General features: G+C 44.8%; 1 long non-coding RNA gene across 1 annotated transcript; it reads left to right on the plus strand.

Annotated features, from left to right (window-relative positions):
- Positions 1 to 6,853: 6,853 nt before the first annotated feature.
- On the plus strand, positions 6,854 to 64,934 carry LOC143940869 (uncharacterized). The gene is made up of 4 exons (XR_013263946.1): positions 6,854 to 7,038; positions 35,775 to 35,934; positions 41,806 to 41,898; positions 62,891 to 64,934. It is a non-coding gene; the product is annotated as an uncharacterized LOC143940869 (long non-coding RNA).
- Positions 64,935 to 144,179: the final 79,245 nt, after the last annotated feature.

The following is a 144,179-nucleotide window of genomic DNA, read 5'->3' on the forward strand; positions in this document are numbered from 1 at the left end:
TTTTTTTTATTTTTTTTGCACTATAAACCAAAAAAGACTGAAAATTTGGTGAAAAAAAAATGTATTGGCTAGTATTGCCACTGAGCAGCGCCATGGGCACTACAGATCCAGCCCACAGTGTTGCTACAAATGATCTCTCCCCCTTTCCCCTTGCACTGTACGGATAGGAGGAACCGGAGTCATGACACCGGTTTGTTTACAAGTGATCGCTCTGTCATTTGACCTGGTGGTCACGGATATTTGGAGTGTGGAAGGAAACCAGGGTACCCACGCAGGCACAGGGAGAACATAGAAATTCCAGGCAGGTAGTGTTGTAGTTGGGATGCAAACCAGCAACCCTTTTTACTGCTAGGTGAGAGTGCTACCCACTACACCACTGTTCTCAGCTACATAAGAGCTAGGGGGAGGAGAAACAGAAGCACACTGAGCTTCTCCGTGAATGGCTGTGCAGAGGAGGGGGGGCATGTCAGGACAAGTCTGCTCATTGGAGGAGAGCAGGCTGAGTTCCCAGCACAGATAGAGAACTGACCACTGTATGTTCTCCTGGTTAGTGTGGTCAGTTTTTAACAGGAAAGCAGAGGGACTTGCAGGAACACCAGGGGTTTCACACAAAGGAAGCAATACAAAGAGAACAGTACACTTTCTCATACAAGTACATGGTACAACACGCACATATCAGGAATATGAAATGTTGGGGTAACAAATGCGTTAATACAAATCAATAAAGATTATTTTTACATACAAAACAAAAAATTGAAACCACTTCAGATTCCTTTTCCATCTCATTATTTATAGGTCTTCATATCTGTCATCAGTCTTGCGCAATGGTGTTAATTTCTGCATGAATGCTTGAGCGAAACGTGAGCCGTGCGGCTGGCGATCAAGGGATCATTATGATGCTTCTGTTGGCTGCGCAGCCTTGACACTTCCCTGCACTTAGAACACAAGAAGCAATTGCATAACAGGCTCTGGGCATCCACTAAGCAAGAACCATATCTGTACATAAGTATCTTTTAATGCCGTATCAAGAAAATATTAATGCATTCTTCTGCTGATTAAAGAAGAAACCTAAAAAGGTTTATTTTATTTATTTATTTATTTATTTAACCCACAAAATTACAGCGATATAAATAATCTCTGATTCTTGCTGACCTGTCTCCCTTCAATTGCTGTCAACACCGGCACTCAAATTGAGATCACAATGTTCTATGTTGTCTTTCTTCAGCTAATTAACTCCAAACCGTACCCCTAGCAATGCTGTGCGCTGCTGAGTGCCACCGTCTGCAGCCCCATCCCGCCAGCCCATCATGTGAGAAGGCAATCAGTCGGCTTTATTTGTGACATGCCTGTGGAATAGGAGAGGTGAGCATCAGGCAGCAGCTAATTATGCTGTATGTACTTTAACCACTTCCATACCGGGCCTATTCTGGCACTTCTCTCCTACATGTAAAAATCAGCATTTTGTTGCCAGCAACCCCCAAATATTATTATTTTTTTTTAGAAGACACCCTAGGGAATAAAATGGCATCATTGCAATTTTTTATCTTGCCCGGTATTTGCGCAATCATTTTTCAAATGCCTTTTTTTTGGTTTTGGTTTCATGAATTAAAAAATAACAAAACAGTAAAGTTAGCTCAACTCAGTTAGCAGTGTAGGAGTTAAGTGTGTGTGTGTGTGTTTTTTTAACTGTAGGGGGGCGTGGCTTGGCATCTGACATCACTGATCGTCTTTTCTTATAACACGGAACAGACGATCAGTGACAGCCTCAGTAGGGAGCACGAGGAGAGGTTTGTTTACACTTATATCTCCTCGTTCTTCAGCTCTGTGACCCGACGACGCTCGTGTCCCGCGGCCACGGAGCCCAGGACCGGGTCGCAAGTGCGCCAGTGGCGGCGCACGCGCGACCCACGGCTGGGCGCTTAAAGGGAACCTACAGGTATGTGATTGTGCCCAGCCATGCCATTCTGCCGACGTATATGGGCATGAGGCAGTCCTTAAGCGGTTAATGGACACACTGCCACTGAAGCTTACACTATAAAAGGAACGATTGAATGATATAAAAGGTAATAAGTGTTCAGAATGAGCTGTTTGTATTATTAAAGTGTTACTAAAACCACACAGTAAAATCAGTGTGTATATGCATGACCAGGGTAGTCTAAAGGTCCCATTTTACCTGTTACCCATTCCACTCCAACCTCCACCCCATGTTCCCCCCATAAGTAAGAGACCACACCTTGCTTTGGAGTAAAATGGCCATAACAGCCTTTATTACAATACTCAAATACTCCAACCAAAATATATATATATATATATATATATATATATATATATATATATATATATATATATATATATATATATCTATATATTAATAACCAAACAATGTAAAATATAAATATAACTATAACCATATACATATAACCATAACACACATCTGGTAACGAATAGCATATAGCTAACATGCCCGGTCTGGTGATCTCTGACGGTGACCCATAACTTTACCAACCCAACAAGTCACTGCGGTACCCACTTCCCACTGTTCCAGGCCTCCAGCTGTGACCGCTCGGAGACAACCTCCGCAGTGACAACCATAACGGTATTCCCTTCAACGTTCAGGAATACACCGGAGGGACCCATCTTAGCAATGGGCCCCCCACCCCTTATCAGATGACTTCTGATTTACCGCCAACCGTCAAAGACCACCAGACACACACTGCCAACGTCCAATTCCTGCCGCACCGCTGTCATGACATCCGATCAACACCACCTGAAAGAGAAGAACAAAACAACACCGGCACCTCGAACACCTAAAAGTAGGGAGGGAGGGTGGGAAAAACTGCCTCCTCTCTTCGTCCCCTCTCCGCCGAACTGAGCTCTGCTCCGCCCACTCCACCTTTTATAGGGCTCCGCCCCCCATCCCTCAGACTCTCCACCAGCTCCTCCCCTCAGCCTGTTCACTCTAATAACTTAACCCTCCAGTTCCCTTATACATCTCCGTCATGCCTGGCCCTCCATTACTTCCCTCTTAGTCCATTCACTGCGGGCCTCCCTGTAAATCATGCTTGTTATACTCACTGTGGAATGAAAGGGTTTAATCCTGTGCATTGTGTAAAAAGGCTGTTTTATCCTGTCTTCTCTGATCCTCCCCTTCTTCCATTGTCTCCAAAAAATAACCTGATATTTACAAAGCCGGGGGGCAGGGTACACATGCTCAGTTTGGAGTGTATTGCTAGAAAGTTTTTTTTCTTGGGAGAGTGCATGTGTTCAGCACAGGGTCAACCAACACTGTCCAGACAGAGGGTCAGGGGTTCTGCATTCTCATTGGACAATCGTGGGAGAATGAAAACTCGTCCTACAAGCTTCCACCAGGCACTGGACTGCTCTAACTGCTGATGAAAAAAAGGTATTTAGCAGTTTATATTTATTAAAATAATTGCATTTCCATGTTCTGTGTACTGTGGGAGACCAGATATAGTGAATGCAGGGTCCTGTGTTTAGTAACAGTTTAAGTAATTACTACTTAAAGTGCAACTTCACTCAAAATGTTAAGTACTGCTGGTTTGAAGCCTCCACTGTAACTGAGTTTTTGTGGAACGCAAGTACCAATTTTTATCAGTATCCGCTCCTCACTTAGGTATAGGTGATAATGTTTTCCCTGCCCCCATCTCTCCTGCAGCCTCCTGGGACAAATGACACCGTTCACAGAGCATTGCTTAGGAAGCCACAGCCGGCTTCCATATCCAAGATTCTGACGACCCACAGCAAAAAGAAAAACCAGCTGCTGGCTTAAAGCGGAGGTCCACCCTAAAGTGGACCTTCCGCTCATCGGAACCCTCCCCCCCTCCGGTGCCACAATCGCCACCTTTCAGGGGGGAGGGGGGTGCAGTTACCTGGATAATCCAGGTAACTGCACCCACTTCCGGGACAGCTCTCTGCGGAAAGGGGCGTAACTTACGCCCCTTTCCGCAAGTAACCGCCCCTTCCCGCAAGTGCCCCGCTGCCTGCTGGGAAACACACAGCTCCCAGAGGCAGCGGGGAGCGTCCTTATTGCGCAGCGCAATTCGCGCATGCGCAGTAGGGAACCGGGAAATGAAGCCGAAAGGCTCCATTTCCTGATTCCCATACCCAAGATGGCGGCGGCAGGACCCGACAGACGACCTAGCGATCGGCTTCGGGTGCCGACATCGCGGGCGCGCTGGACAGGTAAGTGTCACTATTTTAAAAGTCAGCAGCTGCAGTATTTGTAGCTGCTGGCTTTTAAAAAAAAAAAAAAAACGCGGAGTCCCAGTGGACTCCCGCTTTAAAAGAAAGTCCAACTTAAAGCATACAATGTATTTAGTACTTCTTTACAATGCATTTGCTTTTTACAATTTTTTTCCCTGTTTTGTTACATGTCTCCATTTACATAGCATGATTTAAAGAATATGTTACCCCAACATTTCATATTCCTGATATGTGTCTGTTGTACTTGCATTAAACAATGTCCTGCTCTCTTTCTATTTCTTACTTTGTGTGAAATACCTGGTCATCCTACCAGTCCTCCTGCTTCACTATTTCAAATTGCTAGGCATAAGAGCACATCCATCCAAGCATGGTCCCTTTGACATGTATATGTAATGTATTCATGAGGTCAATACCATGTATGCGTGTTTATACATATTAAACCTTTTCTACTATGTGCATTATTATGTATTGTCGGACTCCATATGCCAACTAAACATACTTTATAATAACCAGGGATGGAGGCGCAGACCGTGTGCTTCATTTAAAGTCCCCCCCCATTATTCTACATGGTCAGTTTTCAGGCTGTGCTAGGAGTTCAGCTTGCCTGTCCTCTTGTCCTCTACTGGTCTCCGACATGTGGTGATATGCCCCCTGCACAGCAGATCAGTGAGCTGATGTTTTTCCACCCCCCACCTCCCAAAGCCCCTTATGCAGTTGAGAACAGAGATCTGTATATATATATATATATATATATATATATATAGAGAGAGAGAGAGGAGTATCTACATATATATGGATTGCTTTTGCTTTTTATTTGTATTTTAAATTGAATGTTTTACAAGATAAATAATTTTGATATAATATAAAAATCAAGTTTAAAATTGCAGCTTACTTTTAAGATGCTTCATTCTGGGCCCTTAAAGAGGAAGTAAACCCTGATGAGTTTACTTCCTCTTTCATTCCCTGCAAAGGAAGGCAAAGCATAATGGACTACTATGCATCGCATAGTAGACCATTATGTGTCATTTACCTGACACAGGAGCCAGCGATGTCACCGCTGTCCCCTGTAGTTCCGAGCGTCCATCTTCTTGGTGGGTCTCCGTGGGTCTCGCTGCTCCAGCGCTGTGATTCGCCGGAGCAGCGATGACGTCACTCCCGCGCATGCGCACGGGAGCCGAGACGCGCGGCCTCTTTGTCATCGTCGATGCCACGCTCAGTGCACCTGTGCGCCGCTGTCTACGGCACATGCGTCTTTGGGCAAATATCTCCTAAACCATATAGGTTTGGGAGATATTTCTTGGACCTACAGGTATGCCTTAATCTAGGCTTACCTGTAGGTCAAAGTGGTTTGTAAGGGTTTACAACCACTTTAAGCAATGAAAAATCCTAGGTAGTCCTCTTTGTTTAGGGGGCTGTGCTTGCCATAATTAACCCTGTATGTACTGACTGTTCATTCAGATATTAAAGTAGTTGTAAACCCTTACAGATCACTTTTTGCTATATGTAAGCCTACAATAATGCTTACCTGTAGCTACCCAGGATATGCACAGTTTTAGGAGATATCCTCTGTATTTACATGTGCCGCCATCATCCCCTTAACCCCTTGATCGCCCCCTAGTGTTTAACCCCTTCCCTGCCAGTGTCCCACGTTCATAGCACTGATCGCTGTATAAATGACAATGGGCCCAAAATAATGTCAAAAGTGTCCGATCTGTGCACCATAATGTCGCAGTAACAATAAAAATAGCAGATCGCCTCCATTACTAATAAAAAAATGTATAATAAAAATGCCATATCTATACCCTATTTTTTTAGACGCTATAACTTTTGCACAAAAATATGTCGAAGAATACATATCAGCCTAAACTGAGGAAAATAATTTTTTTTTATATATTTTTGGGGAGTATTTATTATAGCAAAAAGTAAAAAATATTGCTTTTTTATTTTATTTTTAATTGTTGCTCTTTTTGTTTATATCACAATAAATAAAAACCGAAGAGGTGATCAAATACCACCAAAAGAAAGCTCTATTTGTGGGGAAAAAAGGACGTCAATTTTGTTTGGGCGCAGCGCCGCAGGACCGCTAAATTGTCAGCTAAAGCGACGCAGTGCCGAATCGCAAAAAAAAATGCTTTGGTCAGGAAGGGGGTAAAATCTTCCCGGGCTGAAGTGATTAAAAACGTGGACTCAATAGAGCTTTTGAAAAAATCAAACTTGCTAAATGTTTGTTTTTCCGAGGTCATAAGTATATTTTCGAAATGAGAACAAGTTGTGTTTTTACCTGGTAGGTTAAAGGAGGACAATAATGGCATATCTCTTTCTTTATAGCAGACTATTATCCCCCCTAATGCTGCATAATTACATATACTCTAATGCTGCATAATTACACATCCCCTCCCTATTGTGTACCTTTGCCTTGTAGGCCTGACAAGTTTTCATGTGTGAATGGTACAATATGTTCTTTTGTATAAATCAGCTTGTATTTCTCTTGACATTATGATAGGATAATAATTAAAGTTTTTTTTGTTTTTGTTTTTTTTGAGTAATTAACAGCTCTCCTCCTTAGCACAGGTGCACAGAAATCCATGGTATGGGTAATTATACCTGTGTTAATGTACAGCTCTGATACAGATGAAAGGTCCCTGATTTAAATGCTGCTAGATCATAAAAGGGCTTGCCCATTCATCATTCATTGTCGTCATAGAAACAGCTACTGTGGATTCCTGCACGTTCCCGACAATGCTGAGTCACTAATTGTGACCGTGAACAGCGCGAAAGGGACAGTTGGGAGTTCTAGATCTTTACATGGACAATGTAGGTGATTGTTGGGTAAATATACTCTGTCTGTGTAGGACAAATTGTTCATAAAGATGTAATTGTTTTGTTTGCTAAGGGCTCAGCAAAGATTTGAACGCACTGTGAGGTTTCTTTCATATGCAGTCATTCATTTCTATTATGCACAGACTGAAAGGCTCATTTATAACTAGAGCAAAGGGAAAACCATGGTGGCTCTGCATATGGAAGATCGGATCACATCAAACTTGGCCTAAAAATGGTTTTACTCTTCATTTGAAAGCGATAGACTTTATTCTTTATTATGCAATTAGCCCTGGAGCTCTCATTGTTGGCTATTCTTTTTAACCACTTCAGCCCCGGAAGAATTTACCCCCTTCCTGACCAGAGCACTTTTTGCGATTCGGCACTGCGTCGCTTTAACTGGTCGTGCGACGTGGCTCCCAAACACAATTGATGTCCTTTTTTTCCCCCCACAAATAGAGCTTTCTTTTGGTGGTATCTGATCACCTCTGTGGTTTTTATTTTTTACGCTATAAACAAAAAAGAGCCCCGATTTTGAAAAAAAAAACACATTTTTTTTTACTTTTTGCTATAATAAATATCTCCAAAATATATAAAAAAAGTTTAGGCCGATACGTATTTTTCTACATATTTTTGGCAAAAAGCGTTTATTGATTGGTTTGCGCAAAAGTTATAGTGTCTACAAAATAGGGGATAGTTTTATGGCATTTTTATTAATCATTTTTTTTATTAGTAATGGAGGCGATCTGCGTTTTTTATTGTGACTGCGACATTACGATGGACACATTGGACACCTTTGACACTATTTTGGGCCCATTGTTATTTATACAGCAATCAGTGCTATAAAAATACACTGATTACTGTGTAAATGACACTGGTAGGGAAGGGGTTGAACGCTAGGGGGTGATCAAGGGGTTAAGTGTGTCCTAGGGAGTGATTCTAACTGGGGGGGGTGGGCTTCCACTCACATGACAGTGATCACTGCTCCTGATGACAGGGAGCAGTGATCTCTGTCATGTCACAAGGCAGGATGGGGAAATGCCTGGTTTACCCCCATTGTTTTATTGTGACTGCGACATTATGGCAGACACATCGGACAATTTTGACACATTTTTGGGTCCATTGGCATTAATACAGCAATCAATGCTAAAAAAATTGCATTGATTACTATAAAAATGTCACTGGCCGTGAAGGGGTTAACCACTGGGTGGCGCTGTAAGGGTTAAGTGTGTCCTAAGGAGTGATTCTAACTGTGGGGGGGGCGTGGCTATGTGTGACACATCACTGATCAGCGCTCCCAATCACAGGGAGCAGAGATCAGTGACACTGTCATTAGGCAGAATTGGAAGATCCTTGTTTACATTAGCATCTCCCTGTTCTTCCTCACCGTGAGATGATCGCTGGTATGCCCACGGACATCGAATCCTTGGGACCCGCAATCATGGTAACAGGGCTCCTGGCAGGCGCACGCCCGCAAGCCGTCTCTTAAAGGACAACGTACAGGTACGTTAATCTGCCTGTATGCGCCCTTCTGCCACAGTATATCTGCGTGAGGTGGTCGGGAATCGGTTAAAGCTGAACTACACTGGATATGGATGAGCAACACAATCCAAAAACATTATTTTATTCATTTTTTATATACAAAGCAAACTGCTCAATCCATTCATGTATCCATGCTTTATTTTGCTGAGAATCATTTTGTTAAGCATCCCCTTGCATTTCTGGCCATGGCCATCTTGGGTAAAGGCAGATAATTCATGTAGCATTTACTTCCTGGAATCCATCTGCCCTTAGTTCAGACATGCAGGCAGGAGGGTGTGCTTAGATAATGTCCATACAGATAAGAATATGATAAAGGTATTTTGTGAATCCAATAACAAAAAATGTAAGTCATAATTCATATGCCAACATATGAAGTTCACTTTAGTACTCAGTAATTAAATTTAATTGTGCTCCGATCATGCATAAAGTGATAGGTGTTGTGAATCGTTATGCTCCTCTACACCCCTGCACACACTATCACTCACCAGATATAAGGACCCGATTTTTGGTGGGTCATTTTGCTCTCAAGTATAATTCCTGTTAGCTGGACTGTTACATCCCCTCTCCTCTCCTCCTTGACTCGATATCAGTGAATTGCTCCAAAAAAAGGAATCAAACACTCTCCATAGTGTAACCCCATTTTAATAATCGATAACTGGCAAACATAAATAGGAATAAAGCTCACATTTGTCCGTGCCTTATCCGGCACCCAGCGATTTAAGCAATGGCCGCTGGCGGCCTACTCCCACATGAGTATCGGCGTGCACTCCAGTCGATGGAACTTGCATTATCAGATGTGACGTACTGGACCACGTATCCTCGCCTCGATGGCGAAACGCTTATAAAAATCTATTGTATAAAAAAAGGATTAAGGCTATACTGTAAGTCAGAGTTCACACTGCCGCGATCTGAATGTCGTGCAACTTTGCCAAGCGACTTTGACGCAACTTTGAATCAACTTCAGCGAATGCCTGTGTATTCATCCATGTCTTTATGGACCTTACTTTGTGCACTGGTCCTAACCATTTGGTGGAGGAGAGATTATGATGTGGGGTTGTTTTTCAGTGGTTGGGCTTGGCCCCTTAGTTCCAGTGAAGGGAACTCTTAGGGCATCAGCATACCAAGACCTCATCGTCCTCTTTGTTCCTCCCAAGACCGCCTGTTCTCTAGCTCCCTCATCATTTCCTTCCATATTCACCTCTAGGACTTCTCCTGAGCCTCTCCCATCCTCTGAAATACCCTACCCCATGGGTCTCAAACTGGCGGCCCTCCAGCTGTTGCGAAACTACAAGTCCCATCATGCCTCTGCCTGTGGGAATCATGCTTGTAACTGTCAGCCTTGCAATGCCTCATGGAACTTGTCGTTTCTCAACAGCTGGAGGGCCACCAGTTTGAGACCCCTGTCCTACCCTAATCTGTCAGACTATCTACAAATCTATCTACTTTTAGGCGATCCCTGAAAACGTTTATCTTTGGAGAAGCCTGCCCTTCCTCCACCAAACAATGGTTCTTTTATTTTCTATATCAGCTCATGCCCCTTATTGCCCCTCATGCCCCTATTACCCTTTTCTATAACTTGATCCTCCCCCCCAGACTGTAATCTCTAATGAGCAGGGCCCTCTAATTCTTCCTTAATTGAATTATCTTGTAATTGTACTTTCTGCCCTACTGTTGTAAAGCACTGTACAAAGTCTCAGGGCTATATAAATCCTGTATTATAATAATAATAATAATAATAATAATAATAACAATTTTGGACAATTTCATGCTCCCAATTTTATGGAAACAGTTTGGCCCCTTTCTGTTCCAACATGACTGTGCACCAGTGCACAAAGCGAGGCCCATAAAGACATGGATGAGCGAGTTTGGTGTGGAGGAACATGACTAGCCTGCACAGAGCCCTGACCGCACCCCAATAGAACACCTTTGGGATGAATTAGAGCAGAGACTGCAAGCCAGGTCTTCTTGTCCACATCAGTCCCTGACCTCACAAATGTGCTTCTGGAAGAATGGTCATACATTCCCATAGACACACTCCTAAACCTTGTGGACAGCCTTCCCAGAAGAGTCAAAGCTGTTAAAGACTGCAAAGGTTGGGCCAACTTAATACTCAACCCTACAAACTAAGACTGGGATGCCATTATAGTCCAATACTTTTGTTAATATAGTGTATGTATTTAATCTATGTATTTAGCAATATGCAAAGTGTGCAGAACAATCGTTAATTATGTTTAGTTGTGCTAACTTCTCCAAACTATGTAACATCTAACTGTTACAAAGTTACTATTAAGGATTAAGACGATTCTGGTGTTTATATAATTGCTGTGGCTAGGTTGGGTTAACGTAATCTGCACATCATTTTTTTCTTTGTTCTCTGCCTTATTAAATAAGCGTGATTGTTTTACAGTTTCTGAACTGAATCTTAACACGCACTGTAAGCTGGTTTCTTAGTCCCTGGAAGACAAGATCCCTGCAAGTATATCTGGCAGAACAGCTTATATAGTCCCCCCCCCCCTTCCCAATTCACTACAATTATATTCTTTAATGTCAGGCAGAAGGAACAATAAAACAGATGTACTGTCGGTAGAAGTGTTCTCTTCTTATAAACTGACTCCCAGAGAAGCGGCACAGAGGGAAGTGGCTGTGTGGTTTTTTTTTTTTCCTCCTTAGATGCACATTACATCATGTTCTTCTTTTAGATCATTATGTCATCCCTGCCCAAGCGCATTATACAGGGTTGCATCAGCAGGAGCTATTTTTGAGGAGTGCTGCAGTGTTTCAATGGAGCTGCTGAGAAGCACTCAGAGATGTATAAGATTCATAATTTGCCAGAGATTAGAAATAAAGGAAAGCCGGGCATATCAGATAACATACATTTTCATTAGCCTTATTATTGAAATGGGCTGCACATTGAAGCCATAAGTATTCAGTCGCTTCCTGCACGATATCTGCTATGCATTCTTCAATATAACAATGATGTATACAATCAGGTAACACCCTTTATATACAGAGATGGCTGTGCTGACCCAATTATCAATGCACAGCACAGATTGGCAGCTTCACGTTGGAAACAGGGTATCCGGGGATATGTAAAAAAGCATGTTAAAGTGAACCTGGCAGTCACTTAGATGGACCCTTCAACCTTGTCCATTCCTTTGCAGTGCATTCGAGCACATGATTTTGTATGCAGTATTTTGCACATTAATATGTGTTGCCTTAAAGCCTAACTCCACTTTTGTTGAGAAAAAAAACATTCCCCTCTGGGTGATCTATGTACATTACAAGGATTTTAACAAACTTTGTTGCAGATTCCTATCTTTTGTTATTCTGAAGAAATCCCTGTGTGTATGTCTACATGGGGACATTAGTCTAATGGGAGTGGTTTCATAATTATCAATCAGCTGTACACCTACAGGGCTCTAATGAAGAAAGCTGCTGGGCCTGCATTCCTTTAGATGTGATTTCCTGTTGGAAGTATCTCACCAAATATGACATTTTTGTTGCAGGAGATGCCTGAAATCTGACTTGTATCTTAGGGCAGACTTCTGGCAAAATCAGTGAGCAAATCCCACAAGCAGGAAATTATGTTTTGGGGCGACGTTCTGTACACATTCTGTGTATAGAACACCTCCAGGTAGCCATATTGCATTGCATTTACAGAAAATTACAAAGCTGCAGATTAAAAAGGAAAGGTCATTTTTAATACTATTTAATTATAATATGACTTGTGTCGCAATTGTATACACTATATACAGTTGCGACACATATATACACTATATACACTATTTTCTTTACGTATTTGCTATTTTATTTTTCCCAATGAAAGTGGATTAACCCTTTAAAGCCTAAGTTAGTTTAAAACAGAACAAGACTTTTACATTTAACCCTTTCACTGGCAGAGCTGTTTTTGTGTTTTTAGCAAAAAAATAAAATAATTTAGGCCTGAAGATTACAACCCCCAAACATTATATATTTTCGGAAAGCAGGCACCTTGGAGAATAAAATAGGGCATCGCTCTATCACATGACATTTGTGCAATGGGTTATCCATTGCACAGATCCAAAAATGCATTAAAGTTAATTTTAGGACATTTTTGGTAGAATATAAATGTTGAGGTTGTGTAAATAGATACCCAACATGTAAAGCTTTCAATTTGAGCGTGCCCACAAAAAGACAACAAACATTGGTACCGCTATAGGTAATTTCTTTAGTGTTAACTATGAATATTGTCCACTGCTCTCACTCAGACGTGCACCCTTTCCACCCCCTTCTTTATTCATAGAAGCTATACTTTAGCATCCACAAATGAAAAGCCCTCTAGGAATGGGGGAGGCAGACTTTTCATTCATCTACCTGTCCTCGATAGATTGCTTTTTATTCATGGAAGTTATATAGTACAGCTTCCATGAATGGAGGGAGGGGTTCAAAGGGTGGCCATAGTTGGCACTCTTGATAAATTTCTGTAACGGGTCCCCCCGGCTTTATTCACCCCTTCAGCACTGGAAGATTATGGCTGCAGAGTATAGGAGGAGGGCAGAGAACAAAGCCTGTAAACTATGGAAGCATGGGTACACTTCAGCCTACTGTAAATGTAAGTACTGTGCCTTGTGCTAATTAAAAAAAAGTTTTACCTAAACTACCTTTGCTTTGCATGTTGACCATAGAAAAGAAACTTCCCTTTGGCATGTGTATTGTGGTATGCTGAAGTACATGAATGTTGTATGAGACCAGAACCTTGTATAACTAGAACCTTCAGGGCCCAGGTGCAAGAAACCTTAACAAGCTCACCTGACTCCCTGCTGGAGCCCCCAATGGTAGCTGAATGTCAGGCTCAACCTTTATGACCCTGTTTGTCTTTCTCTGTTGCCTCAAAATGAATGGACAGGAATAGCTCTGTACAGAGCTACCCATGCATTCATAAACTGACGTATAGAAAATACAGTTTACTATGCCTCTGTTATGAATGAACAGAGTCATTGATCAGTAGGGATTAACAACTCTATTCATTAAGACATGGAAGGGGCCGGTAAATTATATCTTCTCCGGTCTCCATTCTGACAGATCCCCCCGCAGTAGCCTACGGGAGAGGGGGCGGGGGAACCTGGCAGCACTGCAGGGGATGAGTGAGAGTACACAGGAGCTCAGAACAGCAAGATGTGAATAGAAGGAGTGGTGGGATGGCGAGTGGAGGTATCAATCCTCTCCATTGTCTTTCTGCAGCCGCTGAAAGGCTGCAGATGCAAAGTGGAGGGGATTGGTTGCTCTATATGCCACCCCTCCTATCCATGTGTACAGGGGCTGCATAGGCCCCCTGCAGCATGGGGTCAGGTTGCAATTGTGACCCCCTATACGCATGCCCCTGTATGAGGCATATATATTGTGGCGCACAGAAGCACAAGTGCATTGCAGACTACTATAATTGCATTGGAGTGCCATGCTAAATAAAAATGAATTGTGGTAATGCGCAATACAACAGTATGAAGCCAGCCTAAAAGTATACAAGCAAATGCAGAAGCACACTGACTCTTTTAAATAGTTCAGCTACATTATAAAATTTGTTAGTGATTAGGCTAGAGCTACAATAGTGATTTTTAGCCGTGCCACAAAATGCACTAGAGATTAATTACAAATGTTGAACATGGTTCCCCCCATTAGTTTCTGCCAACATCATTTGAGCAATAAGGAATTTCCCATGCTGGTCATTGTGGTAAGTGAATTCCCTACATCACTTTTAATATTTAAGTCTGTAATGCTGGGCTGGTTATTTCAAATATATGTTGTAAAAACCCAAAAACTAAAAATTATTTGTGCAGCTCTAGTTTTAAAGAGAAGCTTTACGCCAATCATGTTTTTTTTTTATCATCCCCCTCTTACCTATTTCGCCAGGTTATCCAGAACTGCCCCAGATCTTGCACTCTTAGGCCGCGTACACACGCGGGGACTGTTTGCCCAACTTTGTCCGCTGAACAGTGTTTCGGCAAACAGTCCGCTCGTGTGTGGGCTTTCAGCGGACAGTTTCAGCGAACAGTCCGCTGAACAAGGTTTTTCGGAAATTCCGAAAAACTGTCCGCTGAAACCTTGTTTCAGCGAACAGTCCCCTCGTGTGTAGGCTTGTTCGTCAAACTAAGTTCCGCACATGCTCAGAAAGGATTTACACGCCGAAAGTTATAATGCAGTGTATAGGACGTCGTATTTTTCGTCCCGTCGTACGTGCCGTTCACGTCATCGCGCACGGTTTCAGCAAACTGTTCGTCCGTCGTGTGTGGCCATGTCCGTCCATGCTAATTTTGAGCGGACTGTTTGCCGAAACTGTTTGACGGACAAAGTTGGGCGAACAGTCCCCGCGTGTGTACGCGGCCTTATGTTTTAGTAAATCAACCCCTGTATGAACATTGTACACATTTGAGACACAGAATCTCATCCTGCTTAAAAGGATGCAATTTGGCAGGCAGGAAGTAGGCATTTATCAGACAAAAATATGAAACGAAAATGTATTTCCTCAAATGTTGTATAACAATTAAACAGATTTGTTTGATGCACTGAATGACATCTTTTTTAATCCAAGGAATTGCAGAAGCGGGACAAGCCATACTTACATACATTTTTAGAGATGTGAAAATTTGTAAAGAGAATAAAGAATAAATAGGATTACATTTGAGGAGTAGAGAGAAGTCATATTTCAGACCAAATTCACGTGTACTGTTATTTTTTCATATACACAATTTATTTTTTTCTTATTAATAGGCAGTTGAAGAGAGAACAAGCAGACTCCATTTTTATAAAAAAATTTATAAAACAATATTCGCCTGTGGCAAAAGGAGAAAAATAAGTATATTTGTTTGGCCACAAAATGCAGTCATTAAATGAGAACAGGTGGTTTCTATTTAAAGAATCATTGTCTTTGCAAAACAGATGTCTAAAAATCCAGTTTTGAGTTTGATTGATGCCAGCACACTGTAAAGCAACGCACATATTCTTGCAGGTCACAGGATATTACCCTCCCAAAAATTTAAATTCTTTGCAATAGTCAAACTTTGTAAAAAAAAATGGGATTGGAATGCCAGTGGTGCTAACACGCCATAATTCTACAGAAATATTAGTGCAGCACACATGATGTTAAAATTCTGTGCAAAAAAAGATGATATTGGTGCAAAAACACTTTAACCCTAAAAAATATTCATATAACCCACAGGATGTTATTTGATCAGTCATTCCACAATCTTTGCAACTGTGAAAGTGCTTTGAAACAATTGGGTGTAATGTGGATCATGAGGGTTGGCAACCAATTATGGTCCCTATGATACAAATCGCAGGTTCATTTTACAGGCTTTGGAGCATAAACAAGCACATCCACCATAAATTAGGGGAGGTGAAGGAATCACAGTGCTGAGGTGGCTAAGGGTGACATTGTCCTCAACTATCTTCCCCTAGTCATGTACAACTCCTGGAGTTTTGAGGGATGAAACCCACCCCTGGAATCTGTGAATGTCCTCCTTCTCCTCATAAACAATGCCAAGGCAACCAAACTCCCCCTCGTGCTCCTCCTGCACCTGCTGATGCCTCACAGGGATGTGTCCCCATATAGCAGGCCCTGAGATAACAGGAAGTCGTTGTCTTCCTCCTGTTGCTGTATCTAGAGTGCTCCATCTATAAGGCCATGCAGCTCCAGCTTGAAGACTACAGAAATTGTGATGCTGATGCCGGCATTGTCATAGCTCACCATTCTGGTTGCCTCCTCAAATAGTAATGTATCCTCTGTGAGGGGTCACTGACACAGGGAGAGGAACCCCCACTCCCCTTTGTGCCATATTTGCACAGATACTCATTTATAGCCTGCTGATGCATGTGCAGTCACTATTTCACAATAAAGGATCCTAAGAAAATTAAACACAAATACAATAGAGCTGAATGACAAGAAAGTACAAGTACCTACACCATTACTAGAAAAATAAAGCCTTTTTTTAAAAGTTAATGCTGAGGAAAAATATAGAAAAAAAAATTAACAACTTAAACAAAGAACATAAATAACTAAAAAATAAGTTGTTGCCAACACACGTACACACAAAAAGGAATCCTAAAAATAACTGTTGGGTCTCATAAATGCACAGTGAATGCAGGTGGGCTCAACTTTCCTTAGCTATACAAAATGTGATTCGCAGCAATATATCACTATCAATATACACCATTGAATATACATTATATTACCAAAAGTATTGGGGCACCCCAGGAATAGGATTCAATATTGAGCTGGCCCACCCTTTGCGGCTATAACAGCTTCAACTCTTCTTGGAAGGCTGTCCACAGGGTTTAGAAGTATGTCTATGGAAATGTTTGACCATTCTTGCAGAAGCACATTTGTGAGAGCAGGCACTGGTATGGACGAGAGGGCCTGGCTTGCAGTCTCCACTCTAATTCATCCCAAAGGTATTCTATTGGGTTGAGATCAGGGCTCTGTGCAGGCCAGTCAAGTTCCTCCACCCCAAACCCGCTTCCAGCATCCCCAGAAGAGTTAAAGCTGTTATAGCTGCAAAGGGTGGGCCAACTCAAGATTGAACCCTACGGACTAAGACTGGGATGCCATTAAAAATTCATGTGCGTGTAAAGGCAGGTGTCCCAATACTGAAATATATTGCTTAAGTGCTACATATAACACATTCATATATAAATACAGAAAATTATTCATCTCAAATATATGTATTGGAAGCCAATGAATCATAGTGGGGTGTCAAATAAATATACTTATAGTGAAACGAGTAAGCAGGACTTTATATAAGTATACATATAGATTTTCTCATATATATATGTATACATATATATATATATATATATATATATACAGCGCTTACAGAAATATATGTGCTCATATAAAGTGCTGGAGTGCTCATAAAATATATTTCTAAAATGCTACATATAAACGCATTCATATATAAATATATATAAAATATATATAAAATACAGAAATCAAAATAAAGTGCTTTAGTGCTCCAATGATAATTCCAGGTGCTGTGTGCCACGCTCCCCTCTTGTGACCCCACTAACCAGAAATTCTGGGTTATATACGCTTGTGATCTATTGATCTGGTGAGATGGGATGAATTCCTTAGAAACTCTCCATATAAACAGGGGTCTTGGGGGTGGCCAGAAAAATAGAAAGACATGCTATTCTATTATCAATGACTTTCAATGAGTGTTTTCTGTATTACAGGAGCCGATAATTCATTATAGCCACGTTCGACTCAAACTCGAAGCTCATCCCTAAACAGCAGTATGGTCTTGGCCACCATGCTGCAGCTCAGTTTTAGGGTCTTAGCAATCCTATTATAGCCTAGGCCATCTTTATGTAGAGCAACAATTCTTTTTTTCAGATCCTCAGAAAGTTCTTTGCCTTGAGGTGCCATATTGAACTTCCAGTGACCAGTATGAGAGAGTGAAAGTGATAAATAGTGATGGCCGAACGGTTCGCCCGGCGGTCGTTTCGCGGCGAATTTCCGACATTCGCGGTCCGCACGTTCGAACGCCTTTTTCCGTCGTTCGCCGCGGCGGACTTACGTGTTTAATGTATACAAGAACTTTAACCTTTGGTGACACGTTTATCATGTGATACAGGACAGCCAATTGAGACATGACAGCACATGGACACTTGTACATTCCCCCTAACCTATAAATACACCCGATCCGGTGGCCATTTTACATTCTTTCTTCTGTTACGATAGGGACAGGTTCCTGTGTGGAGTAGGGAGAGATAAACCACTAGCTATTTGGTACACAAAAGTTCTTTTCAGGACTGGTATAGGTGTTAGGTGTTGATAGGTTTGCTGTGCTGCTGATTCTTGCAGCAGCCTGAGTGTCTTTTGTTAGTTTAGAGAAAGGGAAAGGACGGTGTATGCTACAGGGACAGCCAGATTAGTCTTTCATCATCATCATCATCATCATCATCATTAGCTGTTACTATCAAGGTCCACAAAAGAGCTGTTCCAGTAACCACTAATCGTTCTCTTTTTTTGCCAATTTGTATAGGGACAGGAAGGAAGCAGTGTTGTCAGGCAGTGAGGGTAATTTTAAAGACTTGCTGTTATTATTAGTTCCACAAAGGTTCTTTTCAGGACTGGTATCAGTGGTACAGTAATAGGCTTGTACATGTATAATATTCTTTCTTCCAAATATAGAAAGGATATTATACTTGACTGCTGCCCTTCTGCTGCAGTCTGCTAAACATTCACAACTCACTTGTTCCACAAAAGTTCTTATAAGGACTGGTAACTTGGTATAGGGTGCTACGGTACATAGGCTTGAGTGCGGTACAGTCTGCTGTTCTGTAAGGACCGCTATCGGTCCACAATAGATAGGGTTGACGTGCACCACTGCTGACCGCTGCCCTATACTGCAGCAGTCCTTCAGCGGTATAGGGACTGACGTACAGTCTGCTAATCACTAACACACAACCTGCTTGTTCCACAAAAGTTCTTATAAGGACTGGTAACTTGGTATAGGGTGCTACGGTACATAGGCTTGAGTGCGGTACAGTCTGCTGTTCTGTAAGGACCGCTATCGGTCCACAATAGATAGGGTTGACGTGCACCACTGCTGACCGCTGCCCTATACTGCAGCAGTCCTTCAGCGGTATAGGGACTGAGGTACAGTCTGCTAAACACTAATACACAACCTGCTTGGTCCACAAAAGTTCTTATAAGGACTGGTAACTTGGTATAGGGTGCTACGGTACATAGGCTTGAGTGCGGTACAGTCTGCTGTTCTGTAAGGACCGCTATCGGTCCACAATAGATAGGGTTGACGTGCACCACTGCTGACCGCTGCCCTATACTGCAGCAGTCCTTCAGCGGTATAGGGACTGACGTACAGTCTGCTAATCACTAACACACAACCTGCTTGTTCCACAAAAGTTCTTATAAGGACTGGTAACTTGGTATAGGGTGCTACGGTACATAGGCTTGAGTGCGGTACAGTCTGCTGTTCTGTAAGGACCGCTATCGGTCCACAATAGATAGGGTTGACGTGCACCACTGCTGACCGCTGCCCTATACTGCAGCAGTCCTTCAGCGGTATAGGGACTGACGTACAGTCTGCTAATCACTAACACACAACCTGCTTGTTCCACAAAAGTTCTTATAAGGACTGGTAACTTGGTATAGGGTGCTACGGTACATAGGCTTGAGTGCGGTACAGTCTGCTGTTCTGTAAGGACCGCTATCGGTCCACAATAGATAGGGTTGACGTGCACCACTGCTGACCGCTGCCCTATACTGCAGCAGTCCTTCAGCGGTATAGGGACTGAGGTACAGTCTGCTAAACACTAATACACAACCTGCTTGGTCCACAAAAGTTCTTATAAGGACTGGTAACTTGGTATAGGGTGCTACGGTACATAGGCTTGAGTGCGGTACAGTCTGCTGTTCTGTAAGGACCGCTATCGGTCCACAATAGATAGGGTTGACGTGCACCACTGCTGACCGCTGCCCTATACTGCAGCAGTCCTTCAGCGGTATAGGGACTGACGTACAGTCTGCTAAACACTAATACACAACCTGCTTGGTCCACAAAAGTTCTTATAAGGACTGGTAACTTGGTATAGGGTGCTACGGTACATAGGCTTGAGTGCGGTACAGTCTGCTGTTCTGTAAGGACCGCTATCGGTCCACAATAGATAGGGTTGACGTGCACCACTGCTGACCGCTGCCCTATACTGCAGCAGTCCTTCAGCGGTATAGGGACTGAGGTACAGTCTGCTAAACACTAATACACAACCTGCTTGGTCCACAAAAGTTCTTATAAGGACTGGTAACTTGGTATAGGGTGCTACGGTACATAGGCTTGAGTGCGGTACAGTCTGCTGTTCTGTAAGGACCGCTATCGGTCCACAATAGATAGGGTTGACGTGCACCACTGCTGACCGCTGCCCTATACTGCAGCAGTCCTTCAGCGGTATAGGGACTGACGTACAGTCTGCTAAACACTAATACACAACCTGCTTGGTCCACAAAAGTTCTTATAAGGACTGGTAACTTGGTATAGGGTGCTACGGTACATAGGCTTGAGTGCGGTACAGTCTGCTGTTCTGTAAGGACCGCTATCGGTCCACAATAGATAGGGTTGACGTGCACCACTGCTGACCGCTGCCCTATACTGCAGCAGTCCTTCAGCGGTATAGGGACTGAGGTACAGTCTGCTAAACACTAATACACAACCTGCTTGGTCCACAAAAGTTCTTATAAGGACTGGTAACTTGGTATAGGGTGCTACGGTACATAGGCTTGAGTGCGGTACAGTCTGCTGTTCTGTAAGGACCGCTATCGGTCCACAATAGATAGGGTTGACGTGCACCACTGCTGACCGCTGCCCTATACTGCAGCAGTCCTTCAGCGGTATAGGGACTGACGTACAGTCTGCTAAACACTAATACACAACCTGCTTGGTCCACAAAAGTTCTTATAAGGACTGGTAACTTGGTATAGGGTGCTACGGTACATAGGCTTGAGTGCGGTACAGTCTGCTGTTCTGTAAGGACCGCTATAGGTCCACAATAGATAGGGTTGACGTGCACCACTGCTGACCGCTCACCTATACTGCAGCAGTCCTTCAGCGGTATAGGGACTAAGAGTTTTGTCACAGGGTCATTTAAAAAATGACATGCAGAGGAAGAGGCAGGCCCTTCCGCAGGGGTGGTAGGGGTAGGGCAGGAGCAACAGGCTTGAGCCAAAGTGGGAAGTTGCAGAAGGTGCGTTCAATTACTTTAAAGGATGCACCAGACTTGGTTGAGTGGCTCGCTCAGCCTTACTCTTCTGCACCCTCCTCATCCTCTCGATCTGCACCCTCTTCTTCACTCTCTGCTATGTGCACCCCCAAAGACACTACCACCAACAACACGACCACCACCACCACCACCACATACCTTCCGCTTGAGTCACTGGAATTATTTTCCGATCCATATCAAGAGGACATTTCTGATGCGCAGCCACTCTTGGTATTGGATCAGGAAGAGGAGGTAGCAACAAGCGCTACTCAGCAGTCTGACGCCAGTACCCAGATCAGCCCAAGGAGGAGGTTGGTCCCCGGTGTTGCTGCCTACTCCGAGATCTCTACTTATAGCGGTGGGGAAGGTGACGTTGATGATGACGTGTCTAGTGATGTCACGTGGGTGCCCACAAGAGAGGAAGAGGAGGGGAGTTCAGAGGGAGATATGGACCAGCAGATAGGGAGGAGAAGCAGCAATGACTTACATTGCACAGCAGGGACAAAGCAGACTGCAAATGTATCAGGAGCGAGTCATCGACCATGTACGGTCACATCTGGCGCTCCCAGGACACCGGCACATGGCTCCGCAGTGTGGGCTTTTTTTAACGTGTCCGCTGCTGACAATAGCGTTGCCATCTGCAATCTTTGCAGTCAACGCGTTAGTCGCGGTAAGCCCAATACTCACCTAGGGACGACCGCCTTAAGAAGGCACATGAGCAGCCATCACCGAGCCCAGTGGGAGCAACGGAACACACAAAGCCACACTGCAGGCTCTCACCGTCCAGCCTCGTCTTCTACTTCTCCTTCTCCTCTCTCCTCACAATTGTCCTCCACTCCACCTTCCATCACGCCAAGCTCACATTTTTCTGCAAAAAGGCAGGCTTCCGTGGGCCTAATGTTTGAGCGTAAAAAAATGATGATGCCGGATAACCCTCTTGCCCAACGGTTGGCGGCTGGCTTGTCAGAACTCATAGCCCGCCAACTACTGCCATATAAACTGGTGGACTCAGAGGCCTTTCGCAAATTTGTGGCCATTGGAACACCACAATGGAAGGTCCCAGGAAGGAAGTATTTCTCAGAGAAGGGCATCCCAGAGCTATATGGCCATGTTCAGCGGCAAGTGAATGTATCTCTGGCACACAGTGTCGGTGCCAAGATACATCTGACCACAGACACGTGGTCTAGCAAACACGGGCAGGGAAGGTATATCAGTTTTACTGCCCACTGGGTGAACCTTCTGACGGCCGTCAAGCATGTAACCCGTGGCACCCGTGTAGATTTGGTTTTACCGCCACGGATTGCATGCAGGCCTGACTCTTCTTCTCCTCCTCCTACTCCATCCTCCTCCCTCTCCTCCTCAGCTGCCTCCTCCTTTTCCGCTGCTAGCGTCTCTTCCACTGCACCGCCCAAGCTCCCCAGAACCTATTCCACATGCCAGGTGAGACGTTGCCATGCCGTGCTGCGTCTGTTGTGCCTGGAAGCAAAGAGCCACACTGGCCCGGCACTCCTTTCAGCTTTGCGTTCACAGGCAGATGAGTGGCTAACACCGCTCAATTTGACAGTTGGTAAAGTGGTGTGTGACAACGGTGCCAATCTGCTTAGCGCATTGAAACAGGGCAAAATCACGCACGTGCCGTGCATGGCACACGTCTTAAACTTGGTCGTGCAGCGATTCCTTGTCAAATACCCTGGGGTCCAGGACATCTTGCGGCAGGCAAGGAAAATCTCGGCCCATTTCAGAAGATCTTACACGGCCATGGCTCGCCTTGCTGACATTCAGCGGCGACACCATCTGCCGGTCAGACGTCTTATTTGCGATTGCCCGACGCGATGGAACTCAACCTTCTATATGCTTGATAGGCTGCTCCAGCAGAAACGTGCAGTTAACGTCTACCTGTATGAACTCTGCGAAAGAAACGGTTCTGGGGAGCTGGGTTTTTTTTCACCGCGCCAGTGGCTGCTCATGCGCGACACATGCAGACTTCTGCGGCCATTTGAGGAGATCACCAAACTGGTCAGTCGCAGCCATGGCGCCATCAGTGACATGGTACCTTATGCCTTCTTTCTGGAGCGTGCATTGCGTCGTGTCATTGATCAGGCTGTGGAGGAGCAGGAGCGGGAAGATGAGGAAGTCGCAATGCTGGATGAATTCCCAGGGGGGGCTACTCTATCTGAGACAAGTCAACAACAGGAGTCTGATGAGGAGTCAGAGGAGGATGGTGCCGGGGCGGATGAGCAGGAGCAAGAAGAGCATGCTTTAAACCTTTCTGGGATCCCTGTTGTGCGTGGATGGGGAGAGGAGAATGAAGAGGACGACATTATCCTGGATGATGAGCAGGAGCCAGGCCACCACACCGCTTCCACTTTAGTGCAAATGGGGGCCTTCATGCTCCAGTGTTTTAATAGGGACCCCCGTATAAAAAGCATGAGGGTCAAGGACCAGTACTGGGTGGCAACGTACTTAGACCCCCGGTACAAACACAAAATGGCGGAAATGTTACCGCCGTCGCAGAGGGCTGTCAGAATGCAGCACTTCCAGGCCTTGCTTCGAGAAATGCTGCATTCTGCTTTTGCGTGCGCTGGCAGAGGAGCAATTCCCACTCCCAGAGAAGGATTTGCGGGTACCAATCCAACAGCGCCTGCAAGAAGAGGCCGGTTTGAAGATGTGTTGGTGACTTCGGATATGAGGTCATTCTTTCAGCCGACCCATCGACAGGTGTCATCCGGATCCAGCATCAGGGAACGCCTAGACCGTCAGGTGTCCGACTACATTGGGTTAACGGCCGATGTGGACGCTCTGAGGAGTGATGAACCCCTAGACTACTGGGTGGGCAGGCTTGACCTCTGGCCAGAGCTTGCCCAATTTGCAATCGAACTGTTGGCTTGCCCCTCATCCAGTGTCCTGTCCGAAAGGACGTTCAGCGCAGCAGGGGGGATTGTGACCGATAAGCGTACTCGCCTAGCTCACCACAGTGTTAACTACCTCACATTTCTAAAAATGAATGAGGCATGGATCTCGGAGGAATTCAACACATGTGACCAGTAGACCATGTATATGTCTATAAACTATTTTTTTAATCAAGCACACAGACCTTCTTAATTCATTTGGCTCACTTCCTTGACCCAAAAAAGCACACCGTACTATATGCCCCTACCCTCCTCTTTGAAGAGGTTGAGCGGTGTCATATTTCTACTGGGGCTGCTTATGATATCCCTGTGCTGTGCTGACTTCCTCCTGGGGGTTCTTATTATGAAGGGATCACACTATCCCTGTGCTGTGCTGACTTCCTCCTGGGGGTTCTTATTATGAGGGGATCACACCATCCCTGTGCTGTGCTGACTTCCTCCTGGGGCTGCTTACGGTGCTGCTGTCAGTGCTGTATGTCACGGTGCTGCTGTCAGCGCTGTATGTCACGGTGCTGCTGTCAGCGCTGTATGTCACGGTGCTGCTGTCAGCGCTGTATGTCACGGTGCTGCTGTCAGCGCTGTATGTCACGGTGCTGCTGTCAGCGCTGTATGTCACGGTGCTGCTGTCAGCGCTGTATGTCACGGTGCTGCTGTCAGCGCTGTATGTCACGGTGCTGCTGTCAGCGCTGTATGTCACGGTGCTGCTGTCAGCGCTGTATGTCACGGTGCTGCTGTCAGCGCTGTATGTCACGGTGCTGCTGTCAGCGCTGTATGTCACGGTGCTGCTGTCAGTGCTCTGTATTACGGTGCTGCTGTCAGATGCCTCTATCACGGTGCATGTGTCATTCCGGTATGTCACGCTGCTGGTGATCATCTCCTGCACCCTCTTCTTTGCCTACCCTGGTCCCTGACCTTCCCTCTCCTCCATTGCCTTCATTAGCTCCATAGTCCTGAATTGTTAGAACAATTTCCCAAATAAAATAAAAATGCTTGTAGTTATCGATCCCAAATTCACCTCATACATGTATTATGTCATTGTCCAGATGGTGGGACTACGTTTTACCCCCTAATAATTACCACGTGGCCGCAAATTCGACATGAAGGTTTGCAAAGTTCGCCTCCCATTGAAGTCAATGGGGCCCGCGGCGAACGTTCTGTTTCGCGAACGTTTGGGTCCGTTCGCATTTCGCGTTCGCGAAACGTCCCGTCGGAAGTTCGTCCATCACTAGTGATAAAACCAAATTTAACACACCTGAGACCTTGTAACACTAACGAGTCACATGACACCTAGGAGGGAAAATGACTCATTGGGCCCAATTTGGACATTTTCACTTAGGCCGCGTACACACGGGCGGACTGTCTGACGGACTTGGTCCGCTGAAACGTGTTTCAGGGGACAGTCCGCTCGTGTGTGGGCTTCAGCAGACTTTTTCAGCGGACAGTCTGGCGGACTAAGTCTTTCGGAATTTCCGTAATACAGTCCGTCCAACTTTGGTTTCAGCGGACAGTCCGCTCATGAGTAGGCTAGTTGGACGGACTAAGTATGGCGCATGCTCAGAAAGGATTTACACGGCCGAAGGTTGCATTGCAGTGTATTGGACGCCGTATTTCTAGTCCCGTCGTACGTGCTGTACACGTCATCGCGCAAGCTTTCAGCGGACTGTCTGTTCGTCGTGTGTGGTCAAGTCCGTTCATTCAAAAGTAGGACGGACTGTCTGTCGGATTGTCTGACGGACTTAGTTGGACGGACAATCCTCTCGTGTGTACGCGGCCTTAGGGGTGTACTCACTTTTGTTGCAAGCGGTTTAGACATTAATGGCTGTGTGTTGAGTTATTTTGAGGGGACCGCAAAGTTACACTTTTATTCAAGCTGTACACTCACTACTTTACATTGTAGCAACGTGTCATTTCTTCAGTGTTGTCACAGGAAAAGATAATAAAATATTCATAAAAATGTTAGAGGTGTACTCACTTTTGTGAGATACTGTATGTGGATTTAATTGGACTTTTTTCACTTTCATCTTCTCTCTATGTGGTTAATCAATTTCCACATCACATGAATTTTCACTCACTGTGTATTCAGGGCTGGATTAATAGCATCACGTGCTTGGTGCTGAGGATTTTAGTGGGCCTTTTACTGGGCACCCTTCTGCTTTCCAAGAGCCTTTGCTGGCATGCGCCCAAACTCAGAAGTGCGCAGCCGCACAGGCATAACACTAGGGAAGCCTGGCATTTGATTTGCCAAGTTTCTGTAAGGGCCATGCATTGGTGTGCATTCTGAGATGAAAGAGTGCAGCTGCACAGGCCTAACTCTATGGAAGCCCCAGACTTCTGTAAGAGCCCTGCATTGGCGTGCCCCAGGCTTCTGTTAGGACTGCTCATGCAGTGCCCATTATCAATCCCACCACCCTGCCCAGGTGGTGCATGTGGAATGCAGGGCCCGTCAGGGGAGATTTCTTCCCGTTGGCCCATTGCTTTCCATAACCTTTTTGAGTGGCTGGGCCTATATTAAGGTAGGGGCCTGGAGCTGCAGCTCCAATAGCCCCTACGTTAATCCAGCCCTGTGTGTATTCACTCTGTGTGATATATATTTATTAAGTTGACATGTTTTTATGTTTTGTTGATTTCATGACCTGTCAAGGTATACTAATGTTTATTGGTTGTTTTACACATATGATAATCTTGTAGTCATACAGATATATATATATATATATACTTTTTCTCACCTTAGCGCTGCACATATCTTTTCCAATTTCATTATACTATCTTGTGTCTTTTGCTGTGCTGGCTGCTTCCTCTATACCTAAGGTATCAGCGCTGTATTTTTCCCTTTCTATATTTACTGAAATGCAGCAGTCACAATGCAAAAAAAAAAAAAAAAGAACAATATCTCTCAAAACCTGACATGAATATAACGTTAAACAAGATAACTAGTTACTATATACTGGACCTAGCCAAGCCAAAACCCAAACAGGAAAAATTTAACCAGGATCAAAATAAGAGGTATAACTAATACAAGTTCAGGTGGCCTTGTTGCCCTCGGTGAATAAGTCTATTTAGTTTCACCTTGTAAAAATCACTTCCTCTAGCTGGTGGTGGGAATTCCCTGACAAGAGCCATGAATCCCAATGAGTCAACCTTATATTGATGAGCGTGAAAAAGAATCCTTTAATACGGGACTCTCCAAGATATTAGTCAAGACATCAGAAATATGATTCCTAATGCAATTCCAAAATGTATGTCTCTTTTTACCTACAAAAAAAAAAGGATCAGTGGCATTTAGCTTGCCCGCCATTAGATGGCTCTGATCTTATTATAGTATGGTAAAGGGAAAGTTGTAATTGGGGGTTAGCTCCCATTTTAGAGTAATCTAACCTCCAGTGATTTAATGGGTGAGGTTTGTGGCCACATAAATGACAGTGGTGGGTGAAGCCCAGTGTAGATGGGGCATGAGAGCTAAACCCTCCCAGAGCTGTGAAGATGTCCTGCAGTATTCATCTAAAGGGCCCTTTGCAGGACTAAAGTCCCATGTGAGGTGGTACAGAACATGGGTGAATAACTGTAGTCGCCCTATCTCCTCTGACCCTCATCTGTGGGTCCTGCAGCAGGCCTGGACAGAGCCCTCCTATGTGAGTAGTGATGAAGCCTTAGAATCAGTGCTACATCCAGAAGTGTACCTGGCTGGGTAGAGCAATAGAAGGGACAGTGAGAGGGAGAATAGTATACTAAAGAGGGCACCTTGATCCCCCTGACACTCAGCTGTGGGTTCTGTAATGAGGTGATGGAAACTCAACGGTGTGGAGCATACATGGGGGTAGTGGTCTCAAATGTGTGGTGCTCTCAAGGAGAGGAATGGAAATATAGAGGGAAGATGGCTTAAACATGTAAAGTTGTGCTCTGTACTGAAATAACTGTTACAGAATGTCTAACTTTACATGTGGCACTCTGCGTCAAAGCTTCTGCTACTATGTCTCTGTGATATGTCACAGAAAGCTTCAGTAAAGTGCAGAACAATGCTTTATGGTGTGGACATTCCTTTATTCTCAAATATTTGGGGCTCCGGCTGGGGATGTCATGAATGGGCCTATGGCCAGGAGCATAATACAATATGGCATAGGGTTCTTAACAACAGGTGTGTGGCTGTCCTATCTAAGAAGAAGTGGGGCAGTGACTGACTTGCACTGTTGGTGCCAACACCTGCCCAATCCTTGTCCCCTTTATGCACTAACAAAAGGCTTCTGGGACAGTAGCCTTTTATAATGTGTAGGCTGCATCTAAGAGCCATCATTGGAAAACCTTTGCACTTAAGTGACATCTGGTGCAAGACTTTGACCAAAGCCAGTTTTTGCAATTCATTATGAGACATTCAGCAGAGCAGATCTCGATGACTGTAAAGGCACAATGGTTTTTACCTTCATGTATTCTATGCATGAAGGTAAAAAAATCTCTGTGTCCAATACTCACGTGAGCCCCCTCTTAATCATGCGATGTTCATGAAAACCTTGGTTTTCTGGGGACTCACACTCCTGATTGGCTTTTGGTAGCAGCGGAAGCCATTGGCTCCTGCTGCTGTCAATCATAGCCAGTAAGCCAATCAGGAGATGGAGAGGGTGGGGCACACAGAGCGGCAGCTTGGGAGCGCACCTGCTTGGGTGCTCCCAGAGCAAGCTGCTTGCTTTGAGAGCACCCAGCAGGAGGGTGGAGCTAGGAGCACCAGCGTGGGACCTAAGAAGAGGAGGAACAGGACTGCTCTGTGTGAAACCATTGCATAGAGCAGGTAAGTATAACATGTTTGTTATTTTAATGTAAAAAAAAACAAGGGTTTAGTAACACTTTAAGGCTAAACAGATGAGGGTTTAGGACCAAACTCAGCGCCCTTGTTGAGTTGCATCTCTGCAGATGACAAATCTGTTAAAGTTAATTGAATAAAAAGCTCCCTTTTAATAAATTAACATTGAAATCTTTAGCATGCAGCTCTACTTTATTATGACATTTTACACCGCACGCTCTTCATATGATTCATCCAATATCTTTTTCCTTGACAGATTGTTCTATTTTAAATAGAAACATGTTCTGAGCTATTCAACCATTCTTCTATTAGCTCCATACAACACAAGGCCAAGAGCAAATTTATTTTTGTAAAAAATAAAAAGCATTGTGACACTGAACACCAGCAACCAATGCTAAGTACGGTAGTTTAATAACCTATATAATGCATGCTGCCTATTGAATTGCGCTCTAGCTCTTTTACCCTTAGTTGTTAAAGTTGGTCTGTACTTTTCTAGACAATGTTAATATATGATTGCACCAAACGTTCTACAGAATGTCACATGTAATGCAATGTTTAATGGAGAATTTCAGGTAAAAGCACAGACTCAGTGATAACAATGAAATATGTATAGCAATTTACATTTTATTCTGCTCTGTTTATGATCTATGGGTATCAGGGAACAATGGCCTGCTTCTGTGACCTTAGACAACAAAGTAGCCATTCCATGTAACACAGTTCCTTCCAGAATTATAGCCCCCTAACAACAATTCATAACTTATCTGTTAAGAGATTATTTTAAAGCGGTCCTCCACCCTGAAGTGGAAGTTCCACTCATCTGATCCCTCCCCCCCTCCGGTGCCACAATCGGCACCTTTCAGGGGGGAGGGGGGTGCAGTTACCTGGATAATCCAGGTATCTGCACCCACTTCCGGGACAAGTCTGCCGCAGACCGCCGCAGATGCCCTCCCGTTGTGTTCTGGGAAACACACAGTTCCCAGGACACAGCGGAGACCAGCAGAGACGCGCAGCGCGACTCGCGCATGCGCAGTAGGGAACCGGGCAGTGAAGCCGCAATGCTTCACTTCCCGATTCCCTGACAGAGGATGGCGGCGGGGTCAGCAGAGAGACGAGCGATTGCTCGTCATCTGCCGCCGACATCGCTGGACCCTGGGACAGGTAAGTGTCAATTTATTAAAAGTCAGCAGCTGCAATATTTGTAGCTACTGACTTTTAATATTTTTTTTTAAAGGTGCAGAGCCACTTTAAATTGTGACCTTGGATATCGCAGCATTTTGCATAGACAAAACGATAGGACATAACCTGGGATTTGCTATAAATGCTGGTGATATCTATTATTACTATCATTTCTAAACCTGAACGCCAGGTAGACAACTAACCTAAAAATATGTACATGCAGTCTATGTTACCAGCCAAAATATTTGGAATTGTATTAGGCCACTTCCAATTCAGACACCCCTACCAGACAGCACAAACAGACCAATGACCTTCAGTGCAGTTTAGAAGTTTAGCTTGGTCAGAGACTCATCTCAGCCTGCTTATTGAACACCTGAAGAACAGCAGCACACTACTGATATCATCACTTTGCTTTCCACTTGTGTAACCATGTTTATAGTTTTAGATTCACAACACTGTGCAAGGCAATACAGCCCTGACTTATCTGAGTCCTGCTGCACTTGGGTTCATAAGGGGCCAAAACTAAGGCCTCCAATGCACTATTCCCAACACACATGTTCCAGTAGAAATGGCTGTTCATATAAGTGGGTGCTGAAGCGATCACTGGCTGGAACCGTGTCTAATTAGAGAAAGAGAATGTCACCAGCACACCAACGGTCTCTAGAATTAGTCCAAAGTTTCATTCAGCGATTACATCGTTACATCAGATTGCAACGTTTCGGAGCCACACAGGAACCATTTATCAGGCATGTGACTACACATGTGTCACATGCCTGATGAAGGGGTCCTGCGTGGCTTCGAAATCTGTTGTAACAATGTGATCACCAAATAAAACTAAAGCCTGGTACATACTAGTATTTTTTTTTTCGTTAAACCCAATGGGCTGAACAAGAAAAAACTGAAGAGCTTAGTAGCGATCTCCCCTACTGAGCTATTGTGTTCTGCCCAGGGGATGGCCCCCCACCAGAACACAGCGGTCAGTGCTCTCAGCCAATAGGTGCCGATCAGTAGACCATTTTCAGTCATGCCCCTTCAACAGATGGCGACCAATCAGGCAGCTCCTGTCTGCCGTAGACACGCACCAAATATTCAGCCCCTGTGTACTGTCCAGAATAGTTCTGCTGCTTTCTTTCTGATGTTACACAGGGGGTGACAGGGAGATTACTCCCCTCCAGCAATCATGTGACCATTGTGATTGGCTTTCATAGTGGTCAAATGATCGGGTACCGGTCCTCTGAGCTACCGATCATCATTAGTGGGGACTAAAGCTAGCTACACACTATACAATTTTTATACAATTTTCTTGTACAACTGTCCTTTAGAGTTATCAAAACCATATAATAGGAGGTCAAACCTAAACACTTTCAATTTGTTTGCAGTCAGGCAGGCCCTTGCACTACATAGTTAAAGGTAAATGTAAAGGAAATAGCGATTTAGGATTGCGGGTGGAATCGCATCAATTCTGCCTATGATCCCAAATTGCACTGCAATGCTGGCAAAACTCAGCATACTTGTTTGAGTGCCATTCATCTTTAATGACACCTAAAACGCTGTGTGGTTTTCCCGTGATTGTCACTTGATTTATCACACAGCAGTCATAGCAAACCACATCCCTTGAAGCTTGTCACCCAAAAAGGAGCAGGAGCATTTTTTGGGCAATAAGCTTTGCATAATGCGGTTTGCCACGATTGTCACACAATAAATCATGCAACAATCACGTAAAAATGAATGGCACAGAGACACACGTGCTGCATTTTGCCAGTAAGTAAGCAATATGCTTGAATATTTATCTCCATTCTTCTTACTATTGGATATTTATTATATCTCCAATACCTATATACCCCATCCCAGCCCAGGGGCGTTGCTAGGTCTTCAAAAGATCTAGAGCCCATAGCAGTGGTCACCAACCTTTTAGGCCTGCGCGCGCGCGGGGGGGGGGGGGGGGGGGTTGGGGTCGTGCCATATTTTGCGAGCCATGCCTGGTGTTGGTTCAACTCACCATAAGGCAGAATCAATGGGAGCCCTGGGCGTGTCACTTGCCTTATCTCCTGCCACCAGATGCAGCGTGTCACTTGCCACCATCGTCTGTCACCACATGCAGCGTGTTACTTGCCATGTCACCTGCCCCCAGATGTGGATTGTCTTTTGCCACTTTCACCTGGCAGCAGATGTGGATTGTCACTTGCCACGTCACCTGCCACCATTTGCAGATTGTCACTTGCCACATCTCCTGCCACCATTTGCAGATTGTCACTTACCATGTCACCGGCCACCAGATGTGTCATCTTGCTGCTCCCCACCGCACCCCTGTCATTGAAGCAAGGGGGTCTGGCTGCAAAGTGGAGCTACACCGATGACAGGAAGCACGTGACCTGCAATCCACCACGCTGTGAAGGCAGAAGAGCGCTGATGTATGTCATCCCTCTACTCCCACCACACCTTGCTCCCACATTGAAGAGGCCCAGATGTAAAGAGCGCTGATGTGGAGCGGGTGGCCAGAGATTTCATCTCTGCTTGTCCGCCCACTCACTTCTCTTTTCAGTCTGTCTCATGCAGCCAGCCCATCCGCCACAGCAGCCGTGACCATGACTCACTGGTTAGGCAGGGACCCTGCAGCAAGAAACTCTGGGCTATGGGCCCCAGATTCAGGGCTATAGCCCCAATAGCCACCCCCTAGCAATGCCCCTGCTCCATCCTATAGGTACAGGTAATACCACATATGTTTGACTCCCATTATTTATTAAAATCATAATGTAAGGTACTGTGATCTCCTATTGTTTTTTTGGTGTGTGTGCATACACACCCCTTTATTCAATTATTCAGTGTAGTGCCTGCCAGCTAAAGAGAGCTATTTATAAATAGAAAGCAATTGTTAAATACTATAACCATGAGTGTTGTAGGTGGGAAAAAGACCAGGGGCTTCAGCCCGAAGGTAAATTTGATAACCCCTTCCACATTTTAAATTGAAAAAACCTCCCTCCCCTTGCTGGCTCAGAGCATGGGCATGCGCTCTGAGCCAGCAATCTGCTCCAATCATAGGCTTCTCTATGAGAAGCCTGTGATTGGATCCCATAATGCCCCTTTCTGACCTCAAAAAGGGGAATGAAGATCAGCACTGGGGCATTGGCAATGTCCATGAATGCAGCCTCATCAGTGCCCATGAATGCAGCCTCACCAATGCCAATCAGTGCACCCTCATCGGTGCCCATCAATGCAGCCTGATCAGTGCCTATCTGTGCAGCCTGATCAGTGCCCATCAATGCAGTGTCACCAGTGCCCATCAGTGCAGCCTGATCAGTGCGTATCTGTGCAGCCTGATCAGTGCCCATAAATGCACTGTCACCAGTGCCCATCAGTGCAGCCTGATCTCTGCCCACCAATGAAGCCTCATCAGTGCCCATCATTGCAGCCTCGCCAATGCCCATCAATGCAGCCTCACCAGTGCCCATCAGCTCAGCCTCACTAGTGCCCATCAATGCCGCCTCACCAGTGCCCATCAATTCAGCCTCATCAGTGCCCATCAATGCAGCTTCATCAGTGTCCAGCTATTGGTGCAGACTTACCAGTGCCCAGTCATCAGTTCAGCCTTTCCTGTGCCTATCAAGCAGCCTGATCATTGCCCATCAGCTTAGCCTCACCAGTGCCCATCAATGCAATGTCTCCAGTGCCCATCAGCTCAGCCTCACCAGTGCACATCAATGCAGCCTCACCACCAGTGCCCATCAATGCAATCTCACCACAATTTCCCATCAATGCAGCCTCATCATCAGACATCAATGCAGACTGATCAGTGCCCATTCCATCAGCTCAGCCTTACCTGTGCCCATGCAGCTTGATCAGACAGCAGTGCCCATCGGAAGAAGAGAGCCACCAGTTTACACAGAGCGGGGATCTCCAACTTACCCGGCAAGGCTGCAGTGTAACACTAAGTCTCGCCTCCTGGACAGTCTCCTATGATGGACGTCACACATCCTGGCATTGGACCAGCGTGACTTCCATCATAGGAGCCAGTCCAGGAGGTGGGACTTCGTATGTTACTCAGCAACACCAGGTAAGTGGGAGATAGAGATTCCCACTCTGTAAAAACCGGCGGCGCTCACCCCCCCTTCCCTTCAGAGGCAGACTGGCAGATCGGTCCAAAAGCAGCTCGAGGGCAGGTGGCCTATAGCCCCGAGGTTCTGGCCAACCCCAGGTCTTGGGACTCGGGGACAATCATTTTAATTGTTAATACCGAGACCTAGGGCTTTTTGGGGACCCACTCGGGCTATAGCCCCGGTCAGCCCCCCCCTGGCGCCACTGACTATAGCCGGTCAGACAGCATTTTCAGAAGTAGCCCATGACAGGTTTCCATTAAAGCAGAATTAAACCTGGGGATAAAAAAAAGGCCCCCAGGAGCTGTATGCCATAATGTACTAGTATGCACAGCACATATTACAATATGGCAGGCTTACTTGTCAAGTGATCCGCTCCAGTGCTGTGATGTCAGTGCTCTTAACTGTCACGGTCACTTCCATATTCTCGCAGTTTTTCTACACCCGCTTGATTGTAAAGACTATGATAATGTCATTCCTGTACATGCACACAGTAGTCACATCATCACAGCACAGTTTGGAGCTGAAAATGAATGCTGAACTGCGCATGTGTGGCTCAGTGTACAAGCAGGTATAAAAAAAAGAGCCCTGATTCCTCTTTAAAAATCAAATTTTTTCCCCCTAGTAATTCAGCCAAACACCCAAAAAAAAAATAATCAGTCAACATTGAAAGTACAATCTTCAAGCTATCAAACTATGTAAACATTATTCTGACATAGTTTATTACCCTGACTGTTGTAATAAATAACCTAACTAATCAGACTTGAGGTCAGAAGAGACTATGCTTAATTTGTCAGTTGCAAAACCACAGAGGTAATGTTTGCAGAAGTAATTTTTATGCAGGAAAGCAGCAATATTCTGCGCTCACCGCTCGAGTGTGAAATTAGAAAGCCATGTCGTATTAGAATGTGAAGGACAGGATGTGAATCTAAGCTGAAAAGGAAAGTATCTTTTTAAGAGGGAGAAACACTATTCTAGTCCACTTCTAGAGTTTGAATGGCTCCTATTTAGCTATAGTATATAATAAAACCTGCCCAAAAGATAAAAAGCAATAGAAAGATACTCAAGCATGACGCCATTAAAATTTCTCAATAACATAAAATGGCTCAGAATATGCATGGCCCTATATCTCTCTCTCTCTCTGAGCTCCATTTTGTTTAGGTAAGCTGCCTCATTTGTCATATTTAACGTCATACAAACGTCCATCATAGTATTTATTTCTGGTGTTGTATTTTTTTTTTTTTTTTTTTGTAACTGTTCAAGTACATACAAGCCTTGGGCACTATGATTTGTATCTATTGCAATTAATAATTTTTATTTTCCCCAAAACAACTATGCTTCTCCATACTAGAAACGTATATTTAAAGGTTAGCTAAAAATATGAAGCATCAACTTTAGTATCTCAAAGCAAAACAAAATTCTCCCAATCAATATTAACTATTTGTAATGCACTGCTCCTCTCACTTCCTGCTTTTACAGGAGACATTGAGGGCAGTGGGAGCCATAGGTTGTGTGTGCCTATGGACACATAAAGCACCTGGCTTACTAAGGAGCCACCTGGAGCAGTGAAAAGGTGACAGTGTTGGCAGGAGATTGCCAAAAGAGAGTGCTTTCTGTGCAACATCACTGCACAGAGAAGGTAAGTATGACATTTTATTTATTTAAATTTGACTTTAGTATCAGTTTACATTCTGCTTTGAGTAAACCTGAAAGTCCAGACTGTTGAAGATTTATACAAATTACAACTTTTCTATTAAAGTCAAAATTGGCCCCTACCTCCAACCTTCTAATTCCTCCTATTGGCCAATTAAGCTAAATGATTGGTTTTGACCATCTCAATAACAATATGTTACAGCCCTTTTTCTTTCTGGGATATCTTTAGATTTTGGTGCTGTGATAGTTTGACAACGATTTGGGCATGCAATAGAATACCCAAATTAATTTCATATTTTTTTTCAGACATATAAACTTTCTGTTCATGGCACTTATTAACCAGCTGGTTTTTAATTTTTTACTATATCAAGGGGGTAAAAAATGAAATATTTTGAAAAATGAAACAGTTTCTCCCATTTTCTATTAATAAAGATCAAATAAAAATGTCAGAATATTACAAACACTCCAAGATGGCCCCATTTTGGAAAGTGGACCGCCCCAAGGTGATCTTATTTTTTTCCCCTTTTATTGGAAATGAAGAAACATGCTGGTATTGAGATAGAAAAGGCATGCTTAGCCTTAAAAAGTTGCCCACTGAAACCAAGGGCCAGTTCCCTGAAGGATAAAATTTCACTGCGTGCAATGGTTAAATATCATGGATAAACTCAAAACACTTTAAGCCCCCTCCCCTCCAACTAATCCCCAATCAATAATAGTGATGCCCCATACACACGGTCGGATTTTCAGACGGAAAATGTTCGATGGGAGCTATTTGTCGGAAATTCCAAACGTGTGTAGGCTCCATCGGACATTTTCCGTCACACAAAATTTGAGATCTGGTTCTCAAATTTTCCGACAACAAAATCCGTCGTCGGAAATTACGATCGTGTGTACTCAGTTCCGCCACACATGCTCGGAATCAAGCAGAAGAGCTACACTGGCTATTGAACTTCATTTTTCTCGTCGTTCGTGTTGTAGATTACCACGTTCTTGACATTCGCAATTTCCAACTAACTTTGTGTGACCGTGTGTATACAAGACAAGTTTGAGCCAACATCCGTCGGAAAAAAACCATGGATTTTGTTGTCGGAATGTCCGATCAATGTCCAATCTTGTGCATGGGGCATAAGTGTCACATTAACCCCCCATCATTGGTGGTTAGTGACACTTTAAACCTCCTCAGAACAATCCGACAATCATCGGTGGTCAGTGACATTTAAAAACACCTCAACCCCCCCTGCCATCACAGGTGGCATTTAAAAGCCCCCCCCCCCCCCCCCCACATGCACACACCTTCAATCGTAATCCTTCCATTTTGCTGTAGCTTCTCTCTTCTCTTTCCATCAAGCTGCAGTCCTCATTCTTCCTTCTTCCCCTTCCTCCAGAACACCAAAAACCAAATCTGGCCCATTTTCTTGATGCAGAGGACCACAACGCATAAGATCCATTGCATCAAAAAAGTATACACTATCTTGTGCATGGTTTGGTACTACACAAAGCAAAAGTCCTAAGGTGACCCCTGCTTACACTTTTTTTCTTCACATTTCCAGTGATGGAATAAATCAAATCATAAACTTTGCATACAATGACTAACAAGGAAAATACACACATAATAGAGAAAGAATCATTTTACAACAAAATGTAACATCCTAATTACAATGAATATTATCCACCAAGATAGGTCAGTGCAGATAGTACTACTGCTCTTTGGCCTATGAGGTGATCTGTAAGTAATAGTAAGCAGGAACAAGTGTTAAACAGGCTAGATAGCACATACACTATGTTACCAATTGTATTGGGACACCTGCCTTTACACATTAACTTTAATGGCATCCCAGTCTTAGTCTGTAGGGTTCAATATTGAGTTGGCCCTCCCTTTGCAGCTATAACAGCTTCAACTCTTCTGGGAAGGCTGTCCACAAGGTTTAGGAGTGTGTCTATGGGAATGTTTGACCGTTCTTCCAGAAGCGCATTTGTGAGTTCAGGCACTGATCCCGGACAAGAAGGCCATGTGCGCAGTCTCCATTCTAATTCATCCCAAAGGTGTTGTCAGGTTGAGGTCAGGACTCTGGGCAGGCCAGTCAAGTTCTTTACCCCAAACTCACTTATTCATGTTTTTATGGACCTTGCTTTGTGCACTGGTCCAAATCATTTGGTGCGCGGTTGTTTTTTGGGTGTTGGGCTTGGCCCCTTAGTTCCAGTGAGGGGAACTCTTCAGGCATCAGCATACATTTTGGACAATTTCATGCTCCTACCTTTTGGGAACAGTTTGGGGATGGCCCCTTCCTGTTCCAATATGACTGCACACCAGTACAAAGCAAGGTCCATAAAGATATGGATGAGCGAGTTTGGGGCGGAGAAACTTGACTGGCCCTGACCTCAACCTGATAGAACACTTTTGGGATGAATTAGAGCAGAGACTGCCATCCAGGCCTTCTCGTCCAACATCAGTGCTTGAACTTACTAATGCGCTTCTGGAAGAACGGTCAAACATTCCTATAGATACACTCCTAAACCTTGTGGACAGCCTTCCCAGAGAAGTTAAAGCTGTTATAGCTGCAAAGGGAGGGCCAACTCAATATTGAACCCTACAGACTAAGATTGGGATGCCATTAGTTCAAGTTCATGTGCATGTAAAAGTAGGTGTCCCAATACTTTTGGTAATATAGTGTATGTTAGAATACCTTTAACACAAGGATAATTCCTTTACCTACCATGGAAAAATTAGAATTGTTGTGACCTGATATCTCTTCAAAGCTGTGTAAAACTATTTGCAGGAGGTTCTGTGGTTCCATAATTATGACAATGATAGAGTTTAGGAGATACTGAACTAATATCTCTATAGGGGAGCTCTTCAGCATCTAGAACCATCCCAGTATTCCTCGACGGAGAGCATGCATTGTGGGATCTCCTTAGGTGCCTTGCAGCAACCAGGAGGGATGTGGTAGAGTAATGAAGCAGTGGCCTGGTGAAGGTATAGGCCAATGTTGCCTATCTTTTAACAGGGGCAGAGTGAATGACTGGTTGATAGGAAAGGATTGCCTATAGTATATTAGTATGTAAAGTTACAGACTGGTGAATTATACCCTTCGGGGCAAGCCCAGTATAGGCTCCATTGGAGAACCCATAGAGCACCTACAATGAGGGAACTGGAAGTGCTGTCAGCATCCTCGCGTACAGTTGAACTTGAAATGTACAGTGTTGCTGATGTCAGGTGCAAAGAGGAAGAGGCGTAAATGTGTTATGGAAAGAATTGTTACAGCATAATGTTAATAGGCTGATCACATGGACATGACTTTATTTCTGGATGTGGGCCTCTGGCCAGTATTATGTGAATGACCAAGATGGAGGTGTTCCTCCACGTTTCAGGTGCATGGTGCCCCATTCTGTTCCTATTGCAGGAGGACGGTGGGAGGTGCTCTTGGCCAGCATGATTGTCGCTGGCAGCCAATCAGGGTCCTGCTTACATACAGTCCATCCACATTTCCACTTTTTAAATCTTGAAAGTAAGCCACTATACAATATGATCCATAAATCAAATGATATCTGTGCAATTGGTGACAATCCCATCTACATCAGAAACACACTCACCTTTTCATATATATCTTAGGACAGGCATGTTTTTGCCTCCTGCCCTCCACTATTAGAGGATTGATTGACAGCTGGGCTCATATACACCCTCTCCGATATTTCAGTGCAAAGGAAGACTCAAGAACCTCCCCCATCTATGTTATGGACAGGAGGAAAGGGATGGATTCCACAGTCCTATTTAGTTTCTGTTGTCTTGATACAGGCAAATGAGTGTTATAATCACAGATCAGGACTCACAGAATCACCAGATTAAAATAAAGGAAAGAAAACTTAAAAAATGAAAAAACAAAATGAATGTAGCTACGGACTGGCTGCAAAAAAAATTACATTTTTACATTTACATAGATTCCCTTTAAAGTGGCAGTAAAGTCCGTTCTGCCACTTTTACCTACAGGCAAGCTTATATTAAAGCTTACCTAAAGGTAAAATGAACTGCTTTTTTTCTCACACTATAGGTGCAGGAACTGCCCTTTCAAGTCCCCCCTTGTCTCTGCCCCCTACCCACCTCTGGGCACTGCCCCTTGATCCCTCCCCCTATCCACCTCCCATCACCACCCCTTTTAGAGAATACAGAACCAAGTATAATTTTATGGTGCTAAGTAATTTGTATGACATTTGTTAATGATAGGCTGTAAAATATATCCCTTGTAGCCTGCAACAATACGCCTCCCTTTCAACAACAGTTACCTCCAGCAGCAATAGACTCGTCCACAACAAAGTACCCAGCAAGTAAAAATAGATTCACCACAGCATTGATAGACCCCCTGTCAGCAACAATACATCTCCTCCAGCAGCCAACAATAATAGACCCCTCCCTCAACACTAGATCCCTCCCGGCAACAATTGATACCCTACAGCAACAACAGATCCCCCAGAAGCCAGTGTTAATAGACCCTCCAGCACACCCCAGCATCCCTTCCCATTACATACATTCAGTGCTGGAGATGCCCCCCCCCCCGCATTCCCGCTGAAAAAAAGCCCTGAAAATTAATATCTCCTAAATGTTTGATGCATGCTAGCATATTGTGACATTCCATTGCAGGGGAGCGGGTGTACTGATGTTTACATTTGTTTTATTATTGGGATTTACTACTCTTGGAACCTGTTGCTTTACTCCACATAGTAAATTGGAATTGGATTTGTCCAGCCACCATTTGTATCTCTTGAGAAAAAGTGGAGACTGACAACTTGCTGATCATTTTCCTCCACTTGTGCTACCCCGACAGGGCATAGAATTTATATAGATTGTCCCTTACCCATTTTCTATGAACCTTTATATTTAGTTCACATGCTGCCATCTAGTGACCTTTCGTGGTAATGCACTTGTTTTCACATCATTTTCCCTTATCTTATGACATACTTCCTTAGTATGTAATGCTCCACCCTTCTTCCTGTTATTGTACTTCCTGTGTCATGATACAGCTGCAAGCCACATGTAGCAGGGCACACGTATTCTGCATTGTAAGTTACAGACAATATCATCTTTTGACTGCATAAATACTACAAGCTATTCATCTGTTTGTATCCTGTCATCTGCTGTAAACTGATGTTCAGAATAAAAGAATCTTTGTGGATGGAATCGGTATTTGGTGAGTTCAAACTATCTGATGAGGATTGTCCTCAGTGATTATATCTTATACAGACCAGGCATAGAGGTCTCACATGGGATAGTTGCTTCACAACAATCGGAGTCAGAATACATGACACTGTCCAGAAGGATGCAAAGCCATTCACAGAGCATTGCTTGGGGTGCCACAGCCAGCTTCCATATCCAAGATGCCAAATCTGAGGACCCACAGCAAAAAGAAGAAACAGCTGCTGGCTTAAAAGAAAAAAAATAACGAAAGTTCAGTTTTAAAGAAAGTCCAATTTAAAGCATAGAGTTCAGAAAATGGATGAAAAAATACACTTCTTATTTCATGACTCCATCGCACTAGTAATCAACTTTTTTTCTCTATGACTTTCTATGTGTACTTTTACACATCTTGTTCTGACTTTGGCAGACAGATATTAGTCACTAGTTGCAAATACACCTGTCGTAGCTGATAAGGCCATACATGAGGTTATTTGTTTAATTTAGTCTGTGGTTCACTGTTCATCCAGTTTTACAAGCAGTGACTTTTTTTTGCCATGTACAACAATTGTTCAAGCATATCTTATATTAGTAATTGCATATCTGAGTGTGAAATATTTATAATAAATGTTTCTAAAACATCAAGGTTTGCTGTATAACTTCAATAAATATTCAATTCCTTTTTTGTTTTAGTTTTTGACAGATTTGACCACACAACATTAAAGAGTAACTCCACTTTTGTTGAGAAAAAAAGTATTCCCCTCGGGTGATCTATCTACATTGCAGGTATTTTATCAAACTTTGTTGAAGATTCCTACCTTTTGTTATTCAGAAGAAATCCCTGTGTGTTTGTCTGTGTCCATGTGAGAAAGTGAATCTAATGGGAGTGGTTTCATAATTATTAATCAGCTGCTGCACCTGCATGGCTCTAATAAGGAACATTGCAGGATCTGCATCCCTTTAAATGTAATTTCCTATTGGGAGTATCTCACCAAAAATGAAATTTTTGTTGCAAGGGATGCCTGACATCTGACTTGTATCTTAGTGTAGACTTCTATGAAAACCAGTGAGTCAATCATGCAAGCAAGAAATGCTTTTTCTAGGGGGCTTCCTAGAAACATCTCCAGGTGTCCATATTGCATTTCATTTTACAGAAAATGACAGAGCTGGAGATTGAAAAGGAAAGGTAATTTTTAATAACATTCAATTATATTATGACTTTATTTAATTACAGTTGTATATGCTATATTCTTTTTTCCCATGAAAGTGGAGTTACCCTTTAAGCATTTCTAATTTGTTTTTATCTGCGTATGTAACAGTCAAGAAGAACTTACAAACTATGGGGGGGGGGGGGGGGAGGGGGGGGGAGCAATAAACAATACAATGTATATATATATATATATATATATTTATACTATGGTAGTCTCATTAACTTACTTGCCTACTGGGCACTTTTACCCCCTTCCTGCACAAGTCAATTTTCAGCTTTCAGCGCTGTCACACTTTGAATGACCATTGCACAGTCATGCAGCGCTATACCCAGACAACATTTTTATCATTTTTTGAGACAGACAGAGCTTTCTTTTGATGGTATTAAATCACCACTGGTTTTTAAATTTAGCAAAAAAAATATTTTTTTTCCTTAGTTTCTTTTATAAAATTTTGTAAATAAGTAATTTTTCTCCTTCACTGATGTGCTCTGATGAGGCTGCATTGATGAGCATCGATAGGCTGCACTGATTGGCACTGACGAGATGGCACTGAAAGGAACTGATGAGGAGGGACCAATATGCAGCACTGATGGGCACTGATAGGTGGCACTGATGGCCACTGATATTCAGCACTGATAGGTGGCACTGATGGACACTGATAGGTGGCACTGATGGGTACTGATAGGTGGCACTGATGGGCACTGATAGGCGGCACAGATAGGCAGTACTAATGGGCGCTGATTGGCAGCACTAAAGGCCGGCACTGATGAACAGGCACTGAAGGGCACTTAAAGGCAGCACTGATTGGCATCACTGATGGACACTGATTGGCATCACTGCTGGGCACTGACTGGCATCAATGATGGGCACTATTGGGGCTGCACTGATAATCAGCTCATAGTATTTACCATATTCATGTATTTCTTCCATATGAACTACTTGGTTGATCCAGCCAGTCACCTTTCTGCTTTAATGTAAACTGACCACACAAAGCACAGAAGCTGAACTGTGTCAGTGTGGCCAGTTTTCATCCTTTGGCTGGCCATTCAGAAGTTCAAGATACCGCACAGATGCACAGCATGCCTGTATTGGTTAGTTTGTTCAGCCACCATGCCCCCAAACCAATCACAGACTACCACGGGCCCACACCCCTTCCCGAACACAGCCTGATGGCTGAACAGGCAGTGGAATACAGGTACACTGGGTGTCTGCACTATCAGGAAGAAGAGATGCAAGGTTACATGACAGAATTTTTTAACCTTGTAAAAAAGTTAAAATAGATAATATCTGAAACCTAGCAAAACATTTATGGTGCCTGCATAGTTGTAACTGGATCAGAAAGTGTCTATAACATTGTATGTTTACAAATACTTTAAAGTAATTCAGGTTTAGGATGGCAAAGAGCATGCATAAACATGGATGCTTCACAGCAATATTTTGGTAACTAATTTAGATTAACATGTGACTACATAGCATAGTCCCTATAACAACAGACAGTCAAGCTGAGAGTCACTACTTCAGTAAAACAGTTCAGAACACAGCTACTTGTGATTATCCTCATAAATAGTGTACCTCACAGTAAAGTCTAGTTTTGGTAACACAGGTGAATGAATGAATGAGTGACTTGTATAGCGCTACCTATGCGAACTGAATCGCCTCAGGTTGCTTTCTTGCCACCGGGGTCCATCTGCAGCTTTTATGCGGTCCTTTAACCTGTAGGGTCCCGACACACTTACAACACATACAACATTGACATACACATACACATATTATGGCCAATTTTTTTGGACAGGGTCTAATTAACCTACCAGCATGTCTTTGGAGTGTGGGAGGAAACCGCAGTACCAGGAGGAAACCCACGCAGGCACAGGGAGAGCATGCAAACTCCAGGCAGATAGTGTCGTGGTCAGGATTTGAACCGCTGGAGGGATCCAAGGACAAAGGGCTACCCTACTGGATCCAAAGTACTCTGGCGTGACTGCCCGTGCTCTGGTTCTGACAGTGAAGGGCCTCTCACCTGGCTGCAGACCACTTACCCAGCTAACTCTGCCTCATAAGATGTGGCTATTTTAAGCTGCTGAGGGGGGGGAAACTAAGGATTTTATACTCCCCCGGGTTAAAGGAGCTTGCAATTGCATCTAATTGTTTTAACTAAATGGGCACTGTGCTACAGCAGGACAGTGCACTATCAAATGTACAGGGCTTGGGGCTAATCTAAGGTCTGACTGATATAGATTGGGGCTGATCTGAGGTCTAAATTGTATAATTTGGGGATGATCTGAGATCTGAATGGCATAGACTATGGCTGATCTGAAGTCGAAATTGTATAGATTGTGGCTGATCTTAGGCTTAAATGGTATGAACTGGTGCTGATCTGAGGTCTGAAGTGTATGGGTCAGGACTGTTCTGAGGTACATGATGTGTATGGAATGGGGCTGATCTGATGTCTGAAGTGTATGGATTTTGCCTGACATGAGTTCTAAAGTATATGCATGCATTAGGTTTAAAGGGCATGTATGCATTAGCTTAATATGAGGTCTGAAGTGCATACATGTACTGGGGCTGGTCTGAGGTCTGAAATATATAAACTGGGGCTGATCTGAGGTCTGAAGTGTATAGATTGGGGCTGATATGAAGTCTAAGGCCAGGTTCACAAATATGCGGCTGCGGGTTCGTGCCTGGGGTCTGCCGCATGTCTGTTCACAGGTTCTGGTGCAATTCAGGCTTCTGAAGTCGCAACTGAACCAGACCCAAACACGCACAGATCTGAGGTCTGAAGTGTATGCATGCATTGGGCCTGATCTGAGGTCTGAAGTGTATGCATGCATTGGGCCTGGTCTGAGGTCTGAAGTGTATGCATGCATTGCAGCTGGTCTGAGGTTTGAATGTACAGAAATTGGGGCTGATTTAAAATCGTTATGCAATGTTGTAAGGTTGACATACAACAGATAATTCAGAAGTGTGTGTGCAACTCAAATTAACAACAGGCAGGCCAGACATACCACAACCAAACCATGAAAAACAAGGGCAGGGTTCAGGTTTCCTAAATATTAACATGCTTTGCATGTGAACCAGTTTCAGTTTTTGCAGGCATAGTGCTGCTGCTAATGGCAAGTTAAACTCACCAATTATTATGCAATCATTTTTGAGTTTAACTTGCTGCTAGCAGTAAAACGTTGAGTGCATACATTGAAAACCAACTAAGAGTAGAACACGTTATTGTTCACTGATGGAAAAGTTTCCTGATCCCTGAGCTCGGCAGCACTGAGATGTTACAAACACCTTTAGAGCCTCAGCTTTGTGGCTGCGGGCAAATTAACAAATTATTTCTGTAAAAATATAGCTGTTATATTTTTTCAAACCTTGGCATGTACCCCCAATAAAAAAAATGATCTATGCTCCTGATATAAGCAGCTGTCAAAGTCAGAAGTTAAAAGGAAAATGTTGCCTTGCTGGGCATGAGAAAAACACAGGTTCACTTTACAGAATACAGCACTGTTGTTTACCTGTCTCCAGCCTGCTGATTGGATAATAAAAGAGCAACAGCAAACTAGCAAGCTGTCAGTTTTGCTCATCAAAACCTAATAGGCTCTTAGCACACAATATTCTCTTCATCAGAAGACAAGACAGAATACAATGACAGACCATATACGGTTCTGATCTGGTACATTCAGCCTGCCCATAGACGGTTCAAATCTCAGGCAGTTCCAATGCAAACCATCTATGGGCAGACTGAATATACCAAATTGATAGATCGATTGATCAAACCAACCAGCATGCCAGGTTTTACCTGTGATTATCGCTATCAGATGCTATAGCTGTTAGAAATAATCATTGTCTTCTCTAGGTGGGGATGGCTTCCCCCACTTAACCTCAGGGAGAAGACAATGGCATGGCAGAAGGAATTCCTGCATCAACACTGCCTGTGTTAGGAGTTTAAAGGGATGAGGTGGCAACCCTAGTGAGAGTTTATTGACAGATGATCTTCAATTGATGTTCTTCAGACCAGCATTTGCATCTCCTTCTAAACTGAATCAACCTTCTTCATGCTGCTTTTGCATTCCAGTAGATTTATATGGGGAGAGGAGCAGTTCTGACATGAACCCGTTTGTCTCCTTTTGGTCTCGGTCTCGCTTAGGCCTGCCATACACAGAGAGAATTTCTTTCCTCAGCCACGGGTTGCAGGAAAGAAATTTGCTTTATTTCCATATTAACAACACCAGTGTTTCTCAGTTCCAGTGCTCAAGGCGCTCCAACAGGTGATTTTATCATTATAACTGCCTTAGTAATTACCACAGCCGTTAAATCTGAGGGAAAACCTTAAAACATGACCTGTTGTGGCACCTTGAGGACTGGAACACTGGTTTGTGTTAATGTGAGAATCAAGAAAATTTCTTTCCTGCAACCCGTGGCTGAGGAAAGAAATTCGCACCATGTATGGCCGGCCTAAGCGAGACCAAGACCAAAAAGAAGACAAACAGGTTCATGTCAAAACTGCTTCTCTCCCCATACAAGTCTACTGGAATGCAAAAGCAGCATGAAGCAGGTTGATTTAACTTAGAAGAAGATACAAATGCTGGTCAGAAGGACATCAATTGAAGGTCAAGTGCATCTGTCAATAAACTCTCACTAGGGTTGCTACCTCATCCCTTTAAAACCAAACACATATGAATTACACAGGTTCTGTGGTTGATTAAGGTGGTAGTTAAACTCAAGTGGAGTCTCATCTGAATTAAATTAGCCTCAGAACCAATTGTAATTCATATGTGTTCGGGTTTAAAGGGATGAGGTGGCAACCCTAGTCAGGGCCATCTTTAAGGCAGGGCAAAAGGGGCAGCTGCCCTGGGCCCCATCATTGCTGTGGGGCCAAAAGCAGCTGCCTCATACTTGCCAACTATCCTAGTTTAAATTCCCATGTCCCTTAACGTTTTAGCCATGTGTTGTGTCACGATATCTCAGTGTAAAGTTCTGTTACTAATGCTGCCCAGCTCTGCCCTATTGCCATATGCAGACCCTTTGTTTACATGTAAATAACCCGCATTAATATTTAAATACCGGTGACATTAATATGTAAATAGCTGTGGACGGCTGCATTGATATGTAAATAGGGGCAGTATTTATATGTATATCATGCCCCCTGAGGTCGTATACACCACCATTTCTGCTGAATGCTGCCCACTGGGGAGGTAAAGGGGCAAGCTTGAAAGTCCTGCCTACATCTGTGCTCATTAAACCTACCATCAGCCTGTTCTGCAAAGGCAAATTGGAGGTGGAACACTTTTTCAAAATAACATGATACCACAGCACTGTGAATTTTTTTGCATGTGAATTGGGTGGCGTAAAATCCCCTTTATATGGTGGTCAGTGCAAATCCCCCCTCACATTGGTGGTCAGTGTAGACTTCCCCACTATATACTTGCCAAATATTTCCAGCTTTGCTCTACATGATTAAGATTTTGCCACAGTGTACTGCCTCCTAACTAATCCCATCTGCCCACCACTGCCACTGATCCCATCAACCCCCCAGCATTGCCACTGATCACCCCCCTCCCCTAGCATTGCCACTGATCCCAGGAGTCCTAGGAGTTTTCTATCTATTGATGGATCCTCTCACCTCCCCAGCCCATGGTGTGCAGGCAGTGATGATATAATATCCAGTAACCTCTAGCAACTAATCAGTGAGCAGTATTGATGTACAGTAATCTCTAGCAACCGATTAACAAACACAAGTCATGTGCTGTAATCTATAGCAAATAATTAGTAAAGCCATAATGTGTACTATAACCTCTAGCAGCCAGTCAGTGAGTGGTAATGATACACCATAACCTCTGGAAAACAATCGCAATCGCTTTCTGATCTGATTCAATAAACAGATTTTGAGTCTAGCTACTATTTTTTGTATGTCTCTGAGAAGGTGGGGAGCGAAATTGCTTGGGGGGGGGGGGGGGGGCAAAAAATTGTTTGTCCAGGGTCTAGTCACTATTAAAGACAGCCCTGACCCTAGTGAGAGTTTATTGACAGATGCACTTGACCTTCAAGGGATGTCCTTCTGACCAGCATTTGCATCTCCTTCTAAGTTAAATGACCTTCAATTGATGTCCTTCTGACCAGCATTCTCACTCAGGATCTCACATGCATCTCAAAGTAATATTTGATACAAGCCTAATGGACCTGAAAGCATCCTGCATTTGTCCAACAACTCAAGCCCCAAGCCTTTGACAAAGGCCCTTCAAAAACAAAATTCTACTAGAAGGATTCTGCTCTGAGCACTGAAGATTGTTTCTACAGGTTCCAATTCTGGAAATTCATTTAATGCCCCTTCCCATATATTTTTTTTTTCAGCTGTTGGAGCCATATGACCATAAAAACGTGCTCAAAGGGTAGGCACTAGAAAAATGTCCTAGAGGTAAAAAATCAAATTCAATCCTGCTGGGAGCAGGATAAATAGTCACAAAAGTGCACACATAGCTTCTTATTTGCTCCAAATAGTCCAAATAACAGGATTCCATGAATCTGGGATGTCTGCCCTATATGAATGACCCCTGCTTTGTTCTCTCCGTAACTGTTTCCATTATGATCATTTGTAACAGTTAGCACAGCTATTCTGTCGTCGGACACCACTTATCCCTGAATGGAATTCTGTGAATTATTTCTGTAGGTTTCTAGCTTATAGATATTTATAGCTGAGGTGACTGAAACGCTGACCAGCCACAGTGTAAATCCAAGTATAAAAGGTGACTCATCTTGCATGACAAAGTCATATTTATTACACTGGATTTGGCAATGCTGAATAAATATTGATGGCAGTGTCTAAATGTAGCAAGATGAATATAGGCAATCAATGAACCCGTGTCACTAAAGATAGCTCATTCAGGAGAAGGGGGGCTTGATAAGGTGGATTGTCTGGAGATCAAAGAAATTCTGCAGAAGAAGCTGGAAATTACTCTACATTGATTGATGGCGGCACGACTGAATGCAACGGCTTTAGAAAATGGGACAGAATTAAAGCATTGAATGGATCACTAATAGGCTTATATAAGGACAGGGCAAAACAACAAGTTCATGTAGCTGCCACCATCCTCAGCTGCACCTTCCATTCTCTCCAATGCTGCTCTCATTAGCCATCATGGTACAAAGAGGAAGCTGTGTTAAGGACTCCCCCTGGATTTATATTACTGTTAATATCCCCAGTGATATTGGTGATCAGGACAATTGCAGAATGTGAATATTTTCAAATTTTCTAATTACTGCTGGAAAATCTTGCTGCAGGAGTATCTGAAAAATATGCTAAGCTAAAACTAAATTAGAATTTTTGAGTAAATTACGTTTTGAGAAGGAGGTGGGACTTCATATGAGGCACACTGGATCAAATAAATAGGTGTGATATAAGGAAAAATAAATATCTTTACTGGTTAATAATGCTATATAGTTCCATATCTCAATGATTTTTGCACATTATTTTATATTAATAGTCTTTACATTACATTTGAAATGAATATCACCTACTAGTTGACAATCCAATAAAAAATCATACATTTACAAACACACAAGGGATAGTTGATACATATTATACACATATTGCAGTTAATACCCATGCAACCTGTTGGCCTAGTTGATTTTCTATCAATTGCGGTAAAAGAGATGAAATGTATTAGAAAACCTCCACAAATTAAATGATACAAACATATATGGAGTCATGAAGTAATCTTATAGGCCAACAAGTGGTACTGGATACGGTTGTTGTTAGCTCAACGTGTTTCGTGGCCTTATAGCCACTCATCAGGAGCAGAACTGTAGTGATTCTAGACACAACCTATGTATTGGTGGTGCGGCAATGAGGATTGCAAACTAGCCAAAGACATCATCTCCGGGAGCTGAGGGCGACAACAACCAATACAAACAACATCCAAAGCGGGTCAGGGTGTATGATATAATCCTGGTGTGTGCTTGAACTGGTGACCCCAAAAGGGACCTCTGTGAAAAAAATGTGTATAAAATTATGTGACCAGTGTGTTTTAAGTATAAGAGTAGGAGCTGAAGTGCAGAAAAATAAAACAAAGGGGGGGGGGGGAGATAGGAAAGGAAAAAGTGAAAGACTGGAAAGCACAAAAAGTGAAGAGAAACCAAACTCCAAATGAAAGGTATGAGGGAATAGATACCCATTACTGAATGAATGAGAGTGATGGTTTTGAGAACTTATTCTTAGGCATTTTGTGATCAAATCTATATGGTAGTCAGTGTTGCCAATCGTCAGAATTTTTACTGGCAGCCAGTAAACAATGGGCACTTTTCTCCTGCAGTAAATGGCAGTGACAGGAAAAGGTTGCCAGTTAAAAATATGTCTGTGTCACTCGGACCTGCGCAGGCAGTACCTGAGTGTGCCATGTGATGTCACGCTGCAAGGCAGCCCAGAAGACCGGCCGGAGCCTCAACCAGATAGCAAGCAACCATGCTGCAAGTTTGAAAATTACTTGTTAAGCTATTGCTAGACTTGCCAGACTTCAAAGTTTGCCGCACAATTTAAGCAAGTCCGCATTGCATGATTCCAGATGAACTTTCTTTGCAAACATTCTGCAAGTTTGCTGCAAGTTCTGGTTCAGCTATGTTGTACAATAGTGATCCCACCACAGGGGGCACTGTGGCTGAATTTTCATGCTGTAGACTCACCACTGCAACTTTGCTCTTGCTAGAGACTTGCCACACAAATTTGCTACAAATTGGAAAACTGTCAACTAGAATTTCTGCTTCAAGTGCTCTGCAAGTATACAACTCCCCAGTAAAAATGTGCAGCAAGTTAAAGTGATTGCAAACTATCACCTTGTAAAACAACCCATTCAGTTTCAAATAAAACTGAAAGGCAAGACATTTTTGTATAGATATAAAAAAATTATAAATGTTTTCCTTTTTTTTATAAGTGATCACATACCCTCTGTTCTCAGCTGCATAAGAGCTGGGGGGAAGAGAAGCAGAAGCACACTGATCTTCCCAATTAATGACTGTGCAGCAGGGGCATGTTAGGACAAGTCTAATAATTGGAGGAGAGTACATAGTAGATGAGGTTGAAAAAAGACACAAGTCCATCAAGTCCAACCTATGTGTGTAATTATATGTCTTTATGTGGTCGTTCAGGTGCTTATCTAATAGTTTCTTGAAACTATCAATGCCCCTTGCTGATACCACCGCCTGTGGAAGGGAATTCCACATCCTTGCCGCTCTTACAGTAAAGAACCCTCTGCGTAGTTTAAGGCTAAACCTCTTTTCTTCTAATTTTAATGAGTGGCCACGAGTCTTGTTAAACTCCCTTTTGCGAAAAAGTTTTATCCCTATTGTGGGGTCGCCAGTATGGTATTTGTATATTGAAATCATATCCCCTCTAAAGCATCTCTTCTCCAGAGAGAATAAGTTCAGTGCTCGCAACCTTTCTTCATAACTAATATCCTCCAGACCTTTTCTCAGCTTTGTTGTACTTTGTATTCGCTCCATTTCCAGTACATCCTTCCTGAGGACCGGTGCCCAGAACTGGACTGCATATTCCAGGTGCGGTCAGACCAGTGTCTTGTAGAGCGGGAGAATTATCGTTTTATCTCTGGAGTTGATCCCCTTAATGCATGCCAATATTCTGTTTGCTCTGTTAGCAGCAGCTTGGCATTGCATGCCATTGCCAAGCCTATCATCTACTAGGACTCCCAGGTCCTTTTCCATCCTAGATCCCCCTAGAGGTTCTCCCCAAGTGTATAGATTGCATTCCTATTTTTGCCACCCAAATGCATTATTTTACATTTTTCTACATTGAACCTCATTTGTCATGTAGTTGCCCACCCAATTCATTTGTTCAGATCCGTTTGCAAGGTTTCCACATCCTGTGGAGAAGTTATTGCCCTGCTTAGCTTAGTATCGTCCGCAAATACAGAGATTGAACTGTTTACCCCATCCTCCAGGTCGTTTATGCACAAATTAAATAGGATTGGTCCCAGCACAGAACCCTGGGGGACCCCACTACCCACCCCTGACCATTTCGAGTACTCCCCATTTATCACCAGCCTCTGAACTCGCCCTTGTAGCCAGTTTTCAATCCATGTACTCACCTTATGATCCATGCCAATGGACCTTATTTTGTACAGTAAACGTTTATGGGGAACTGTGTCAAATGCTTTTGCAAAATCCAGATACATCACGTCTACAGGCCTTCCTTTATCTAGCTGGCAACTCACCTTCTCATAGAAGCTTAGTAGATTGGTTTGGCAAGAATGATTCTTCATGAATCCATACTGATTACTGCTAATGATACCGTTCTCATTACTAAAATCTTGTATATGGTCCCTTATCATCCCCTCCAAGAGTTTACATACTATTGATGTTAGGCTAATTGGTCTTTAATTCCCAGGGATGTATTTTGGGCCCTTTTTAAATATTGGTGCTACATTGGCTTTTCTCCAATCAGCTGGTACCATTCCAGTCAGTAGACTGTCAGTAAAAATTTGGGAACAATGGTCTGGCAATTACTTGACTGAGTTCCTGTCAGGGCTGGCTTAGCCCTTCCTCCTCTGGGCTGGCTGCTCAGCTGTCGGCTAATTGCCAGCTCTCTTCTCTTTCCACAGTTACCAGCTGTTCCCGATGATGCTCGTCTGACCTGCCTATTTAAAGCTTTCCAGCTCACTCTTTCCTTTGCCTTCGCCTTGGTCACATCACAAGGAACCATCTCCTGCTGTTTGTTTCAAGACTGGCTTGCTGACATCCCTCCTGGCTTCTTATCCTGCTTGCAGTTGCTCTCCTTGGATCCCTGACTTCTGGACTGGCTGATTCCCCGATCTGGTTTATGAACTTTGGACTGGCTGACTACCCGATCTGGCTACTGGACTCGGGCTATGCTTGACTACGCTTTTTTCTATTTACCTTTTTATTTTTATTAATAAACAAGTGTGATTTGATTGTACTTCCGTCTCAGTCTGTTTCATGGTTTCTGACAGTTCCCTAAGTACCCTCGGGTGCAAGCCATCCCGTCCCAGTGATTTATTAATGTTAAGTTTCCCAAGTCTAATTTTAATTCGGTCCTCTGTTAACCATGGAGGTGCTTCCTGTGATGTGTCTTGAGGATAAACACTGCAGTTTTGGTTACTGAAGCCCCCCAATTCCCTCGTGAAGACAGAGGAGAAGAATAAATTCAATACCTTTGCCATCTCCCCATCCTTTGTAACCAGATATCCTTCCTCATTCTTTATGGGGCCAATATGGTCTGTCCTCCTTTTTTACTATTTACATAAAGAATTTCATGGGATTTTTTTTTTTGCTCTTCTCTGCTATGTGTCTTTCATGTTCTATCTTAGCCATCCTTATTGCAACCTTACATTTCTTGTTGCATTCCTTATAAAGTCTGAATGCTGATGATGATCCCTCAATCTTGTATTTTTTGAAGGCCTTCTCCTTTGCTTTTATATGCATTTTTACATTGGAGTTAAGCCATCCAGGACTTTTGTTCGCTCTTTTAAATGTATTACCCAATGGGATGCATTTGCTAATGCCCGTATTTAATATGCTCTTAAAGCAAACCCATCTCTCCTCCGCATTCTTTGTTCCTAAGATTTTATCCCAATTTATGCATTTTAGTAAGGCTTCGTAGTTTAGGGAAGTTGGCTCTTTTGAAATTCATGTCTTTGTTTTCCCCTTATGTTTCCTATTTGTGTGATTTATACAGAAGCCAATTGACCTGTGGTCGCTGTTTCCTAAATTGCCCCGTATTTCTACATCTGTGATCAGGTCTGTATTGTTGGTAATCAGTAGATCCAGTAACACATCATTTCTAGTTGGTGCGTCTACCATCTGACCCATAAAATTGTCCTGCAAGACATTTAGGAACTAGCGAGCCTTAAATGAATGCGCGGTTCCCTCTGCCCAGTTTATGTCTGGATAATTAAAATCCCCCATTATGATAACACTTCCCACCCTTGCTGCTAATCCAAATTGGGATAGCAGGTCAGTCTCCCCTTCCTCCCTCAGGTTAGGGGCCAATAGCATACTCCCAGTATTATTATCCCCTTAGCTTTATCCATTTGGAGCTCTACCCATAAGGATTCCACCTCCTCTCTAGCACCCTTAGTGATGTCATCTCTCACATTCACTTGTACATTATTCTTGATATATAGGCATACCCCTCCCCCTTTTTTACCCTCTCTATCCTTACAATAAAGAGTATGCGCTTGAATGTTTTCCAGCCAATCATGAGAGCTGTTGAGCCAGGTCTCTGAAATTCCCACAAAATCCAAATCCTCCTCTTACAATAGTATCTCTAGTTCACCCATCTTGTCCGGCAGGCTCCTGGCATTGGTGAACATGCCATGTAGTGTAGACCGGTCGCATATTATCCTCTTATTGGGTGTTCCGAGATTGCATCTAGGACTTGCTACTATACTTACCTTGGGTTTATGTGCTTTGGTCAACTTATCACTAATGCCCCCAATACTACCCTCTGGAATATGTTCCGCGCTTACTATGTCTACCTCTGCACCCTCCCCCCCATCGCCTAGTTTAAAACCCCTCTAACTTTTCATCCATCTTCATTCCCAGCATAGCTAGAAAACTGACCACAGTGTACTCTCCTACTTAGTGTGGTCAGTTTTTAATAAGATATTAAAGGGACTGGCAGGAACTCTGGAGATTTTACATTAAGGGAACAATACAAAAAGAACAGAATACTTTCTCATACAAGTACAGTACATGGTACAGAAGGCACATATCAGGAATATGAAGTGTTGGGGTAACAAACGCTTTAATAGACTTACAATTCAACAGCCACAAATTTGTGACAAGTTATCCTTGCTATCTGGGCATGTACTGGTCTGCAGGATGTGAGCAAGGCAAGCTGGCAGTGGGACTGTCAGTGCTGTTTGGACTGGAGTGGACTGAAGAGACCGCCGGCATGGAGAAAGACTGTCACTGTGACTCAGGAGGGGACGTGTTATGTCAGTGAGGTGTCATCATCATCTGTGCTGCTGCACACTACTGTCAGTTTCATGTGTGTGTGCCGCCCATGCTAATTTCTGTGCCTGAGCTACTTACTTACCATATCGAAAATAAAATAAGAAATATGTTGTTTTGCCTTAATATCTACTTTAAATCACCTTGCTAAATGCATATTGTATTTGTTTGTAGCCTAAATAGTGAAATTTACACTTAAAATTGTAATTTTGTAACTTTTGGAAATGTCAGTAAAAACTTGGCTCTGCCAGTAAATTTTGAGTGTCATTCTAATAGAGCATGTGATCAACTGTCACTTCATTTTGTAATCTACCCTCCATTTTAAAAGCTTATTATTAAAGAATATACGTGCCTTATCCTACACTTCTTTCTTGTTATGCCGCGTACACACGAGCGGACTAGGTCCGACGGTCTTTCCGACTGACTTTCGGTGGAGTTCCGACAGACTTTCCAAATGAACGGACTTGGCCGCACACAATCACACCAAAATCCAACGGATTTGAACGTGATGACATACGACCGGACTAGAATAAGGAAGTTCATAGCCAGTAGCCAATAGCTGCCCTAGCGTCAGTTTTTGTCCGTCAGACTAGCATACACACGAATGGATTTCTCGATCCGGTGGAGTTCCGGTGGGAAAATTTCAAACATGTTCTATTTCTAAAGTCTGCCAGATTTTTGGCAAGCAAAGATCCGATGGAGCCCACGCACAATCGAATTGTCAGACGGACTCGTTCCATAGGACCTTTGCTGTCAAAAAGTCAGGTCGTGTATACCTGGCATTAGAGTTTTAGATCTTTTTGTTTGAGACACGTTTTAATTAAGAACTTTCACTGTATTAGGGTTGCACCAATACTGATACTTGTATCGGTATCGGTGCCGCATATCAGTGTCTATCAGTCAGTGCCACATATTGGTGCCACCTATCAATGCCCATAAGTGTCAGCCATCAGTGCCACAAATCACTGCCTATCAGTCAGTGCCACATATTGGTGCCACCTATCTGTGTCTATAAGTGCCAGCCATCAGTGCCGCAAATCAGTGCCACCTATCAGTGCTCATCAGCCAGAGCGCTCTCCTGGAGGTTACTGAAGCCAGCATCGCTCTTGCTGAAGACTGTATAACGTCCACCGCCGCTTCTGCTACAAAATCACCTGCTAGGCTGAGTTCTTGCAGAACTGAGATAATCTTGTCTTGGTCTGCTGCTTCCAGTATTAACTTTTCCACGCTGGATGTCCAGCAGGTGATGCCTCTACTGACTGCTGCTAGAGAGATTGCTGGCCTACAAGCCCCGCCTGCTGCTGAATAGGCTTTTTTAAGATCGAGATCGATCTTACGGTCCACCACATCCTTAAATGTTACGCCGCCTTCTATTGGTAAGGTCACGTGTCACGCTAGTCGCATCAGTGAGGAGTCTACCACAGGAGCGGAGATAAGAGGGTTCACTGCTGGCTCTTTTAGGGGATAGAGTTTGGCTAATCTATTATTTAATCCGGATTATTTTTTCTGGCTTTTGCCACTCATCTTTAATAAGCTCTTCTAGCTCTTCGATAAAAGGAAAGACTTCCAGGTCTTTTTTTAGGTTAGGGAAATATTTCCGTAATTTAGGTGGGGCGTCTCTCTCTTCCTCCCAACCGATCGCCTCCTTAACTGATTTTGCAAATGGGTCTATCAATGCAAAATCGAAAACCGTAGGAGTCGGGGGTTCATCATCCTCTGGGGAGTCGTCTGGATCCTAAAGGGTGTGTGAGGTTGAGGCTGAATTAGATAACCTAATTGGTTTGTATGCCGCCACCTGCAAAATTGTCTCTTTAACTGAGTCTCTTATGTTGGATGCTTCTCTTGCATCAGCTTCTTTGTCTCCAGTTGCTTCCTCCAGACAGATTTGGCACACGAGTTTATTAGGTAATGCTTGCGCTCCGCAAACCCAGCAGGTGTTAACCGCAGGTCGGGTATGGTGCTCCTCCAGGTGAGAGGATGACGACTCTCTGCGGTGAGGGGAAGATCTTGACCGACTACGCTGAGAGTGGGAGTGTCTCAAGGGGGAACGTTCCTTCCGTTTAGAATGGGATGACCCCGATGACCTGCCAGAGCTACCAAAATGAGAAGTATTAATGGGCAGTGCTCTCTTTTCTCCTATTCACTACTTACCAATCCATAAGCCCCTTACCTTGTAGTTCTTGGATGGTCTACTGTGGCAGCGGTCTCCATAGGGAAGAATAGAGTATACCTGTGACCAAAGGTTTTCAGTGTGAGAGCCAATGCAGAGTATAAGCAGCAGGTGCTGGCATAGAATAAACAGTAAAGTGACATTAAAGATGACAGAAAAAAACCTTACCAGAAGCTAGGGAGGACTTGTCTTGCAAGGCAGCAGGCTGTGTGATCAAACCAAGATGGTGAGCAGTGTAGAAATCACAGGCAGCATCAGAAATGGGAAAAGGCAGTTTTTAAATAGACCGCCGTCGCTGGGGGAGTGACGTAACCGCAGCGCATGCGCCCTGGCCGCCCGCGCCACCCTACGCCATCTTGGATGCTGACAAATGGAGAGGGCATAGGCAATGTCACTTCCTGGGCGCCGAGCGTCCAAACACGGCCGCCATGATGGAAAGGGCATACCGCTATAGAACTACAGGGCTCAGCATGCACAGAGGTGGCAAAAGTAAGAGAGAAAGAAAAAAGAAAGGAAAACGAAATGTAAACAAAGGAAAGAGGTATGTGGGGAATGCAATAGAGCAGACCAATAGATGGAAGTAAAACAGAAGGAGACCGCTGCAAAATTAAAAAAAACCTCTTTAAGGCTTTGTATAGAATTTTGGGATTTTGTTTTGCCCCTGAGACCGTCAAAGTGGGGCCCCCTGTGTTATAGCTGATTTAGAGACTGTACAATCAGGGGCTTCCAGGTAGGAGAGGCCGAACCTAGCTGGGGTGGTGCGGTAAGGGGTTCCATCTGCTAACCAATCGAATACATGATGTCCCATTTAGGTGAGGAAAAAAAGGAGAATGCAACGGTGGACTCCTCTTCAAATCTTATAGCTAACCAGTCCTATCAGATTGTGGAGGCGGAGTCACAACCCAATGTGTGTGCTGCCATGACGCGTCAGGAAAATAAAATTACTAGTTCTCAAGTTGAAAATAACATAATTTACATTTTTTTAATTGCATTTAGCATATGTTAAACTTATATATTTTACAGATACTGTGAAAGAGAATAACGGCCTTCTGCCATATTATGTTGTTCTTCTTTATAGTTTGTTGTTGGGACAAACTATGTCAGTCATTGATTGTCTCTCCCTAAGCTTTCAGCCTGCTGCATGTGCACAACTGTATGTTCTGTATCTGTGACCGTCTACATACTCCAGTACTATACACTATACTGCACTGTGTTCCAGATATGGGCGGAGACTTCCAGAAACACAGACTAGTCTACATTGCTTGCTGTGATTGGCTGAGCACCTCTGCTGTAGACCAGACTGTAGACTAGTCTGTGTTCCGGGATGGCTCTGCTCATACCCGGGGGCCGGAAAACAGTGTGGTCTACTGTATGACTATGTATGTAACCCGCAGCTACATGCATACACTTTTATCGCAAATGCAGCTGCTGACACCTTAGGGAGAGAGAACTGAATTACTACTAGTTCTGATTTAAGTTGAAAAATAATAAAGTCTGAAGCCGCGTACACACGGGCGGACTGTCTGGCCAACTTAGTCCGCCGAAACACATTTCAGCGGACAGTCCGCTCGTGTGTGGGCTTTAGCGGACTTTTTCAGCGTGCAGTCTGGCGGACTAAGTATTTCGGAATTTCCGTAATACTGTCCGTCGGACTCGCATTTCGGCGGACAATCCGCCCGTGTGTATGCCAGTCCGCCGTACTTTTGAAATGAGCGGACTTTTCCCGCCCGGAGAAAAGTCCACTCATTTCGAGCGGGTATCCAGGTAGGCGGGGCCCGCGAAGGAGACGTCGCTGGCCCCGCCGCCTGGTATGGACTTAAAGGGGAACCCCAACGCCAAAAAAATCGGCGTGGGGGTCCCCCCCAAGTCCACAACAGACCCTTGTCCGAGCACGCTACCCGGCCGGCCAGGAAAGGGGGGCGAGCGAGCGCCCCCCCCTCCTGAGCCGTACCAGGCCGCTTGCCCTCAACATGGGGGGTGCCTTGGGGAAGGGGGGGCCGCGCGGCCCCCCCACCCCAAAGCACCTTGTCCCCATGTTGATGAGGACAAGGGCCTCTTCCCGACAACCCTGGCCATTGGTTGTCGGGGTCTGCGGGCGGGGGGCTTATCGGAATCCGGGAGCCCCCTTTAATAAGGGGGCCCCCAGATACCGGCCCCCCACCCTATGTGAATGAGTATGGGGTACAATGTACCCCTATCCATTCACCTGTAAAATAAAAGTACAAAAAAAAACACAACACACGAGATAAAATACTTTATTGCACAGCTCCGGGGGTCTTCCGTCTTCGGGGGTCTTCTCGCCGGACTCCTCCGCTATCTTCTTGTAGCTCTTTTGCTAGCGGAGGAGTCCGGCTTTCTTCCTCGCCGCTGGCCTCTTCTCCCGACTTCGGGGGTCTTGTCCCCCTCTTCGGTTCTTCTGCCGGGCCACCGCGCCTTCTTATAGCTCTTTTACAGGCGGTGGCCCGGTCTTCTGTCGCCGCCGCCGCCTTCCGTTCTTCTTCTTCTTCTTCTTCTTCTTCTTCTCCAGGAGATGTTGCCTCGACATGGTGACCCCGCCCACTTACGATGTCATAGTCCCCATGTGACATCAACCCATGTGACCAACCCATGTGACATAAAGCCATGTGACACCGCCCCTTGTCCCTATATAAGTGGCCGCGCAGTGCGTCCCTGGCATTCCGGCCGGAGAGATCGTCGAGGCAACATCTCCTGGAGAAGAAGAAGAAGAAGAAGAAGAAGAACGGAAGGCGGCGGCGGCGGCGACAGAAGACCGGGCCACCGCCTGTAAAAGAGCTATAAGAAGGCGCGGTGGCCCGGCAGAAGAACCGAAGAGGGGGACAAGACCCCCGAAGTCGGGAGAAGAGGCCGGCGGCGAGGAAGAAAGCCGGACTCCTCCACTAGCAAAAGAGCTACAAGAAGATAGCGGAGGAGTCCGGCGAGAAGACCCCCAAAGATGGAAGACCCCCGGAACTGTGCAATAAAGTATTTTATCTCGTGTGTTGTGTTTTTTTTTGTACTTTTATTTTACAGGTGAATGGGTAGGGGTACATTGTACCCCATACTCATTCACATAGGGTGGGGGGCCGGTATCCGGGGGCCCCCTTATTAAAGGGGGCTCCCGGATTCCGATAAGCCCCCCGCCCGCAGACCCCGACAACCAACGGCCAGGGTTGTCGGGAAGAGGCCCTTGTCCTCATCAACATGGGGACAAGGTGCTTTGGGGTGGGGGGGCCGCGCGGCCCCCCTTCCCCAAGGCAGCCCCCCATGTTGAGGGCACGCGGCCTGGTACGGCTCAGGAGGGGGGGGCGCTCGCTCGCCCCCCTTTCCTGGCCGGCCAGGTAGCGTGCTCGGACAAGGGTCTGTTGTGGACTTGGGGGGGGGGGGAAATCGGCATTGGGGTTCCCCTTTAAGTTCATACCAGGCGGCGGGGTCAGCGACGTCTCCTTCGCGGGCCCCGCCTACCTGGAGACGCGCTCGAAATGAGCGGACTTTCCTCCGCGTGTGTGGGCGAGTCCGTTCATTTCAAAAGTAGGGCGGATAGTATGGCGGACTTAGTACGCCGTATTAGTCCGCTCAAAAAGTGGTGTGTGGTCAAGTCCGTTCATTCGAAAGTATGACGGACTGTCCGTCGGATTGTCTGACGGACTAAGTTGGCCAGACAGTCCGCCCATGTGTACGCGGCTTAAGACTTTAAGTCTTCTTAGACTTAGTCTTAGTCATTTTATTTTTATATTATATTTATTTATTTTTTATTTTATTTTGTTGTTATGGTTCAATGTGCACTGACTGAAGTCTGCACTGCAGGATATGCTGTAGTAACTTTAATTTATAATTTTGTATTTTATTTGATTTTATGATTTTATCTTCTGTGTCCTCTGTCCAATTTATTTGGGTTGCTTTATTAAAGTACTTATTTACTTCATTGGACTATTCTTTTATTCATAAAATTAATGATTCAGTTGAATATTAATACTATAATGAATAATAATATAAGACAATTTTATATAAATCTTTTTTTTTTTTTTTTTAATATACAAAAAAGCAATTTTCGGTTTCGGTGCTGTTTTGGTATCTGTTTCGATTTTCGGCCTAGTGTATTTTTCATTTTCAGTATCGGTTTCGGCACCAAAAAACCCATTCGGTGCACCCCTAATTCCAACCAGCACAAGCTGCAGAACTTATAGCCCTTACTAGAGCTTGTCAGCTTTTTGAAGGACAGGATGTAAACATTTACACTGACTCCAAGTACACATTCGGTGTTGCGCAAGATTTTGGAGTTATATAGAAGGGGGCTACACAGCAGCAGATGGTAAATCCATCTCACATTCCACACTTGTCACAAGCCTGTTAGAAGCCATACAACCACCAAAACCCATTGTTATATTGCACTGTAAGGCACATACAGGTCAGCAAGACGACATAGCCAAGGGAAATGCTTTAGCTGACAAAGCAGCAAGAGAGACCGCATCCACACAGCCAGCAGACATCCAAATGCCATTGCTCTTGCCTGAAATCCCACTCCTAGATCAAACATTGCATGATCTCCAAACATATGCTACAGACAAAGACATCCAACAATGGAATGCAGTAGGTGTGCAGAAAGGCTCAGAATCTGAGCTTGTCTGCCATGAGGGGAGACCATGTATTCCTATAGCAAGTGCTCCTTTATTCATTGTACAATACCATGGTGTAGGACAAACAGGCTGGCAGGTCAATTATTAGACAATAATATTTACATTCCTGGTCTTCCCTCCTTAGCGAAGGCATATGTTTCCAGAAGCATAACATGCATCCAGAATAATCCCAGGAACCCTCACAAGGCAAAACATGAAAACCTAATCGATCCATCCACACCATTCACTCATTTACAAATTGATTTCACACACATGCCTAAGTTAGGTAAGAGACAAGAATACCTACTTGTAATAGTGGACATGTTCTCAAGATAGAAAATGTTTGTCACAACAAAGGAAGATGCACAAACAGTAGTGAAATCATTCACAGATGGGGATGCCCTCTTCAGATCAACTCAGACAATGGCCCTGCATTTGTGGCTAAAGTCTGCCAAGATCTAGTAAAAACGTTCAAAATTGACTGGAAGTTTCACATACCTTATCTCCCTCAAAGTTCCGGTATTGTCGAAAGGATGAACAGAACCATTAAGGATAAGATAAGGAAGGCCACTGGAGGTACATATACCAATTAGAAGAAGGTCCTACCAGCAGTTCTATCTGAGGTAAGAATGACACCCTCTAAGAAAACAGGATACTCTCCTTTTGAAGTCCTAATGGGTAGGCCATTCCCCACCCCATGGGCCAGACAGCCACTTACGTTAGAATGTTGATCTCATTCAGGAAGAATATGTAAGAAATCTCTAGATAGAATTGAAATAAATGTTGCTCGTACCTCTCCTTTTTCTTCCCAGGAACCTACACAACCTTTCCAGGTGGGTGACACCATGGTGGTCCAGCAATTGAACCGCACCTTGAAGTAGCAGTATCCCTTCAGACTACCAACCACAATGATCGCAGTTACCCACACAGCTATTCTGGTAGAGGGACAACAGGCCTGGATTCATGCCAGTCGTGTGAAGAAGGTGAACCAAACACCTAAGAGGAAGACAAAGGAAGTGAAGTAAGCAGTGAAAATCCTTGAATAGTGAGTGAAGCAGGTGGTCAAGAAGACTCTGAAAAAGATGACCTCGCTTATTTCACCACAGACTTCTGGGAAGGCCTTGTGCCTCCTATTCTTGATCATTTTGTGTTCCTACCCACATGGATCATAACTAACTGTGTATATAACCCTGAGGACTTGGGTGCCATAAAAGGCATATGTGGAGCACAACCTATACATGATGCACATAACAGGTCAAAAAGAGAATCAGTGGGAGAAAATGAGATAGGGGAACGGTCAACCACATTCCATGATAAAATGTTACTGATGAAGTTCAAATATGCATATGCACAAAAATCAGGTTATTAGAAATGTTGGATATGTAGTAAACTAGAGTCACCTAATTATATTATTTTATAAAGGTCCGGGTCTACTATCTCATCTGAATGTCTTGATTGAAAACTCCCTAACCTGATTTAAAAGAATGGCGCCTTTCGACTCGGATACAGTCCAGTGGGCTCCCGGCCAGAGAGACATGAAACTCACATTGAGCAGACAAGTGGCCACGGTAAGAAACTGTTATTTTTACTTATTCTGCTCTTCGTGGCGAGTAATTAGTCGGTGTCTGGAGTCCATTGGCTGAAGAAGTCTTATGCTGTTGATGAGATGGTGATATTAAGGTAGAAATATGTGTTTAATTACTAGAGCCACTAAAATCCCTGACCCAGGTGTTGAAAGTAAAGCCTCAGTCTTTTTTACAGTAGAAACTCTGTAAGTAATTTTTGTATGACTTAAGAGGGGATTGTAATATAGCATATGATCAACTGTCACTCCATTATGTAATCTACCCTCCATTTTAAAAGCTTGCTTTTAAAGAATGTATGTGCCTTATCTTACACTTCTTTCTCGTTAGAGTTGTAGACCTTTTTGTTTGAGCCAAGTTTTAATTAAGAACTTTCACTGTATGACTCATTGGGAGTTATTTAGGAAAGGCAAATTCACTTTGCACTGAATGTGCACTTGAAATTGCACTTTCAAGTCCAGTCACTCTAAATCTAAGGGATAAATCTGAAATGAGTGGACGCTCTGCTAATTTTATCATCCAATCATGCAAGATAAATGCTGTTTTTTATTTTCCTTGCATGTCCTCCTCGGATCTACAGTGACTTTACTTCCAAGTGCACTTTCAATGCACTTTCAAGTGCACTTGCAGTGCAAAGTGGATTTTCCTTTAGTAAATAACCCCCACTGTGTTTAGGCCGATTCTCAGAGTCTATGCAGATAAGCTATATAAGCTATCTTTGTAAATTTCTTTCAACTACCTAAAACTAATGATGAAATAAAATCTCTCTGTAGAAACCTGGTTAACCTTTAGAAACTTAGGAGCGAGTTTACCCCTCCCCTCTTTTGCTGTAAATCACATATAAAAGATATCATTATTATTCTTAATAAAGAGTTCAGACTCACTTTGCACACAAAAGTTGCCTGTTGTGTGTGTGTGTCATTGGGGTCTCCAGAATTCTGACAGGGTCACTGTGGATTACCAAGGTAGGGTGGTCAGCTGTCCAGTAATTTCTGCTATCAGTCATATCAGTAAATTTCAATCTGGTAGGTTGGCAACAATAATGGTAGTTCTAGGTGTGGCCAATCACGAAAGCTTTCATTTGGGAAAAGAGTGAGTTACATGTCCTGATACCCAGAAGAATTGCTGTTTGTTTCTTGCAAACAGAGTAGCAGGGGAATGAGCAGGAGAGGGCAGCAGTAAACGTAAACCTTCTGTTCTGTATTTGTCCACTTGTGTCACAGAAAGTTCATTTTCTAATTAAATAATCTGATTTCAAGTACCCTTAAACACACTATTGTTTCATCGTTTTTATTTCTCAGCTTGCAATTCTGTCTCTACTAGCAGCAGTTTAAAAAAAATGCATAAAATCAGCATCCACAGTGTATCCAAGATAATATTAGAAAAGCAGAATTAGAGTGAAGAATAAAAAAAAGAGTAAAACAATAGGATTTTAACAAAGAATAGCAGCAGTTCATAATGCTATTAGGGTAAAACAACAGGTCAGTGCACATTCATAAATTTTTAAAGGAAATATAGTATATTGAATATATTTCTGCTGTGATGTTGAGTGCCTAATAATGATAATAGCAACAATCTGTCACTGCCTCGACTCTCACCCACTATCTAACTTTTCAATTAAAACTTACTGCAGTATAGTTGTATTAGACCACAGTGCATATTCTGTGTCAATTTGCCTATAGAATGTGTCATTTGGACCAAGAGGTCTGGAAACATTAGGCCTGAGATGCTGACACCAAATTTACCCTTTCACTACAGTGTAGGAAAGATTTCTGTGTGCATGCAAAATGTGTCATGGAGCACCATTGATTGGTGGACATGTTGAAATATTGGTGTTTCTAAAAGATATAGTTTATTGTAACACAGCTTTCTATATTGTTTAGTATTACCCTCCCCACTGGTTCTCAGCATCCAGTCACATGACATCTCCAAGCTGCAAAGGAAATTAGCGCTGAAATATTACCCTCTGTCTTGCTGTCTCTCCATGCGCCACCAGCCCAGTTGTCCCATGATTGGACACTATCATGCCTGCACACTTGTCATAGGCAGGCCTACAACACGGGGGAACCATACTGCATGAGTGTGAGTTACGACCTGCAGATAGCCATATGTTAAATCTCACTGCCAGGCCCCACACAAGAAGGACAGCATCTCCTCTTCAGCCAGTGACATGGATCTGTTCCTACCCTTCCTGGCATCAAACTACAGGGCATTTTGAGGCTAATAGAGCAGAACACCAAATACTAGACATGTGCAATTTGTTTCACTCCAGATACACATTCGGACAATTTTTTTGGTTATTCTGAATTTTGGATGGGATGTATCTCCGAATGAAATAGTAATGAATGGTAACAAATTTGTTGAAATCCGTTAAAATTCATTTAATTTATTTATAGTTTTCTAACCAATTCCAACTTCCAACAGAACAATTAGAATTCAAATTGGACGAAAAAACAATCGACCAATTTGAATCCTTTATGAAGAAATAGCTTGTTGTTAAGCCACGGACCAGGTCAGCTGCCCGCGTTCCTACAAACCATGAGTTATCATTTGTCAGCGGGGTTCCCCACTGACAGATGAATATAAAGATACAGAATGCCGGCAAAAGACAAATGTAAAAAAAACTGGCATAGGGTCCCCATCCCATGATTTCAGAAGGGGGCGGTGCCACCGGTTGACGTAACCAGGTGGGGCCCTCCCCTTGCCTATATAAGAGCTGTCAAAACCAAAGAGAGCGCATACAGCAGGTTGCCTCTTTGGAGGCGGAGCGCTTTCGCGTTTTTCTATTTTTTGGGTCGGCGAGTGTCGTGATGGACGATGGACACTATCAAGGGACACTATCTTTTTTCTTTTTTAATAAAAAACTGTTCTGTATCTCTTACTCTTACACTTTTTTTGGTGAATGGGTACAAGTACGATGTACCCGATACCCATTCACATGGGGGGTTGGGATCTGGGGCCCCCTCGTTAAAGGGGACTTCCACATTCCAATAAGCCCCCCCACACGCAGACCCTTACAACCACAGCCCAGAGTTGTCGGGAAGAGGCCCATGTCCCCATCAACTTGGGGCAGAGCCCCCCGTCCCAAAGCACCTACCCCCCATGTTGAGGGCATGTTGCCTGGTATGGTTCAGATGGGAGGCCTGACCTTCCAGGCCGTATGCTTGGATAAGGGGCTGGTATGAATTTTGGGGGGGCCCCAAGCCAGGGTTTTTTTTTATTTTGGCGGCATTTTTTTTTTAATGTTTTTCTATTGCCAGCATTTTTTATTTTTATATTCATCTGTCAGTGGGGAAGCCTTTACACCCAGTTATTTCTTCACATAGAATTCAAATTGATTGATAGTTTTTGGCTGATCTGAATTCTAATCCAATTCTAACTCTAATCTAAATGTTGGAATTCATTAGAAAATTATAAAATAAAACAAATGAATGAAAACAAAACAAAATTTTACAAAAAAGAAACTAAACGAATTCTGAAACCAAACCAAACGAATTCCGAAACCAAACAAAACTAATTCCAAAATGAAACAAAATTAGTAACATAACTAATCTATCCGAAACCAAACAAATTTTTATGTTCTGCACATTTCTACCAAATACTCTCCATCGTTTCCTTAGGACAGCATACTTGTCTTTATTCAATCTGTAGGTTTGGAAGTGTAACACCATACACATGCAATGCTTTGCTTCTTCTCTGGTCCAGACTCTTTCTCTAGGAAAGTCAATACCGCAGTGGCTATAGAATATTATTAACACTGGGAAGGTCATGTTTATACATATACCAAACAGCACTTCTGACTGGAACCCTCCATCACTGGCCACCATCATCCCCACCCTCAACTGGCTACTCATCCCTATGTACACTGATGTTATGCAAGCACTTAGATCTACACACTATGATGGCACACATTAGCTTATCTTCTTTATGTGACCTGAACAGACTTTGCAAAATAAACAGACCTATTTATTGGTGTATTTCTTCATACACTTGTACATAGATCTTACACAGTTCAATATTCAAAACCTCCAGGCACAGATTTAACAGATAAAGTATAACTACATGGGAAACAAACCGTTTGGTGATAACATGGAACCCACTTCACAGTAATCACATTGCTCTTTGCAACAGTGTCTGTAAGGTAGTTTAGGCCACAGCAGAAGTTTAGCTGGTATAATGGTTTAGCTGGTACAGTTGCGTACATACCTTTAGCTTGATCACCTCCAAATCATTGACTATCAGTCTCTCAGTCTTCCCTAACTCCAGGTTCCATCTCAGTTTGCAAAAAGCATATTGGGGAACTGGAGAAAGTGCAGAGAAGGGCAAACAAACTGATAAGAGGCATGGAGGAGATTAACCACTTCAGCCCCAGAAGGATTTACCTCCTTCCTGGCCAGAGCACTGTAAAGGTAGGTCCTTGCTCTGTTAGGTGCTCGATTTCCCTCTTCCTATCTTGCCTAGGCCGTGGTCTGGATGAACTTGGGAGTCCCATTCACCGGTGAGATAACCAAGACTCATACACGAGATGTATATGAATGATGATTACATTTAATGTTTTGAATACAACAGGTTATATGCTGAGACAGTTGGGGTGGCACCCTGTGGAGTAGCCAATCAGGGATCCCCTCGTAGCTATACACCAAACTTTTCCTAGTAACAGGTTTATTGACAGAACAAGCAGAATAAGCAGAAATCAGGTCTTCATGGCAAAGCACGTCATTAACCTTCACGAGATAAGAATGAGACTACAATATTCATCAACATTCTGCAATATTCAACAATATTCATCAACATTCTGTTGGTAGCCTGTGACCCAGACGTTATATGTCACAGACGCAGTTATAGGAATGCGTGATAACTGCATATCTGGCTTTCTCTGTACAAACTCTCGCGGCCAAGGCCATTCTAAGAAAACAGCATATTTTCCAAATAGCGAGCATCTATGTCTTAGTAGTTAGAATTCTAGCTTGGTCATACAAAGTTTAAAATGGAAGACAGTATAACAAAATGGAATACAGTATAACAAAATGGAGACTCGATAATCCTTATAATCCCTCCTGTGATCATAACTTTGGCACGAAGTTATGATCATCCTTTATACCAGATATCTTTAGAGAAAGCCATAAGTGCTTTCTCTTCGTCATTGGGCTTGGTTGCTATTTTTAGATGGGAAACCTTGGAGGCTGCTATGCAGCAGCACTTGGCGATCACATAGAACATTACTATCAACAACACTATCATCACTAATACGAGAAATATTTTCTTGAAAAATCCCAGTATGCCCCCCCAAATACCACAAAAGTCAATACTATCGACCAGAGCAAAATGGTGTGTAGTACTTTGTCTGTCTCTTTCTTTTTGCAAAGACTTCAGTCCGAGCTGGTGGGAGGAGGAGGAAAGTCCAGGGAGATTCTGCCGAACTGTTCCTGGAGGGTCTGTAGGTTCGTCTCCGGGGTCCCTTTGGTGGTGGCGTCCTCCTGTTGGTCTTGGGCAAGTGTCCTCTGGGGGTGTTCTGGAGTCGGTGGAGGTTCGGGGCATTTTTTTAGTCTGCTGGCATGGATCCACTGAGGGGTGTAGTCTGTGAGGACAGCAGTCCTGGAAACCTTCTCCACCTTCCATGGACCGGAGTAGATGGGCCCCATGTGCTTCCGTTGGGCAAGCTGCTTGATCAACACTTTATCCCCCGGGATGAAGGGGTGAGTAGGCTCTGTTGGAAAAGGAGAAAAGGTGACAGCAACTTGTTCATTGTGTTCTTCTATTGTACTTACCAGATGTTTCACGTACTCTTCCTGTAAAGAATATAGGTTAATGTCAGTCTGTGCACCTAATGCTTTTAGTTGGGTTTGTGCTGGGACACCCATTAGGATTTCGAATGGTGACAAACGTGTCCTAGAGTGGGGGGTGGTTCTGATTTGGAACAATATTCCTGGAAGGAAATCTATCCAGTTTTTTAACGTTCCTCCTGTGGCCTTTTTTAGTTTGTCCTTTATATTCCTGTTCATTCTTTCTACCACTCCTGCGCTTTGGGGATGATAGGGAATGTGAAGTTTCCACTGTATTCCCAGGCACCTTGCCAATTCTCGTGTCATATCTGAAGTAAAAGCCGGGCCCTGGTCTGACCAAATGATGGCTGGTATGCCAAACCTACATACCCAATGATTAAGGAGAGCCCTTGTCGCTATTTTAGCAGTTTCCCCAGTGCAGGGCACTGCCTCCACCCATCCTGACCATTTGTCAACGATAACGCACAGGCCTTTGATACTTCCCCTTTGTTTGGGCATGTGGGTGAAGTCTATTTGTAGGTCCTGTAGTGGGCCTAGGGGTGGGGGCAACTGGCCGTGTATACCATGTCGCTTACCCTGCGTGTTGTTTTGAGCGCATGTGAGGCATGACTTTGTTAGGGTCTTTGCATGGTTCTTTAGATTAACTGTGCAGAAGGTTTTTTCATACAGCTGTTGCAAAGGTTGGGACCCTATATGTCCGGGACCATGCAGGTAGGAAAGGATGAGGGCCGAGCTGGCTTCGGGGATCCCAATGACCCCTCCATTTGTCCAAAGGCCTCTTAGGTCTTTGGACAATCCTTGTTCGACCCAGAAAAGTACATCAGCGTCTGTGGCCATGGATTGGATTTGGGCTGCAACTGAGGGGAAATCTGGCGCTGAAAAATCTTGTTGGAAAAATATCGTGGTAGGGGCGGGTGGATGTGTGGAGGAATGTGCCGCCGCTCGAGCGCATCTATCCGCAAGGGCGTTGCCTCGGGCAATGTAGCTACCAGTGGTGGTGTGAGCCTTGACTTTAATAATCGCCAAATGTTTGGGCAGTAGTATAGCCTGGAGAAGGGCCAGGATATGCTCCTTGTTGGCTATAACTTTGTTGTCAGCCGTTCTAAACCCCCTGTTAGCCCAGATCACCCCGAAATCGTGAACCACGCCGAAGGCGTATCGACTATCAGTGTAAATATTGACATCCCTATTTGTGAACAGGATGCATGCTCTGGTGAGGGCCACCAGTTCCGCGACCTGTGCCGAGGAAGGCGGAAGTGGCTTAGCCTCCAGAACCAGATCTGGGAGTTGTACTACCGCGTATCCTGTCAGGAAAGTGGAATCCGAAGGGCGCGAGCAACTGCCGTCCACAAAAACTTCCTCTGCACCGGCCAGAGGTACGTCTGTTAAGTCCTTTCGTGGAGAGGTGACTTGGTCCAACACTTTTGTGCAGTCATGCATTTTGGATGGTTCACCATAATTCATGAGTTTGAGCAGAGAATGTAATAGCCTGAGGATGGGGGAGGTGTCAGAGGTGTGTTTGATGGTCAGATTGGAGGTGTTTAGAAGAATGATTTCATACCCGCTGGCTCTTTGGGTGGTCATATGTTGTGTATTGAGGTTTTGTATAAGGTGAGTGACTGAGTGGGTGGTGTATACAGTTAGGGGGTGTCCCAGAACCAACTTGTTGGCTTCTTGGATGGCCATGGCACATGCGGCCATGTTCTGGAGGCAAGCAGGCATGCCCTGGACATGGAGTGGGAGTTTCTTGGAAAGGAAAGCCACCGGTCGGTAAGAATTACCGTGCTCTTGGGCAAGGACTGATGCAAAGGCAGATCCATTAACTACACAATATAGATGAAAAGTTTTCCTGTAGTCCACTAGTCCTAAGGCCGGGGCGGAGGCAAGGGAGGAGAGGAGGGTGTTAAATGAGTGTAACATTTCCTCCGTCCATTCCACCACTTTTGGCGCAGTGGAGAGCGTGGCCCTCCTCAGAATGGAGTCATGAAATGAGCAGTCAGGGATCCACTGCCGGCAATAGACGATTGCTCCCAGGAAAGACAAGAGGGCGGCCTTGTCCCTGGGTGGCTGCAGAGCGTTAAGGGCTGCGGCACGGTGGTTGGAAACACTTCTCTCTCCCTTGTTGAGGATGCACCCCAAGTACTCTACAGTAGGGGTCACCCACTGTATCTTTTTCCATGAGGCCAAGTGACCTGCCTTGGCTAGGTGATCCAGCAAGTTTTTTGAGTCTGCTTCACAAGCTTTTGGGGTAGGGCTGCAGAGAAGGAGGTCATCCACATATTGGATGAGTACCGACCCGGCGCTCGATTGCCAGGATTTGACTGTCTCATTCAATACCATAGAGAAGGCTGCCGGGCTGTCCACATAGCCCTGCGGTAGGCGGGTCCAGGTCAGTTGCCCCCTCCCCCCCCAAGAAAAAGCAAACATGGGCTGGGCCAGTGGATCCACAGGGATGCTAAAGAAAGCGTTAGCTAAGTCAATTACTGTGTAGGCCACAGAGTTTGCCGGTATGCAAGAAACAATAAAGGCAATGTCTGAGACCAGAGGGGGGAGGGGAACCACCATTTTGTTGACTGCCCTGAGGTCCTGTACCAAGCGCCATTCCCCGCTTGCCTTTCTCACTGGGTATATGGGGGTGTTCCATGAGCTGATGACGGGTGTCAGGATGCCCATGACTACATACCTATTGATGAGGGGTGTAATCCCCTCAATTTTGTCAGAATGTAGTGCATATTGTTTTTGAAAGACAGGTACTGAGTCTGGGCGCATTTGGGGGGTGTAAGGGGTACATGGGATGAAACCTACACTCGCGTTATTCTCTTCCCAAATAGCATGGGTTTCCAGGGAGGCAGGTAAGAGTACAAAATACCCTTTTTTGGATTGTCTCTTTGGGCCTTGTAAGTCGCAGAGTGCGGAGCTGGCAGTTACTGCTCCCTGTGGATCAAATTTGATCACCACTCCCAGTTTGGACATTAAGTCCCTTCCCATCAGGGAGACTGGGCATTGGGGCAGGATGGCAAACCGTTGTTGGCAAAGTAGCACCCCCTCCGGGGTGGTTACTGATAAGGGTGGGGTCGATAGGGTGGGTAACAGGAGTCCCATTAATACCTATGGAGCTTCCCTCAGAACATTGTGGCGTGTCAAAGGTTACATCATTGATGGAGCTAGAGGTGGCACCAGTGTCAATGAGAAAACAAATGCGTTTTCCATCTACACCCAGGATCACCTGGGGTAGGCTCCTCCAGGACACATTGTAACATACCAGGCTGAGGGAAGGGACATACTCCAGGCAGCCCTATGTCCTGCTTGAGGGTTGGGTGGCAGGCCATTGCATGGGATTAGGGGCTGGTGGGGGTGGTGGAACACGAAGGGCGGCATTGTTAGGTGGAGGGGGTCCTCGGGGTCCTTGATAGGGCTGGTGATATCTGGGGCCTGGCACTGGTCCTTGGTAAGTTGGGGGACGTTGATGTTGTGGAGTTGAAGGAAAGGCGTTAAGGTAACGCCTTCGTCCATTTCCCTTCCCCCAAGGTCCCGTTTGGCCCCTACGGTAGGGACAATTGGACTTCCAATGTCCCATTTGACCACAGTTGAAACAACCCTGGTCTGGTGGTTGGGGGGCATATTCTGGTCTTCGAGTGGGGGCATATGGTTGGAGTGCCATTAAAGGGGTTGGGGGTTCAAATGTGTTATAAAATAACCCCCCTTTTTGTTCAAAAACCCCGGAAGTTTCCCTGGAGCGGGTGTCTGACATGAAATCTTCCGGGGGTTGGGTAGCCCATTTGGGGTTAATTAATTTTAGCAGCTGTACTACTTTTGGCTCCCCTCCGGCCATTACAGTAGTGGTAAAAAGGGACCCATCCGCCCCATCTACCGCTTTCCAGAGGTTGTATACTCGGGTGCAAAAATCATAGAATTTTTCCTTCGGGGCTTGTTTTGTTTGGACCAGATCTTGCAGTGCTGTGACCCCTTTGTAAAGGGTGCTCCAATGTTGTCCTAGGGTTTTCCAGAAAACTGACCAGCCCCCTTTTCCCTGGACATGGGCATTAAACAGGTCTTTTACCTTTGGAGGGTCGGGGCAGTCGTGGTCTAGAATATGTATTATACTCTCAAGATCAATCGGGTCCAGATTTGACCCGGCGCACTGGCGCATTAGGAAGATGGCAGCTTCCCTAGGATGTTTTCTGGGGGATGGACAGAGTTCTTTGAGTTTTGTCAGTGTGCCTAGGGGCAGGGGTAGGTGAATTTCTGTGTTACCAATGGTCATAAGGGGGGCCTTAATATCGGGGGTGTCCTCATCATCCTCGTCAGTAACTACGGGGGTGGCCATAGGTGAGATAATGGGTCCTGGCGCTGGTATGGGTACGGGTAGTGGTTTCTTGGTAGCCAACTTGATTTTGACCTTACTCCTGGTGACCACCCCCATCTTAGAGAGTTTTTCCATGGCCCGATTGTCTTCGGGACTCAGGACTACAGCCTCTCCCTCAGTGGGATCACTGCTTTGGGAGGTTCCCGGGCTCTGGTCCGGGTCTCCCTCTGTTTCTCGTTTTGTTTGTGCTAGGGCGGCTCGGGCTTCCCTCAAAATTCTATGTCCCTGTTCTATTTTAGCTCTGGCTGCCTCTACTTCAAGGGCAAACCGTTCCTTCTCTTCCCTAAAGTCTTTTTGCTCAGGGGTCTCCCTCGCCCTCCCATCGGCTTCCACTCGGTCCTGGTACTCCTGGCCCTCCCTGTCCCTTTTGGCTTGGGATTCCCTGTCCCATTGTTGTCTTTGGTGCGGGGTGGAGGCGTTGTACAGTGCAGCGGATATGGCAGCCATGTCTACCCCAAGGCTGGGGTAGATGGCCAAGGCCTGGGCAACCTCGCCCTCGTCAGTTTTGACAAGGACATAAGGAGGGGGTATTTCTGGGGCATTCAGGGGTGTAGTTATAGGTGCCGAGGGTATTGGTTTTCCTTTTGTGAGGGCATGATTTTTGGTATGCTTTTTTTTATACATTTTTAGAGGGGCTTCCCATATCTTGCAAGATTTCTTCATGTAATCTACATCCCACTTCCCTGGGGGGTTAGAGTGCTTATGTAACTGACAAATCTTTTTTACTACATGCCAATCTTCTGTGTTGCAGGGGCCCGCGGGACCTATATCATGGATCCCTAATTGCTGGCACCTTTCCCTAACCTGACTCCAAAATGGTTCTACATAGGGACCGGGCACTATAGTCTGCACATACTGATAGGGAGTAGGTTGTTCATAAGGGGTCCCATCTTTGCCTACAGTATTCCCCATTATGGGGGGGTGTTATGAGATGCTTGGTAAGGGGGCAGAGGTGATAGCAGCCAGTGGCACGAATCACCTGTTGTTGAACTTCTTCCAGGGAAGATTCAGCAAGGAGGTGGGATTCACTGACTGGGCTATGCAGGTTTATTCTGACTAGCGTGACAACGGGAGATGTTTCGTCCTGGGGGTACACAGGGCGTTCTCCTAGTCTAGTGGAATATCCCCCTGGGCGAGTGGCTATCAATATCAGGATATCAATTTGTTTAAGAAACAATAAACCAACAGTACAGCGAGGGCAAGGGTTAACAATTTCACAGCAATCTGGATCACAAGGTAAAGACATTGAAAGAACAGCAAAATCCAAAAAAAAACGTAACCTGGAAAGAAAAATATGAACAACTAAATCACATACAATCGTTTTACATGACTAGATAAAATGAAAAATATGAACAACTAAATCACATACAATCGTTTTACATGACTAGATAAAATGTGCACTGTGTTTGATTTTAGCAAATTACCCTTCGGGCGTCCCTTGAACATCCAACCTTATTTGGGGAGGGCGCAATCTATTGCTTCCCTTCCCTGTAGTGTTCCTCTTTAATCTATTTTACTTAATAGTTTTAAGTCAGGCCAACCTAGCCGGACTCTCTTTTAATCTATTTTACTTAATAGTTTTAAGTCAGGCCAACCTAGCCGGACTCTCTTTTAATCTACGAGCCCTCTACTTCTCCCGATGAGCCAGCCTAGCCCACCGCAGAGGCACAGCAGCAATACAGGTCCCGCACGTGGCGGTCACCGCGGCAGTATGAGTGACACCAAAAGATCCTCACCAATAAGGTAAATAAATCAGTAGTCACTCACCTGCCGATCGATGACCCCACTTCCTGGTACCCACTTCACAGTAATCACATTGCTCTTTGCAACAGTGTCTGTAAGGTAGTTTAGGCCACAGCAGAAGTTTAGCTGGTATAATGGTTTAGCTGGTACAGTTGCGTACATACCTTTAGCTTGATCACCTCCAAATCATTGACTATCAGTCTCTCAGTCTTCCCTAACTCCAGGTTCCATCTCAGTTTGCAAAAAGCATATTGGGGAACTGGAGAAAGTGCAGAGAAGGGCAAACAAACTGATAAGAGGCATGGAGGAGATTAACCACTTCAGCCCCAGAAGGATTTACCTCCTTCCTGGCCAGAGCACTTTTTGTGATACGGAACTGCGTCGCTTTAACTGACAATTGTGCGAAGTTGCACCAAAACAAAACTGACGTCCTTTTCCCCCTGACAAATAAAGCTTTCTTTTGATGGTATTTGAGCACAATTTTGAAAAAAAAGCAATATTTTTAACTTTTTGCTATAATAAATATCCCCAAAAATATATAAAGAAAAACTAATTTCTTTTTCAGTTTAGGCCGATATGTATTCTTCTACATATTTTTGGTAAAAAAAAAAATCACAATAAGCGTATATTGGTTGGTTTGTGCAAATGTTATAGCATCTACAAAATATGGGATAGATTTATATCATTTTTATTATTATTTTTTTTTATTAGTAATGGCAGCGATCTGTGATTTTTATCCTGACTGCGACATTATATTGGACACATTGAACACTTTTGACACTATTTTGGGACCATTGTAATTTATACAGCGTTCAGTGCATAAAAGTGCACTGATTACTGTGTAAATAACACTGGCAGGGAAGGGGTTAAACACTAGGGGGTGATCAAGGGGTTAAGTGTGTCCTAATTATGGATTCTAACTGTGGGGGGATGGGCTACCACTGACATAACAGAGATCCCTGCTCCCGATGACAGGGAGCAGTAGATCTCTGTCATGTCACTAGACAAAACAAAGAAGTACCTTGTTTACATAGGCATCTCCCAGTTCTGCCGATCCCTGACACAATTGTGGGTCCCCAGGCGGACACCGAGTCTGCTGGACCTGCCGCTGCGGAGTACGCGGCATGCGTGCGCCCCGCCGGCTGCACGCGCTCTCGTACAATGCCACGATTTAAAGGGGACGTACCTGTACGCACATTTGGCCAGCCGTGCCATTGTGCCGATGTACATCATTGTACGCTGGTCGGCATGTGGTTAAGGGGCGATATGATCAACATATACAAATACATAAGGGGTCCACATAGTGAATTTGGTGTTGAGTTATTCACTTTCTATTTTCCAAAGGCTGTGAGCTGCCTTCACCAATCCAAACCCCATATTTATTCAGAACATACAACAGGGCCGGCTAGGAAAGGGACCAGAAGAGTGATCGCCCAACCCCCTCCTGAACCATACAAAGCCATATGCACTCAACATAGGTGGCTGCCTTTGGGGCATGTTGGGCTCAGCCCAATATCAACTACAAAGTACCGTGTACCCACTAGTTTAAAGCCCTCTGTCTGCAGCCCCCCCACAACCCCAGCCTAGGGTTGTGTGGAAGAGGCCCTTGTCCCCCTAAATAGGGGAACAAGGTGGTTGACTTTTGGGGTGCCCGAGCCCCTCCTGCCCCCAAAGCATCCACCAACCTTTCATGAGCTGGCTTGCTGTGTGTTTGGCTAGGGGTTTGTTAGTGTGTGGGAGGGGCACAATATTTTTTTAGTTTGGGGTGGTATTTTTCACGTGGGGATTCTCGTTTTAAGCCTTAACAGACCCAAATGGCCTTGTATGTATGGGGGGGGGGGGGGGGGGGGCAGGCTATTTTCTGTTTTGAGTTCAAATCTTGCATCTGCAATGTAGATTTGTAAGTTTTCTCTACAGCCGTATCTTTGAAGCAGCATTTTGGATACATGCTACAGATGCACCACTTTACAGGCAGAGTAAGACCCCCAAGTTACTAGCTTTTAAGCAATTTTGCATTTTTAAAGGCCCTTCTCCTTGTTTCATTTTTGGGGTTGTCCAAATTGGTGACATTAATATATGTCCCTCAGGGTGGGACCTGGGCCCCCCTACCCATTTTAAGGCCAATAACTAGAATTTAAGCCAGCCAAGTGGGGACCAGCAAAATTAATATGTCAGTTCCCATAGACTGCAATAGTATTTGTTGTATAACTTTTACCCATGTTAGACACTTTGTTTTGTGCTAGCTGCCTTTGTGATGTCCTGGGCGTGCTTAGGGACTTTGGGGTTTTTTTGGTGCTTTTTGTGTGTGACTTGGATTTTTCTGGGCATGCTCAGAGAGTGTGTTTTTTGGGTTAATAATTTAAGGACATCCTTAACAGGTGTACCCACTTTGAAGTTCTGTCTCTACATTGGGTGAACTGTCAGGGCTGGGCTCAGCCCTTCCCTTTCTGAGCTGGCTGCCCAGCTGTAGGCTAATTTCCAGCTCCTATCACTCCACAGTGACTCACCTGCTGATGATATCCTGCTCGTTAGTCCTGCCTACTTAAACCCAGATGATCTCTGCCTTCGCCTTGGTCACATCTCTAGAGATGCTCTCCTGTGTTCCTGTTTAAGAATTGTTTGGCTGACATTTCTTCTGGCTCCAGATCCTGCTTGCTGTTCTACTACGCTCATCTCTGGCTCCCTGACGTTTTGGCTTGTCTGACTATCCGTTCCGGTTCCTGAACTATGACTATGTTTACTCTGTTTACCTTTTTTTATTATTATTAAACAAATGAGATTTAACTGTACTTCTGTCTCAGTCTGATTCGTGGTTTCTAAAAATCATCTTGCATTTTGTGTGTTTCATGGACTGTGCGTGTGTTTTCAATTGGCTCATTCCCACACAAACTGATGTTATATAAAGCTTGCAGATAGCATTCTTTACCTTGCCCTGACAAGAGGCAAGATTGCTTGATGGTGTGTGTGTGGCAAGAGAGTACATTTGGGTGTTTTTATAGACTGTAGGTGTATTTTCTCTGTGTATTTTGTTTATGTCTTTGCAAAACAGATGTGTTTTAGAGCAAGTATTTTTTTTTTTAGGGGGGGGGGATATTTTTCACTGAAATATTTTTGATGTTATCATTCTGTGTTGTTTGTAGGTTGTTAGTTTCACTTTGATTTAATTGTCTGCGCTGCATTATTTTGCAAGATATTCCTCAAGCTGTTGTGACTACTAAATGTTTAAATCCTTATGAGACTGTGAGTTTGTTGGTGAAGTCCTTTTAACTCCTGTTAATGTCTTCTGCAAAATGGTCAGACCTCAAAACCATATTCTGTTAGTGTCTCAAATTAACATGCATGTGTTTTTTTATTTTCCTTGCTCTTTTCCAAGTCCTGTTGTGTTGACCAATAAAATTTGTAGCAAATTTTTATGTTTCATGTGTTTTGTTAATAATTTGTTTTTCAGATGCATGCTCAATCCAAGTAATGCATTTTGCACTCCCCCCTAAACAATTTTCATGCAATAGATTTTCCAACTGCAGCTTAACTAGGCTGATTGGAATGGCAAAACAAAAAAAGGTGTGATTTGTCTAATGCCCCGTATACACGAGCGGACTTTTCAACATCCAAACTCCGACGGACTGAGTCCGTCAGACTATTCGATCGTGTGTGGGCTGCAACGGACTTTTGATTCGCCAAAGTCTGACGGACTTTAGAAATGAAGCATGCTTCAAATTTTCCCGACGGAACTCCGCCGGACCCGGTCCCCTTCGAAAAATCCGCTCGTGTGTATGCTACTCCGACGGACTAAAACCGACGCTAGGGCAGCTATTGGCTACTGGCTATGAACTTCCTTATTCGAATCCAGTCGTATGTCATCACGTTCGACTCCGTCGGAGTTTGGTGTGATGGTGTGTGTCCAAGTCCGTTCGGTCGAAAAGTCCGCCAGAACTCCGCCAGAACTCTGTCGTGTGTACGCGGCATAAAAGTTACTTTCCTGGTTCATTTGGTGCCTTCTTGGTAGCATATGCATGAATTGTGCGTATGCTGCCATGGATAGGCGCCAGGAAAGGAAAATTACAGAGAGGTACGTTTTCAATTTTTCATTTTAGCTCTGTGGTTCTCAGCCTCAGTCCTCAAGTAACCCCGACAGGACATGTTTTGGGAATTTATCTTAGCTAAAATAGCTGTCCAAAATACCAAGCCATTGACTGTGATTTAAAGCACCCGTGCAAGATGAAGGAAAACCTACAAACATTGCCTGTTGGGAGTACTTGAAGACAGGGTTGAAAACCACAGATTTAGAGCACTAAGCTAAAATCTAGCTCAAGACAATCCTTTTCTAATTGTGGCCATTTGATGGAAAATAAGTGAGTGTTAGAACCCCTGCTTGTCATTTCTAGGTTAGGCTTTGTGTCCCTTTTCTAAAAATTGGCTTTACTTTCTGTCACATAGCCAAACAGGAAGTGGGGGTAGAACCTTACCAATGACTTTCCATGGGGACACACAGGTCAATCTAACTAGTGTCTCCATTAGGCAAATTGCACTCTAGCACTTTGTTGTGTACACCCCAAATTATTAGGTATTTTGGGGTTTATTAGAGGCAAATCCACTCTGCAATACAAGTGTACTCGCTGTAAATCTCAGAGGAAGCACTGGTGATTTTATCATCCTATCATGTAGAAGAAAAGATGCTGATGCTCGGATCTCCAGCAACTGCACTTCCAAGTGCACTTGTAGTGCAAAGTGGATTTGCCTTTAGTAAATAGACCCCAAAGTCCAAGATACCTAATAATTTGGGGTGTACAGAGCAAAATGCTAGGGAGCAATTTACCTAATGGGGAATCCATTTAGATTAACCTGTTTGTCCCCAAGGAAAGACAATGGTAGGGTTTTACTATCACTTCCTGTTTGGCTATGTGACAGGAAGTGAATACTTTTGAAGGAGAAACTGTCAAAATTTGGGAGGTGTCTGCATCCTATCAGGGGTGTGGACATCCCCAAAAACTGACAAGACTTCTAATCCCTCTGCAGTCTATCCCCAAGCAAAAATAAGAAAGGATTTCATTTAGTTTAACTTTGCAAAGACACATTCCTAAGTTCAACTGTGATGCATGTCGATGCCCAATTTAGCCCCAGTATGCCCCTGTTGATGACCTCTTGTGTCGAAACGCGTCGGGCAGCATTACTTGCACCCTACATTGCTTTTTTATTAGATTTTTTTGTCTTTTGTGATCACTTTTTATACCTGTTCAAACTCGTATAATTTTAATAAAACCAATCTGGTTTAATTTGACCTACACTATCCGTAGCCCCGTTCTCTTTCTTCTTTTTTAGTTTTTTTATTCCGCTTGAGTTCCCATCCAAAATTAGAGCCTGGACATACCTGGCCCTGGAAATACTACTGCCCTCCATTGTGGGAAACATCAGTTGGTAACAGCTTGGACCACCCACCTCCACCTGTGACTGAGGACGTCTTTGGGAGGATCGGATGCTGGGACTTATTCTATGAGGAATAGGAGCACAGTCCCTGTGGGACGATACGCCTGGTAGACTCACTGTCGAATGGCAGGTGGGTCCAACATTTCTGGTAAGGGTGTCCACCTTATTTTTATTAAGTGCAGTGCCTTCAGATATCACCACAGACAAGCAGATTTCTGTCGTTGATTTTTCTGCCACCCCAACTCAAGGTTTCCAAGAGAAAATTGGCTGACTTTGCCTTAATAATATATGAAGATTTCCGCACAGACTGATATATTGAATTTTACATAACTTTTATTCTTTTCGATTTATATTGCGTAAGGCCCCTTTCACACGGGGCGGATCAGTAAAGATCCGCCCCGTGATGATCCGCTCGCTCAGCGGGGATCGCTCCGTTGTCCCCGCTGAGCCGGCTGCGGACAGGGCGGTCTCCGCACACTGTGCGGGGACCGCCCTGTCAGCTCTCCGCTCTCCTCTATGGGGATCGGACGAGCACGGACCGTGTGTCCGTGTTCATCCGATCCGCTCTGCAGACGGACAGAAAAATAGGATTTTCCTCCGTCTGCAGAATCGGACATTTGCGGAGGCGGACAATAGCGGGTGTCTGCGGATGCTCATCCGCAGACACCCGCTATCCCATAGGGATGAATGGATGTCCGTATTTCATCCGCAAACGGATGGATGAAATACGGACATACCATCAGCATGTGTGAAAGGGGCCTTATTGTATTTTGTTTATATATAAGTTGTATGTTTATTCCTTTAAGGATAATAGAGCACATATAGTGTTGTTTTCACAAATTTTACAGCAGGTGTGTGGCCCCTCTGTGGTTTAACACAGGTGGTTCACATTTGCTTATTGTATTCAGTGTGTTTCTACCCACTTGCTTAGAGCTACACCTTTTTGTTTCACATTCTTTGAAACTTTGTTTGTTTGAGTGTTAGCTGCTAGTTGTATTATAGTAGCGTGGTGTTTTCCCTTTTGCTTATAAATGCCCAATTTAGACCTTGTTTAATAGGAAACACCAGTTGCCTTTCACTAAAAATATTTGCTAGTCCAGTCCTGGAAATTTGCATCTGCTTTACTATTAATTTCCATAAAAATTGAGTTCCTGCAGCTAGATGCGCCAAATGTATCTAGATGCACCAAATGCATCTAGATGTGCGACCGCTGTGTATGTGAGATGCGCAACTGCTATGTGCGTGGAGGTATGTACCCGTGGCACATATCTGGTTCCTGAAAGCCATGGCCAGCACACAGGAATGACATCACGCCCCTCCAGGAAGTTGCTTGCACTGCTCCTAATTTCTTCCCACCACCATGCCCTGCTCACTGCTCTCTGAGGAAGAGATGATCCTTATTGCAAATTGCTTGTGTGGATTATTTGTGTATGTCTAAATGATTTGGCCTCAAAACACACACCTACTTCCTGTGTACAGATTCACTTCCGGGCCAATGTATGTTACTTCCTGCTTCAGTGTGTGCGTATATATAGATATATCTAATATATCTATAGCTGTAGGTTCTTGTGTCCACAGTAGAGAGAAGTTGGGTAGATGCCACACTGCCAAATCTGGAGGCATAATAATAGTCTAGCACAGGGTCCTTCAAACTACGGCCCTCCAGTTGTTCAGGGACTACAATTCCCGTCATGCCTATTCATGTCTGTGAATGTCAGAGTCTTACAATGCCTCATTGGATGTGTAGTTCCGCAACAGCTGGAGAACTGTAGTTTGAAGTTTCCTGATCACTCTAGCATATCTCGAAAAAAGTCGTTTTTTCATGTGCCTTGTATAATGCCCAAGAAATACTGTTTGCAAAATACAAGTGGGTCATGGCATATCTACTGTACATTCCAAATTTGGCACTTAAGATGGTCATGTATTATGCAACCTGATTGGCCAATATCTGTACAACATGATATTTAGGAAAAATAGGTAATAGAAAGACACACTTGAACAATTAATTCAAATGATAAGAAATCAAACAGGTTCTTGCACTAAATCGAATTTATTTAAGATCTAACTGAGTGCAGTGTATGGTCACATTTAACCACTTAAGGACCGAGCCTCTTTCTGAGATTTATTGTTTACAAGTTAAAAACATTTTTTTTTGCTAGAAAATTACTTAGAACCCCCAAACATTATATATATTTTTTCTAACACCATAGAGTATAAAATGTTTTTTGTTGCAATACTTTCTGTCACACCATATTTGCGCAGTGGTCTTACAAGCGCACTTTTTTTGGAAAAATACACTTTTTTGAATTAAAAAATAAGACAACAGTAAAGCTAGCCCAATTTTTTTATATTGTGAAAGATAATGTTATGCAGAGTAAATTGATACCCAACATGTCATGCTTCAAAATTGCGCCCGCTCGTGGAATGACGACATACTTTTAAACTTAAAATTATATACCCCTTTAAAAATTTTTACAGGTTGCATGTTTTGAGTTACAGAGGAGGTATAGGGCTAGAATTATTGCTCTTGCCCTACTGATCACAGTGATACCTCACATGTGTGGTTTGAACACTGTTTTCATATGCAGGCGCTACTCACGTATGCGTTCGCTTCTGCATGCAAATTTTTTTTTTTTCTTATTTATTTTACCTTTTTTTTTTTTTTTTCCTATTACAAGGAATGTAAACATCCCTAAACATGACGGGGCCTCTTAACCATGAGAGCGGAGGTCAAAAAGACCTCATCTCTCATATTTACCCTAAAGTGCAATAAAATAGAAAAACATTTTTTTTTTTTGTCATTTAACCACTTCAATACCAGGCACTTACTTACCTTCCTGCCCAAGCCAATTTTCAGCTTTCAGTGCTGTCGCAATTTGAATGACAATTGCGCGGTCATGCTACATTGTACAAAAATAAATTGTTCATCATTTTGTTAGATTTCTTTTGGTGGTATATGATCACCTCTGCGATTTTTACTTTTTGTAAAACAAATAAAAAAGGACCAAAAATTTCGAAAAAAAATAAAGTTTTTCTTTGTTTCTGTTTCTGTTATTTTTTTGTAAATAAGTATAAGCACTGATAAGGCGGCACCGATTAGGTGGCACTGATGGACACTGATGATGGGCACTGATAGGCGGCACTGATGGGCACTGATAGGTGGCACTGGTATGTGGCACTGATGGGCACTCATAGGCAATACTGATGGGCACTCATAGGCGGCACTGATGGGAACAATGGGTGGCACTGATGTGTACTTATGAATGGCACTGATAGGTGGCACAGATGGGCACTGATGGTTACTGATAGGTGGGCACTGATGGGCATGGATGGGCACTGAGAGGTGGCACTGATGCGTGGCACTGATGACACTGATGGGTGGCAATGCTGAGCATCATTTGTTTGATCTGGACCATAATGTTGACAGTCAGTGGCCATTTGTGGGCACTGATTGGTGTCTATTGTGCATATTTTTGGCCAAGGGGTACATACCTGGCCATCCACATGTTGCCCCCTTCCCTGGTGGTCCTGGCCACTTCCCTGGTGGCCCAGTGTGGGCATCCGTGGGGGGGGGCTGCGCTGATAAACGATTGGCGGCTCTCCTCTACTCGCGTCTGTCAGTGTGAGGAAAAGCCGATCAGCTCTTTCCTGTTTACATCGTTATAAGCTAGAGGCTCTTTACCGAGATCGATGTAGCGGTGTGTCAGACTGACCTACCGCACCACCAATTTCCCCAATGCTGCTGGATGTCATTTGACGCCCAGTCAGGATAACTGAACCACCGCCCGGCCATCATTCTGCTATAGGCCGGGCAGGAAGTGGTTAAAAAAATGGCCCTTTAAGAGCTAAGGGCAGAAGTGATGTTTTGACGTTGCTTCCGCCCTGCAATGATATGGAAACAGGTGGGGGCCATCTTCCCTTCACTCATCTCTATGTCAGGCTAGGGAAAGGATCCGATCGCCTCTGCTGCTGCCGACGGCTCCGGTAAGCAGCGGAGGGCACCAGAGCGTGGCGGGAGGGGGGCCCCCCTTCCGCCACCGATAAAAGTGATCTTGCGGCGAATCTACCACAGAGACCACTTTTATCTTGAAGCAGCCCGCCCACTGAAGAAGAAGATACCGGGGTTATGGCAGCTAGTTGCTGCCGTAACAACAATATTCCTCTTCAAAGTACCAATGTATAACGACGGTGGGCGGTCCAGAAGTGGTTAAAGATCAAGATCTGACTATATTAATTTATTGAGTTTAGAAACTGTTCTCTGTTCTTTGTAATGTATTGAAAGGTTTGGGTAAAAAAAGAAAAAACACATTTCAAAGATATATTAGAAGTGATAGGAATGAGATCATCAAAAGGCTTAATTAACTGAGAATACCTAATAATGGCTTAACAAGACAAATCCAATGAGATAAAATTAACCAATTGTATTGGGCGTGCGCTATTATCAATGAGAAAACTGCAGTTACCCTAGTGACAGTTGCAGTTTACATATGCGGATATTTATTATCACTATTTGAGCTTCAATGTGTGCCGGTTCACACGTTCAATTAATGACTTTTCCAGAGCACCAATTAATGTATGAACTGGTGCAATGCCTTCTTCTTAGTAAATAACCCCCATTGTGTCTCTACATCATAACGTCTATGGAGATTCCTTACTATGCATGACTTCCAACCTCCTTGGGCACTACTTTGTTTCAGTGTAAGGCCTTTCCACAGTGAAAATTGTTGTAGAAGGGATACACATATTATATATTGCACAAAATATATATATTCACACATATTCAGAGTGCGGGACACCAGGATATTAATTATGAGCAGAGAAGACAGCTTTCTCAAGATTTTGGTATTCCCGGCTCTGAAGTTTGGAGATTTCAATATTATTTTGGAGGGAAGAAATATCCAACCCAGTGTCCAGATCTTTTGGAAGATGAGCAGAGTGTGTTTCCAGGTGATGATAATCATAGGCTTGGCCATAGCTCAAGGCTCCTTCAGGAGACAGGTGTGTGCTCCACTCAAAGGACAGGCGTACTCCCAAATGGGAGCAGGTGTGGACTATTCCATTCATGAGACAGCACTCCATAATGGGGGAGAGATTCCTTACCCACAGGACTGAGAGGGTCAAGACAGCTAAATGAGTCTGGGGTGCCAGGAGATCCCCTATTGAGAGACCAGGGAGTGGGCTCCTGCAGCAGGGTCTGGTAACTACAAACTGAGTTAGCCAGGAAAGCCCAGAGAGCCAGGAGAGCTGAGTGAGACGGTCTTAGGGACCAGTGAAAACAGCAGTGGTGCTGCTCAAGCTGAAACCAGATGGTTTGGCATTATTTTTGTGTTAGGACCCTTTCACACTTGTGCGACTTGTCCTGCAACTTGGGACTTCAAAATCGCATGACAAGTCATACCCCATGATTTCCATTTCCATGATTTCCATTGAGTACCATTCATATCTGTATGACTTCAAGTTGCACCGACTACAAAGTAGTCCCTGCACTACTTTAGTTCAACTTTGATGCGAGTTGAGGTCCATAGACCTCAAGTTTACAAAGGCATTCCCTGAAATCATGTCAAAATCAGGGCCGAAAAATTGCGGTAAAATTGCGGCAAAATTGCGGAAACACCTGCATGGGCAACAGTTCTGTTGAACTTTTACTTCATGTTTAACTAGTTGCTGACCGCCGGCCGTCCAATGACGGCCAGGTGGCGCACCTATTGTGGCGGGAGGCCGTCATATGACGGCCTCCCGTTTAAACAGGGAATGTGTGCGATCGTGCGCGCGCACCCCTGTTTCTTCCGTGTCACGGAGACACCGCTCGCCACCGAAGGGGGTGAACAGCCATTGGTTATGGCTGTTTACCACGTGATCGGCCCTGATGAAGTCACGGCCGATCACAGATGGTCACACCCCATCTGTGCACGGTGCATGCGCGCGATCGTGAGCGCGCTGCGCGTGCACGTCGGTGGCGGCGTGTTCCCCCGGGAACACTGCTCGTCACCGATGCTGGTAAACAGCCATTGGCCGGCTGTTTACCCACGTGATCGGCTGTGATCCTTTCACAGCCGATCACTAAAATGTAAACAAACCGCGGTAACGAGATGTTACCGGGTTCTCCTCCTCACACACCGATCGTGTGTGAGGAGGAGATTGCGGTAACATCTCGTTACCGCCTACAGTGTACACCAATCACACTGATTGCTCCCCCCCATAAAGAGGACCTGTCACCACCTCTCATAGTACCTGTCAATCACAGTCCATCAGAGTACCTGTCACAGTCCATCAGAGTATTTGAGTACCTGTCACAGCCCATCAGAGTACCTGTCAGCCCATCAGAGTACCCGAGTACCTGTCACAGTCCATCAGAGTATTTGAGTACCTGCCACAGCCCATCAGAGTACCTGTCAGCCCATCAGAGTACCCGAGTACCTGTCACAGCCCATCAGAGTACCCGAGTACCTGTCCCAGTCCATATGAGTACCCGAGTACCTGTCCCAGTCCATCAGAGTACCCGAGTACCTGTCACGGCACATCAGAGTACCCGAGTACCTGTCACGGCACATCAGAGTACCCGAGTACCTGTCACGGTCCATCAGAGTACCCGAGTACCTGTCACGGTCCATCAGGGTACTCGAGTACCTGTCACAGTCCATCATGGTACCCGAGTATCTGTCACGGTCCACCAGAGTACCCGAGTACCTGTCACAGCCCATCAAAGTACCCGCGTACCTGTCACGGTTCATCCGAGTACCCAAGTAGCTGTCACAGCCCATCGAAGTACCCGAGTACCTGTCACGGTTCATCCGAGTACCCGAGTACCTGTCACAGCCCGAGTACCAGAGTACCTGTCACAGCCCATCTGAGTACCCGAGTACCTGTCCCAGTCCATCTGAGTACCCAAGTACCTGTCCCAGTCCATCTGAGTACCCGAGTACCTGTCCCAGTCCATCTGAGTATCAGAGTACCTGTCCCAGTCCATCTGAGTACCAGAGTACCTGTCCCAGTCCATATGAGTACCCGAGTACCTGTCACAGTTCATCTGAGTACCCGAGTACCTATCACAGTTCATCTGAGTACCCGAGTACCTATCACAGTTCATCTGAGTACCCGAGTACCTTTCACAGTTCATCTGAGTACCTGTCACAGTTCATCTGAGTACCCGAGTACCTGTCACAGTCCATATGAGTACCTGTCACCGCCCTTCAGAGTACCCAAATACCAGTCACCAAGCCATCAGAGTACCTGTCACCAGGCCATCAGAGTACCCAAGTACCTACCACCAGGCCATCAGAGTAACCGAGTACCTGTCACCAGGCCATCAGAGTACCAGAGTACCTATTTACAGCCCATGTCTCATAGAATATACGTTGGGGTGTTTGCTTTCCAAAATTGGGTCATTTTGTGGGTAATTTCACTGTCCTGGTGGTCCATGACCTTCAAAAGTGTGATGGGTAGGAATGAAATGAGATGTGTCATTTATGCTCCTAGAATGCCTGAACGTACTACTTCAATGTTCGGCCTCTCTATGTGACCACGCTGTGTAAAAGTCCTACACATGTGGTATCGCCATATCGGGAAGAGTAGCAGAATTTATTTTGGGGTGTCATTTTTGCTATATACATGCTATGTGTTAGAAATATCTTATAAATTGACAATTTTGTGTAAAAAAAAATGTGTTTTAATATTTTTCCACATATTCCAAAAACTTCTGGAAAAAAATTAACCGTTCAAAAGACTCATTATGCCTCACAGATTATACGTTGGGGTGTTTACTTTCCAAAAAAAGGCCCCTTTCACACTGGGGCGGGAGCGTCGTCGTCGGTAAAGCGCCGCTATTTTTAGCGGCGCTTTACCGTCGTTTTAGAGGCGGTCTGCGGGCGCTAGCGGGGTGGTTTTAACCCCCGCTAGCAGCCGAAAAAGGGTTAAAACCACCCGCAAAGCGCCGCTGCAGCGGTATTGCCGCACTGGCCCATTGATTTCAATGGGTAGGAGCGGTTTAGGAGCGGTGAATACACCGCTCCTTCACCGCTCCAAAGATGTGGCTAGCAGGACTTTTTTCACTGTCCTGCCAGCGCACCGCTTCAGTGTGAAAGCCCTCCGGCTTTCACACTGGAGTGACAGGGGCCGGTTTTTTTCAGGCGCTACACAGGTGCTATTTTTAGCGCTGTAACGCCTGAAAACCGCCCCAGTGTGAAAGGGGCCTTAGTGTCTCAAGAAATGAGATACACCTGATGTACTGAAGGCCTGATCAGATGTGATCAATTTTCAGCGACTGGCACCATAGTTTGTAGACTCTATAACTTTCACAAAGACCAAATAATATATACTAATGTGGGTTATTTTTACCAAAGATAGGTAACAGTATACATTTTGGCCAAAATTTATGAAGAAAAATTACTAATTAGCAAAAATTTATGACAGAAACAAAGAAAAAAGCATTTTTTTCACAAAATTTACGTTTTATTTTATTTATAGCACAAAAAATAAAAAACCCACTAGTGATTAAATACCACTAAAAGAAAGCTCTATTTGTGTGGAAAAAAGGACACAAGTTTCATATGGGTACAGTGTTGGATGACTGAGTAATTGTCATTCAAACTGTGAGAGCGCTGAAAGCTGAAAATTGGTCTGGTCAGGAAGGGGGTGTAAGTGCACTGTATTGATGTGGTTAATAAAAGTGGACCAACAAACTTCAAAACAAAGTTGCTACTACCACTCAGCTAATAATCCCTCAAGCTTATATACCCTTCTAACAGGATGTGACGTTGCCTCTGGCTGACGCTCCACTGTACGCAGTTAAACCCAACTCTCCTGGGCATTAGCGCACACAATGTAATGCAATGAGCAGTTGGTACCTGCAAACACGTGTGTGAAGATCATGTTTGCAGGTATTTCTGAGGTTCCTGGAGGAGCCCACCACTCACCAAATATGATGCCACACGCTGATCTGCCCTTGCCATGCAACTCAGGTGTTCTCAGTGAAAGATTTCCTCTGTATTCTAGTTTTTGTAGCAACTTAATTTTTACCCTCACTTTCATTCCCACTAAAACTGGTGATCAAGAAAGGGTGCATCTCTTTAGCAAGGATACAACCGGGGGGGGCGTGGCCAAGACCGGCATGTGAGAGGACGCACTTCTCACAGCTCCTGCCTGATCCATCCATTGATCCTTCCCCGGCAACTAAAATCCTGCTTCTTTCGGCTGCCCAGCTGGCTACCGAGCACCAGCACCTCCCAGACCCACCGCCGGCCCTCTGCACCCAAGGGAAGACCCATCGAGGCCCGTTGTAGATGGCGGGACCGGACTCCCAAAATGGCACCGCAGTGTCAGCGGCCATGGCACAGTGCACTCCACGGACCACAGACAGATCCAGAGAGGGAGGCAATAAGAGAGCTCCAAAGACTCAGGGTAAGGACCAATACAGGGACATACTGTATTACGCCCAAAAACGACAGGGCCCTGGGGCTATTGACACAGCGGAGGAGGCACAGGAGGGAGAAAATGATCTGTTTACACAGGCAGACTGGGAAAATGATATGGACAGTAACCCTAGCCATTCTATGGAGGATGCAGCTCATCCACCCTCTCCCCCCCTGCAGAGGATACAGTGGAGCCTCTGGAACAACCCTCGCTGGCTGCTATACTGAAAGCTGTACATGTGTGCACGGCATCGGTTAATGATATGAAGGAGCAGTTTGGGGGCATGAGGGAAGAAGTCTCACTTCTCAGACAAGATCTGCAAAAACTCAGAGAGAGGGGGCGACTGCAGTGGAGAGCAGAGTGAGTGACATAGAGGACAAGCTACCCCCTCTTGCATGTGAGGCCAGAGCAGCACACCACATGGCACAAGACACATACAGCAGAGCTGAGGACGCGGAAAATTGCTTACATAGGAACAATGTCCGCATTGTAGGTCTCCCCGAGAAATCAGAGGGTAAAGACCCCACTCTATTCGTGGAAAACTGGCTTGTTGATCTATATCAATACTAAGATGTGTGAGGGAGCGTGAGAACGTTACATTTAATGGTGTCAGGGTTTCATTCTACCTGGACTTTTCAGCTGAAGTTCAGAAAGCCAGGGCAAAATTCGGTGAGGTGAAAAAACGCTTAAGGGCCTTACAACTACCTTACGCCATGCTTTACCAAGCTAAGCTACGCGTGACAGCGGACAGGCATGCACAGTTCTTCGAGTCAGCCAGGGATGCAGCAGCCTGGCTGGATCATAATGAGCAGGCCCTACGCCACCACAGGGCGCATGCTGATGGAGATTGATCATATCACAGAAATATGGGAACCGCACAATGGACATAGCTCTTGGGCTGTTTTTTGACTATGTTTCACAGCACTGAGCAGAGACCCTCTCTTGTTTTGCTTAAGTTGCCTTGTTGGCCCTACCTCATTTACAACAGTTTTTTTTTCTCTTTCCCTACTGACGGGGAACACTGTGATTTTATTGAAGCGCTAGGAAACTATCTGTGACTTTCGAATCTATGACTACCCCCTTATTTTCTACTGGATTTTTCTTTCTTGGAAAATGCAGGATCCAAAAGTTGGCCGTCTGTTAGGCTGTAATGCAGCGAAAAGTTTTTCCCTGTTGGCAGAGTTGAATTGGAATCCCGTACCTGCAAAGGCTACACAGCCACTTTACATTGCAAGAGATCTCAGCAGGTCAGGGAACCACCAAACCAAAAATAACAGCTTATTTGACAGCACCACTGTGCCTTACTGCAGCTTACAGTCTAGTCCATCACGCAGTCCAAGTAACTTTACAAGTTTGATTATAGGTCGCCCCGAGGACATGGCAGATTGCTCACTTTCCACCTTCCCCACCCCTGCAAACCACTTACATCTGAGGAGGCCTGAAGACCCCGCCTGGTTTACACTCCCCCCCCCCCCGATGGCGAATGCAGCAGTAATTTCATGGAACATTAGGGGCCTGAACTCCCCCCTTAAACTTACAATTATATTTACCTGTTTAAAAAAGTTTTCCCCTGCTGTTTTATGTCTACAGGAAACGGACCTTACCTGTGCCACCAAGGGGTGCTTGAAGTATCCGTGATTTGGCTGGGCTTACTACTCCACTCATACCTCCTTGTCCCGGAGGGTGAGTGTAGTGGTGCACAGGTCCCTGGATTATCAGGAATATGCTTCCAAAATAGATTCAGAAGGAAGATTTGTATTTCTACACTGTCGTATTGGTATTCTGAAATGTATATTGGCATGTGTCTACATACCTCCCCCATTTGATGCACGGGTGCTGCGGCTTCTCCTAGAATTTTTGGGGGGACTGCCGGACCTCCCGTTACTGATAGTGGGGGACTTTAACAGTTGGTTAAATACGGGTCTAGATAAACACCTGGTACTGGGTTCACATAGTCCTCAGAGGCTGACTCCTCTGGCAAGACTGTTACAAGAGGTGGTATGGGTAGACATATGGAGGCATCGAAATCCATCTAGCAACAATTTTCTTGCTTCTCAAAAACTCATGGGTCTTTGTCAAGGATAGACTTGGCGGTGGGAAACTCAACCATGCTCCCTTCAGTCTTAGATGTTTCCTATAAACCTAGATGTGTGTCAGACCACTCATACTTGGTGGTCGATTTAATGGTTACTCAAACATCCTCACTTCCCAGGGCTCCCTGGAAATGTAATGCCTTCTGGCTTCAGCTATTTACAACACCAGCGGAGATAGAGGGGAGCATCCGAGAGTTTTTTACTCAGCAACCTGACTCATTGTCAGTACTTAATGAATGGGAGGCGTTTAAGACATTCCTTAGAAAGTTGCTTAGTAAGGAGGTCACGAAGGTTAAGAGACGGTCTCAAACTCTAAGAGAGGCACTAGAGGTGCAGGTTCATTCCCTGGAGGTAAGATACCTTCAGGACCCTACAGATTCCGCAAAGGGGGCGTGGCAGTCGGCTCAATCAGCATATGACCACTTGCTAGCTTCCTCAGCCGAAAAAAATAGATTTTTCTCAAGGACAGCTTTCTTTCACTCCCCCGATAGGGTGATACAGACGTTAGCAGAATTTTATAAGGAACTATACCGCCCAACCTCTAAGTACGGTTTTGAGGATCTGGCAGCATACCTAGACGAAATACCATTCCCACAAATCTCAGGTTCCCAAAATGAGGCATTGGACGCACCACTCACCCTGGAGGAACTATAGGTGGCTGTGGCGGGGTTCCCCAATTGCAAGGCCCCGGGGGGGATGGGATTCCTATTGAGGTCTACAAGCAATATTCAGAGATATTACTCCCTAGGCTGCTTGGAGTGTTCAATGCTGCCAAAGAGGAAGAGATTTTACCCCCCTCTATGTCTGAAACACACATTGTTTTAATTTTGAAACCTGACAAGAACCCAGTAGATCCAGCCTCATACAGGCCGATATCACTATTACAATCCGACATTAAGATACTTGCCAAAGTGTTAGCCCTAGGTTAGGTTAAACAAAGTAATCACCTCAGTTATACATACAGATCAGGCAGGCTTTATGCCAAACAAATCTACGGCAATAAATCTCAGGAGACTATTTATTAATATGCAATCACTGGCTGATAATGTGGGAAAGAGGGCTCTCTTGTCCCTGGATGCTATGAAAGCATTTGATAGTGTGGAGTGGCCGCACCACTGGGAGATACTGAGGCGATTTGGTTTTGGAGTCGGTTACATCTCCTGGGTGCGACTGCTTTATCATTGCCCGAGAGCGGCTATCAGGGAAGCTGGCAGGATCTCCTTGTCATTTACACTTGGCCGGGGCATTTTTCAGGGGTGCCCACTGTCCCCCCTGGTGTTTGCGCTGGCAATAGAACAACTGGCCATTAGGATCAGGGAGTATGGTGGCATCACGGGTTTCTGCTATGGGGACATGCAGGAAAAGGTGATGCTTTATGCAGATGATACGATGATTCTGTTGGGTGACACATCACACTCTCTGAGCAACACGATGGAAACTGTGATCCATTTTGTGGTGTTATCGGGTCTCAAGATAAATTGGTCCAAATCAGCACTTATGCCAATAGATGAACCTCAAATACAGCAGGGGGGGCAGGTGGGAGAGTTCCCTATCGCCCCCTCTCCTTTAAATACCTAGGGAAAAAGGTGACCCCTCGGATCAGAGACTATAACGCTTTAAACATTGCACTGCTGCTGACCAGGTTCCGCTCAAGGACTAAGACTTGGAACACTTTATTTATGTCGGCTGCGGGCAAGGTGAATCTTATTAAAATGATTCTCATGCCCCAACTGTTATACATGCTCCACAACTTCCCAGAAGCGATCCCATTGAAAACCTTCAGGATAGCAAACTTAATATTCTGAGAGCTAATATGGAAAGGCCGACCTCCTTGGATTCAATTAGAACGCCCAAAGGTGGAGGGTGGCCTTGTGTTGCCGAACCCCTGTCTGTACTATTTGGCCTCTCAACTACAGCATTTGATAGGCACCATGGTCCTAGAAGGAGACCTCACTAGCAGTATCCCCAGCGCCTCTGAGAGCATTATGCTGCATACGGTGGGTGGGAGATCTATTCCAACTGCCCTTGAGGCACTGGCCTTCAGTAAACCCCCAAAAAGATTCCCCATGTATAATTTAATACAGAAAATATGGAACAAAACCAAATATCTGCAGGGGGCAACAGGAATTAGCGAGTACAGCCCTATATGGGCTAATGAGTCTTACCTCAAACTAGCAAAGCTACAGCATAAGGAGAGATGGCAGAGGAGTGGTGTGTTCTACCTGGCACAGATAATCAGTAATAGTAAACTACTACCCTTTGATACCCTGAGAGAAAGATACAAGTTGCTGGCGCATATGTATTTTTACTACATGCAACTCAGACATGCCTTTATAGCCCAATCAAGGGTCTCAGAGTGGCAGGTGGAGGAAACGCCCCTTGTCTCCCAGCTTAAAACAGCGGAGAATTCTAAAGGGTTCATCTCACAGAGCTACGCCACACTCCTAAGCAAGTTTCTGGTGAAACACCCCTTGACAGTTAAAAGAAAATGGGAATTAGATGTAGGACCACTGGAGGACGAACAGTGGGAGGAGGTACTGCAGTCAGTAGCCATATGCTCGCTGAATGTGACGCAAAGACTTACACAACTGTACACAATACTGAGAGTTTACTATACACCCCACAGGTTGCACTCTATGGGACTGACACCGACACCTATGTGTACTAGATGCAAAAGGGACCATGGAGACTTAATACACATGATGTGGTGGTGCCCCAAACTACATGTATATTGGAGAGGGGTGACTGGCACCCTGAGCACAGTGTTTCGGATGACAGTTCCTTGGGACCCTAGGTGTTGCATTTTGGTTTTGCTGGACGAACTGGAGTGGGAATCCCATACCAGAGAGGCCCTGTCTAGGGCGCTCTTTATGGCCCGCAAGTTGATAATGCTACACTGGAAATCAAATTCGCCTCCTACGGTCAAGGAATGGACCACTATATTAGGCAATACGCTGAGAATGGAAAAAATTATATATCAGCATAGAGGTTGTCCAAATAAATTTGAAAAACGGTGGGAGCCATGGCTGGACACCCCGGGTCTTGCCCCAGATGATCTAGTCATGGACAGACTGCTCAGTCATGGGGTGGGCTAAATACAATACTAAAATTATATCTCCACTTGTATGGATAAGATCTAGTGCACTGTTTGGTATACAGGTTGAATGACAATACAAGGCTGTGGAAGATGTGGGATGGGGGGAGGGGGCGGGGAATCAAATTCATTTAAGAAAGCTATGTCTTCGGGTCACTTGGCACTGTATCACATTGTTTTGTATTCTCTGAATATGGATAACTGGACTGTATGCGTGTATTACTAAATAAAGTTATTTTTCTGGATAAAAAAAAAGGATACAACCGGGGCAATAAAAAATCTGACAGTGGTTCTGATCCTCACCATTTTATCCAAACTTTAAAAAAGAAAAAAATAGTTATACTTTAAATTGCTGCCAGAAAATCTTGCTAACTAAAATATCATTTTTGAGTAAATTTAGTTTTGAGAACTTGCTGGTAGGCATACTGTGATCAAAACCTAAAACTGTCAGGCCTGAAATTCTTTCTTATGAATAATGGAAAAGCATATATTGCCTTCACTGTGTGCCCATAGCAACCAATCAGTTTGCATTCTCTGTGTTGAAAGATAAAGCAGTCAATGTTATTGGATATTGGTACCTTCTCCGTTTTTTTTTTTTCTCCAGATTTCATAAATCAGTCCCAATATATACTCATTCCATGAATATTGATAAGCAAAGAAACCTTCTAATACCAGTAGAAACAGTAATTTACACCGCGCCTGTTGTGTGCCGTATCATCGAAACTGAACAGCAGACAAAGTGCAGACTTAAGCAGACATGAGCTAATGCTTTGCTCCTTGATTCTTAGTGGTGAGGTAACCCGCACATCTCTTATGTCACAATTTAATTGACTGTTACCAGAATACCTTCTTGTAAAAGCCAATATCTGGATGCAGTTCAACTTGCACTGACTGAGAAATGCCATTTATTTAGCCATGTGTATTTTCAAATAAGTTGCATTTCAAAGCTTTGTGTGAATGCAGATAATGGCTTCTTCATAATATTATTATATTTCACTTAAAGTGGAACTGTACTGCTATGGGCCTCCAGGGCCCCTGCTGCAATATACAAGTATGCCCAATATACCTACTATAATGGCAGACTTAGCTTCGGAGTGCCCTTCTCCTGCAATGCTTCCCCTATTCAGTTGACGCCTTCTCCTGGTCTTCTTCCAGCCCTGGAGTCTTACATTTTCAGCAATTTTTTTCTTGGTCAATCTCAGATAATGCAACTCTTGCCCATGTACAGTACACTGGAGTTACATCTTCCCATCACATGGCTCTTACTGCCAGTACCTTAAACTTAATTTAAAAACATTGAAAAAACAGCATATACAGACCCAGTGATCCATAAAAAGTGTTGCATACACTATTTAGAGTTCTGTTGCATCCCAACATGAAAATTGTTGGTGCTTATGTCTTATTCTTGTACCTGCTGGAAGCAGATGCATACATTTTTTGCAGAAGGCACAGAGGGGGGTCGCCACTAAATCTCCCAGCAAACAACTGAATGAAGCTAGCTGAATTGGATAAGGTGGAGAGTGTGACATCACCACCTCACCTCATCCAATCAGAGAGCGCTTTGCATTCATTCAGAAAATGCAATGCATTCTCTGAATGGTGCTTACACAGAGAGACCAACCTTCTATATTCAGAAAACAGCAGGCCAGCCGCTCAGCATGGGACCCGGAAGCAAGTGATCATTGAAGTAACAGTATTTACTTCAGTAATTTTCCAGCTTTCAGGGGCATCCAGGTATGTAACTATGGGGGTTATTTACTAAAGGCAAATCCACTGCAAGTGCACTTGGAAGTAAAGTCGCTGTAGATCTGAGGGGGACATGCAAGGAAAATTAAAAACAGCATTTTAGCTTGCACATGATTGGATGATAAAATCAGCAGAGCTTCCGCTCATTTCAGATCTACCCCTTAGATTTAGAGCGTCTGCACTTCCGAGTGCACTTGCAGTGCAAAATTGATTTGCCTTTCGTAAATAACCCCCAATGTGTAAAATATTCATATCTGGATTCATCTGTAAGCATACAGGAAGTTTTTTTTTTTTTTTAGTTTTGGAGAGTGTAGTGAATGATTAAAACCCTTGTGATTTTTTCTGTCTCATTGTGAAAATTTTTCTTCAATTACTGTCCCAGAGTCAAAACAGAAAGAGGGAAGAAATCTCTACAGAAAGTGATGGGAATCTCCCATTAGACAATTGTCACTGGAACATGTGTCTACTTTGAAAGATGCAGTATATCACAAAAGTGAGTACACCCCTCACATTATTGTAAATATTTTATTATATCTTTTCATGTGACATCACTGAAGAAATTACACTTTGCTACAATGTAAAGTAGTGAGTGTACAGCTTGTATAACAGTGTAAATTTGCTGTCCTCTCAAAATAACGCAATACACAGCCGTTAATGTCTAAATCGCTGGTAACAAAAGTGAGTACACCCCTTAGGGTCGGTTCACACTGGGACGACTTGTCAAGTGACTTAGCCGCCTGAGCTATAGATTTAGATACAGGAAAAAGGAACGTGGTCCATTGTCCTCATCTTCCAAAAGTGCATTCAGGATGGCCACTAATTGGGGTCTGAGTTTACTATGGTTTCAGATTTAAAGATTATAAAATTGTTTATTTACCATTGCTACACAGCAACAGCCTAATTATACACCCTATAACCGATGAGTACATTACCCGCAAGTGTTTTACAACACTGTGATTTAGTTTCATGTGTAAAATATTTGAAGAGGTTGTCCATTTTGTGATGAATTTTGTATGATAAATGTCCTTAGATGAAAAGTAAAAATCTATGGTATTTATTTTCATGCCAAGACTGCTCAAGTAATAAGTAAAACACATTCTTTAAAATAAGATACATCAACAGCATCAAACACTGCTTCTTTAAAACGAGAGAGGCTTCAAACACTGTGAACATTTCAGGCAGTTTTAGAATAATTTATGGCGCTTGTACTTTTTTCTTTGTCCTTTCTCTTACCTTTTTATTGTAGATCCTTAAGTAATTGTTGAAAATGGTGAATAGGGATTAGGGCCAGCAATGTTTAATATAAGTGGGTAAGAGTTTACAGGTCTTTTGTATTGTTACTGGACCAACTAACAAAATATTTTTTTTCTTTAAATCATATTTACTGATCTATTTTATCACTTTATCACTTTGCCACCAGTCAGATTTAGACATTTTAATTTAATTAAAGGTTTGAAAAAAATGGGTTACCGTGAGACAACACGGGCAGTTTGCTTTGTCAAGTGAGGCCCCTGTGTAAGCAGGGCCAGATTAACATAGGGGCTATTGGAGCTGCAGCTCCAGGCCCCTTACCTTATGATAGGCCCATTTAAAACAAAAACGATTGACTTTGAGGACCGTGGCTCAGCGACCAGGGGACACAAATTTAGGGGGTAGGTAGCTGAATGTCTACCCCACTACTGGTCCTATCACCTATGGTCCTGGAAATACAGGGCTCCTTGCGCAGCCTGTCAGAAGCTACATACGGAGCGGCAAGTTTAAATACAAGCTGGCACACCCTGTTTGCAGCAGACAGAGAGGATGAGCTCACAATGCCTCTCCTCACTTCTTGTCAGAGGCACTGAGTTCAATGGTCAGCTTGGAGCCTGCAGAGTTTGAAGCACCACCTGTCAAACTTGCTCGCAGTAGCAGCATAGTCAAACAATGTAAAACTGCCATTCAGCATTGTAGAAAAAATAAAAAGGAGGAGGCAGTAGCACTTCAGCAACGCCTGTCAGCTGCTGCTATACCACTCATTGAAAAGCAATACACCACAGATCACTTTTCAAGGGGCAGTAAGCATTACTGCAAATTTGAAAGACACTTGAAACACATCATCCATTTCACACTCGCCACCAACCAGGTCACTTCCCAGCCAATTTCCATGTTAACCACCTCCCTTCAACTTATATCACAGGTGACCATTTCCCAACCTGCAGATTGCAGACCCTACTCCGAAAGATATCACTCTCAGTTACTCCCCCCACCCGCTAATTGATATCCCTTCATGACCACCTCGCACTCCCCTGCTGAAAGACCTCTCTCCCCAGCCTGTCCCCACACGCCTTCTCACCTGCTGACCTGTGGATGGGGGAATCACTCACGCAGTGTTATTGTGTTCTGCCAATGGGGAGCCTTCCCAAACCACAGAATACAATGATCAGTGTTGCTAACTATAGCTGGTGGCACTAATTGTTTTGGGAAAAACCTGACAGGCTGTTTGTACGCAAGTCGATTAATAGATTGACTTGTGTACAACGATCTAGCCCATACATAGATCGACTATGGTTGGTCTCTGCTTAATTGGCTTCATTTCAATTCATGTATGGCCCGCTTAACCACTACGCAGTCCCTAAACATCCTTTTACAAACCTTTACATTTTTCCTTCCCAGATCCCTTCACCCTCCTCACCTGTACATAGTGCCCACTGTCATACTCTCCACGCTCCTATCCTGTACTTACTGCTCACTGTCATACCCTCCACATTCCTCGCCTGTACATGCTGCTTACTGCCATACCCTCCACACTCTTCTCCTGTGCATACTGCCCATGGTCATATCCTCCACACTCCTCTTCTGTGCAGACTGCTCAACTGTCATACCCTCCACCTCCCTCTCCTGTACATACTGCCCACTGTCATACCCTTCACACTCCTCTACTGTACATACTGCCCACTGTCATACCCTCCACACTCCTCTCTTGTGCATGCTGATCACTGTCATACCATCCACATTCCTCTCTTGTGCATACTGCCCACTGTCACACGCTTCACACTCATCTCCTGTACATACTACCAACTATCTTTCTCTCCACACTCCTCTCCTGTACATATTGCCCTCATAATACCTTCTACACTCCTCTCCTGTACATACTGCCCCTCGCATATCCTCCACACTCCTCTCCTGTACATATTGCCCCCATCATACCCTCCACACTCCTCTCCTGTACATAGTGCCCACTGTGATACCCTCCACATTCCTCTCCCCCACCTGCACATACTTCACACTTTTATACCATCTATACTCCTCTCCTATGCCTCTTACACACAAAAACAGTTAAAATTATATTGAATATCCTCAATGTTACCAGCTCTAGAATAGGCAAACTTTTATTCCATCTTCACCCTGTCTTCCTTCTGGGTTCTGTGCCTTTGGTCACTTGCCTTGGCCGGGCTGTGTTGCTCATTTGCAATTTTCCATTCTCTCTCACCCCCCTCTCTCTCATCCTCCCTTCCTTACCCCTCACCCCTCTCTCATCCCCTTTCTCTCTCTCTCATCCTCCCTCTTGCTATTTAATTTAATTTGTTATAACAAAAAATAGTTTCCATTTTTTTTTTTTTTTATATAAAAAGCCCCACCATAATCCTCATCACCAAGCCCATGGTGTTCTTAATCTGGCCCTATGTGTAAGAGGAAACAAGGAAATTATAATTGTGACATAGGATAGGCCTAAGTAGCAGAAAAAATACAACAGGTTCCACAGAAAATGTTTATTTGAAGACATTCACAAAAGCCTGCAAAGCCAAACACAGAAATGTCCCAGCAGAAACTGCACAACTTAACATGCTGCATCCTTAAAGTGGAGTTCCACCCAAAAATTGAACTTTCGCTTTACAGGAAGGTGACCCCCTGACATGCCTCATTTAGCATGTAATGTTTTTTTGGGGGGGGAGCGGAAACCCTCTTTTTAGAGGGTTCCAGCTCCCACTTCCTCCCAGCTCACCGCAGCACCGGAAAGGCTATCACCCCTCCCTTTTGGCAATCATCTGGGACACTTCACAGGTCAGAGATGATTGCCCAGCCAGTCACAGCATGCCACATGTCTTGCGCATGCGCAATGCGTGCCTGGATGGGAAGCCACAGCCAGGCACCCACAGTGACAATGCCTGCACCGCAGAGAGGAAGGGGAGATGAGCGGGGCATCATTCCCCCGCATAGCTGGTCCCTGGGACAGGTAAGTGTCTGATTATTAAAAGTCAGCAGCTGCAGTATTTGTAGCTGCTGACTTTTATTTTATATTTTTAAAGTGGAACTCCGCTTTAACAACCAGTGACTCATCTGCTGTCAGCGGGTTTCCCCGCTAACAGCAGAATGTAAACAAAAGAAGCCAGCAGGCAGCTGCAGTAATTACAGTCAGTGTACTGTGTCATCTGCACAGTGTACCCTTAAAGCTACCCGATTGCTGGTGTTCTGCTGATCCTATCCGCAGGCAGCTGTAGCAATTACAGTCGGTGTATTGTGCCATCTGCACAGTGTGCACCTAAAGCTACCCCAATTGCTGGTGTTTTGCTGATTCTATACTACAGGCAGCTGCAGTAATTACAGTCGGTGTACTGTGTCATCTGCCCAGTGTGCACTTAAAGCTACCCCAATTGCTGGAGTTCTTCTGATCCTATACCACAGGCAGGCAGCTCCATTAATTACAGTTGGTGTATTGTGTCATCTGCACAGTGTACACCTAAAGCTACCCCAACTGCTGGTGTTCTGCTGATCCTATACCGCAGGCAGCTGCAGTAATTACAGTTGGTGTACTGTGTACTCTGCACAGTGTGCACATAAAGCTACCCCAATTGCTGGTGTTCTCATACTAATAATACTACAGGCAGGCAGTTGATTCTGCTAGCTGCAGTATATCAGTATATACGTCCCAGTTTTGTGCGGCTACATCTCCCTGCAGGCCATTAGTATGTCTCGAAGGCCAACAAGGAGAGGCAGACAGTCACAAGCCAATAAAAGAGAGCAAGCAGGCTCTGTGTCTAGAGGCAACACAGCTGATCGTGGACATGGTGCATCCTCATCAGCACGTGGCCATGGGACATGCTTGTCCTTATTTTCGGCAGCTGGACGTGTTGAGCCACAACATGCAGAAGACTTGGTAGAGTGGATGATCAAGCCATCCTCATTCTCCTCATCCTATTTCACCCAGGCTACTGGCAAAGCAGCTGCCAACGTGGCCTCTTCCCTTGGCTCAATGGCATCAGTCACTCCTTCCCTAGCCCCACCATGTCCTTCTGAGGAGTCCCCCGAACTGTTTAAGTGCAGTGTTGGGTACATGCTCCATGAGGATGTCCAGAGTTTTGAAGGCTCTGATGATGATACCCAGCTAGAGGAAGCCAGTAACATGAGCCCAGAGAGACGGGGTGCCCAAGAAGGACAGCAATATGGCAGTCACGTTCCCCTAGCTGCAGCATACTGCCAGGTTTGCTCCAGTGATGAGGAGGTAGGGGATGATGAGGTCACTGACTCTACGTGGGTGCCTGATAGGAGCTTCCTGTGCTTTGTCCTCGGGAACCAGCGGTGCTCCGTAGGCGTTCAAGGGGCTACGCAAGTACACAGGCAAAAATATGCCATGCTGTGCTTGCGCTGGTGTGCTTGGGGGCCAGGAGCCATACTGGGGCAGATATTATGTCAGCTCTGCAGGGGGAGGCTGAGAGGTGGTTGGAGCTATGCCAGCTTAAGCCAGGAATGGTGGTTTGCGACAATAGCACCAACCTCCTCTCTGCCCTCCGACAGGGATAACTGACCCATGTGCCCTGTGTGGCTCACGTCCTTAACTTTGTGGTGCAGCGGTTCTTGGGCAGGTACCCGGGCTTACAGGATGTCCTGAGGCAGGCCAGAAAAGTCTGTGTGCATTTCCGCTGGTCATATAATGACAGTGCTTGACTGGCTGACCTACAAAAGCAATTTAACCTGCCCAAGAACCACCTAATCTGTGACATGCCCACCAGGTGGAACTCAACATTGGCCATGCTGCAGCGGCTGCACACACAGCAGAGGGTCATCAATGAGTACCTGTGCAACAAAGGCACCAGGACAGGGTCAGGGGAGCTTTTTTCTTTCCCCACGCCAGTGGGCCATGCACTGTCCTGTCACCATTTAAGGAGGCCATGAGGATGGTGAGCATTGACAGTGCATGCATCAGTGACACTGTCCCTCTTTTCCACCTGTTGGAGCACACGGTGCGTGGAATAATGAACATGGCACTTAAGGCAGAACAGAGGCAGGAAGAGGAGGACTTCCTTACCTCTCAAGGCCCCCTTTATCCAGACAGTGTTCCTGCTGGCCCGCTGATCACACAGGAAGAGGACGAGGAGGAGGAGGATTATGTCAGCATGGAGGTGTAGCCTGGCACTCAGCATTAGCAGAAGTCTTTTAGGGATAATTTAGAGTCCCAAGAAACCCATGGACTTGTACTTGGCTGGGAGGAGGTGGCTGTGGATGTCGTCCTTAGTGACCCAGAGGACTCCGTACCGAATGCCTCAGCTAACCTACGCTGCATAGCCTCCCTGATCTTGCAAAGCCTGCGGAAGGATATTCGTATTCGTCGGATCAAGGAGAGGGATCATTACTGGCTGGCAACCCTCCTTGATCCATGTTACAAGGGTAAGGTTGCAGACCTTATCTTTCCATCGCAGAGGGAGCTGAGGATGAAACATCTTTGGGAGGCCTTGCAGAAAGGTCTGTGCAACGCGTTCCCAGAGACGGGGAGGTTACAAATTCCTGGTCCTGGACAACGTGTTGCTGAGGCTTCGGTCAGTCACAGAAGGAGCGGTGGAGAAGGTGTCCATCTGACCGATGTGTTCAGACAAATTTTTAGTCCGCAGCCCCAAGGTATGATCGGTTCCAGCAACCATCACCAGCGTCTGATTTACATGGTGCAGGAATACCTAGGGGCAAGATCAGACTTGGACACCTTTCCCACCGAAAATCCTCTGGGTTACTGGGTCTTAAGGATGGATTACTGGCCAGAGCTTGCACAGTATGCAATTGAGCTACTGGCCTGTCCTGCATCCAGTTTTCTTTCGGAAGCACCAGTGCTGCTGGAGGCTTTGTAACCAATCATAGGGTGCGCCTGTCCACCAACTCGGTTGATCAACTGACCTTCATAAAAATTAATCAGTCTTGGATCACCACCAGCTACCAAGCACCTGATGCTGATGTAACCGAATAATTTTTTTTGAAATGTCAGATCCCTTCAAGACTGCCTATGCTGATACTGAATGACTATCCTGTTATGCTGAGTGACTATCCTCTTCCTTCTCAATGATCATGCTGATAGCTTGTAAGAACATTTTTGGTTCTGGGTGCTGCCACCAGTGGCTAAGGCCACATTTTTCAGCCCCTGTTCAACAGGGTAATGTAATTACAATTTTTGATGCAATACTTTGCAGCAGGGCTCATTTCTGCGCTCCAACTAGAGTACCTGTGAGGGGTTGCAGTGTTGTGGCACCAGCACCAGTGCCTAAGGCCCAATTTTTCAGCCCCTTTTTAAGAGGGGCATGTAATTTCTGTGCCCCTATTCAACATTTGCATGTAATTACAATTGTTGATATAATATTTCACAGCAGGGCCCGTTCCAGCGCCCACCAAGAGTAACTGTGAGGACTTACAGTGTTATGGCACCAACACCACCACCACCACCAAAGGCCCAATTTTTCTACCACTGTTCAACAATGGCATGTAATTACAATTCTTGGTATAATAGTTCACAGCAGGGTGTTCCAGCACCCACCAGGAGTCACTTTGAGGGCTTACAGTGTTGTGGCAACACCAACACCTTAGGCCCAAATTTCTGCAGAGCATATAGGGCAAGCCCCTACATTCAAACATCCAACTTACAAACGTCTCCTACTTGCAAACGGAAGGAGACAACAGGAAGTGAGATGAATCTACCCCTCAGAAGGGAAATTCTCTCCTGTAAGAGTCTCCACTGATGCTTTATCCCAGTCCTTGTTTTACTAAAAACCCCACATTTTCAAAAAACATTTGTCATTGGAACAGAAAGTGAGGTGAAATCTTCTGAAGAGGTGCACAGACAGCAAAACATTTTTTACAGGGGTGATGACCCTTCCCTATGTTTTCCAAAAAGCTTAAAATTTATTTTTTGACTGGAGCTACACTTTAAAAATGTACCAGTTCAAAATTACAAACAGATTCTACTTAACAACAAACCTACACAATCCCTGTCTTGTTTTCACCGCCTGTATACTGCTGTTCTGAGTATATAGGCTCTGGGGGCCGCCTTTGCTTTTTTAAATTTGGGTACGGGGTTCCCCTTAATATCAATACAAGACCCAAAGGGGCTGGTAATGGGCGGGGGGTTACCCATGCCATTTTTCTCAACGATTTTCATCCATATTTCTGGGACCAGACATTACATTAAAACTGCAAGCAGTTTTAAATTACTTTTTTTCCGTTAGAAATACATTTTGTGCAGGGACTGTTCTAAACACGGGAAACACGTGCCACTTCACAGGCATACTATAGACACCCCCAGGCACGATATTTAAAGGAATATTTCATTTTTTTGCATTGATACATGTCCCCTGGGGGCAAGACCTGGGTCCCCAAACCTTTTTAGGACAATATCTTGCATATTAGCCTTTAAAATTAGCACTTTTGATTTCAAACGTTCGAGTCCTATTGACTTTAACAGGGTTTCAAAGTTTGCATGAATTTTTGGTCCGTTCGCAGGTTCTGGTGCGAACTGAACCGGGGGGTGTTCCGGTCATCCCTAGTTATCACCTTGTGTGAAGAACTGTTGCTTGCCTTTACTAGAAAGTCTTTCTTTGACATGGTAGTGATTACTGATGAGCCGAACACCCCCTGGTTCGGTTCGCACCAGAACCTTCGAACGGACCGAAAATTCCTACGAACTTTAGAACCCTATTAAAGTTTATGGGACTCGAACGTTCGAAAAAAGTGCTGATTTTAAAGGCTAATATGCAAGATATGCAACAGAACAACATCAGCAATAAGGGGTATCGTCAGGTGTATACTGTGCAGGAGGCACACAACACCCACTCTAACTGCTGCAAATGCCTGTATTACAGAAACAGAACAACACCAGCAATAAGGGGTAGCTTCAGGTGTATACTGTGCAGGAGGCACACAACACCTACTGTAACAGCACTAGGTTCCCAAGCAAAAAGACACTGTCCCTGCCTATCTTGCTCTTTCCCTGCACGCCAAAACACTACACAAGGCCACCGCGCTGGCGGCCTTATATAGTGTGGGGCGTGTACTAAGCCCCCCTGAGCTATAATTGCCCATAGGCATCCTGCCTGTGGCCAACTATGGCTCTCCTTGCTGCCGGCGATGTGATTGGCCAAGAATGTGGGGTCACAGTGCATGCTTGGCCAATCATGAGCCAGCAATGCACTGCGATGGCGTAGTGCATTGTGGGCCATTCGCGCCACACGAATTTCTGAATTCGCTTGGGTCCAGGCATTGGCCATATTCTGCATTATAGTGGCCGATTTGTTGGGGAACCTTGTGTACCCTTCAGATGTCTCTGCTGAGAAGCAGAAGAATATCAGCATTTCTGTAAAGAGCCTGTATGTGGTCAGCTATGCTTCTCATCGGAGAGTGTTGACAGAAAGCTGCAGAAGTAGGGATTTTGGTTTTGTTTTACTGGCTGGATCACCGGATGAAAATAGAAGAAAGAAATCCTAAAAAAGAAAATGAATGCAACCATCACATCTAAGAATTGGTAATCTGCAATATAATAAATGTTTGCTTTTGGGTTTAATGCTGCTTTAATAGTAACCTTGCAGTCTTTATCAGGATGTTCTGTTGAAGCACAGCATTTGAAGCAAACCCAAAATTTCCTAAAAAGCTCTTTATGTTCTTGCAAGGGTTTATTTCTTAAGCTGATAAACATTCTAAACAGATGTAGAGTGATATTAGGGATGCACCAATACCAGTTTTTAAACACAGAGTACAAGTAACAATACTTTTTTTCCAAGTACTCGTCGATACCAAGGAAGAGCAGGTAGAGGGGTGGTTTGGGAGCTGGGGGGGGGGAGGGGTTGTTAGGGAGTTGGGTGAGGACAGGGGGGTTAAGGGTGGGGTGAAACAGGGATTGTGGGTGGGAGAGGCTGTAATCACTGAGGGGAAGAGGATGGGCATAGGAGGGTCATTGGGAGATATGGGGGCAGAGGTGACAGCTAGTGGAGGAAGGAGGAGGCAACAGGCAGAAGTGACAGCAGTGACTGCAGGCATCAAACAGGAGAAAGTCACAGACAGCAGGCATGGTACAGGAGACAGTCAGAGACTGCAGACATGGTACAGGAGACAGTCACAGACTGCAGACATTATACAGGACACAGTTACAGAGATAGTCAGAGAGGTACAGGAGATAGTCAGAGACTGCAGGCACTGGGAGGTGGAGGCAGGGATGGCACTCGCCAGAGGCGACAGCTGGCTGGAGGGGAGGAGGAGGTGCTTCGCTCCCAAGCTGACGCCACTATCGGTGCAGCCCTAGTAAAGGTAATCCTTCTATAATCGGGTTGTTCGTATTGATCTGGGTACACAAGGCAGCCTTATCTGCTGGATGCAGGGCTTTTTTCTCAAACAATAGGTGCTGGAATTCAACCATGACCCCCCAAAACCCCTCCCCCACATACACCCTCCAAATCACATCAATAGTGGGTGTGGTCATCTTTCACAAACAGTAGAAGGGTCTTAAAGGGACATTAAATATCAGGATTTCATTACATACAGAGTGCAGTGTTCATGGAGGTTACACACAGTGTACAGAGTTGTCACTTGTAAACACAGAAACCAAACTTCTGTGTTTACAAGTGATTGTGGTGAGCAGGCACCAAAGGGTCTGAGCCAGAGGTGGTGGAACTGAGTTCCAACAACTTCTCCCTGAAAAAAAGCCTTGGCTGGATGTTTATACAGGCTGTGCTATACGGTGATATATAGAGGGTCTGCTGTATGGTGAAATATACAGGCTGTGCTGTATGGGGATATATACGGGCTGTGCTGTACGGTGATATATACAGGCTGTGCTGTATGATGATATATACGGGCTCTGCTGTACTGTGATATATACTGGGCTGTGCTGTAGGGTGATATATATACGGACTGTACTGTACGGTGATATATACAGCCTGTGCTGTACCGTGACTGTGCTTTACTGCTTCTCTCTGGGTGAAGGTCGGATGGTTAGACAGCATGAGAACAATCTCCTTTTAGTAGGGATTATCCTGTAACTTCAGCAATTATTCTGTACAAAAGGCTCTAGGCCTGATATGGAGAGAAACTACATACATGTATAGGTCAGGTGTGAATTTACTTGTTGCATGCTTGTTCCTCAGAATCAGAAGGCAGTGGAGAGGCCAGCCTCGGTGAGTCTCTCTGTACAGGCCTCCTGTAATGCAAGTAGGGATGAGCTTCGTGTTCGAGTCGAACACGAACACGAATTCCGAACGTTTGGGCCGTTCGCGTCAAAATTCGAGTGACGCGCGTGCGGACCACAATGCACTGCGGTGGCGCAGTGCATTGCTGCCCCATGATTGGCCAAGCATGCACTGTGACCCCGCATGCTTGGCCAATCGCAGCGCCGGCAGCGAGGAGAGCCATGATTGGCCACAGGCATCCTGCCTGTGGCCAATCATAGCTCAGGCTGTGTAGTGCACGCCCCACACTATATAAGGCCGCCTTTGAGGCGGCCTCGTGTAGTGTGTTACTTAGCATCTGAAGCAGTGGGTGTTCTGTGTACCTTCAACACAGTACACACCAATCGTTTTTGGCTGATTTCCTATCTTGCTGCTGTGTAGTGGTTGTTGTCTGTGCCCTGACTGCAGTATACACCACTATATTCACCTCACCTATATAGCTAGTGATCTAGCTTTAACCACTTAACAACTGCCCATTGCCGATTAACGGCTTCAGGGCGGTTGTTTAACTCTGAGAGGCCGTTAATTAACGGCCTCCCAGAATTCTGCTCTCGCGTGCCCTGAGGTGTGCGCACTCGAGAGCATCCGTGACCGCCGGGTCGCATCACGGATCACAGTAAACGGCCGCTCATAGCGGCCGTTTACCACGTGATTGCTCCGTCAAATGACGGAGTGATCACTTGGAAACAAACCGGCGTCATGTTATGACGCCTGTTCCTCCCTCCCCTCTCTGTACCGATCGGTAGAGCGGAGGGGAAAGAGATCGGTGTCAGCAGCGATGTGGGCTGCATCTGCAGTGCCCACATCGCTGCTCACCGAATTTAACCCCTCAATTCCCTGCCAATACTCTGCAATACCAGTGCATACTCTGCAGTACCCTGCCATTACTCTGCAGTACCCCGCCATTACTCTGCAGTACCCCCCAATACTCTGCAGTACCCGCCATTACTCTGCAGTACCCGCCATTACTCTGCAGTACCCCCAATACTCTGCAGTACCCTGCCATTACTCTGCAGTACCCCGCCATTACTCTGCAGTGCAGTACCCTGCCATTACTCTGCAGTGCAGTACCCTGCCATTACTCTGCAGTACCCCCCATTACTCTGCAGTAACCCCCATTACTCTGCAGTACCCCCCAATACTCTGCAGTACCCGCCATTACTCTGCAGTACCCGCCATTACTCTGCAGTACCCCCAATACTCTGCAGTACCCTGCCATTACTCTGTAGTACCCCCCAATACTCTTCAGTACCCTGCTATTACTCTGTAGTACCCCGCCAATACCCCGCCAATACTCTGTAATACCCTGCCATAAATTGCCATACCCAGCCATACTCAGAGATACCCAGCCATACTCGGTGATACCCTGAAATACCCAGCCATAGACGCCCCCCACCCCTCACCGCCCTCCGGTGCTTCTACCAACTCGCCAGTACGATCAAAGCCAGAATCTTTTTTTTATTTTTTATTTCAGGCTTCCCAGCCTAGAGGTGAGATGTGGGGTCATATTGACCCCCCAGATTTCACTGTAAAGAGGACCTGTCACCCCATATTCCTATTACAAGGGATGTTTACATTTCTTGTAATAGGAATAAAAGTGATCAAAAATATATTTTTGGGGAAAAAAATGTCAAACTAAAATAAATAAAGTAAAATGAACAATAAAAAAATAAAATAAAAATTAAAGCGCCCATGTCCCCATGTGCTCGCATGTGCCACACATGTGAGGTAACGCCGAGAATGTTAGAGCGAGAGCAATAATTCTAGTCCTAGACCTCCTCTGCTACTCAAAACATGTAACCAGTAAAAAAAAAATTAAAGCGTCGCCTATGGGGATTTTTTAAGTAGCGACGTTTGGCGCCATTCCACGGGCATGTGCAATTTTGAAGAGTGACATGTTTGATATCTATTTACTCAGCATAACTTCATCTTTCACTTTATGCAAACATTGGGCTAACAAGTGGTTAATAATAGAGCTTGCAGTCAGTAGTGTTAGGAGATAGTGCGTGCTGTCTGCGTGCTCTGTACCCAGTACATACCGCTATAATATAGGGCAGGCCCCTACTTTCAAACATCCAACTTACAAACATCTCCTACTTGCAAACGCAAGGAGACAGCAGCAAGTGAGATGAAAAAAGATGGACGACAAAACAAATTATACAGGGGTGATAACCCTTCCCTATGTTTTCCAAAAAGCTTAAAGATAGTTTTTTTGACTGGAGCTACACTTTAAAAATGTACCGGTTGAAAATGACAAACAGATTCAACTTAACACAACAAACCTACACAGTCCCTGTCTTGTTTGCACCGCCTGTATACTGCTGTTCTGAGTATATAGGGCCTGGGGGCCACACGCATTTCCTTTTTTTAATATGGGTACGGGGTTCCCCTTAATATGCGTACAAGACCCAAATAGGCTGGTAATGGGCAGGGAGGGCTACCCATGCCATGTTTCTCAATGATTTTCAACCATATTGCAGGAACCAGATATAACATTAAAACCGCAAGCAGTTTTAAATGGTGTTATTTCCGTTTAATGTCATTTTGTGCAGGGACTGTTCTAAACACGGGAAACACGTGGCACTTCACAGGCATACTACAGACACCCCCCAGGCACCATATTTAAAGGAATATTTCACTTTTTTTTTTTCACTTTAATCGTCATTAAAATCAGTGCTCCCGCCAAAACGGCAGTTTTTAAAACTTTTTTTTGCAGTGACCCATGTCCCCTGAGGCAGGAGGCAGGTCCCCAAACCCTTTTTAGGACACTATCTTGCATATTAGCCGTTAAAATTAGCACTTTCCAATTCGAACGTTCGAGTCCCATAGACTTCAATGGGGTTCTAACGTTCGTACCGAACGCGGGGGTCGTTCGCAAGTTCTGGTGCGAACCGAACCGGGGGGTGTTCGGCTCATCCCTAAATGCAAGATTAGGAAGGACGAGGTGAAGGTTCCCTTGTGCAGCATTGTGCGTCCAGATAAAACCTCTGCCATCTCCTGTGATTAGAAGGAAGGAAACCATGGGGGGGTTAAATGGAACAGATCACCCTCATAGTCATCAGATTTCAAACACACTAAGTGTGCAGTGTACCTACACAGCTCACCTGTCACCCCGAGCCAACCCCATTGCGCCATCTAGTGGGCCGAGTGTGGAACTGAACCCTGCACAGCCCAATATTTGGGAGACGGGAGATACAATCCTAGGGGAGAAGAGATCAATGCAGGGGCTGGGAAACATTACAAAGAGCAGATGTACAGCCAGCTGGAGGGGAGGAGGAAGCTTTCCACTCCCAAGCTGACGTCACTTCCAGTATCAGTTTTGGGTATTGGAGCATTTTCCTACTTACTGATACTTGCAAAAATGCCTAGTTTCAGCACTGATACCAATACCAGTATTGATATTGGTGAGACCCTATTTGTTATGTATGGGACACTGGCGACTTGGGTTATCAATTTACGTGTTATAATCAGTCTTTTCAGGGACTGGAGTAGGTTCATGTAGAATATCAGTCCTTTTCACAGACACTGGACCTCTGTGGTTTCTATGTGAAATGTGTGAGCTTACAGTCCTTGGAGAGGTGGACAGAGAAGGTTTTGTTCAAAGTGATGCCCATTTTTCCAGTACCAATAATGGTAACTTGGAGACTATTGGGTTGACCTCACAAGCGGTATCTCGGAGACTGAGGCTAGGTAGGTGGGTATCAGCTTTGGCGAGTTGAAGCTTTAAGCCCTTGTACACACGGTCGGAGATTCCGATGGTATGTGTCCTATCGGATCGTTTTGTCGGATATTCCGACTGTGTGTGGTCTGCATCGGACTGTTTCCGTCGGAATATCCGACGGACCAAGTTTTCCAACTTGCCGGTAAAATTTTCAGACAAAATGCTCCTATCGGACATACTCCGATCATGTGTAGCCTACTCCGATGGACAAAGTGCCACGGTATGCTCAGATCAAATTCCTAGACCAAAGCTATTGGCTACTAGCCTGAACGTAGTCCCGTCGTAACGAAATAATGTCATCACGTTATGTACAATCGGATTTTCCGACAACTTAGTCCGACCGCGTGTATGCAACATCACTTCCTGACCTCTTCTGGAATTAATCCGTCGGAATTACTCCGACGGATTTGGTTGTCGGAATCTCCAACCGTGTGTACAAGGCTTAGAGAAGGTCACTGAACTCTTGAATATTGTCTTGGCCAGATATTTTTGTAAAGCTTTGCAACCTTTTAAATAAAGCATCCCTAATGGCTTCTGGGCTGGCAGGGTTGTCAATGTGAACAGCTTTGAGTCTTTTGATACGCTCAGAAAATTGAGGACTTAGCTACCTAATGAGCATATCTACATTGTTCTTCTGCAGTATAACCATCTAATTCACAGATTGTGGCTTTGAAGGTGGATTTCCAGCATCTGTAGTTTCCTGGTTTGTCATCAAACCCAGTGAGACCTGTCTTGGTGAGCTCCTTTGCAAAGTATGTATTTAGCAAACGGTGACATGTCTGTTTTTTGGACTTTGGATGAACAGTTGCATGCGAAACAAAGTTAGTTACATTGGCTTGTGCACTGAAATTAGGTGACTTTGGAAGGTATGGTGATGCAGAAGTGTTCATACCTGGCACTGGCATAGAGTTGTCTCGTTGAGTTACCGATGTCGGGAAGTATACTTGGAAGGAGGTAACCGACTAGCCCCATGGTAAGAGTATTGTTAATTATCTGAATTCCTGTACCCACATGTTTCTGAGGTGAGAAAACCTTTGCTGGGGAATGAGTAGACAGATTGCCTTGAGAGGTGGTAGGAACAGTGTACTGACCTTGGTAGTGGGATACAGCTGCTGTGACTGGGAGCTGGAAGAGCATGTGAGGAATATTATGCATAAGACTTCCTGTGACTTCCTGTGACTTTTCAGTGTTGTACCGCTTTAATATATTAGTATATATTTTTATTGTACAGTCTTTGATAACAATTCATTGCTACCTATCACAGCACCCTCTAGTTGCAAGGTGCCCTCTAATTGCAGTAACTCATGAAAAGAGAGAGGAAAGAAATGTAGTCAACAGTTTTAGACCATAGGTGATTAGATTAACCAGCAGTTCTTTTTTATCAGACTCATACTTCTGTTGAACTTTCTAAGTTGGTTTTACCTTGTCTGCTTACTTCCTGATCTGGAAAAATTCTGTTTTTTGTTGTATTTCAGCTTACACCAAAAGTGAAGTCAAGGAGACATTGTGTTGACCAAAGGCATAATTAGAACCTTCAGGGCCTTGGTGCAAGAAACCATGAAGGGCCCCCCTGACCAACTTGTCCCGAGGCTCTTTTCGCCGAGCCCGGGCCCATTTAGTCCCGTTGTGGGGGCCCTTTATTATGACCCTTTCACATGCAATGCAGTGGGTATCTGCAGCGTGTCATCGGACAGGTGTAATGCTCTGCAATGTGTCATGGGATGGGTGAAATTCTCTGCAGTGTGTCATGCGATGAGTGGAATGCTCTGCAGTAACATGGGGTGGGTGGAATGCGCCGCAGTTTGTTATGTGATAGGTGAAATACTCTGCAGTGTCAGGGGATGGGTGGAATACACTGCAGTGTGGTATGTGATAGGTTGCAATACTCTGGAGAGTGTCATGGGATGGGCGGAATACTTTGCAGTGTGTTATGTGATGGTTGGAATGCTCTGCACACATATACACACACAGATATAAAAACACACATATAAACACACACACACACACAAACACACAATCACACACACACACACACACACACACACACAATCAAACACACAGACATTATAGTCCACAACCTAGTCCTACCCACTGTCTTCTAGATTGATAGCACTGTCTCTGTTGCTGAAATCATCTCACTGTGAGCTGCAGTGCCTGTGAGGAGAGTGAGTGAAATATAAGCTGCAGGAGCCCACTTACTGACTATCTTGTGTAGTTATCTGCATACACGGTCACGGGACAATGTCTAAATGAAATCTAATTTTCCTGAGCCCCAGTTGGGCATTTTAAACCTCTTATCACAGCGCTTCCTTTCTTTCTGGGTCCAGGGAGAAAAGTGGATTATACAGACATGTGGGATAGTTAATCTAATCCATTTTATTACCGTATATACTCGAGTATAGGCCGACCCGAGTATAAGCCGAGGCCCCCAATTTACCCCCAAAAAACTGGAAAACTTATTGACTCGTGTATAAGCCGAGGGTGAGACATGGCTGTCCATCCCTGTGTGTCCGTCCATCCCTGTGTGTGTGTCCGTCCATCCATCCCTGTGTGTGTGTCCATCCATCCATCCATCCCTGTGTGTGTATCCATCCATCCATCCATCCCTGTGTGTGTGTGTGTGTGTGTGTGTGTGTGTGTATCCATCCATCCATCCATCCCTGTGTGTGTGTGTGTGTGTGTGTGTGTGTATCCATCCATCCATCCATCCATCCGTGTGTGTGTGTGTGTGTGTGTGTGTGTGTGTGTGTGTGTGTGTGTGTGTGTGTGTGTGTGTGTGTGTGTGTCCGTGCAGCCTTGTGTGTGTGTCCAGCCTACCTGTGTCCCAAGCCTCCGTCCCGAGCCGCCGTCGTCCCGAGCCTCCTCCGTCCCGTGCCGTGCCTCCTCCGTCCCGTGCCGTGCCTCCCCCGTGCCGTGCCTCCTCCGTCCCGTGTCTCCTCCGTCCCGTGCCGTGCCGTGCCTCCTCCGTCCCGTGCCGATGGATCGCCGCTCTTCTCGGCGGCCATTCTACAATTCAAAATTCCGCCTCCGCCTGTGATAGGCGGAACACTCAATTTCCCAGCAGCCTGTGTTCCGCCTATCACAGACATCCTCTCATACTCGTCCGTAGTATGAGAATGAGCGGATGTCCGTGATAGGCGGAACACTGACTGCTGGGAAATTCAGTGTTCCGTCTATCACAGGCGGAGGCGGAGAAGGAGGCGCGGCTTTTGAAAATTAATGTCCGCCGTCTGTCTGCTCGATACGCTGATCGAGCAGTCAGACAGCGGCGACTCGAGTATAAGCCGAGGGGGCACTTTCAGCCTCAAAAAAGAGGCTGAAAATCTCGGCTTATACTCGAGTATATACGGTAACTTCTTTTGTCTTGCCTGACACTTTGGGTGTCTATTGGCAAGAGAGTACAAAGACAGGTGAAAGAGATTGATTGAATTTATGTTGATTCAATCATTCTCTCCAGTCTGGACTATTGGTCATCTTAAGGACAGAGAATTGCACAGGTGCAGGGCGGGCTGACCCATCACGCACTCTGGCACCTCCCCAGGGCCCAGGCACATTAGGGGCCCGGGCCCGGCCCCATGAGAGGCCACTTGAAGCGGCTGTCATAATACCAACAATGCGCTGCTCCCGCCGGCCTTTCCTTCCCTCCCGTTCACCGCAGGAGCTTGTACTGTACGCGCCATCACCTGGGACAGACGTGAAGAGAGGAGGGGTCGTGGGGAGCATTGCGCCGTTAGCAGTATTATTACAGGCATCGGGCGAGTGGAGCTTTTTTTTACTGGAGTATAGAGACACCAGGGCCACTATCAGAGGGAGGGTCTGGACTGCAGGAAGGCCCATGATACACTCCTGGTCGCTTCACCCCCACAGTGTCCCCCTGTGTGTGTCCCCCACAGTGTCCCCCTGTGTGCTTCCCCCCCACAATGTCCCCCTGTGTGCTTCCCACCCCAGTGTCCCCCTGTGTGCTTTCTCCCCAAAGTGTCCCCCTGTATGCTCTCCCCCAACAGTGTCCCCCTGTGTGCTCTCCACCAGAGTGTCCCCCTGTGTTCCCCCCCCCCACAGTATCCCCCTGTGTGCTTCTCCCCAACAGCGTCCCTCCTACATGCTTCCCCCCAGTGTCCCCCTGTGTGCTCTCCCCCACAGTGTCCCCCTGTGTGCTTCCCCCCCCCACAGTGTCCCCATGTGTCCTCTCCCTCCCCCAGTGTTTTCCTGTGTGCTCTCCCCACCCAATGTTTCCCCGTGTGCTCTCCCCCCCCCCTCAGTGTTCCCCTGTGTGCTTCCCCATCACAGTGTCCCCCTGTGTGCTTCCCCCCTACAATGTCCCCTTGTGTGCTCTCCCTCCCCCCACAGTGTCTCCCTGTGTGCTCTCCCTCCCCCACAGTGTTCCCCTGTTTTTCTCTCCCCCCACAGTGTCCCCCTGTGTGCTTCCCCCAGTGTCCCCCTGTGTGCTCCCCCCCCCACAGTATCCACCTGTGTGCTCTCCCCCCACAGTGTCACCCTGTGTGCTCCCCCACCCCACAGTGTCACCCTGTGTGCTCCCCCACCCCACAGTGTCACCCTGTGTGCTCCCCCACAGTGTCCACCTGTGTGCTTACACCCCGCGTCCCCCTGTGTGCTTCCCCCTCCCCACAGTGTCCTCCTGTGTCCTCTCCCTCCCCCAGTGTCCCCCTGTGTCCTCTCCCTCCCCTAGTGTCCCCCTGTGTGCTCCCCCCCGTGTCCCACGTGTGCTTCCCCCCACAATGTACCCCTGTATGCTCCCCCCAGTGTCCCTCTTTGTGCTCCCCCCACAGTGCCCCCCTGTGTGCTCCCCCCCCCACAGTGTCCCCTGTATGCCTCCTCCCCCACAGTGTCCCCCTATGTGCACTCCAACCCCCCCCATAGTGTCCCCGTGTGCTCCCCCCAATGTCCCCCATTGTGCTCTCCCTCCCCCAGTGTCCACCTGTGTGCTCTCCCTCCCCCAGTGTCCCCCGTGTGCTCCCCCCCCCAATGTCCCCCATTGTGATTTCCCTCCCCCAGTGTCCACCTGTGTGCTCTCCCTCTCCCAGTGTCTACCTGTGTGCTCTCCCCCCAGTGTTTCCCTGCATGCTCCCCCCCGTGTGCTCCCCACCCCTAATGTCCCCATCAAATCATTCTCTGCAGCTATTACCTTTTGAACCACTACCCCCTCCCTTTAGAATGTAAGCTCTACGAGCAGGGCCCTCCTGCACCTTTTGTATTGTACTGTAATTATGTTGTCCCCCCCATGCATTGTAAAGCGCTGCGTAAACTGTTGGCGCTATATAAATCGTGTATAATAATAATGTCCCCCTGTGCAGCTGTGGCTTGAGTGTGGGCGGAGACACAGGGGGCCCCATGATCTTCTATTGCCAGGGGGCCCCATGAGTTGTCAGTCCACCCCTGCACAGGTGGGAGGGTTGACTGTATTAAGTTCTTTTTCCAGCCTGGTCTCTGAACTCCCCTGTGACAGTAATTTCTCTAAAAGTATTAGGTATTAAAATTTATTTCTCTCATTCTTTTTTTTTTTTTTTAACAACTTGTGAAACCATGGCCAAAACAGACCACGTGACTGATGCGAGGCCATAAAGATCAAAACTGTCTGGCTGCGCTAAGATAAAAACACTAAAACATTTAAGAAATATGTATCTGATTACTGTACCATGCCCCATTGTGCCACCCATTGTTTACACCAGTTAATTGGCTAGCCTTAGTACATCACTAACAAGCTCAAACATGAATGGAGAGGATGAAAGAGACAGTGAGGCTGATTTACAAAAGGCAAATAGTCTGTTTATTTGCAAGAATATTTCCCCCTATCTTGCTGAATCACGTGAAGCTCTGCTGATTTTCATGATCCAATACTGTGATAGCAAAAAAACTTTTCCTGACGGGCTCCATGGCAGCATACGTTGGGGTAGCTCCATTTTCAATCCAACCCCTTAGGAACCCAATCCCATAAATTTTGAGTCTAAGCCAGAGGCTGCTTTCCTTTTTTTTGTCCTGCTCACTCATAAAACCGATTTTGTTTGGAGTTTTCCTACTCTTTTTAAAGGTATGCTGCCATTGAATCTGTCAGGAAATTGGAAAATTTCCTATCAAATACTTACCATAATTTCCCTTTCATGATGGACTCTTAAGAGCGGCAAGCATGTGGAATTCCCTTCCACAGGCTATGGTCTCAGTGGGGGGCATCAATAGTTTCAATAAACTTTTAGATAATCACCTGAGCGACCACAATATACAGGGATATACAAGGTAATACTGACATATAATCACACACATACAGTGGTGTGAAAAAGTGTTTGCCCCCTTCCTCATTTCCTGTTCCTTTGCATGTTTGTCACACTTAAGTGTTTCGGCACATCAAACCAATTTAAACAATAGTCAAGGACAACACAAGTAAACACAAAATGCAATTTGTAAATGAAGGTGTTTATTATTAAAGGTGAAAAAAAATCCAAACCATCATGGCCCTGTGTGAAAAAGTGATTGCCCCCTAAACCTAATAACTGGTTGGGCCACCCTTAGCAGCAACAACTGCAACCAAGCATTTGCGATAACGTGCAATGAGGCTTTTACAGCGTCCTGGAGGAATTTTGGCCCACTCATCTTTGCATAATTGTCCAAATTCAGTTACATTAGAGGGTTTTCGAGCATGAACGGCCTTTTTAAGGTCATACCACAACATCTCAATAGGATTCAGGTCAGGACTTTGGCTAGGCCACTCCAAAGTCTTCATTTTGTTTTTCTTCAGCCATTCGGTGGTGGACTTGCTGGTGTGTTTAGGATCATTGTCCTGCTGCAGAACCCAAGTTCGTTTCAGCTTGAGTACACAAACAGATGGTCGGACATTCTCCTTCAGGATCTCTTGGTAGACAGCAGAATTCATAGTTCCTTTTATCACGGCAAGTCTTCCAGGTCCTGAAGCAGCAAAACAGCCCCAGACCATCACACTACCACCACCATATTTTACTGTTGGTATAATGTTCTTTTTATGAAATGCAGTGTTCCTTCTACGCCAGATATACTTGGACACACACCTTCCAAAGAGTTCCACTTTTGTCTCATCGGTCCACAGAATGTTGTCCCAAAAGTCTTGGGGATCATCAAGATGTGTTGTGGAGAAATTGAGACGAGCTTTGATGTTCTTTTTGCTCAGCAGTGGTTTTCTCCTTGGAACTCTGCCATGCAGGCCATTTTTGCCCAGTCTTTTCCTGATGGTGGAGGCATGAACGCTGACCTTAACTGAGGCAAGTGAGGCCTGCAGTTCCTTGGACATTGTTGTGGGGTCTTTTGTGACCTCTTGGATGAGTCGTCGCTGCGCTCTTGGGGTAATTTTGGGCGGCCGGCCACTCCTGGGAAGGTTCACCACTGTTCCATGTCTTCGCCATTTGTGGATAATGGCTCTCACTGTGGTTCGCTGGATTCCCAAAGCTTTGGAAATGGCTTTATAACCCTTTCCAGACTGATAGATCTCAATTACTTTCTTTCTCAATTGTTCCTGAATTTCTTTGGGTCTCGGTATGATATGTAGCTTTTAAGGATCTTCTGGTGGACCTTACTGTGTCAAGCAGCTCCTATTTAAGTGATGCCTTGATTGTGAACAGGTGTGGCAATAATCAGGCCTGGGTGTGGCTAGAGAAATTGAACTCAGGTGTGGACAACCACAGTTATAGTATGTTTTAACAAGGGGGGCAATCACTTTTTCACACAGGGCCATGATGGTTTGGATTTTTTTTCACCTTTAATAATAAACACCTTCATTTACAAATTGCATTTTGTGTTTACTTGTGTTGTCCTTGACTATTGTTTAAATTGGTTTGATGTTCCGAAACACTTAAGTGTGACAAACATGCAAAGGAACAGGAAATGAGGAAGGGGGCAAACACTTTTTCACACCACTGTAGGTTGAATTCGATGGACTTGTGTCTTTTTTCAACCTTACCTACTATGTAACTATGTAACTCTAAGGCAGCAGGAGTTCCCTCCCAGTGTCATGACGAGTAGGCTAGTTAGCCTCTGGCTCAGACTCAAAATTTATGGGAGTGGGGTCCAATGGGGTAGGAGTGAGTGTAGCGCTACCCAAACAACTGCTGCCATGGAGTTCATCAGGAAAGGAAAATGATGGTAGGAACTTGATAGAAATTTTTTTTTCTTTCCTTGCACATGATTATGTATTCTTTGCAATAGGAATTCACTAAGCTAAAACTCCCTTGAAAAATTAATATTTCCTTGCAAAGTGAACATCATATTTGCTTTTTAGTAAATAATCCCCAATATTACAACAAACAGATAGTGCACAGTGCATAGTCCACATGGGCTTTGCTACTTAACTGCAAACAAGAAACAGGAACTTTATTATAGAGAAAAGACATAGCGTTTAACCATAGAGCAGCTATAAACTTATAAACACTGCCATCTACTTGTTGAAGAATATATCTCTACTATATACTGATGTACAGTAGTTGTTGCACAAAATACAATTCCGTATTCCAACACTCAGTTTGTGCATTTTCTGTTAAATGTTTTTGTGATCTGGGTTGGGAATGACCTAGAATAGGGCTAGGAGACTCACAGGTGGTGTCACTAGGACCTCCCACTTCTTTCCAGAATCTTCTAGTGCTTTTTTGGAAAGAGAGATGGAGAGGAGAGATGGAGCCACTTGGGGTATTCTGAGGAGCCCTGACCAATCCCCAATCTTGATTTGCAGGGGGCAGACCTCCCTAAATACACAGGGTCAGCTCAGCTGGGGAGGAGTTGATCGGGTGGAAGTTGGAAATAGAGTGTTAGGCTGTCGGGCCTTTGAGGGAGTTCCCCAGTATGGGGGGGGGCTTTGGGCCTGGGCTCTGGTGCGGACAAAACCCTCTTGCAACCAACAGTGGTACCCTGACCAGGAGACACAGGATGTGTAAGAAAGGACAGTGGGAGAACACTGCTGGGCAAGTCTCGAGGAGTTCCACAGAGGCAGCCAGGAGGGCTGGTGAGTGTTCACACAGTCGGGAGGACTGGGAGGCATGCCTGAGAGAACTGAGATGCAGCAGTGTGTGAGGGTGCAGAGCCAGTCTGGAAGATTGTGGTGACACGAGCAGTGAAGCGAGGTAGCTGCAGCCAAGGCCATGCCCGAAGTGGTGGTACTGGGAGGAGTAGCCAAAGGGACAGCTAGCACCGGAATGTTCTATTTTGCTACACCATAAGGGCCTGCGGTCCCTGCAGTCCCTGCCTGTAACTGTCAGGCCTACAGTGCTACCTAGTCTGGAGAGTGCAAGGAAGTAATGTGCTGGAGGAGTGAGGTGTGATACTCTGCAAGCAAGGAAGTGCAGGAGGAGAAGAGAAGATTGTATATACTGGTATACTGGGGTGTATACAGTTGGACCCAACATTGACTTTTTGATTACCTGGGTACCTCATAATTTCCCCATCCCTAAGCAGGTTTAATCCCCCTCAATAAAACATAAAAAAACAAGTGGAATGACTGCTTTCATGTCTCTGAGTGAGTGAGGAGTGTGTGCTTGGCTGGGCTGGGTGACAGACGGACCACTAAATTCAGCAGCCACTACGGGGGTACTGCTACATCAGCTATGCAAAAGGGAAGGACTTGGAACTTTTGGAATGGGGAGCAAACATGATAAAATGGCCCTTATCTATCTAGGTCACTTTCCTGCAGGCTTACAGAATGCCAGACACAGCCCTGACCCCCCTTCCCCCCGGGGACCGCATTGTTGGATTTGATTGACAGCAGCGGGAGCCAATGGCTGCGCTCCTATCAATTTATCCAATCAAAAACCAAGAACCTCCGGTCAGAGAGGTAGAGCGTCTCCGGCGGGGGAATGAACGGGCTCAGATGAGTGAAAAGGGGGGCTGGGGGGAAGCTCAGTGACAGAAGTTTTTAGGATGCATTAAGGTGAAAAAACAGGAGGGTTTACAACCCCTTTAAGAAAGGGAAACATACACAGTGTAATGCAACATTCTGTGATTAGAGGGCATGAGGAATTGTCCTATTGTCTTAGGCTGGGTTCAAACTAGTGCAAATTGGTTTCCTCGCATCAAATTCGCACAGCAGGAGACTGTGCTTGGCTCTCTGTTGAGCCGGTTCACACTTCTCCACAGCAGCTCTGGTGCAATTTGCACTGGAGCCCTGTGTGTCTTTTGGTCCATTTCAGGTCTGAATTCAGCCAAAAATTCTGGCAGAAATCAGGCCTGAAACAGTGAATGGGGCTGTACCAGACTACTGCTGTGAACCGCTGCGTACTCATATGTGAACCCAGCCTTAAAGGACATGATTTATTGTTACACACATTTTACATACCGTATTTATCGGCATATAACACACACTTTTTTCCCCCGTAAAATCAGGGGAAAATCGTGGGTGCGTGTTATATGCCGATCCGCCGCGATTCCCTTGCGACTTTTGGGCTCTGGGCGGCTTTAAGCCGCCTTCGGCCCTTCTTGCGGCTTTTGGCCGCCTTCGGCCCTTCTCTGCGGTTTTCGAGAGTGCCCGAAAAGCTCTGAGTACGGCCGAGGCGGCCAAAAGGCTTCGAGTACGGTACGGCCGAGGTGGCCGAAAACCGCCGAGAATCGGCGAGAGCGGCCGAAAGGCTCCGAGTACGGCCAAGGTGGCCAAAAGGCTCAGAGTACGGCTGAGGCGGCCGAAAGCCATCTCGGCGGCGCCATTTTTAAAAACAAAAGCTGAGGTGACAACAATGACAAGGCTGCAATGACGGACAGGCTGCAGGCTGCAATGACAAGGCTGCAATGATGGACAGGCTGCATGCTGCAATGACAAGGCTGCAATGATGGACAGGCTGCAGGCTGCGATGACAAGGCTGCAATGATGGACAGGCTGCAGGCTGCAATGACAAGGCTGCAATGATGGACAGGCTGCATGACAAGGCTGCAAATGACACTGACAAGGTTTCAGATGGACACTGATAAGGCTGCATTGATGGGCATTTAAATGTAAGTTTTTTTCCTTAAATTTCCCTCCTAAACTTGGGGTGCATGTTATACTTCGGCGCGTGTTATACACCGATAAATACGGTATATTGTACTGTATATTATATCAGGGCTCAAAATTTTAAATCTTGAGCAAGAAAACCGGGCCTCAAGGGTTACTTGCCACCAGTTGCCCCACCCAATCCCTACTCTATCCAGCTCCTAATTCCACCCCTAAACACGCCCTCATAAATTATCTCATGAAATGTCACCTACATTTTTCATGCAGAATGTAGTTAAAAAAATAAATATTAACAACGTTATCAGTGTCTATCGATGCTGCTTCAACTGTGCCCAACAATGTAGCCTACCTGTGTCCATCAAGGCCGTTTCACCTGTGCCCAACAATGCACCCTACCTGTGTCGATCAATTCTGCTTCACCTGTGCCCAACAATGCAGCCTACCTGTGTCCATCAATGCTATTTCACCTGTGCCCAACAATGCAGCCTACCTGTGTCCATCAATGCTGCTTCATCTGTGTCCAGCAATGCAGCCTCACCTGTGTCCATCAATGCCGCCTCAACTGTGTTCATCATTGCTGCCTCATCTGTGACCAACAATGCAGCCTACCTGTGTCCATCAATGACGCTTCACCTGTGCCCAACATTGCAGCCTCACCTGTGTCCATCAATGTCTCTTTACCTGTGCCCAACAATGCAGCCTACCTGTGTCCATCAATGCTGTTTCACCTGTGCCCAACAATGTAGCCTACCTGTGTCCATCAATGCTGCTTCACCTGTGCCCAACAATGCAGCCTACCTGAGTCCATCAATGCTCTTTCACCTGTGTCCAGCAATGCAGCCTCACCTCTGTCCATCAATGCTACCTCACCTGTGTTCATCATATGTTTTTTCTATTCTGTTCTAATCTTTTCTATTTGAATTAGAAATTTTGGAAGATGGTTAGTTACTTATACTTATCTATATCTGTCACATCAACTTTTTATACTTGCAGTGTACCAGTGCAAAAAAGACACACACATCTTATTTCATTTATATTTATGGTATCAATGAAGTTGTCAGCATGCCTGATTGAAGAAGTCACAGATGTCGATCGCAAGGCAAGTGCATATGCTGTATGTCATTGTCCACTTGCCACAAGTTGTGTATTGTATTTGTCCACTTGCCACATCACCTGCCACAAGTTGTGTATTGTCCACTTGCCACGTCACCTGCCACGAGTGCCACGTGACCGGCCACGAGTGCCAAGTGACCTGACACGAGTGCCATGTGACCGGCCACGAGTGCCACATGACCAAGTTGTGGATTGTCCACTTGCCACATCACCTGCCACCAAGTGACCTGAGATATGGGCAATATGCCAAGTACTTTTCTGCAGCAAAGAATGACATTTTGACAACATATCCAAATGTGGGGTTTCTAGCACCAAGTGACCCCGTGATACATGGTCCTAAAGTCGGGTCGCAAAATATTTTCGAATCCGGTTGAAATAGTTTTAAATGCGGTTGAAATAATTTTGAATCATGTTGAAATCATTTCGAATTCGGTAGAAATATTTTCGAATTTGGTTGAAATATTTTCGATTGCGACCGATTTTTCGATTTCGGTAGAAAACGAAACGAAATCCGAAAACGAATTTAATGAATTTAACGAATATAACTAAACAAAATTAATTAATTAACGAATTAAAACGAAACGGAACTAAACAAATTTTTTCCTTTTGCACATGTCTAATAAGAGAAGAAATAAAAGATTTTCATGTTGCAGCACTATTAACTAGTGGCATACCAGAAGGTTACGAAACACCTGTGACAGCACTTGATGCATGTCCAGGTGATAAGCTGGAATTGGATTATGTTAAAGGCAAGCCTGTGGATGAATATAAGCATAAAACAGAAAGTATTAATAGTGATGGTGCTTCTGTCGCAGAATATGCTTTAAAGATGAAAAATAGGAATCAAAACTGTAACATGCCACAGGAAACACTTTAATGTTCTGTGTGCAAGAAACAAGGTAATTTAAAAGCAGATTGCAGAATCTGGAAAGCTAGAATGCAAAAACAAACTAAACTACGAAAGGCCAGGAAACAGATTTTGCTTCAGATAATGAATATATTTTTCAATCCATGAGTAGCAACTCATCTCAGCAGGCATGCTGTGTTGATTCAGGAGAAGCTACAAGTCACATGACAAATGACAGAACTCTATGTGGGTTTTAATAGGTATACCAGTGTCTTTAACCACTTCCCATCCAGGCCAATTCTGACATTTCTCTCCTACATGTAAAATTCATAATTTTTTTGCTAGAAAATTACAAAGACCCTAGAAAATACAACGGCGGTTGTTGCAACTTTTTATCTCGCGCGGTATTTGCGCAGCAATTTTTCGCACTCGTTTTTTTTCAGAAAAAAAAGTTTCATGCTTAAAAAAAAACCCAGTAAAGTTAGCCCAATTTTTTTGCATAATGTGATAGATGAAGATATGCCGAGTAAATAGATACCCAACATGTCATGCTTCAAAATTGCACACGCTCGTGGAATGGCGCCAAACTTTGGTATTTAAAAATTCCCATAGGCGACGCTTTAAACATTTTTACTGGTTACATGTTTTGCGTTACAGAGGAGGTCTAGTACTAGAATTATTGCTCTCACTCTAACGTTCACAGCGATACCTCACATGTGTGGTTTGCACATCGTTTTCATATGTGTGATTACTTTTATTCCTATTACAAGGAATGTAAACATCCCTTGTAATAGAAATATGGCACGATCGGACCTATTTATAGTGTCAATAAGACCCCACATCTCCCCTCTAGGCTGGGAAGCCTAAAATAAAAAAAAAAAAAAAAGATCCTGGCTTCCTAGCCAAATCGGCGCCGTTATTTTGAATGCAGAGGCCGGGCGTGACGTCATAACATTGCGGGACGATCTGGTCCGCCGGAAATCTCTATGGTATTATCCGGGGGCCGGCGGATCCTGTGACCGACTCACCGATTGAAGCGGTGAGTCGGTAGAAGCACCGGAGGGGGGGGGGGGCGAAAGCCGAGGCCGTCCCTGGACGTCCTTCCGGCACGAAGTGGTTAACCTGTGTTTTACGATTTTCTATTTTTGTAATAAAATATGTTTGTTAAAATTTAGCTGCATAAGAGTCAGATACATTTTTTTTAACCACTTCAGCCCCGGAAGGATTTACCCTATTAATGACCAAGCCATTTTTGCGATACGGCACTGCGTCACTTTAACTGACAATTGCGTGGACATTCGACGTTGCGCACAAACAAAATTTATGTCCTTTTTTTTCCCACAAATAGAGCTTTTTTATGGTATTTTATCACCTCTGTGGTTTTTCTTTTTTGCGTTATACCCAAAAAAAGAGCGACAGTTTTGAAAAAAAAAAAACTATATTTTTTACTTTTTGCTATAATATATATCCAAAAAAAACAAACAAATTTCTTCATCAGTTTAGGTGAATATATATTCTTCTACATATTTTTGGTAAAAATAAAATCGCAATAAGTGTATATTGATTGGTTTGCGCAAAAGTTATAGCATCTACAAAACAGGGGATAGATTTATGGCATTTTTATTATTATTACTTTTTTTTTACTAGTAATGTAAATGTAAGTAAGTGTAAGTGATTTTTAGTAGTAATTTGACATTGCGGTGGACAGATCAGACACTTTATACACTTTTTTGGGACCAGTGACATTATTACAGTGATCAGAGCTAAAAATAGCCACTGATTACTGTATAAATTTCACTGGCAGGGAAGAGGTTAACACTAGGGGGCGATCAAGGGGTTAAGTGTTCCCTAGGGAGGTGTTTCTAACTGGGGGGGGAGTGTACTGACAGGAAATAGAGAGATCGCTGTTCCTGGTCACTAAGAACAGCAGATCTCTCTCTAATTCCCTGATAGAATGGGGATCTGTGTTTACATTGACAGATCCCCATTCTGGCTCTCTGAGATGCAAATGCAGGTCGCTGGTGGACATTGCAGCCACCAGCGACGCGCATCAGCTCCGGCATCGCGATTGTGCCTCCTATAGCTCTTGAAGAGGCTGATGTACACCTACGGCGATTTGCGCAGCCGTGCCAACCTGCCGCAGTAAATAACGGCGGCTGGTCGACAAGCAGTGTAACTTCCATGGAAGCCATATGAAAAGTGGATATTTTTACAGTAGTGGTGTTGTGAAGTTTTCTACTATGGATTTTGGATTAGTTACCACTATTTTGTTAATTTTGCAAGTTAACAAGTTTGGTTGCTGACCATAGACCTAAGAAGACAGTTAGATATGCAAGTACAATCTAACGATTGTTGGATTTTCCTTTCCATAAGGTTAATGCTAGATCACGCCTGAGGGAGCATGTTACAGTGGTGTGAAAAAGTGTTTGCCCCCTTCCTCATTTCCTGTTCATTTGCATGTTTGTCACACTTAAGTGTTTCGGAACATCAAACCAATTTAAACAATAGTCAAGGACAACACAAGTAAACACAAAATGCAATTTGTAAATGAAGGTGTTTATTATTAAAGGTGAAAAAAAATCCAAACCATCATGGCCCTGTGTGAAAAAGTGATTGCCCCCTAAACCTAATAACTGGTTGGGCCACCCTTAGCAGCAACAACTGCAACCAAGCGTTTGCGATAACGTGCAATGAGGCTTTTACAGCGTCCTGGAGGAATTTTGGCCCACTCATCTTTGCAGAATTGTCCTAATTCAGTTACATTAGAGGGTTTTCGAGCATGAACGGCCATTTTACGGTCATACCACAACATCTCAATAGGATCCAGGTCAGGACTTTGGCTAGGCCACTCCAAAGTCTTCATTTTGTTTTTCTTCAGCCATTCGGTGGTGGACTTGCTGGTGTGTTTAGGATCATTGTCCTGCTGCAGAACCCAAGTTCGTTTCAGCTTGAATACACGAACAGATGGTCGGACATTCTCCTTCAGGATCTCTTGGTAGACAGCAGAATTCATAGTTCCTTTTATCACGGCAAGTCTTCCAGGTCCTGAAGCAGCAAAACAGCCCCAGACCATCACACTACCACCACCATATTTTACTGTTGGTATAATGTTCTTTTTATGAAATGCAGTGTTCCTTCTACGCCAGATATACTTGGACACACACCTTCCAAAGAGTTCCACTTTTGTCTCATCGGTCCACAGAATGTTGTCCCAAAAGTCTTGGGGATCATCAAGATGTGTTGTGGAGAAATTGAGACGAGCTTTGATGTTCTTTTTGCTCAGCAGTGGTTTCTCCTTGGAACTCTGCCATGCAGGCCATTTTTGCCCAGTCTTTTCCTGATGGTGGAGGCATGAACGCTGACCTTAACTGAGGCAAGTGAGGCCTGCAGTTCCTTGGACGTTGTTGTGGGGTCTTTTGTGACCTCTTAGATGAGTCGTCGCTGCGCTCTTGGGGTAATTTTGGGCGGCCGGCCACTCCTGGGAAGGTTCACCACTGTTCCATGTCTTCGCCATTTGTGGATAATGGCTCTCACTGTGGTTCGCTGGATTCCCAAAGCTTTGGAAATGGCTTTATAACCCTTTCCAGACTGATAGATCTCAATTACTTTCTTTCTCAATTGTTCCTGAATTTCTTTGGGTCTCGGCATGATGTGTAGCTTTTAAGGATCTTCTGGTGGACCTTACTGTGTCAAGCAGCTCCTATTTAAGTGATGCCTTGATTGTGAACAGGTGTGGCAATAATCAGGCCTGGGTGTGGCTAGAGAAATTGAACTCAGGTGTGGACAACCACAGTTATAGTATTGTTAAAACAAGGGGGGCAATCACTTTTTCACACAGGGCCATGATGGTTTGGATTTTTTTTCACCTTTAATAATAAACACCTTCATTTACAAATTGCATTTTGTGTTTACTTGTGTTGTCCTTGACTATTGTTTAAATTGGTTTGATGTTCCGAAACACTTAAGTGTGACAAACATGCAAAGGAACAGGAAATGAGGAAGGGGGCAAACACTTTTTCACACCACTGTATGTAAACTAAAGCCTTGTACGGAGACTATACCCATAGAGGCACATCCAAGAAGCAATTTCAGAGAAGAGCAAAAATAGCACAAGGGACTTTTGTTACTTCCAACATATAAATAGCTGTTTTATTTCATCAAGTGAGTACAGCAGGGTAAAGTTCAGAGCAGATAAAATGCAACAGTATCACACCTTGCCCTTTCTAAGCCCTCATTAAGACTGGAGCAACTTGTCATGTAATTTGACAGGTCAAATGTGAACGAGGGCAAATGCACAGATACATACTGTATATGATGGGGTAAATAAGCTATTTAACCACTTGCTTACTGGGCACTTAAACCCCCCTCCTGCCCAGACCAATTTTCAGCTTTCAGCGCTGATGCACTTTGAATGACAATTGCGCGGGCATACAACACTGTACCCAAATGAAATTTTTATCATTTTTTTCCCCACAAATTTCTTTTGGTGGTATTTAATTACAGCTGGGAGTTTTATTTTTTGCTAAACAAACAAAAAAATGCAAAAAAACAAAAAAAATCATGTTTAATAGTTTGTTATAAAATTTTGCAAACAGGTCATTTTTCTCCTTCATTGAAGTGCACTGATGAGGCGGCACTGGTGGGCACTGATAGACTGCACTGGTGGGCACTGATAGGCTGCACTGGTGGGCACTGATAGGCATAGTTAAGGTGGCTCTAATAGGCACAGATAAGGTGGCCCCTATAGCCACAGATAAGGCAGTACTGATGGGCACAGATAAGGCGGCACTGATGGGCAAAGATGGGCAAAGATGGGCACAGATAAGATGGCACGGATGGGTGGCACGGATGGGTGGCACTAAGGGGCACTGATAGGTACCACTGATAGATGGGACTGATGGGCACTGATAGGTGGCACTGATAGGTGGCTCTGATAGGTGGCACTGCTGGGCACTGATGGGCGGCACTGATGGGCACTGGTAGATGACACTGATGGGCACGGATATGTGGCACTGGGGTGCAGCACCGTTGTTGAGGCAGATTGTGGGCACTGATGTGTGGCACTGTGGGCACTGATGTGTGGCACTGTGGGCACTGCTGGGTGGCACTATGGGCACTGATGGGTGGCACGGATGGGGGGCACTTTTTTATTACAGAGGTGGCACTGGCAGGGGGCAGGTGGGCACTGGTAAGCTGGCCGTGATTGGGACTGATGTCCCGATCACGGCCGCCGGTAATCGGCTCTTTTTTTTTCTCCTCGCGCTATCAGCGCGAGGAGGAAAAATAGCCGATTAATGGCTCCGTTGTATCACATGATCAGCTGTCATTGGCTGACAGCTGATCACGTGGTAAGGGGTCGGGATCGACCCCTTGCTCGGATCCGTGATCAGGCGAGTCTCGTAGACTCGCCGATCACAGAGCACGCCGCACGCGCCCCTCAGGGGGCGCGCAGGCCGCTCGTGCACGGGACGACATCAATAGACGTAGTCATGGCAAAGGAGGTCCGTGCTGTAGCCGTCATTTGGCTATAGCGCGGATCTCTAGTGGTTAAATACATGGGGTAATTAACAGTCTTTTGTATTTAATATGTTTGTCAGTCTGTGATTATGTGAATTGAACAGAAGGGAATACAGCCTATGGGCTAAATTTCTGTGTGGAAAATAAGAAAAAAGTTCAGTTGGCAAAATATAATTTCAGAAAACACAAGTCATATTAGAGGGTCTGCCTTAGAAGCCAGGCAATCTGGTACCCTACCCCAATGTTGGAGATTCTGAGACCTAAAGTATAAGGCCGCGTACACACGCGCGGACTGTTCGCCCAACCTTGTCCGCTGAACAGTGTTTGGGCGGACAGTCCGCTCGTGTGTGGGGCTTCAGCGGACAGTTTCAGCGGACAGTTAGCCGAACAAGGTCTTACGGAAATTCCGAAAAACTGTCCGCTGAAACAAGGTTTCAGCGGACTGTTCGCTCGTGTGTAGGCTTGTTCGGCCAACTAAGTCTCGCGCATGCTCAGAAAGGATTTCCACGTCGGAAGGTTGCATTGCAGTGTATAGGACGTCGTATTTTTCGTCCCGTCGTACGTGCCGTTCACGTCATCGCGCACGGTTTCAGCAAACTGTTCGTCCGTCGTGTGTGGCCATGTCCGTCCATGCTAAGTTTGAGCGGACTGTTCGCTCAAACTGTTGGACGGACAAAGTTGGGCCAACAGTCCGCGCGTGTGTACGCGGCCTTAGAATCTAGGTGCTGCTTCAATACACCTGCTTCTACATATTACTGCAATATCATCCTTTAAAGTGATACTAAAGATAAAGTTTTGTTTTTTTAACCACTTACAGGTCGGAAGATTTGTCCCCTTAATGACCAGGCCATTTTTTTGCGATATGGCACTGCAACGCTTTAACTGACAATCGCACAGTTGTGCGATGTTGTAACCAAATGATTTTTTTTCCCTACAAGTAGAGCTTTCTTTTGGTGGTATTTGATCACCTCTACGTTTTTTTATTTTTTGCGCTATAAACAAAAAATGAGCATCAATTTTAGAAAAAAAAAAAAAATTTTTACTTTTTGCTATAATAAATATCCCCAAAAATGTTTTTTTAAAAAATTATTTTTTTCAGCCGTTTTGGCCAATATGTATTCTACATATTTTTGGTAAAATAAATCGCAATAAGCGTATATGGATTGGTTTTCGCAAAAGTTAAAGCGTCTACCAAATATGGGAAAGATTTATGCCATTTTTATGGCATTTTTATTTTTATTTATTTTTTACTAGTACTGGCGGTGATCTGTGATTTTTAGCGGTACTGTGGTACTGCAACATTGCGGCAGACAGATCGGACACTTTTGGTACATTTTTTACATTTATACAGCAATCAGAGCTATAAAAATACACTGCTTACTATGTAAATATCACTGGCAGGGAAGGAGTTAACACTAAGGGGGCGATCAAGGGGTCAAATGTGTTCCCTCATGAGTGTTTCTTACTGTGGGGGGGGGGGGGACTGACTGGGGGAGGAGACATATCGCTGTCCGTAACTACTACAAACAGCAGATGTGTCTCTTCTCCCCTGTCAGAATAGAGATTTGTGTGTTTACAAGCACAAATCCCTGTTCTGGCTCTTGGGCCTGTGACCGCAGGTGGCTGGTGGAAATCATGCCCTCCAGCCATGCGCATGGGGTCCCCCGCAGTGCAGCAGACACGCGCACCTGCTATGGCTCTTAAAGGGGCCGACTGTCTTGCGGTAGCGAACCACTTTTCCCACGCAAATGTCCGTGAGCCAGCCGGCATGTGGTTAAATAACAAACATGTCATACTTACCTACACTGTGCAATGGTTTGGAACAGAGGAGCCCTGAAGCTCCTCTTCTCAGGTTCCCTGATGGCGCTCCTGGCCTCTCCCCCCTGCTGAGTTTGCTATGGGGGCACTCATGCATGCTCATTCCTGAGCCCCACTCTGTGTGTCCATAAGACACACAGACCCCGGCTCAGACCTGCCCCCCGCTCCTTCTTCATTGGCTGTGATTGACAGCAGCAGAGCCGATAGCTCCCACTGCTGTGTCTGAGCCAATGAGGAGGAAGAGAATAAGAGAACCAGGAGAGAAGAGGTCCAGGAGGAAGAGATCCAGCAATGTACACATTGCTGGATCGAGACTAGGCATGTATAAGAGCCATTTAGAACTACTTTAAGAACATATCTTACAGTCAGTATGATACATTCAATATTTTCAAAATTCTATATTTTTAGTTTTAGAAGTGAAATGTTGACCTATAAAAGTAGAACTCCAGACTTTTTTTGTTTTGGATGTGTTGGACCCTCTGGCAAATTTTCATTGCTATTCAAAGAGAGCACCAAGGTAAAAAAGACCTCACGTCTTATGAGTTCACAGTAAGGGAAATAAAAGGAAATCCACCCAATGGGGGACACAGACAGCAAAAAAGACCCGATAGAAATTCTGACTCTTCTACCTTATCCAAAACCATGACAAAAAAGTTTTTTTGGAGGACTTAAGCAATAATAGGATATAGCAATCGATCAGCAATCACCACCACTTGACAACCTCCCACGGTACATTTAAGTCATTACTTTGGCGCTAAATACCATTGTTATGGCAGCAGCAAGCTGCCATAACCCCGGTATCCTCTTGTTCTGTGGGCGATTGTCTACAAAATAAAAGTGGTCCCAGCGGGGGATTCGCAGCAAGATCACTTTTAGACTTCCCGGTCATTTCAACGCTTGCCAGAGAGATCGGTAAAGGCGCGAACATATCATCTGCTGGAGTGATGTGCAGGAAGTCAAGTGAGGGCAAGATGGCCCCCACTCGACTCTATGCCCTTGGAGGACTGGAGCGAAGTCCAACCTCACTTCCATCTCACAGCCTTAAAGAGCTGATTTTTTTTTTTTGTTAAGGGGAAAATTTAATTTTTTTTTTTTTTGCTTTTACAGTTAAATAAGAGATCTGGGGTCTTTTTGACCCCAGATCTCTCATAAAGAGACCCTGTTATGCCATATTCCTATTACAAGGGATGTTTATTTTCCTTGTAATAGGAATAAAACTGATTTAAAAAAAATGAAAGGGACAGTGTAAAAAAAAAAAGTAAAATAAATAAGTAGAACACGCATATGCAAGTTGCTTCCACATATGTAAACAGTGTTTAAACCACACATGTGAGATATCACCAAGATCCTTAGAGTGAGAGCAATAATTCTAGCACTAGACCTCCTCTGTAAATCTACACAGGTAACCTGTAAAAAAATGAAAAGCGTCGCCTATGGAGATTTTTAAGTAATGTAGTATGTCGTCATTCCACAAGCATGTGCAATTTTAAAGCATGAAATGTTAGGTATCTTTTTACTCAGCTCATGCAAAAAAATTGGGCTAACTTTACTGTTTTTTTTTTTTTATTTATTTAAAAAAGTGTATTTTTACAAAAAAAATTGCATTTGAAAGACCACTGCACAAATACGGGGTAACATAAAATATTGCAACGATTGCCATTTTATTCTCTCTGGTCTCTGATAAAAAAAAAATATCATGTTTTGGGTTATTTTAGCAAAAAAATACTGATTTAAACTTGTAAGCAAAACGTTCCAGAAAAGGCCTGGTCTTAAGGTGGTTAAAATGGCTGTAAAGGCACAAGCTCCCCTAATACTTTCCTGAGCCCCCTCTCGATCCACGAGAACCTTGGATCTCTGGGCATTCTCACTCCTGATTGGCTTTTGGCAGCAGTGGGAACCATTGGCTCCAGCTGCTGTCAATCACAGCTAGTGAGCCAATCAGAAAACGGAGGGGGTGTTGTGGTTCTGTGTGTGAATGGACACACACGCGTCTGCTTGGGTGCCCCCACAGAAAGCTGCTTGCTGTGGGGGCACCTGGCAGGAGGAAGGGGCCAGGAGCGCTAAAGTGAGACCCAAGTGAGACCCAAGAAGAGGAGGATCTGGGCACTTTAAGCTCTAATAGTCGGAGAAAAGATGGTTGAACTGATTTTTACTATGGAGTAACAGTATTTGCACATTGCTCTTTGCCTCGTGAAATATGCCGTTTGTGTTCCTCATTTATTCAGCTGTTTTCCTTTTTTTTTTTTTGCACATATCTTGAGTCAGCAGATATGGTTGTTTTTATGTCAGCAGAGCAATTTGAATTAGATGGTGCTTTAGCCAAAAATCATATTACAGATTGCTCTACTGTACAAAAATAGTACTTAAGCAGATATTCTTTATTTTCATGGCTAATTAAGTTGCTATTTTATATGATTTAAAGCCGCTTACGAGAAAATCTCAGTTCAATCAATTCCTCTTTAACATAAATTACAGTGAATTATGTTGATTTTTGTCCTCTCTCGCATAAAGAAGGATGTGTGCAAAAATACATTGAAACCAAACTTTTCTGCAATGCGTTAACTAGGATTTTGTTCTTTTTTGCTGAGGCAGTATAATGGGACATCAACTAATAGTTATTTTATTATTTTGGCACTAGCTGTGAATCAGTTCATTGTCTTTTGTCTTTTTTTTCTGCTCTGTGGATTTCTTGTAACAATTTGACTCTATTTTGAAGAAAAAGAGTATGAAGCTAAATATTATTTACATTTCAAACCTGAACTGTATTTTATTTTGCAATAATGAACTCATTTTAACCACTTGCCGCCCGCCCTATTACAAATTGACGGCGGCAAAGTGGTTTCATTATCCTAACCCGACGTCATATGACGTGATTAGGATAATAAGCCGCTGCGCGCCCCCGGGGGCGCGCATCGCGGCGATCGTTGTTGCGGGGTGTCAGTCTGACACCCGGCAACTACGATCTCGGTAAAGAGTCTCCGACTGAGACTCTTTACCATGTGATCAGCCGTGTCCAATCACGGCTGATCACAGTGTAAATGGGAAGAGCCGGTGATCGGCTTTCCCTCACTCGCGTCTGTCAGACGCGAGTAGAGGAGAGCCGATCGGCTGCTCCTCTGACAGGGGGGGTCTGTGCTGATCGATTATCAGCACAGCCCCCCCGAGGATGCCCACACTGGACCACCAGGGACACCACTAGACCACCAGGGAAAAGGTAATAAAAATACATAATCCTCCCTAGACCACCAGGGTGCCAGTCAGCACAATGGGTGCCAATCAGTGCCCATAATGGATGCCAATCAGTGGCCACAATGGGCATCACTGATTGGCATGCATTATTGTTTGGCACTGATTGGCATCCATTACTATAACACCGATGCCGCCTATGAGTGCCCACCTGTGCCGCCTATGAGTGCCCACCTGTGCCGCCTGAGTGCCCACCTGTGCCGCCTGAGTGCCCACCTGTGCCGCCTACCCATGTCCACCTGTGCCGCCTATCTATGCCCACCTGTGCCGCCTATCTATGCCCACCTGTGCCACCTATCTATGCCCACCTGTGCCGCCTATCCATGCCCACCTGTGCCGCCTATCCATGCCCATCCGTGCCGCCCATCCGTGCCAGCTATCAGTGCCAATTTGTGCCACCTATCAGTGTCCGTCCGTGTCGCCCATCCGTGTCGCCCATCCGTGTCGCCCATCCGTGTCGCCCATCAGTGCCGCCTATCAGTGCCGCCTATCAGTGCCACTTCATTGGTGCCACATTGGTGCCCATCAGTGCCACCTTATCAGTGCCCATCAGTGTAGCCCCATCAGTGCCCATCAGTGAAGGAGAAAACATACTTATTTACAAAGTTTTGAAACTGAAACAAAAAAAAAAATTTTTTTTTTCAAAATTTTCGGTATTTTTTTATTTGTAGCGCAAAAAATAAAAACCGTAGAGGTGATCAAATACCACCAAAAGAAATCTCTATTTGTGGGAAAAAAATGATAAAAATTTCATTTGGGTACAGTGTAGCATGACCGCGCAATTGTCATTCAAAGTGCGACAGCGCTGAAAGCTCAAAATTGGTCTGGGCAGGAAGGTGTTTAAGTGCCCTGTATTGAAGTGGTTAAAGTAAATAAAATACTGGAGTTACACTTCTTACTTTGAAAATGGTCAAAGGATAATAAACAAAAACCTGTTTTTTTAACATCAATTTATTATCACATAAAATATTTGCGTGTCTGTCTGCCCTAAATGTATCATTAGACATATATTTCTGTTGCAATTAATTGCAAAGCTCTAAATATGTAAAGAAAGGGGTAGGATTGCGCTATGGATTGGACCAGAAATATAATGGGTATGAGCTGCCTCTACCTAATATCTCCTCCCAAATGGGGGGGATAGAGCTTGTGAAAGAAAGGGGTAGTAGACTTGGCGCTATACCTTAAAGGCACATAGTTTCACAACTTTAAAATAAAATAATTAAAAACTCCTATTGATTGCACATGTGCTTAATTATGTTGAATCTAAAAGTGAATCGGTTAGATAGTGATTAATGTAGTGGTGGTGACTTTTTATAAAATGATATATGTGTAGTGAAAAAAAAAGGATAAATAAATGTATATATATATATATATATATATATATATATATATATATATATATATATAAAGGTAGTCGGTGAGATGCACACACGGTCAGTGAAACAGGTGTGCCAGAAATCGAGTCTGTCCCAAAGACTCAATATAAAAAAGCAGAAGAGGGATTGCTGCACAAACAAAAGTAAACTCACTGATAAAATTTACATCACATCAGGTATAATTCAGGTATTACCTGAATTAGACCCCTTTCATAGTGTGGGCGGTAAAACGCTGCTATTTTTATTTGCGGCGCATTTCGGCAGCTAGCGGGGCGCTTTTACCCCCCGCTAGCGGGCGAGAAAGGGTTAAAACCGCAGGCAATTTTTTGCCGGCGGTATTACAGCGCTGCCCCTTTGATTTCAATGGGGAGCAGCGGTGGAGGAACGGTAAACACACCGCTCCTTCACCGTTCCAAAGAAGCTGCTGGCAGGACTTTTCCCTGACGTCCTGCCAGCGCACCGCTGTAGTGCGAAAGCCCTCAGGGCTTTCACACTACATACAATGGTGTAGCTTCTTTAGGGTGGATTGCAGGCACTATTTCTAACGCTATAGCGCCTGCAAAACACCCGGGTGTGAAAGGGGTCTTATACCTGATGTGATGTAAATTTTAACAGTGAGTTTACTTTTGTTTGTGCAGCAATCCCTCTTCTGCTTTTATATATATGTATATATATATATATATATATATATATATATATATATATATATATATATTCCAATCAATTTATGTGCATATAAATATCCAAATCTAAATTTACACAGCCAAAATGTGTGCACAGGTGCATGTACCGTGAATGTGAAACTGTCCACTTAAACATGCAATAAATATTAGTGGTGCTGAAAAAATTAATTAATTAATAGTCCAACTAAAAATCCCAAAGAAAACTTGTAGGTGACTTGTGCAAAAAGGGTATAACCACTTCTTAAGAAAATTCCCCCGATGAATTTATGAAATACCCACGGCTATCAGCAGCTGTAGTATTTATAGCTGCTGGCTTTTAATATTTTTTTTGTAGGTGGAATCCCTCTTTAAAGTGTATTTTTACTTTTGCAGCCAAATTGGGATTTATATGTATTACATGTCTCCATATTCACATATCATAAGTTTAAAAAAATGTTTTTTTTAAATTACAGCTTAGCTTTTTTAGATGTTCTTTTCTGAAAACTCCAGCAATATAAAATCCTACTAGTTCTCTTTGTTTGTGTAGGGTCTGGGGTGCCTTGTTTGCCATAATTAACCACTTCAATACAGGGCACTTAAACACCTTCCTGCCCAGACCAATTTTGAGCTTTCAGCGCTGTCGCACTTTGAATGACAATTGCGCGGTCATGCTACACTGTACCCAAATGAAATTTTTATCATTTTTTTCCCACAAATAGAGCTTTCTTTTGGTGGTATTTGATCACCTCTACGGTTTTTATTTTTTGCGCTACAAATAAAAAAATACCGAAAATTTTGAAAAAAAAAAATGTTTTTTTTTGTTTCAGTTTCAAAACTTTGTAAATAAGTAAGTTTTCTCCTTCACTGATGGGCACTGATGGGGCTACACTGATGGGCACTGATAAGGTGGCACTGATGGGCACCAATGTGGCACCAATGAAGTGGCACTGATAGGCGGCACTGATTGGCGACACGGATGGGCGACACGGACGGACACTGATAGGTGGCACAAATTGGCACTGATAGCTGGCACAGATGGGCGGCACGGATGGGCATGGATAGGCGGCACAGGTGGGCATGGATAGGCGGCACAGGTGGGCATGGATAGGCGGCACAGGTGGGCACTCAGGCGGCACAGGTGGGCACTCAGGCGGCACAGGTGGGCACTCATAGGCGGCATCGGTGTTATAGTAATGGATGCCAATCAGTGCCAAACAATAATGCATGCCAATCAGTGATGCCCATTGTGGCCACTGATTGGCATCCATTATGGGCACTGATTGGCACCCATTGTGCTGACTGGCACCCTGGTGGTCTAGGGAGGATTATGGATTTTTATTACCTTTTCCCTGGTGGTCTAGTGGTGTCCCTGGTGGTCCAGTGTGGGCATCCTCGGGGGGGCTGTGCTGATAATCGATCAGCACAGACCCCCCCTGTCAGAGGAGCAGCCGATCGGCTCTCCTCTACTCGCGTCTGACAGACGCGAGTGAGGGAAAGCCGATCACCGGCTCTTCCCATTTACACTGTGATCAGCCGTGATTGGACACGGCTGATCACATGGTAAAGAGTCTCCGTCGGAGACTCTTTACCGAGATCGTAGTTGCCGGGTGTCAGACTGACACCCCACAACAACGATCGCCGCAATGCGCGCCCCCGGGGGCGCACAGCGGCTCATAATCCTAATCACGTCATATGACGTCCGGTTAGGATTATGAAACCACTTTGCCGCCGTCAATTTGTAATAGGGCGGGCGGCAAGTGGTTAAACCTGTCTGTACTGTGCTGACAAATACCATCTCATCAGCTGTAAACTAGATTTGAACACTTTGTCTTAAACTTTTTGAGCAGGGTGGATTCAATCATGATTTAAATGACTAGTAAAATGCTTTATTTATTTAAATCAACTTGATTACAATCATAATTTTTAAAGAGCAGCTGTCATCTCTGTCCCAAAGCGGCTCCTCCTCTGATCCACTGTTGACTCACCGACAGTCCTATTCACTTTAATGGGACGGTGGTGATGTGGCAGTGACACAACAAGGTGAGGGACATGGTGGCAGCAGGTGAGTGGATGCCCGCTAACAGGTGCTACCATGATGGATCTGAAATGACAGGTGCTCTTTAAATGTAAGGATTTATTCTTGCTGGTAGTTAGAATCTTTAATACTTGCAAACAAAATGAAGGTTTCCTATTTAGAATAATAAGCTTTCAGGTTAGTAAAACAGAGAACCAATTCATTCATACATTTTGTAGTGTGCATAGACATGCAAAACGATGGGATAAAGTACTATTCCTAAAACCCTTTCTCTCTTTTTGCTGCGCAAAAGCCGGGATGGAGGTACCTCTACTTCAGAGGCCTCATTTAAAGTCCCAAACTCTTTTCTTTTTCATTAATTATCAAGGATGGAAGCATGTATGCGGGGACAGCAATTTTGGACAACCCTACTCTTTTCCCTTGCATACTCATGGGTCAAGATAAATAGGATAGGCAGTCATTAACATGTCATATACAGATATGCAGCATGCACTCATGCATTTATGACACAGTGTTTCTTGGTGTGTGGTCTGAGTGGATTGCTTGGTGCGGCTGTGGTTGGTCATGCTCTGGGAGCTGCAACGTGCACCGGGAGTCCCTCCTTCCTACTCCATTAGTGGAGGGGTCAGATGGGCATTCTGCTGCATGTTGACGCCACGCCCCCAGGCCCGGGGTGCATGACGTTGATCTGACGTCGGTGCGCTGGCTTCCTGGGCTTTACATCCGGCGTTTTGGATGAGTGAGTCTGTTTGGTGCCATTCGCTGGGCGGTTATCGCTCGGGTTGATGTCTTCCCTCCCTCCCATATCTGCCGGTGTGACGTTGGTGGCAAACAATGGTTGCAGTGGAGTATTCATACTTCCACTGTTTGAACGGGTACTCTCTGTTTGGGCTGGTGCTCTCTGGGTTATCATGCACGGCTATCTCACATACATGCACATTCACTTAATGCCGCGTACACATGTAGCGGACTATCCGACGGACTTAGTCTGGCGGACTTCCCGCCAGACTGTCCGTCGGACTTTCCGAACGGGCTACTTGCCCACAAACGGCACTTTTTCAGCGGACTAATACGCTGGCCCCACCACCTGGTATGGACTTAAAGGGGAACCCCAACGCTAAAAAAAAATCGGCATGGGGGTCCCCCCAGGTCCACATCAGACCCTTGTCCGAGCACGCTACCCGGCCGGCCAGGAAAGGGGGGGACGAGCGAGCGCCCCCCCCTCCTGAGCCGTACCAGGCCGCGTGCCCTCAACATGGGGGGTGCCTTGGGAAAGGGGGGGCCGCGCGGCCCCCCCACCCCAAAGCACCTTGTCCCCATGTTGATGAGGACAAGGGCCTCTTCCCGACAACTCTGGCCGTTGGTTGTCGGGGTCTGCGGGCGGGGAGCTTATCGGAATCTGGGAGCCCCCTTTAATAAGGGGGCCCACGGATACTGGCCCCCTACCCTATGTGAATGAGTATGGGGTACAATGTACCCCTACCCATTCACCTGTAAAATAAAGTACAAAAAAAACACAACACACAAGATAAAATAGTTTATTGCACAGCTCCGGGGGTCTTCCGTCTTCGGGGGGGTCTTTTATCTTGTGTGTTGTGTTTTTTTTTTACTTTATTTTACAGGTGAAAGGGTAGGGGTACATTGTACTTATTAAAGGGGGCTCCCGGATTCCGATAAGCCCCCCGCCCGCAGACCCTGACAACCAACAGCCGGGGTTGTCGGGAAGAGGCCCTTGTCCTCATCAACATGGGGACAAGGTGCTTTGGGGTGGGGGGGCGCGCGCCCCCCCTTCTCCAAGGCACCCCCCCATGTTGAGGGCACGCGGCCTGGTACGGCTCGCCCCCCCTTTCCTGGCCGGCCGGGTAGCGTACTCGGACAAGGGTCTGATGTGGACCTGGGGGAACCCCCACGCCGATTTTTTTTCGGCGTTGGGGTTCCCCTTTAAGTCCATACCGTCTCCTTCGCGGGCCCCGCCTACCTGGAGACCCGCTTGAAATGAGCGGACTTTTCTCCGGGCGGGAAAAGTCCGCTCATTTCAAAAGTACGGCGACCTGGCACACACATGGCCAGATTGTCCGCCGAAATGCGAGTCCGGCGGGAAGATTGGAGTGCAAAACTACTTTCTAAGTCCGCCGTACTTTCGGGTCAAAAAAGTATGCCGGAGGCTACACACGGGGGGATTGTCCGGCGGACTTCAGTTTGCCGGACTTTTCCATCCGATTGTTTGATCGTGTGTACGTGGCATAAGAGGTAATTTTCATATTTCTTCCCTGCTTTTTTATTTTTTTTGCCTTTGTAGTTTTTTATCTCCATTCATCCTTTCACCCATCTCATTTAGTTTAGGCACATCAACAATATTGGTCTTTCCTTTATAGTGTGTGTTTTTTTTTTCCATGTTTTTTTTTCACATTCTATTCCACATTTACGTTTACTTCCCACATCTTTTACCACTTTCCTACAATAGATTTGGATTATTGCTCCACCAGTAATATAATAATATCTCACACACTGCTCATATATTCATTCACATTTTTATATTCATTTACAGATGTTTTCATTCACAAACCATGCACATACATGGATTTTGGTGGGGTCCACTCCCCCAGTCATACCTCACCCTTCAGGATTCCCTGTTGCTTTTCCATTGTTTTTGCCACCTCTGCTCCCGTGGGAGACAATTGTCCGCAGCTTCGCCTTGGCATTCACCGCCGCACTCCACATTCATTGTTGACCTGTAAGTATGGGTGAATGTTCCGTCGTTCCCCCTTCCCCATCTTATGTGTGTTCAGTTTACTCACTGTTCACCTTTCAATTTCTTAGACATCCCTACAGCGTCTGCTCCTGATAAGTGACAGTTAGTCACGAAACGCATCGAGCTATAGATGCTACAATCATGGTTATACATCCAGTTGTTTGAGCCAACAATGCTGCTACCTTATGTTTACAGTCAGTGACTATTTTATCACTATTGTATGGGACGTCATATACAATTGTATCTTATGTTTACGTATTTATATTGCATATTATAAATTACGCAACTCAACTTTAGATGGCTTGCGGGTCTCAATGTATCTCTGTTCCAGTAATGTATTGTATTGTATGTTGTATTTATGGAATAAAATGAATTTGGATAACTTTTAGTGCCTCCTTGCTCTCCAGTTGCATGCTTCACCCAAAGTCCTAAAATCCTTTCTCTCTTTTTGCTGAGCAAAAGCCGGGATGGAGGTACCTCTGATTTCTACTTCAGAGGCCTCATTTAAAGTCCCAAACTCTTTTCTTTTTCATTTTTTTTTCCAAAGTACTATTCCTGAACTTTGTTTTATCTCATGGTTACTGTGCCATTGTGTGAATGCATCAATGCAGTGCGTATTATCTCACCGTGTACAGCTTGGATTCATTGAATGAGTTTACCAAAAAATGTAAATATTGCAGAATATACAGCCTCATGCTACATAACTAAGCTCCATTTCATGTTGAATAAACTAAATTAATAATGTATCTTAAAAAGACTATCTTTGGATAGACTTTTACTCCAAAAGCATTTTATTAAAATACATTTGAAAAAAAATTTGATTTAAATCAAAAAAATCTGATTAAAAAAAAATCAGATTTTTATTTATTTATGTATTTATTTCTTTTTAAATGATTGATTTATATCCACCCTGTTTTTGGGTTAAGAAACTTGGCTTCTCTATTGTATGTTAATGAGAGCTGAAATCAACCAGCCCCTAGCCTTTCTAATGGGGCAGATCACAGTGACCTTCTGGAGAAATTCTTGCTGTCAGCCATGACATCTGCTCCTAAGAGACATATTTTTAAACCTGTGTAGAACTCAGCTTTATTGAACTTTTCACATCTCAAGCTTACATTACCTTGTATTTGTTATTAAGAATATCTATTTTTCATAAGCTACAGTTATGTGAAATAATACGTACACCTGGTGTGGAAGTTGTTGATTTTTTCAAGATTTTTGAACAGGCACATCTTTATTCAAACAGTGCCTACAGATAAAGGGAATATACTTGAATAGGAATGCAGAAATAATTTATTCAACAAAAAATAAAAAAACTGAATGTGAAAAAATAGGTACACATTTGTCATCAAAAGCTGGTATTTAGCAGAAATGACTAC

This window comes from Lithobates pipiens, unplaced genomic scaffold (assembly GCF_037356315.1).
Source record: "Lithobates pipiens isolate NorthernLeopardFrog02 unplaced genomic scaffold, aLitPip1_a1.2 Scaffold_3, whole genome shotgun sequence".
NCBI classification, from domain to species: Eukaryota; Metazoa; Chordata; class Amphibia; order Anura; family Ranidae; genus Lithobates; species Lithobates pipiens.